This window comes from Delphinus delphis, chromosome 8 (genome assembly GCF_949987515.2).
Source record: "Delphinus delphis chromosome 8, mDelDel1.2, whole genome shotgun sequence".
In the NCBI taxonomy this organism is placed as follows: Eukaryota; Metazoa; Chordata; class Mammalia; order Artiodactyla; family Delphinidae; genus Delphinus; species Delphinus delphis.
In genome coordinates, this window is record NC_082690.1 from 64,911,805 (window position 1) to 65,042,042 (window position 130,238).

General features: G+C 43.4%; 1 protein-coding gene across 1 annotated transcript; it reads left to right on the forward strand.

Annotated features, from left to right (window-relative positions):
* The first annotated feature begins 35,626 nt into the window (after nt 1-35,626).
* SWAP70 (switching B cell complex subunit SWAP70) lies at nt 35,627-113,703 on the forward strand. Its single transcript, XM_060018481.1, has 12 exons — nt 35,627-35,814; nt 60,813-60,953; nt 77,393-77,566; nt 94,458-94,685; nt 96,993-97,139; nt 98,268-98,376; nt 100,092-100,273; nt 105,013-105,120; nt 105,487-105,653; nt 110,900-111,098; nt 112,051-112,147; nt 112,505-113,703. The coding sequence occupies exons 1-12, from the start codon at nt 35,716-35,718 to the stop codon at nt 112,609-112,611; spliced, it is 1,758 nt and encodes a 585-aa protein (XP_059874464.1). The 5' UTR covers nt 35,627-35,715; the 3' UTR covers nt 112,612-113,703.
* Nucleotides 113,704-130,238: the final 16,535 nt, after the last annotated feature.

Sequence of the window (130,238 nt, forward strand, 5' to 3'; positions counted from 1 at the left end):
TCATCCCATTAGTCTTCATTTCTCAATTTCAATAAACATGTGTTTCCCTATGACACACATATCTCATCTGAATTCTAGCTCCAAACGAACGGCTAGATAAGGCGGAGATCCTTGTCCTGAGCGTGCTTCCCTCTACTCCTCCCTACTCTTACGGATTCACCTGAGATCTTACCACCAGAATCTTCACCACTTGTGAAATCTCTACCTTCCAGTTCTCCAGCTCACTTGTTCTAGTCACTTGATGCTGTGGTGGGCAGAACAGAGGTCCCCCAAAGATGTCCACATTCTAAACCCAGGAACCTGTGAATATACTACCTTACATGGCAAAATGGACTTTGCAGATGTAAAAAAGCTACAAAGTTTAAGATAGCTAGGTTATCCTGGATTGTCTAGGTGGGCCCAGCCTAATCACATGAAGCCTTAAAAGCAGAGAACTTTCTCTGGCTGGAATCAGAGAAATGCAACAAAGACGTAAAGCAGAAGAGATGTGGCAAAAGGGGCAGAGTCAGAGATATCTGAAGTGTGAGGAGGACTCCATGTGCTGTTGCTGGTTGGAGGATAGAAGAGACAACATAACAAGGAATGCAGGAGCTTCAAGAAGTTATGGAGGACTTCCCTGGTGGTCCAGTGGCTAAGACTCTGTGCTCCCAATGCAGGGGGCTCAGGTTTGATCCCTGGTCAGGGAACTAGATCCCTCATGCTGCAACTAAGAGTTCGCATGCCACAAATAAAGGTCCCACATGCCACAACTAAAAAAAAAAGATCCCTCATGCTGCAACTAAAAAAACAAAGATCCTGCATGCTGCAACAACGATCCTGCGTGCTGTAACTAAGACCTGGTGCAGCCAAATAAATAAATATTTTTAAAAAATAAAGAGCTGATGCTAGAAATTAAAAAGAAAAAAAGAAGTTATAGAGACTCCTGGTTGACAGCCAGAAAGGAAATGGAGACCTGAGCCCTACAACCACAAGGAACTGAGTTCTTTTTTTTTAAAGTGAAGTATAATTGACTTACAATATAATTGACTTACAATACTATATCAGCTTCAGGTGTACAACATAGTGATTCGATATTTTTATACATTACAAAATGATCACCAAGATAAGTCTAGTTACCATCTGTCAGTATACAAAGTTATTAAAATATTATTGACTATATTCATGCTGAGCATTACATCCCAATGACTTATTTATCTTATAACTGGAAATCTGTGCCTCTTAATCTTCCTCACCTATTTCACACATCTACCCCTCCCCCACCCCACCACTGGCAACCACCAATTTCTTCTCTTGTATCTATGAGTCTGATTCATGTTTATTCCTTTGTTTCATTGTTTGGATTCCACATATAACTGAAATCATATGGTATTTGTCTTTCTCTATCTGAGATTTCACTTAGCACAATACCCTCTACGTCCCAAATGGGAAGGTTTAATTCTTTTTTATGTTTTATTTAAAAAACTAATTAATTAATTATTTATTTTTGTCTGCGTTGGGTCTTCGTCGCTGCCCATGGGCTTTCTCTAGTTGCATTTAGCGGGGGCTACTCTTCGTTGCGGTGCGCGGGCTTCTCTTGTTGCGGAGCACAAGTTCTAGGCACGCGGGCTTCAGTAGTTGTGGTATGCGGGCTCAGTAGTTGTGGCGCATGGGCTTAGTTGCTCCACGGCATGTGGGATCTTTGCGGACCAGGGATTGAACCCGTGTCCCCTGCATTGACAGGTGGATTCTTAACCACTGCGCCACCAGGGAAGTCCCTCATTCTTTTTTATGGTTGGGTGTATATATATATATATATATATTTTTTACATCTTGTCTATCCATTTATCTATCAATTGGCACTTAAGTTGCTTCCATTATGTTGGCTATTGCAAATAATGCTGCAGTGAACATAGGGGTGCATATGTCTTTTCAAATTAGTGTTTTTGGTTTCTTTGAAAAAATACCCAGAAATGGAATTGCTGTATTGTATGGTAGTTCCATTTTTAATTTTTTGAGGTAATGTCATACTGTTTTTCATAGGGCTGCACCAATTTATATTCCTACCAACAGTGTACAAGTGTTCCCTTTCCTCAATATCCTCAACAGCACTTATTATTTGTTGTCTTTTTTTTTTTTTTTTTTTTTTTTGCTATACGCGGGCCTCTCACTGTTGTGGTCTCTCCTGTCGCGGAGCAACAGGCTCCGGACGCGCAGCCTCAGCGGCCATGGCTCACGGGCGCAGCCGCTCCGCGGCATGTGGAATCCTCCCGGACCGGGGCACGAACCCATGTCCCCTGCATCGGCAGGCGGACTCTCAACCACTGCGCCACCAGGGAAGCCCTATTTGTTGTCTTTTTGACAATAGCCATTCTGACAGGTGTGAAGTGATATCTCATGGTTTTGGTTTTGATTTCCCTGATGATTAGAGATATTTAGCATCTTTACATGTGTCTGTTACCCATCTGTATGTCTTCTCTGGGGAAATGTTCAGGCCCTCTGCCTATTTTTTTAAAAATTAAATTAAATTAATTAATTATTTTCTGCGTTGGGTCTTCGTCGCTGTGCGCGGGCTTTCTCTAGTTGCGGCGAGCGGGGGCTACTCTTTGTTGCGGTGCACAGGCTTCTCATTGCAGTGGCTTCTCTTGTTGAGGAGCACAGGCTCCTCATTGCAGTGGCTTCTCTTGTTGAGGAGCATGGGCTCTAGGCATGTGGGCTTCAGTAATTGTGGCACATGGGCTCAGTAGTTGTGGCTCATGGGCTCTAGAGCACAGTCTCAGTAGTTGTGGCTCACGGTCATAGTTGCTCCACGGCATGTGGGATCTTCTCGGACCAGGGCTTAAACCCTGTCCCCTGCATTGGCAGGCATATTGTTAACCACTGCACCACCAGGGAAGTCCCTCTGCCCATTAAAAAAAATTTTTTTTAATATATTGAGCTGCAGGAGTTCTTTGTATATTTTGGATATTAACCCCTTATAGGATATATCATTTGCAAGTATCTTTTCCCATTCAAGAGTCTGTCTTTTTATTTTTAAAATTTATTTATTTTTTGGCTGTGCCACGTGGTTTTTGGGATATTAGTTCTCTGACCAGGGATTGAACCCAGGCCCACAGCTGTGAAAGCACGGAGTCCTAACCACTGGACTGCCAGGGAATTCTCTCTGTCTTTTCATTTTGTTGGTAGTTTCCGTCACTGTGCACAAGCTTTTTAGTTTGATGTAGTCTCATTTGTTTATTTTTGCTCTTGTTTCCCTTGCCAGAGGAGATATATCCAAAAAAATATTGCTATGGTTTATATCAAACAATGTATTGGCTATGTTTTCTTCTCAGAGTTTTATAAAAGTTTCAGTTCTTACATTTAAGTCTTTAGTTCATTTTGAATTTATATTTGTGCATTGTGTGAGAGAATAGTCCAGTTTGAAACTATTCTTTTCTTTTTTAACATTTATTTATTTACTTTTGGCTGTGCTGGGTATTAGTTGCAGCATGCATGTGGGATATAGTTCCCCAACCAGGGATCAAACCTGGGACCCCTGCATTGGGAGTGCTGAGTCTTACCCACTGGACCACCAGGGAAGTCCCTAGTTTGATACTTTTGCATGTAGCTGTCCAGTTTTCCCAGCACCACTTATTGAAGAGACTGTCTTTCCCCCATTGTATATTCTTGCCTCCTTTGTTGTAGATTAATTGCCCATATAAGTGTGGGTTTATCTCTGGGCTGTCTATTCTGTTCCATTGATCTATGTGTCTGTTTTTGTGCCAGTACCATACTGCTTTGATGACTGTAGCTTTGCAGTATAGCTTGAAACCAGGGAGAGTGATACCTCCAGCTTTGTTCTTCTTTCTCAAGATTGTTTTGGCTCTTTGGAGTCTTTTGTGTTTCCATGCAAATTTTGGAATTATTTGTTCTAGTTCTGTGAAAAATGCCATTGGTATTTTGATTGGGATTGCATTAAATCTGTAGATTGCCTTAGGGAGTATGGTCATTTTAATAATATTAATTCTTCCAATCCATGAGCATGGTATATCTTTCTATTTGTTTGTGTCATCTTTGATTTCTTTCATCAATGTCTTATAGTTTTCCAAGTATAGATCTTTCACCTCCATGGTTAGATTTATTTCTAGGTATTTTATTCTTTTTGATGCAATTGTAAATGGGATTATTTTATTAATTTCTCTTTCTTGTATTTTGTTGTTAGTGTAAAGAAATGTAACAGATTTCTGTATATTAATTTTGTATCCTGCTATTTTACTGAATTCACTTATTAGTTCTAATAGTTTTTTGGTGGTGTCTAGCATTTTCTATATATAGTATTATGTCATCTGCAAATGGTGACAGTTTCCTTATTGATTTTCTGTCTAGGTAATCTGTCCATTGATGTAAGTGGTGTGTTTGTCTCCTACTATTATTGTGTTAGTGTCAAAATTTCCCTTTATTCTTGTTGATATTTGCTCTATGTATATGTGGCTCCTATGTTGGGCACATACATATTTACAATGGTTATGTCTTCTTCCTGGATCTATCCCTTTATCATAATGTAATGTCCTTCTTTGTCTCTTGTTACAGTCTTTGTTTTTTTTTTCAATATTTATTTATTTATTTGGTTGCGCCGGGTCTTAGCTGTGGCACGTGGGCTCCTACAGATGCAGCAGGCAGGCTCCTTAGTTGCGACTTGAGAGCTGCTTAGTTGCGGCTCACCAGCTCCTTAGTTGTGGCACCAGTCTTTGTTTTAAAGTCTATTTTGTCTGATAGAAGTATTGCTACCCTAGCTTTTTTTAAAATGAATTTATTTATTTTATTTATATATTTTTGGCTGTGTTGGGTCTGTGTTGCTGCGTGCGGGGTTTCTCTAGTTGCAGTGAGTGGGGGCTACTCTTCGTTGCAGTGCATGGGCTTCTCATTGTAGTGGCTTCTCTTGTTGCGGAACATGGGCTCTAGGCATGTGGGCTTCAGTAGTTGTGGCATGCAGGCTTAGTAGTTGTGGCTCATGGGCTCTAGAGTGCAGGCTCAGTAGTTGTGGCGCGCGGGCTTAGTTGCTCTGTGGCATGTGGGATCTTCCCAGACCAGGGCTCGAACCCGTGTCCCCTGCATTGGCAGGCAGATTGTCAACCACTGCACCACCAGGGAAGCCCCGACCCTAGCTTTTGTTTGTTTTTTTGTTTGCATTTTCATGGAATACCTTTAAGCAATCATCTCACTTTCTGTCTGTGTCTTTTTTTTTTTGCGGTACGCGGGCCTCTCACTGTTGTGGCCTCTCCCGTTGCAGAGCACAGGCTCCGGACGCACAGGCTCAGCGACCATGGCTCACGGGCCCAGCTGCTCCACGGCATGTGGGATCTTCCCGGTCTGGGGCACGCACCCATGTCCCCTGCATCGGCAGGCGGACTCTCAACCACTGCGCCACCAGGGAAGCCCTGTCTGTGTCTTTAGATCCAAAGTGAGTTTCTTGTAGGCAGTATGTTTATGGGTCTTGTGTTTTTATCCAATTAGCCACTCTATATCTTTTGATTGGAACATATAGTCTATTTACATTTAAAGTAATTATTGATAGGTATGTACTTATTGACATTTTGTTAATTGTTTTCTGATTGTTTTTGTAGTTCTTTTTTTTTTTTTTTTTCCTTTCTTATTGCTTTGCTTTCTTCCCTTCTGATTTGATGACTATCTTTAGTGTTATGTTTGGATTCCGGTCTCCTTTTTGTGTGTGTATCTATTATAGGTTTTTGGTTTGTGGTTACCATGAGGTTCATATATAACAACCTATAAATATAGGTGATTATTTTAAGTTGTTAATCTAAGTTTGAACACATTCTAACAACTCTACATTTTTACACCCCCCCCATGTTTAATGTTTTTGACATCATATTTTACATCATTTTGTTTTTTGTATCCTTTAATTACTTATTGTAGATATAGGTGATTTTACTACTTTTGTCTTTTTTTTTTTTTTTTTTTTTGCGGTCCACGGGCCTCTCACTGTTGTGGCCTCTCCCATTGTGGAGTACAGGCTCCGGACGTGCAGGCTCAGCGGCCATGGCTCATGGGCCCAGTCGCTCCGCGGCATGTGGGATCTTCCTGGACCGGGGCACGAACCTGTGTCCCCTGCATCGGCAGGCAGACTCTCAACCACTGTGCCACCAGGGAAGCCCCTACTTTTGTCTTTTAACCTTCCTACTAGCCTTGTAAATGGTTGATCTGCTACCTTTACTGTATCATTACCATTACCAATGAGATTTTTCCTTTTGTAATTTTCATAATTCTTGTTGTGATCTATTCTTTTCTGCTTAGAGAAGTCCCTTTTATATTTCTTGTAAAGCCAGTTTAGTGCTGTTTAACTCTTTTAGCTTTTGCTTTTCTGTAAAATTCTTTATCTCTCATGAAAATCTGAATGATGGCCTTGCCAGGTAGTGTATTCTTCGCTGTAGTTTTTATCCTTCATCACTTTGAATAAGTCAGGTAGCTCCCTTCAGACCTACAAAGTTTCTACTGAAAAGTCAGCTGATAGCTTTATGGGAGTTCCTCTGTATTTAACTAGTTGCTTTTCTCTTGCTGCTTTTAAGATTCTTTCTTCATCTTTAATTTTTGCCATTTTAATTATAATGTGTCTTGGTGTGAACCTGTTTGGGTTCATCTTGTTTGGGACTCTCTGCGCTTCCTGGACCTGTTTTCTTCCCTAGGTTAGGAAAAATTTCAACTATTATTTCTTCAAATAAGTTCTCTGCCCTCTGTCTCTCTTTCTTCTCCTTTTGGGACCCCTAAATGCAAATGTTGGTACACTTGATGTTGTCTCAGAGGTCTTTTTTTATTTTTTTAAAGATTTTTTGATGTGGACCATTTTTTAAAGTCTTTATTTAATTGGTTACAATATTGCTTCTGTTTTATGTTTTGGTTTTTTGGCCCCAAGTCATGTGGGATCTTAGCTCCCTGACCAGGGATCGAACCTGCACCTGCTGCATTGGAAGGCAAAGTCTTAACCACTGGACCACCAGGGAAGTCCCCTCAGAGGTCTCTTAACCTATCCTCATTTTTAAAAAATTATTTATTTATTTATTTTTGGCTGCGTTGGGTCCTCTTTGCTGCGTGCGGCCTTTCTGTAGTTGTGGCGAGTGGGGGCTACTCTTCGTTGTGGTGCATGGGCTTCTCATTGCAGTGGCTTCTCTTGTTGAGGAGCACAGGCTCCTCATTGCAGTGGCTTCTCTTGTTGAGGACCATGGGCTCTAGGCATGCGAGCTTCAGTAGTTGTGGCATGCATGCTCAGTAGTTGTGGCACGCAGTCCCAGTTGCTCTGCGGCATGTGGGATCTTTCCAGACCAGGGCTCGAACCCGTGTCCCCTGCATTGGCAGGCAGATTCTTAACCACTGCGCCACCAGGGAAGCCCTATCCTCATCTTTAAAAATTCTTTTTTTCGGACTTCCCTTGTGGTGCAGTGGTTAAGGATCCACCTGTGCGGCTGGTGCCGGCCTGCTGATTGGGGAGCCAGGACCTGGTGGGGCAGGCTGTGTGGCCCGGGGGTCCCAGGACTGGTGCTGGTGAGTGGGTAAGTTCACAGGCTAATAAGCTAGAGGCAGTACTCCAAAAAGTCACTTGCCAGAACCAGTGTCCTCATGGTAGAAAAAGCTCCCAAAATTGGTTGTGGCCAGCATCTGTGCCCCAGGGAGTCCCAGTTGCCTCCTGCCTCTCCAGGAGGCTCTCCAAGGTCAGCAAGTGGATCTGACCCAAGATCCTTTAAAATTACTGCCTCTGCTCTGGGACTTGAAGCATATGACATTTTGCATGTGCCTTTTGAGAGCAGAGTCCTACAGTCCTCTGGCTCTCTGCACACAAGCCCTGCTGGCCTTCAAGGCCAGATGTTCTGGGGGCTCATCTTCCTGGTGCAGGACCCCTGAGCTGGGAGCCTGATGTGTGGCTCGGACCTTTCACTCCTTAGGGAGAACCTCTGCAATTGTGATGATCCTCCCGTTTGTAGGTCACCTCCCTGAGGGTGTGGGTCTTGACTATACCGTGTCTCCATTTCTCCTACCCATCTCATTGTAGTTCCTTCTTTATATCTTTAGTGGTGGAAAATCTTTTCTGCTGATCTTCAGATCGTTCTCATAGATAGTTGCTCAGTAAATGGTCGTGTGCTTGTGGGAGGAGGTGAGTTTAAGGTTTTCCGAGTTCGCCATCCACACCTCCTACCTCAAGGAAATAAAGTTAGTTAGCAACCTATATTATCTCAGGAGATTTCTCCTTAGAATCTCCTGAGAGGAATACAGTCCAACCAACACTTTGATTTTAGCTTTTATGAGACTCTGAGCAGAGAACCCAGTTGAGCCATGTTGTACCTGTACTTCTGACCTACAGAACTATGAGATAATCAGTGAGTATTGTTTCAATCAACTTAGTTTGTAGTAATTTGGCAGTAATATTAATAGAAAGTGAATATGCTGTACTACAATTATTTACATTATAATCTTTTTAAAAATTTATTTCATTTATTTATTTTTGGCTGTGTTGGGTCTTCGTTGCCGCGCGGGCTTTCTCTAGTTGTGGTGAGTGGGGGCTACTCTCCAGTGTGGTGCGTGGGCTTCTCATTGCGGTGGCTTCTCTTGTTGTGGAGCATAGGCTCTAGGTGTGCGGGCTTCAGTAGTTGTGGCTCGTGGGCTCAGTAGTTGTGGCTCGCGGGCTCTAGAACGCAGGCTCAGTAGTTGTGGTGCGTGGGCTTAGTTGCTCCGCAGCATGTGGGATTTTCCTAGACCAGGGATCACACCCGTGTCCCCTGCATTGGCAGGCGGATTTTTAACCACTGCGCCACCAGGGAAGTCCCAATTCACATTATATTCTAAGCCATTGATCCCCACCACTTTATCACTATTGGTCAGTCCCTCAGGCCTTTATTTCCTTTAGACTCTCTAGTCTGTCATTATAATTATTTCCTTATAAGCACCCTCAGGTCTCTTGTTCATTCCCTTTATTGCAGTGCTGCTCAAACTTGACTGGGCGTAGCATAAGCCTCGCCTGAAGGGCTTGTTAAAACACAGATTGCTGGGCCCTACCTGCTGAGTTTCTGATTCAGGACATATGGAATGAGGCCTGAGACTTTACATTTCTTACCAGTTTTCAGTGATTCTGATGCTGCTGGTCTGGAGACCACACAGTGAGAACCACTGCTTTGCTACAATCACCCTGATTCAACTCAACTCCGTCTTTTCTGCACGTGCAACCAAGTAGCTGGATGTTGCTCAAGAGAAATCACCAACTGGGCTGACTGCTTTTGTTTAAATTTGTGATTACAGACTCCAAATGGGCCCTCAACAACTGCCTAGCTGTCCTCTCACATTTCCCTAGTAAGGTTTCTAACTTTTCTCTCTTCTCAAACCTCCAATATCCTGCTCACCCTTAGTTTCAGCAGATAACCTCACCTCCCACGCTTCATTCAGGAAGTCGAAGCCAGGAGATGGGAACTCCCTCATCTTCCCACCTACGTACGAGGCTCTAACTCGGCTGGAGGCTGCTCCTTCTTCCCTCCCATCACCAGCCAACCTCTGCTTCTACGCTCTGCATCCCACTGCTCTCACCTCTCCAAGAACTCTGCTTCTTTAATCCCCTCTTTTCTCCTATGCTACTGATTGTGTCAATCTGGTTAGGCCTTGTATCCCCATTTTTAACCCTCCCTTGATTCTATTTACTCTCCCGGCCACCATCCCATCTCTCCACTCCCATTCACAGCAAAAATTCTTGAGAAGGTTGTCGACTTACTGTGTTTCTACCTCCTCACTTCCCATTCTCTCTTTTAAAAGATGCATGGGAGGTGTGTTTGTTTATTGACTAAATATTACATTGAATACTCTGTATCTGTTGAGCATTGTTCTGTGGTCCCCACTATCATGAGTTGGTGGACAAACCCCAAAATATGGTATTTAGAGCGAGTGACAAGTGCTACGCAGAAAACAGAAGAAAGTGGTGGTTTTCATGATTCATAGGGCATTCAAGAAATATATACTGAGCACCTACAATGCACCAGGAATAGTTTTAGGCCCTGAGAATGCATCAGTGAAAAAGCAAAGGTTTCTGTCCATATGGAGTTTACATTGTATTGGAGAATATACAAAATAAACAATGATAACAAAAACTTAAAAGTACATGTTCGTGTTATGTGGTATAAGGAAAAATAAAGCAGAGAGAGTTAGGGAGTGTATGCAGGGGGACTGTAATTTTAAATAACGTGGTCAGCTAAGGCCTCACTGAGAAGGTGACTTGAGTAAAGACCTGAGGAAGCTAGAGGAGTTAGCTGGGCAAATACCCGGGGGAAGAAAGTGCAAGAGCAAAGGCCTCAGGGCATGAGCATGCCTGGCTGGTTAGTGTAACTGCAAGAAACTGCAAGGAATGACAGGAGGAGTTGGCCTGGAGCTAGGGGAGCAAAGGGAATGACCAAGAGTCATAGAGGAGCCAGACCGAGAAGGGCAGAGTTTGGTAAACTTCTCTGTAAAGCGCCAGATAGTAAATGTTTTAAGGTTTGCAGGCCACACATGGTCTGTCACATATTCTTCCTTTAAAATTTTTAAACAACTTTAAAAAAGTGTAATAGTCTTCTTTCCTGGGCAGTACAAGGCTCTGGCCCTCTGGCCCTAGCTTGCCACCCTCTGAGACCCTGTAGGCCGTTGTAAAGATTTTGCTTTTACCCTGAGTGAGATGAGAGGCACTGGAGGATTCTGAGCAGAGGAGTGACAGGACCTCGTTTAGATTTGAAAGGATCTCTCCCACCGTTGTGTGGAGAACAGACTGAAGGGGCGGGGAGGGGAGTTGTGTGAAGGAGGAAGCAGGGACACTAGAGTTTATGTTATATGTGGGGCAAAATAAACCACCCCATAACTTAGAGGCTGAAACAACAAACTTTTATTGTTACTCATGGTGCTGTGGGTCAGGAATTCGGACAAAGCACAGCAGGGCTAGCGATTTCAGGGGGCCTGGAATGTCCCATATGGCTCCTTTGCTCACATGTGTTCACACACAGTCGGGGTCTGGCTGCAGCAGCAACACCGGGGTCACAGTTCTGACAGTTTAGTTCTTGCTGTTGGCTGGATTCCTTGCTTCACCTCCAGATGGTCTTATAGCTTCTCCCTCTTCAAGTGGCCTCTCTAACAGGGTAGCCAGACTTTGTTTTTTTCCCCCCTTGGCCATGCCGTGTGGCTTGCGGGATCTTAGTTCCCCGACCAGGGATCGAACCCGCGTCCCCTGCAGTGGAAGCGTGGAGTCTTAACCACTGGACCGCCAGGGAAGTCCTATAGCCAGACTTCTTACATGACAGTGCAGGGCTTCCAGAGTGTAAAATTAAAAGCTGGCACGCCTTCTAAAGACTTAGGCTCAGCACTGGCAAGCATCAGTTCTGCCACATTCTCTTTTTTTTTTTTTTTTGCGGTACGCGGGCCTCTCACCGTTGTGGCCTCTCCTGTTGCGGAGCACAGGCTCCGGACGCGCAGGCTCAGCGGCCATGGCTCACGGGCCCAGCCGCTCCGCGGCATGTGGGATCTTCCCGGACCGGGGCACGAACCCGTGTCCCCTGCATCGGCAGGCGGACTCTCAACCACTGCGCCACCAGGGAAGCCCCACATTCTCTTATTTAAAGCGGGTACAGGGCCACCTTGGTTTTGAGGGGAGGAACCATTCAAGGACATGAATACAGGAGCTGTAGTTCACTGGGGGCACCAAAGTGATAGTCCAGCACCACTGAAAGCTATTTTAATAATTGAGGCAAGATGTGATGGTGGTTTGGACCAAGGCGTTAGCAATGGAGATGGTAAGAATTCACTGGTTTCTGGATATGTTTTGAAGGTAGAGTTGAGAGGATTTGCTGATGGCATTGTATGCAGGTGTGAGACAGAGAGTCCAGGGTAACTCTGAGGTTTTCAGGTTGAGCACCTGGAAGAATGCCATTTACTGAGAAGCAAAAGACTGGGGGAGGGGCAGGGTTAGGGGGCTGTCAGGAGTTCCAGCTTGTAATTTTAAGTTTGAGATTTCCATTGTGGATACTCAAGTGAGATATGAAGGAACAGTTGAATATGCAGGTTTGGAGAGGTCTGTTGTAGATATATAATTTTCAAGTTGTCAGTGTATAGATGGTATTTTAAGACCATGAGACAGGATGATATCACCAAGGCAGATTAAAAGCAAGAAAGGGAAATTTCCGGGAGGCAGAAACCAAAAAGGAGCCCAAAGCTAGTATGATGAGCAGAATTAGAAGCTGGGACGAGGTAGGTCTCAGTCACTAAGGATGGGATTTAATGTTGTTACAGCAACAGGAGATGAGGCTTTGGACTTGGTAAGACTTGGAGCTGGAATGAAGGTCCCATCATAAAGTATGAAAGGGTCCATTAAAAGTCTAGCAGGGTGATTAAAAATCCGTACTCCATGGAAAAATTTCAGAACAGTGTGGACAGGAGGTGTTCCTAAAACCTTTCAGAGAGAAAGAACTGTTTTCTACAAAGCCTCAAAGATCAGAAGGCATCTGAATTCTCACCTTTCTTATGGAAAGCTAGGAGGCAATGGAAAAATGCCTTCAAAATACTGATAAAAAATAATTTTCAGCTTAGAATTCAAACCCTACCAAACTATCAAGTATTTTCAGACATGCAAAATCTCAAAAAATGTTACTTCCTATGCACTTTTGGGACACAACAGGAGAATTTGCTCCAGTAAAGCAAGGGGTTAAACCAAAAGGGAGAAAGAATGGGAACTAGAGGACCAGGTCTTCATCATGAGAGAGAGGTGAAGGAAATCCCCAAAATGATGGTGAATGGAGAATCCAAGATGACGATGATGCTACTAGCTTAGAGGACAACCAGCTTCCACTGGAACAAGTCAGAAGGCTCCAGAGGAGATTTCAAGGAGATGGGATAGATAGCGTGCCTAAAGGGAAGAAGTATACTTGAGAAGAGATATACACAGCTGATGGAACATTTGAAGATACATTAGGATAAGGACATAGAAAACTAAGCAAACAAAAATCTAGACTTAAAAAATTTTTTTTAATTAGTTAATTTATTTTTGGCTGCACTGGGTCTTCGTTGCTGCACGCAGGCTTTCTCTAGTTGTGGTGAGCGGGGGATACTCTTCATTGTGGTGCGCTGGCTTCTCATTGCGATGGCTTCTCTTTGTTGCAGAGCACGGGCTCTAGGCGCGCGGGCTTCAGTAGTTGCAGCACGTGGGCTTAGTAGTTGTGGCTCGCGGGATCTAGAGAGCAGGCTCAGTAGTTGTGGTGCACGGGCTTAGTTGCTCCACGACATGTAGGATCTTCCCGGGCCTGGGCTCGAACCCATGTCCCCTGCATTGGTAGGTGGATTCTTAACCACTGCGCCACCAGGGAAGCCCTAGACTTATTTTTAAAAAGGGGAAACAAAACTAAAACTAAAAGTTGCCAATTGATTGTAATATGCGTCATGATTTCAGAGATGTTAAGATGTGAACAAATGTACATGTTAGAATCAAAACTCAGTTGTTCATTAGGAAGGGCCTGTGAGTGGTAAGAATTTCTTAATTTTTATATGCTGAGATTCACCTCCTCTAATACTCTTGAATAATAATTTGGCAGAGTATAAATTTCTTTCATTCCTAAGGCTTTTCCTTCAATTCTGGAAAAAAACATTCTCAGTACTTTTCAAATATTTCTTTCTCTGCCATTTCTTTCAATTCTCTGGAACTCCTATTATATAAATATTTAAACCTTTTAATCTGTTCTCCATATTTTAACTACTGTTTCTTTCTGTTTAGCTCATGTTATATTGTGAGTGAGTTCCTGAGTTCTCTCTTCCAATTCTCTAATTCACTCTCCGAGTGTGTTCAATCTACAATTTCTCCCGTTATGGCCTTTTTTTATTTTTTATTTTTGGCTACCCTGTGTGGCTTGCAGGATCTTAGTTCCTTGACCAGGCATTGAACCCGGCCCTCCGCAGTGAAAGCGTGGAGTCCTAACCACTGGACCTCCAGGGAATTCCCCTGTTACGGCCTTTTAGATTTCAATTAGGGTATTTTTCATTTCAAGGATTTCTAATTGGTTATTGTTCATATTGTTTCATTTCAGTCTATTTTTGCTTCATAATTTCCTTTTGAAATGGAAGGTGTGCATTCATCTCTGAACATTTTCAACATCCTATTTTAAAGTCTTTCTATACTCTTTTACAAATTTCCAGTGGAAATTTGAGAAAATTTCTGATCTGATGGTTAATTTCAAAGGCCATCTTTCTCACCAAGTAGCTTCTTTCATATGTTTTGGAATTATGGTTCGAGTGAGAAAAGATTTGTTTTTGTTTGATTTCTCTCTCTTTCTGACTTTCCTCTCATCCCTTCTCAGGATGCCACCATCTGGCCCTCTGGAGCTCAACCTAGAGCCAGGGCTTTGGATTATGATCCGTCAGCCCCAGATATTAGGGAAATGGCATATCTAGTCAAGTCCAGTAGACAACTTGACAATCCCTGGTAGCAAGGTGTCCTCACCTCCCCAGGCTCTAATAAAGCCAGAGTTCCTAGACTGACAGCTGTTTTCTTCAACTTCTTTTCCCAAGCAGTGGAACCCACATCAGCCTCTGCTGTCAAGCCGTGAGTTTCAGTCCTTCACATTGAGGGGAGCACTTTACCCCCACAGGAGCTGAACGCCCACCCAGCTGCCAAAGTCCAGCTTCCAGACTTGGAGCCCACGAGCCTGAGACATGGGCCCCACTGATCTTACTGTGTTTCTATTTCATTTCTGGCTCATGGAGATATGTGAGGGTCCAGCTATATCTTTTTATTTATTTATTTATTTTTGGCTGTGTTGGGTCTTCTAGTTACGTCAAGCGGGGACTACTCTTTGTTGCGGTGCGCGGGCTTCCCATTCGGTGGCTTCTCTTGTTGCAGAGCACGGGCTCTAGGCGCGCGGGCTTCAGTTGTGGCATGCGGGCTCAGTAGTTGTGGCTCGCGGGCTCTAGAGCGCAGGCTCAGTAGTTGTGGCTCCTGGGCTTAGTTGTTCTGCAGCATGTGGGATCTTCCCAGACCAGGGCTCGAACCCTTGTCCCCTGCACTGGCAGGTGGATTCGTAACCACTGTGCCACCAGGGAAGTCCCAGCTATATCTTTTTCTAAAATCATTTTTATAATTTTAAATGTCATGGCTTGCTATGTGTTTGAAGTAAAGGGGTTTTGGGAGATAAAAACTCACTTCCTTGTGTTGACTTCAATCTCCTCACACCTGCTTTCTGTCCCCCACCCCTCTACTGAAACCACTAAGTCAAAGCCACTGATGCTGTTCAAGTTGCCAAATCCAATGCATGTTTCTCTATCCTTATCGTACTTGACTATTTGGCAGCTTTTGTCATAACTTCGTTCTTAAAACATCACTCTCGGGCTTCCCTGGTGGCGCAGTGGTTGAGAGTCCGCCTGCCGATGCAGGGGACGTGGGTTCGTGCCCCGGTCCGGGAAGATCCCACATGCCGCGGGGCGGCTGGGCCCGTGAGCCATGGCCGCTGAGCCTGCGCGTCTGGAGCCTGTGCTCCGCAACGGGAGAGGCCACAACAGTGAGAGGCCCGCGTACCGCCCCCCAAAAAAAAAAAAAAAAAAAAAAATCACTCTCTGTCTGGCTACCCAACAGTCTCATGATTCTCATTCTCTTTGTCCTTTGCAGCTCAGTAGATCAGCTATTTTAAGATATTCCTTTGTCTTCTGCCATTTATTTTTGCTCACGATGGTCTGCTAAAGCCTGTTCATCTTTTGTAGGTAGTCTGTCTTTTTCCATAGGTTGCTTTTAAGATTTTCGTTTCTTATATTTGATGGTCTCCAGTTTTACCATGATGTCTAGGTAGGCATTTATTTGTATTTTGCTCAATATTTTGTGACCTGCACCTGATGGATAATGTGAATTCCGGTCCCACATTGGTGCAGAACAGGCTTGGGGTTCTAATTTATCATCGATGATTCCTTCTCCGCCTGTCGCCCAGGCCAATGGCAGACTTTATTGCTCCTTCCCCAGGCTGGTAAGCAGAGTTTTTCTATCCTCCTGTGGGGAGTAGATAGGACTTTTATTCTAATTCCAGGCCTTGCCAGGGCTCAAGGCCTCATCTTCTGCTGCCACAGCAACATTAAAATCCCATCCCTAATGCCTAAGACCTATCCCGTCTCAGCTTCGCATCCTGCTTACCATGCTAGCTTTGGGTTCCCTTTTGATTTCTGGCACCTGGAAATTTCCCTTTGTGGTTTTCAGTCTCAGATACATCTTAAGAAAAAATTATCCAGCATTTTCTTTGTGTGAGCAGTGAGTCCTGCTTCAGTTCCGTCAGCTTGTCTTGGTTTCAAGACACCGTTTTGGAACTCGGAGCCAAAAATTTGACTCTTTCTCCTCACTGGGTTCTTTTGAGTCTTCTTTCCTGTGTCAGTAAACCTCATCTACAAGATCTAGTACAACTAAGCTGGCGAAAATTGAGTTTCGGTCAATTGAAACCAGTGTTTAATACAGTGGGGTTTGGGAATTTCTGACCTTCAGCGTAAAGTTCAAGTTCCCCAAACATTCTGATCCTATATATGTTCCTAACTCTATTTCCTGTTATGCTCTCTTATACACCCAATGCTTTTTTAATATAAGTTTATTTATTTCCTTTATTTATTATTTTTGGCTACGTTGGGTGTTCGTTGCTGCGTGCAGGCTTTCTCTAGTTGCGGCGAGCGGGGGCTACTCTTCCTTGCGGTGTGCGGGCTTCTCATTGCAGTGGCTTCTCTTGTTGTGGAGCATGGGGTTTAGGCATGTGAGCTTCAGTAGTTGTGGCTCGCGGGCTCTAGAGTGCAGGCTCTGTAGCTGTGGCGCACGGGCTTAGTTGCTCCGTGCCATGTGGGATCTTCCTGGACCAGGGCTTGAACCTGTGTCCCCTGCATTGGCAGGCGGATTCTTAACCACTGCGACACCAGGGAAGCCCACACCCAATGCTTTTGACACACCCAAGTACCTGTTATTCTCCATATGCCCCTGAGATTTCTCACATCCATGACCTTGCATATTACCCTTTACCCAGAATACTTTTGCCATCACTTCAGGCCAAATCCAACCTGTCTTTCAAAGTCCAGTTCAACTGGTGCTCCTGCAAAGACTGGCTAATCTTATTTGCGTTTCCTCTGGATTTCTGTCACTGAGGGAGGCAGCTATGGTATAAATGACTGAATCTGTGAGTTGATATCAGGACCTGGTTCTGCTACTCCTTAGCTATCTCTTATTACCTCTCTGAGCCTCAATTTTCCTTATATAAAATAGAGATAGAAATATCTACCACATGGAGTTAAAATTTCTTTTGGCTCTTTTGATTTTGAGTGACAACAAAACCCAACCCAAACTGGCTTCCGATGAAACAGCATTTATTGATTTATATAGGTGAAAAGTCTAGGGGCAGAGATGGCTTCAGGCATGGGTGAAGTCAAATTTCAAATGATATAATCAAGCCTCTGTATCTTTCCTTCTTTCAGTTCTGCCTTTCACTCTGTCACCTTCAGGCTCAGGTTCAAAGAGTGGCAAGCATTTCCAGAACCCACAGTCTTCATGCTTCAAGTCCAGCAGACAAACTTGAGAATCTCTTTCTCAGAAGTCCCAACTAGGGAATTCCCTGGCAGGCCCAGTGGTTAGAACTCCGCGCTTTCACTTTCACTGCCGAGGGCCCGAGTTGGATCCCTGGTCGAGGGAATTAAGATCCTGCAATCTGTGCAGTGTGGCCAAAAAAAAAAAAAAAAGAAGTACCAACTGTATTTTCATTGCTCTCGGTGTGTCACGTTTCCATCCCTGAGGTGGTCACTATGGCCAGGAGAACTTGACGCTTGGGTTGGCTGTGGCCCAGGAGACGTGTTCTGCCTCAGACCCTGGGTGCAGCCCTGGCAGCAGCACACAGGATCAGAGTGGGTGGGTGGAGATTCTTCACTGAGAAGTTAGGGTACACTTACCAGAGGGGGAAAGGATGCTGAATGAGAATAACGGCAGATGTCCATCACAAGTATGTCGAGGATCAAATGAGATAATATAAGGAAACTGTCCTCAGAAAGTCCCATTCAAATATAAATGATGATTATTCTTTGGTTCTCTCTCTTGTGGCATGAAGCACTCTCTTCCTTTGATTACAGCATCAAGGAAGCATCAAGTTCATGCTGCATCTCCCCTACTGCACCCTGAGCAGTTAGGGAGCAGGATTTGTGTCCTAGTCATCTCTGGGTCATTTCACCACTTCTAACTCAGCACCCAGAAAATAGGAAGTACTCAAAAATTGATTACGGAGTAACTGAAAGAGCCTAAAATTCAAAGCGTTCCCCAGAATGGTGCTAATCCCTAGGCCAAACTCTTGAAGGCCTGGGAGAAGTTTACACTTTCATTGCAGTCATAGGTAAGTCAGCTCTAGCTTTTTTCATAGTGGGTTGGGGTTAGGGTGAGAAATAATTTCAGGAAGGTGTGTCCTTGCATTGATTTGTTGACATGGCCAACCAAAGGCTATTCAGAGAAAAGAAAAGTCCTTCTGGTTTAATTGTTGACTTATTTGATTTCTGGTTTTATTTTTCTCTTCCTGCCCTCACTGTTAGCAGGGTGAGCTTCAGGAAAGTACAGACTGAATGAAAGAATTTCCCAAAGGCACAGACCAGCAGGACAGGTTTGGGGTTCCCTCCTGCTTCTTGAGGCCTGAGCGTCCAGGAAGTTTTGAGTTTAATTAAGGGAACTGGATATCAGATCTAGTTGAGCAGTTGGAAGACCAGCCCAGTGAATCTGTTCTGTGTCTCTGCAGTTGTATTCATTTCCTTAGATTTCCTGTCTGAACACAGAGACTGGAGCTACTGGGGCCATACTGGAGTTTAGGAAATGAACTGTTAAGAGAGAGGATGAAGGACCCAAATCACCTCTTGAAATAGTCTACAGCTGACTGCTGCTCCAAAGTTGGCCTGGACCTGCTTTTTTGGCTGATTTTGCAATAAAAACACTAACTCTTCAGCCACAAGTGTTAAGTAGGAAAGGCGATATGGTTTAACATATAAATATATGGAGGCTGTAGGGACCCACTAATTTTCAACCTGCCCTCTCTTTTGTGGTAGCAATAATCCTAATCCAGAAACCTGGGCCCTAACAGGGCAGAAACAACGGGGACAGTCTTTTTTTTTTGCGCGGTACGCGGACCTCTCACTGTTGTGGCCTCTCCCGTTGCCGAGCACAGGGTCCGGACGCGCAGGCTCAGCGGCCATGGCTCACGGGCCCAGACACTCTGCGGCATGTGGGATCCTCCCAGTCCGGGACACGAACCCGTGTCCCCTGCATCGGCAGGCGGACTCTCAACCACTGCGCCACCAGGGAAGCCCGGGACAGTTTTTTAGAGAAGGAAAATTACATGATTATAGGTATTGTGAACGTGGACATAAGCACTTGACTAAGTTGCAGAGTCATTGTTGGAAACTGTTTTAGCTCCTGTATATCAAAGAAAATTGCTGATGGGCGGGGGAGTGGGAATGAGAATTGTCCAAGGGCACTGTTAGCAGGTCAGGAGTCGCCAAAGGAAAATCCGATCTGGGCGGGTCAGCAGCACCCAGCCTGCTGCTTGGTGGGCTTGAGAACACAGGCTGGGTGTTGCTTAAAAGGAACTCCCTATTCTCTATCTTCATTTCCTGGACTGTCCAAGTCAGTGCAGATTCATTTCTGGAAGGATATCCCTTGACCTTACCTCCCCTCGTGTCTCTGTCACTTCCCCAGTTGGCATTTTATCTCTCTTCCTGACACTGGCTTCCTCTTCGGGCCTCAGCAGTGTTCTCACAACTTTTTTGCGTAACACTCTCCTTGCCTGAACCTGCTGTTTGGTCTCTCTTCCCCACAGGTAGCCACAGGTGTTCTGCCCAGGCACCTGCAGCAGCACAGCCTTAGAGAAAGGGCCTGGACTTGGAAGCTACACAGAGGTGAGTTCTAATCCTAGTTCTGCCATTTATTAACAGGATGAACTTGAGCAAGTTATTTCATTTCTCTGAGGTTTCAGTGTCCTCATCTATAAAATGGGGATAATCTTTCTTACTGGGTTTCTATGAGGATGTGATAAGATAAAGGACCTAGGACAGTGAGCAGGTTGACCCTTTGTAAATGGCAGCTCTTGTTAAGAGTGAAGAGAGGGCTGGCGAGGACACATTGTACAAATGCCCCCTTCCCACCTCACCAGTGATAGCATCTGACCAACAGAATCAGGCGTTTACCCTGGCGGAAAACTCCTGCATAGATGGGAGCCTCCACTTCCTCATTTGTAATGTGCTGTAATATTTCACAGTCGGTTAGTCAGGAAATTGTTCTTAATATCTAGCCTAAGTTCCTCCTGCTACCATGTGTCACATCACAATTTTTAAAAAATGACACACAAACAGACCCATGAAAATGAGCAGATTTTTCTGTGAGTCAGAGGCACTCACAGGCCTTGGGGTTTACTCTTATCTTCGAGAAACCAGGGAATATTTGTTGTGTGATCCCTGCGGACCAGAAACTTGTGCTGGGCTTTGCTGGGAAGCTCCGGAGAGGTGTGACGAGACTCTCTTGGGACTCATGTCTCGTTTGGACCAGTGGTCTCGGTCTCTCTCCCTCTCTTTTAATTTTTGAGTTACAGATGAATGACTAATCCTAATTTAGAAAGCCTGGGAAGACAGCAAAGCAATTTAGTAGGACTGATCATGCTGGTAGGTAATCACAAATAGCAACTTGGCTCTGACAAGGACTGAAATAAAAATTGTCTTTGTCTTTGAGATTTAAGCAGAAGATACCAACCAGCCCCATGCAGCAGATTATTTTGTTTAACTATGCGTGTGCATTTTGCAGCTAATCCTTCTTACTGAGCTGTTACTATGAATCGCGTCTTTGCAGCTATGTAGCCCCAGATCTCAGTGTCTGAGAAGCTCCTGTGGGAAGAAAATGTTTGCAGACTTTCACATGTGTCTACCCTATGGATGTACCCTAAAGCTGTGGGCTGAGCTGCAAACTGGCCGCCTGTGGACCACAGACAGCCCGTAGATGTGTGCTGTTTGGCCCCGCAGTGTTTTGTTTTTGTTCTTTTAGTTGAATTGGTTGCCCTAATCTAAAACTCCACAAGATTCACGTGATCCAGTTTTTTGGCTTCTCTTGAAAAAGGGAAGATCTGGCAACACTGAAGCTGCATTTCCTCACAGTAGCATCACCTGGGCCTGAGCAGAGATGCTCCCTGTAGACGGGATCACCGTTTCCTACTGCTTCATTCCCACTCATCTTCCTTCATGTATAGATCCTGCCTGGGCCTTGAAGGCATTTAAACTGGGGGCTCCTGGCCTGTGAAGTCCCCTTTGGTCACTGATAGCACAGCTGCTAGTGATCTGTTCCTTTGGACACTCTAACCTCTCTTCCTACACCAGAAACCAGTGTTTATAATTTCTACAGATATCAGCAGAAATCAGTTGTGATCCCAGCATAAGTCAGTGTTTGTAATTCTTGCAGCTATGTCTTCCCTGAGTTTATAATAAATGCCACAGTTGAAGACACGTGTCATGTTACCAGTAGGTTCTCATGTGAGGATCAATGGCAGGAACCCCTGTTTGAAATTTGCCTCACCACACTGTTTCTAGGTTGTTCAAAGTCCAGGGGGCTTCTGTCTGGGCAGAGGAACATTCTCTACAACTTCCGGTATAACTGATGCTCAATTTATCCAATTTATATGCCTAATAAACAAACAAAACTAATAAATTTGGGGAGGAGGGTTTCATTTTACTTTATTTTTTCTTTAACATCTTTATTGGAGTATAATTGCTTTACAATGGTGTGTTAGTTTCTGCTGTATAACAAAGTGAATCAGCTATACATATACATATATCCCCATGTCTCCTCCCTCTTGCATCTCCCTCCCACCCTCCCTATCCCACCCCTCTAGGTGGTCAAAAAGCATCGAGCTGATCTCCCTGTGCTATGCAGCTGCTTCCCACTAGCTGTCTATTTTACATTTGGTAGTGCATATATGTCCATGCCACGCTCTCACTTTGTCCCAGCTTGCCCTCCCCCTCCCCGTGTCCTCAAGTCCATTTTCTACGTCTGCATCTTTATTCCCGTCCTGCCCCTAGGTTCTTCAGAACTGTTTTTTTTTTTTTTTTTTAGATTCCATATACATGTGTTAGCCTAAGGTATTTGTTTTTCTCTTTCTGACTTACTTCACTCTGTATGACAGACTCTAGGTCCATCCACCTCACTACAAATAACTCAATTTTGTTTCTTTTTATGGCTGAGTAATATTCCATTGTATATATGTGCCACATCTTCTTTACCCATTCATCTGTCGATGGACACTTAGGTTGCTTCCATGTCCTGGCTACTGTAAATAGAGCTTCAGTGAACATTGTGGTACATGACTCTTTTTGAATTATGGTTTTCTCAGGGTATATCCCCAGTAGTGGGATTGCTGGGTCATATGGTAGTTCTATTTTTAGTTTTCTTAAGGAACCTCCATACTGTTCTCCATAGTGGTGGTATCAATTTACATTCCCACCAACAGTGCAAGAGGGTTCCTTTTTCTCCACACCCTCTCCAGAATTTATTGTTTGTAGATTTTTTGATGATGGCCATTCTGACTGGTGTGAAGTGATACCTCATTGTAGTTTTGATTTGCATTTCTCTAATGATTAGTGATGTTGAGCATCCTTTCATGTGTTTGTTGGCAATCTGTATATCTTCTTTGGAGAAGTGTCTATTTAGGTCTTCCGTCCATTTTTGGATTGGGTTGTTTGTTTTTTTGATATTGAGCTGCATGAGTTGCTTGTAAATTTTGGAGATTAATCCTTTGTCAGTTGCTTCATTTGCAAATATTTCTCCTATTCTGAGTGTTGTCTTTTCATCTTGTTTATGGTTTCCTTTGCTGTACAAAAGCTTTTAAGTTTCATTAGGTCCCATTTGTTTATTTTTAAAACTAATACATTTTTAAAAGTTTCTTAAACTACAGTTTTACATTTAAATCCCATTATAAGATGTTTCTTTTGGGTGAAAATAAAAGAAAGCCCTGACTCAAAATGGCTTAAACGATAAGGAATTGTATTATCTCACATGACATGAAGCTCTGAGGTGGGATAGGCTGTGGGCATGGTGTGCCCAGGCTGCAGCTCCACTCTATTATGATTCTCTTGGTTCTGCCCTTCTCTGTGTCCTGGTAGAAGCCTCAGGCTTGTAGCAGTGTGGCTGCAGCAATGACATTATCATATCCAGACACAACAATTCAGAGAAAGTGGAACTTTTATTTCCCTTTTTTGGGACTGTGGAAACCTCTCTCAGAAGCCTCACATGGACTTTAATTCCCATCTCATTGGCCAGAGTTGTATCACATGCCTGTTCCTAAACCAATCACTGGCAAGGAGAATGGGACTGCCCGTTGGCTTTTATTAATTATCTCAGAGTGGAATGAGCGCTGAGAAGTCCATGATAATGATCACCTCATCACTTGCTCAAATTCCCTTAAACAATCCAAGTTATAATCACAAATCCAATAAGACTGATTTCTCAAACACTGAAACATCCCAACACACCAAACAGCAGACAGAATCACGAAAATAAAATAATCACAAAGGCTATAACCACATTTAAGTCTAACTTCAAAATATTAAAATCGTGGATTTAATTTCTTTTTCATTACTTCTATACTTATTTGTAGACGTAATATTTATTTTGATACTTTTCTATGTTACAGTGATTTTACTAGACCCCAAGTTAAAATAATACCATTTTATACTGGCCACGGTTGTAGGTTATTTACGTAGGTTGGGGTTATTTATAATTGATTCTTGGCTGGAGCAGGGGATTTTGTGGCACCTTCTAAACTTGAGCTGGCATGCATCCGGCTGCCCTCCCCCCTTTTATAACAGCTTTATTGTCATAAAATTTACATACCATACCGTTCATCATTTAAAGTATACAGTTCAATAGCTTTTAGTATACTCACAGAGTTATGCCACCATCACCCAATCAATTTTAGAGCATTTCCATCATTCCAGTGGGAAACCCATTAGGAGTCACTGCCCGTTTCCCCGCTCCTCTAAGCCCCAGGCAACCATCAGTCTATTTTCTGTCTGTATGGATTTGCCTATCCTGGACATTTCCTACAAACGGAATCATACACCCTGTGGAGGCTGGGTCCCTTTTAATCATTACACTTTACTTGCTCCATCAGTGACATTCGTCATGCCTATACCTTTCATGGGGGATTTCCTGAAATTATGTATTTTATAGTTTTGCTTAGTTAGTACAGGCATACCTCATTTTATTGTGCTTTGCTTATTGCACTTCACAGATGCTGTGCTTTTTATAAATTGAAGGTTTGTGGCAACCTTATGTTGAACAAGTCTATCGGCACCATTTTCCCCACAGCATTTGCTCACTTGACATCTCTGTGTCACATTTCAATAATTCTCCCAATATTTCAAAACTTTTTCATTCTTATTATATTTTTTATGGTAAGCTGTGGACAGTGATCTTTGATATTACTATTGCATAAAAATTATGACTCACTGAAGGTTCAGGTGATGGTTAGCATTTTTTAGCAATAAAATATTTTGTAATGAAGGTAGGTACATTGGTTTTATAGACAATGCTATTATTGCACGCTTAATAGACTACAATATAGTGTGAACATAACTTTTCTATGCACTGGGAAGCCAGAAAATTCATGTGACTCGCTTTATTGCAGTATATGCTTCATTGTGGCTGGAACTGAACCCGCAGTATCTCTGAAGTATGCTTGTATTATATAATTGGTTGTACTGCCTTTGTTATGTATTTACACAGTTGTTTGGAATGATTGCAAATATAAACATGCCTTATATATTAAGCATTCACTCCCTTCTTTTCTTCCTCCATGCCTTCCTTCCTTTCTTTCTTCCTTCCGAAAATAAGTGTTGAGCATCTTCTCTGTATCAGGTATTGTGCCAGGCACTGGGAGTCCAACAATGAACATGCGGGTAGGCCCATCCCTTCATGACTTAGAATTGGGTGGAGGTCCTGTCCTTTCTGCTGATGACGAGGAGGCCATGCCATGTGGGTGCTGCTGAGCACCGTTCCAGAACTGGTCAGCGTCCTCAGAATAGCTTCCTGCTCCTTTTCATATTTCCAGTCTTCCCCTACCTCTCCTACCATCTAACCTTTGACATACTATCTTCAGGTGTATACTTACCACCATTTATGCAAACTTTTCCATACATGCTTCATTATCTTATTTTCACAATAGCAACTCATGAAAATCAGATTTGCTTTGCTACGAAGTTTTATTTGATGACAACACTAAGCTGTTCATTTGTTTCATATTTATATCTAGATCCTTCCCCCAAAAGGATTAAAATTGAAACAGAACACAGGTCATTTATAAATAGCCAAGGTATAGATGTTAACAGCTAAGAAAATCTTTCTTATAGCTGAGCACTAGATTTATCTTGGACCAGAAAAAGAATGCAAACAAATTTGCATCAATGGAGAGACTTCTGAATGGTGATAGATGATTCAAATAAAGATTATAAAAGAGAAGAGATTATAATCGTAGGTTTGGTGTGGGGTTCAAAATTAAGGAAGCAGAAGGTATATTAAATAACTATATTTTTACATTAGAATAAATAAGAGTTGGATAAAAGTGGAAAGATTTAATGCAAACTGATGTGGACTTAGAAAGAAAGATATTCGTCAGGTTTGTCACCTGGAAACAACTTGACTCACTACCAAACTGATTGGCACACCCAACATCCAGATTTTGGATTCTACTATGCTCCTTAAAAAAAGCCAAGACCTTTAAAAGCATAGCCAATTCCATGTCTTGGAACAGGGAAAGACAAGGAGGAGCCTGTAACATCTGAGAAAAGGATGCTTCCAAAAATATTTAAAATAGTGCTGATTGGACATTGAAGCCAATATAACAGGGCTCTCAGCGGTCGTGTTGTGATTCTTTTGAGCATCAAAAAAGAATAATAATTACAGTTAATTATAACATTTCTAAAGTCCATGGTTCAAAGTGAAAAGTTTTAAAGAGGCATATAAAAAGGTAATTATAACACCAAACGGGACTTCCCTGGTGGCGCAGTGGTTAAGAATCCGCCTGCCAATGCAGGGGACCCAGGTTCAATCCCTGGTCTGGGAAGATCCCACATACCGCGGAGCAACTAAGCCCGTGCACCACAACTACTGAGCCTGCGCCCTAGAGCCTGCGAACCACAACTACTGAAGCCTGCACGACCTAGAGCCTGCGTGCTGCAACTACTGAACCCGCATGCCACAACTACTGAAGCCCTCGCACATAGAACCCGTGCTCTGCAACAAGAGAAGCCACCACAATGAGAAGCCTGCACACCGCAATGACGAGTAGCCCCTGCTCGCCGCAACTAGAGAAAGCCTGTGCTCAGCAACAAAGACCCAACACAGCCAAAAAACAAAAACAAACAAACAAAGAAAAAACACCAAATGAGGCTAAATGTAATAAAATATATTTAAATATTCTTATTAATTTCCAAAGTAGGTGTTACTATTTTTGACCTCTTTGTTTCTTCTGGTAAATACATTTTGTGTATTTCTGGGGCTCAGGGCAGGCCACCTCAAAATGTGCCTCAATGGCATATAGATTATTTTGAATTAAAGTTACTTAAGAAACGGCCAACATAAGAGGGACACTCTGACCCTCCCCTCGGTCTCCCTGAAAGCAGGAAGTCAGTCTCTCACGTGAAAGGTGCCCTCCCTGCATCTGGAGGTAGAAAGGACCCTTATTACTAGAGGTAAGGAAGTCAGGCCACGAAGCCTGTATAGACAAACCTGTTACTTCTTTGATGTACTCCCTCAAGCCCAACTCTGTTTAGATTCTTCACTAACTGAGCAGCCAACACATAAGTTTCTTTGTCCTGTCACTTCTTCACAAACTTATTGTTTTGTTTTGGTTTTTTGTCTAAAAAGTATAAAAGTTGCCTGCTTTGGCCACTACCTAAGTCTCATTTCTATGGCATCTCCAAGTGCATGAATTAAAATTTGTTTCTTTTTGTCCTGTTAATCTGTTTTGTGTCAGTTTTATTATTAGTCCCACAGGAACTCAAGAGGGGTAAAGGGGAAATTTCCACTTCCCCAACAGTATAAAGTATATTTCCCTCAGTGTAATGAGGGACGAATGTATACAGGGAACAAAAGTAAGCCAAAGAATTATGTAAAAAGCAGAAATTGTACTAAGAACAGGAAAATAGGATTAACCTGATGGTCACATAATAACCAGGTAAACAGGGGGTCTGATAATGTGTTACAAGATGGGGCATCCATCAAATACCATAAGGAAAGAAAGCTGACTCGAAAGTTTCCATCCTTTGTTTCCTGGGAAGTAAAATCTGCCGATGATTCTACTAATGTATCAAAGGTTAGATGATGGGAGAGATGGGGAAAGATTGGAAATATGAGAAGGAGCAGGAAGCTATTCTGAGGACCCTGAACAGTCCAGGAGTGGTAAACTCAGCAGCACCCACATGGCATGGCCTCCTCAAGTCATCAGCAGAAAGGACGGGACCTCCACCCAACTCTAAGTCCATGAGGGGAAGGGCCAACCTGCATGTTCATTGTTGGACTCCCAGTGCCTGGCACAATACCTGATACAGAGAAGATGCTCAACACTAATTTGTGGAAGGAAGAAAGAAAGAAGAAAAGGAAGGAAGGCACTGAGGAAGAAAGGAAGAGAGTGAAGAATGGAAGATTTTTTTTTTCTTTTTGACATTGCTGATTTTCCCTCCATTTTTATTGAGGTGTAATTGACAAAGAAAAATAGTATATGTTTAAGGTATATGACTTGAATTTTTTTTTATAAATTTATTTTATTTTATTTTTGGCTGCGTTGGGTCTTTGTTGCTGCGTGTGGGCTTTTTCTAGTTGCGGTGAGCGGGGGCTACTCTTTGTTGCGGTGCACGGGATTCTCATTGTGGTGGCTTCTCTTGTTGCGGAGCACGGGCTGTAGGTGCAGAGGTTTCAGTAGTTGTGGCTCACGCGTTCTAGAGCGCAGGCTCAGTAGTTGTGGCGCACGGGCTTAGTTGCTTCGCGGCATGTGGGATCTTCCCGGACCAGGGCTTGAAACCGTGTCTCCTGCATTGGCAGGCGGATTCTTAACCACTGCACCACCAGGGAAGCCATGACTTGATGTTTTGATATATGTATACATTGTGAAATAATTCCTCCAGTCAAGCTAATTAACATAGCCATCACCTCACATAGTTACCAGTTACCATTTTTTTTTTGGTGGTAAGAACACTTAAGATCTACCCTCTTAGCAAATTTCAAGTATACACTACAGTATTGTTAACTATATTCACATTGCTGTACATCAGATCTCCAGAACTTATTCATCTTGTAAAACTGAAACTTTGTGCCCTTGATCAACATTTCCCTACTTCTCCCTCCCGCCAGCCCCTGGCAACTATCATTCTATTCTTTTTTTTTCTTTTTTTCTTTTTTTTGCAGTAGGTGGGCCTCTCACCATTGCGGCCTCTCCCGCTGCGGAGCACAGGCTCCGGGACGCGCAGGCTCAGTGGCCATGGCTCACGGGCCCAGCCGCTCCGCGGCATGTGGGATCTTCCCCGACCGGGGCACGAACCCGTGTCCCCTGCATCGGCAGGCGGACTCTCAACCACTGCGCCACCAGGGAAGCCCCAAATGTATATTTATTATAAATCACGATATCACATAGCCAAAGCACCATTCTTTTTTTTTTTTTTTTTTTTGCCTTCATACTTCTGTGCATGCAGCTAGCTACCTCTTTCTTTCTGGAATGTCCTTCCTTCTCTTCTACAGCTATCTGTGACCTTTCACTGATTCTCAAGACTCAATCTCCATGTCTAACAAGGGCTTAATCTCTGAAATATACAAACAGCTCATACAACTCAACAACAAAAAACAAACAACCCAACGGAAAAATGGGCAGAAGACCTTAATAGACATTTCTCCAAAGGAGACATACAGACAGCCAGTAGGCACATGAAAAGATGCTCAATATCATTAATTATCAGAGAAATGAAAATCAAAACTACAATGAGGTATCACCTCACACCAGTCAGAATGGCCATCATTAAAAAGTCTACAAATAACAAATGCTGGAGAGGGTGTGGAGAAAAGGGGATCCTCCTACACTGTTGGTGGGAATGTAAGTTGGTACAGCCACTATGGAAAACACTATGGAGGTTCCTCAGAAAACTAAAAATAAAATTACCATATGATCCAGCAATCCCACTCCTGGGAATATACCCAGACAAAACTGTAATTCAAAAGATACATACACCCCTATGTTCACAGCAGGACTATTCACAATAGCCAAAACAAGGAAACAAGCTAAATGTCCATCAACAGATGAATGGATAAAGAAGATGTGGTACATATATACAATGGAATATTACTCAGCCATAAAAAAGAACGAAATAACGCCATTTGCAACAACATGGATACAACTAGAGATTATCATACTAAGTGAAGTAAGTCAGAAAGAGAAAGACAAATACCATATGATATCACTTATATGTGGAATCTAAAATATGGCACAAATGAACCTATCTACAAAACAGAAATAGACTCACAGACATGGAGAACAGACTTGTGGTTGCCAAGGGGGAGGAAGTAGGGGGGAGGGAGAGGGATGGACTGGGAGTTTGGGGCTGGTAGATGCAAACTATTACATTTAGAATGGATAAACAAGGTCCTATCACATAGCACAGGGAACTATATTCAATATCCTGTAATAGACCATAATGGAAAACAATATAAAAATGAATGTATATATGTGTATAACTGAGTCACTTTGCTGTACAGCAGAGATTGGTACAGCATTGTAAATCAACTATACTTCAATAAAATGAAAAAAAAGACTCAATCTCCACATCTGAGAAGCTTCTCCTAACTCTACCCTCATCCCTATCCTCAGTGGGTCAGGCTGACATGGAGTTTTCATGCATTCCATGGGGCAGTAGATATGGCCTTGGTCTCAGTGACAGATGATTAAATCAGGATTTTCATTGGAACATGAGGTTCAGCCTAAACTCCAGCTAGTGATGTTGGAGGAGGCTTTCAGAGTTAACCCTGTCACACAATTCTTACAGTTACAAGATCAGATTTTGCTGCTTTTGCACCTTGAGCAAACCACCCAACCCTAAGGCCTCAGAGGGTTTTGTCCTTGTTGGCATCAGAATTCCATTATTCTCCTCCTTCCTGTTTTTCACGACTGCCCCTCCCATTTGGATGGGCTTTAGTGACTATGCCACGCTTTCACAGCTGTTATTTTATTTGATCCTCACAATAACCCCATGAGGCGGAGAGAGCTGTTTTCACCAGTTGAGGAGACTGCAATTTGTCCTGGTTCTGAGAACTTGAATCCTGGCATCGGTTTATGAAACTTCCCATGGAACCAGAAGCTTCCTCTCAGGAAAGCTTTGGGGTAATGGCAGTCACAAAGATGCTATCAGCCCCTGAGTGGCCAGGGGCCGGACACCACTCCCACAACTGCCGGCTTCAGGCACAGTTGCTCAGCATTTCTGCTTCTTGTTGCCAGATTGTGCCCACTGATTACAGGGCATTTCAGTGATGGGATAAAATTCATATTTTATTTAAAAATTTTCTCCGCCTGTTTGGGCCTCTTCCTTCCGCTTTAGTGTGTGTTGTGCATCTGCATTACCCAGACCTCCTTAGGAGAATTTTTTTTTTAATTTATTTTATTTATTTATTTTTGGCTGCGTTGGGTCTTCGTTGCTGTGCACAGGCTTTCTCTAGCTGTGGTGAGCGGGGACTACTCTTCGTTGTGGTGTGCGGGCTTCTCATTGCGGTGGCTTCTCATTGTGGAGTACGGGCTCTAGGTGCGCGGGCTTCAGTAGTTGTGGCACATGGGCTCAGCAGTTGTGGTTCGCGGGCTCTAGAGTGCAGGCTCAGTAGTTGTGGCGCACGGGCTTAGTTGCTCCGCGGCACGTGAAATCTTCTCAGACCAGAGGTGGAACCCATGTCCCCTGCATAGGCAGGCGGATTCTTAACCACTGCACCACCAGGGAAGCCCTAGGAGAATGTTTTCCTTCTTAATCTTATAAGGGGTCATGATGACCCTCTTCGTATGTGCAGATCTGATTGTGTCCACTGTCAGTATGTCTTTTGGTGTGGAACCCTTTGTCTCAAAAACTTATATACCTGTGCTTTGACCTGTAACAGGCAGAACAGTCCTCAGAGCTTTCTGCGAGACTGCTTCCTGCATTATAATCCTCAGGTTGGCTTGAATAAAATCTTCCATTTCTTTCTTAGATTGACTATCAGTTGATTTTTTCTTCGACACAGACCTTTGGCCAAGATAAGATGAGAGCTCGATAGAGCTCACTGGCAGGCCTAGTGCTCCTTGTTGGTTACCAGGAGAGACTGGGGATTAGGAAGAATTTTATTTTTGAAACCAGCATATCTTGGCTCCTTTACAGTCCCTCTAGATTCTACTTGAAAATTGAACAATTCAAACTTAGTTCAACTCCCTTTTTGTATTGTGTCTTAGAGAAATAGTAGAAGCCAGTTGGCAATTTCAATGTTATGATTGGAAATCTCCTTAGCCAGATCCACAAGATCATTAAGTATCTTTACTAGTTTTTATTAGATACTCTTCCTAGTTTTTACATTATCTCAGGCAACAGTGTTGCCAAACTTTTTACCAGCTATAACTCTATTAGTTTGCTAGGGGTGCCATGATAACATGCCACAAACTGGTGGCTTAAACAACAGAAATTTATTGTCTCACAGTTCTGGAAGCTAGAAATACAAGATCAAGCTACCAGCAGGGTTTGTCCCTTCAAAAAGCTATGAGGAAGAATCTTTTCCATGCCTGTCTCCTAGCTTCTGGTGATTTGCTGGCTATCTCTGGTGTTCCTTGGCTTGTAGACCCATCACCCTGATTTCTGTCTTCATGTTCACATGTCATTCTTCCTGTGTGTTTGTGTCCAAATTTCCTCTTTTTATAAGGATACCAGTCATATTGGATTAGGGCCCACCCTAATGACCTCATTTTAACTGGATTACCTCTGTAAAACTTCATCTGAGACACTGGAGATTAAGACTTAAACATGTGAATTTTGGGGAGAGACAATTCAACTCAAAGCAGCAACTTTCAACAACAATTCCCTCACTGTCTTTCAAACCTTCCCTTGAGATCCTTTTAGCTTCTGCCACCCCCCTGCCCAAAGCCAGTAACACATGCTTTTTGTTAACAGTATCAAACTTCACAAATTTCAGTATCAGTTAGGGGCTGGTCAGGGAAGCAGCACCACTAAGGATACAGGATTCATCACAGGGATTAAATACAGCACAATTGTAGGAAAAGCTGGGGGAGAAGAAGTCTGGAAGGAGATGGCTGGAGGATCAAAGGAAACTAACCAGGGATCACAAAGGAAAGCTGCTGAAGAATTCTGTGGAAGGCTGTAGCCTCTGCATCCAGAAATGGCCTGAAACTGATAGGTCATCAGGGCTAGCAGTCAGGAAGACAGCTTGGATTGAACTGGGGGAGAGTGAGGGCAAACTAGAATCCACAAGGACAAACTGGAAGCTATGAGGACAAAACGGAACCCATAGCTATCTCTCATGCTGCTGATGCAGGTGGTCTGTAGGAGAAGTTGATGCATTTATCATAGAACTACATGTGTGCCTTGCCCCAGGGGCTTGGAGAAGCTGAAATAGGAGATGTGGTGGGAGCTGGAGGAGCTGGGGACCAGTTGCTGCTCTGCACCAACAGTGTGCCAGCAGGTCAGTAACAAGTTTACAATCCGCAGCTGGTACCTGGCATCTTCAGAGCACAAGGGCTGCTGCTTCACTTGCTCCTTTCAAATCTTACACAAATTTCTCTTGTGACCAATCCTATCTTGGAACCAGACTGGGAAGGGAAATTTGGGGAACTGAATTTCAGTTTAGTTAAATTGACACCGCACAGAACTACTACATGAGCCAAATATCAACAGTTGCCTGGTACCAGGATGCTGTGTCTCATATGTGTACTAGTGTCTCATTTAAGCCTCATCACAGTTTTGCAAGATAAATATTAGCATTTCCACTTTACATATGAAGAAATGAAGCCTCATATTTGCTCATAGGTAAGCAAATGGTGGAGTCTGGATTCTGCCCTACATCCGTGTGGTAGCCAGCTTCCAAGATGGGTCCCAGTGGTTCTTGCCTTCTGATACTCACACTCTTTTGTATTTCCCCTCCCACCTTAAATAGGTCTGACCTGAGTAATCAGTAGAATATTGCAGAAATGATGATAAGTGACTTTTGAGGCAGGATCATAAAAGACATTGCAGCTTTCACCTTTCTCTTTCTTAGACCACCTGCTCTGGGAAAAACCAGCTGACATGTTGTAAGGACACTCAAGTAGCCTGTAGGTGGACCCATACAGGGAGGAACTGAGGCCTTTTGTGAACAAGTCCATGTGGGTGAGCCATGGTACAAGTAATTTCTACAGCAACAGCCTCCCCTTCAGATGACTACAGTCCCATATCCTGACTGAAACCTCTCAGGAGACCTCAAGCCAGAACTATATGGCCTTTAAATTCTGGACCCACAGAAAATATGAGATAATGTTTATTATTATTTTAAGCTGCTAAATTTTGGGTTAGTTGGTTACACAGCAGTAGATAATTAATATAATGTGTTAGGTTCCAAAGCACAGCTCCTTCCATGACATCATTTTGCTTTAAAATTTGTTCAGATTATGAGAGTGGGGATTGTGGAAGAAGTAGGAATTTTTTTTTTAAATATACATTTATTTATTTATGGCTGCGTTGGGTCTTTGTTGCTGTGCGCGGGCTTTTCTCTAGTTGCGGCGAGCAAGGGCTACTCTTCAATGCGGTGCGCAGGTTTCTCATTGTGGTGGCTTCTCTTGTTGCAGAGCACAGGCTCTAGGCACGCGGGCTTCAGTAGTTGTGGCACGTGGGCTCAGTAGCTGTGGCTTGCAGGCTCTAGAGTGCAGGCTCTGTAGTTGTGGCACACGGGCTTAGTTGCTCTATGGCATGTGGAATCTTCCGGGACCAGGGCTCGAACCCTTGTCCCCTGCATTGGCAGGCAGATTCTTAACCACTGCTCCACCAGGGAAGTCCAAGAAGTAGGAATTTGAAAGTTCAGAATGTACTGGTCATGTGACCCCCCCCCCCCACCCCAAAGCTTTGAAATATCTTTTTGGTGCTTCCAGATACAGAGAGAGAAGGAGTGTCATGTAGTGGTTAATCTGAACCTTGAAGAATTAGGAGGGTTTCTTTTTTGTCACTACCTAGGGAAAGCTGAGTTGGCATGAAGAAATTAGAGGTTAAATCATGTGTTTTTGTTGACTGGCAGACTTGAGCTGGAGTTGGGGAAGATCATTGATAGAGACTGGATTCTGGCAGAGCAAGAAAAGTCCTGACAAATGGAGAAGTGGGGTCTCTAGGGCCCTCACAGTGAGAGACTGACAGTCCCTCTGCTTTTGCCCCTTCCCTTCAACTGGGCCATCCTTTCCTCTGCCCCACCAAGTTCCCTTTGGCCTGAAGCTCACTGAAGCTGCTGCTTCCTTTTCTGCTCTTTTCCAAATCCCCCTTCCTTTTAATGATGCCCTTTTCCTTTTAATAAAGTTCATATATGTGCATTTAGGAACATAAAAGAGGAAAACAAAACCAAACTTCATCTGAGAACCGTTTCCCTTTGAAAACTCTTGGTATTTGTTTTTCTATCCATTTTGTCCAGATTTGGTCTTGGATTGGAGATGCAAGGCACTGTGCCTGGTGACTTAATCAGACTGGAGTCAGCCAGCAATATTTATTATCTTAGGATGTGAGCACTAGGAGAACCCTTCCAGAACATCTGGAGCAACCACGCTCATTTCATACGTGGAACATTTGAAGCCCAAAGAGGTCAAGTGATCATTGTTAACAGATATCAAATAAACATCTGCAATGAGGAGGACGCTCTTCCGGCACAGATAGGTTCTTTTGAATGGTCCAACCATTCTGATTAGTAAGATGGGTGGAGTGATTTGCTGGGGTCCTTCCAGATCTCCTATTATGCAAGCACAGAAACATCAGAAAACAGCAGCATTACCCACATCAAACCCTTCCTAAATTGTGAACTGTCCCTCAACAGCTGAGAGTTAGAAAAGGTTGTCTGACCCTCTGATTTCTAAACCCACCTTAAACCTCAACTCTTTGCCCCCGGAGACCACTACACAGTAGGTATCAAGAGACGTTTGCGAAATGCATGAACCAACTTCCCTCGAGGTCCTTCCCTGCTTCCCCTCCCCCTCCTCTCCCACTAGGTACTGTGCCAGCATTTGAGCCCCTGACCGGGGACTTTTGGGGATCTTGTCTGGCTTCCTCAGACAGTGACCCCGTCCCTGGGTCAGGAGCAGGGCTCCATTTTTCACTGTGGGACGCTGGACTCTCATATTTTTTCTCGGGATAGGGGCTCTTGTTTGGGGGGCATGCGAGCATCGAAAATGGCCCGAGCTGGTCTTGGGAGCACTAGGGGGATGCGTGGTGGCGCTTGCCGTTCTAGCCGGGAAAGAAGGCCGGGCGTTCCTACCGGCAGGGAGAGGCAGACCACCGGACCCAGAGCTCCAGCTGCACAGCGCGGTTCCCCGCGGGCGCCGAGTGGGCGAGGCCTGGCGGGGGCGGGGTCTGCCGCTGTCAGGTGACAGCGCGGCGGGCGGTGGCGGCAGAGGCCAAGGGGCGTCAGACGCGCCGAGTGGCTGGCGGGACAGTCGCGGCAGACGGGGTAGCAGGGCCGCGGCCATGGGGGGCTTGAAGGACGAGCTGCTCAAGGCCATCTGGCATGCTTTCACCGCGCTCGACCTGGACCACAGCGGCAAGGTCTCGAAGTCCCAGCTCAAGGTGGGCGCACCCGCCTACCGCGGGCCCGCACTCACCCCTACCCGGCGCGTGCTCTACTACCACCGGGTGGAAGCGGGCAGGCGGGCGGTGACCATAGGGGATGGCGGACCGGAATGCGGCCGAGCGGCCTGCTCGGGGTGGAGGGAGCCGAGACCGGGATTTGGCATTTTTCGCCTCCCTCTTGCTTTCGGGCCTCGCGCTCGGACCGGTGCGTTAGTTCCCTCAGGGCTCCTGGTGCTCGGGGTGGAGGGAGCCGAGGCCGGGATTTGGCATTTTTCGCCTCCCTCTTGCTTTCGGGCCTCGCGCTCGGACCGGTGCGTTAGTTCCCTCAGGGCTCCTGGTGAGCAAGGGACGGCGCGGGTGGGGGGCTCTGAGGGGCGAGCCGGTCTCCCTGTTGGCGCGGGAGGCCCAGAAAGTTTGACTCGGAGAGGGCGGTGGGAAGCTCCCTTAGGAAACCTATCCAAAGTTTCCTCCCTGCTCTGGGAGAGGAAGGGACTTGCCCAAGGTGACTGGTCAGAGCCCTCTAAGGGGCACGCTCCGCACCGGGGCAGTTCTCAAAACGGCCAAATGCCCTCCAGGCAACCAGGCAGTTCCGAGAAGAGAGAAGTGCCCCAGAGCCTGGCCCGCAGCGGCCTCCAATTTTGGGGCGCTTTGGCGGTGGGGTACCCTTTCCGACTAGGGAGGAAGACCTAGCGTCCTCAGGTCTGGAACGAATCGAGGGTGTGCCGTGTGCCGCAGGGACCTTAGTTTCCGGGTGAGAAGCTCTGATCTGGCACTTTGCAAAAGCAAGTGCTTTTGCAGAGTCTTTATTGTGACTGCCAAAGACCCCATCATTAAATGAGCGTATAAGGTATAAATAAAGGAATGCTTGTAAATTGAGTAACCCCAAGCAGGGTAAGTGGCATTTAGCCAGGAGAAATTGGCAGCTTCTTGAAAGTGTAAAATATGGAAACAGACAAGAAGAGCCATTCATAGACATTTAAAAATATACACATTTTGGATCTGAATGTCTGGTTTTCTTAGCCTCTTCTGGGAGTGAATTTCTGAAGATTGAGTTTGCTTTGTATATTTTGTGCAGTAATCAGGAGGTTCTCATGACTAGTGGCTTTTATGCCAGTAGGACTTAGCATTCTGCCTGTTTTCCTTTTACCCTTCTCTTTTTTTTCTCATTCATAAAAACATAGTCTGGAAGGTTTCATAGAGATCATCCATTTAATCTTTATTTGACTTTATTTTTAAAATTTACATAGAGTAAAATTGACTATTTTGGTGGATGGTTCTGAGTTTTAACATATATAGATTTGTATAACTACTACCAAAATCAGGGTTCCATCATCCCCAAAAGTTCCCTCATGCTGCCCCCCTCTTCCTCAAGTGCTGGCAATCAATGATCTGTTCTTAATTGCTATAGTTTTGTCTCTTCTACAGTGTCATAAAAATGGAGTCATACAGTATGTAACCTTTTGACAGTGACTTCTTTTGCTCAGCATAATGCCTTAGAGATTCACCTATGTTGTTGTGTATCAATAATTCGTTTTATTGCTAAGCAATATTCCATTGTATGGTTGTACCATAGTTAATCCATTCACCCTTGAAGAACATTTGTGTTATTTCCATTTTTTGGTGATTATGAATAGAGTTGCATTTTACTCTTCACTGTTTTTACTTTTAATTTACCTATCCCACTATGTTTAAAGTGAGTTTCTTGTAGATGGCATGTAGTTGGGTCTTGTTTTTTTTTTAATCCATTCTAACAATCTTTTAATTGGTGTGTTTAGACCAATTACATTTAATTATGATGTTCGATTTAGGGTTACCATTTGACTATTTGGTTTCTGTTTGTTTTCACTATTTTTTCATTTTTTTCTCTTCCAATTGATGGCATTAACGAAATATTTTCTATTACTTTTGTTGTACACCATTCAAAATTGTCTTTGTGGCTGCTTATGGAAAAAGTGTCCAGAGGATTCTTGACTGTGGGCTTGGCAGGAAGTATTAAATCCTAGTGCATAGCTTTGACCCACAGGATGTTGATAATGCAAATGTGTCGTTGTATTTTGTCTCTTTGTCTGCTTAACTGAGAGATTTCGGGATTGATTCAGTTCTGTTCATCTTGCCAGTGTTTCTGGAATTGGAAATATTAAAAAGTTTCTGTTTAGTTCTCTCCTTTTTGGAGTTTTGACTCTGAAGTTCGACGTTCATTGATCCATTGGCTAGGAATAGAGTTTTTGCCTTAATTTGCTCATTCATTCATTTGTTCATAAATAACCTTTTGCATATACTTTGTGTAAATTACCATGCTAATTTTATAAAAAGATCAGTATTTTTAGGCTCTTAAGAGTTAATATCTCCTTGGAGAAAATATCATACAATTGATTTATTAAATAGCAGACTAAAAATTACATACCCAAAATGAGGTTAAAATTTATTGCTTTGGAAAACTGTATGGGCATTTTAAAATACTTTGGACACTTGTCTTTTGGAATTACCTTCACAGTTTTTGACGTGAGTGGTGACACTTCATGTGTTAGATACTGTGCCTAATTCTAAGGGTGATATGATAGTGAAGGTGGGGGAAAAAGAAACATATGAATTTTTGCGTTCAAAGAGTTTAAATGTTGGTAGGCAAACTAAAAGAATAGGCAACCCTTAGAGAAGTCTCTCTCTGCCTTTCTGTGTATATATATAGATTATATTACTTAGACAATTACCCTATCCTTAAAAAAATGTAAGATCTGGTGGTAGAGATAAGAAGTACAGGAATACTATGGAGAGGAAGATGTTGAATGTGATAGAAGATAAGAGCCCATGATGAATGTGATAGAAGATAAGAGCCCATGAGGTTTTAGAGGAAGAGACCAGTACTTTTTTTTTTTTTTTTTTTTTTTTTTTGCGGTACGCGGGCCTCTCACTGTTGTGGCCTCTCCCGTCGTGGAGCACAGGCTCCGGACGCACAGACTCAGAGGCCATGGCTCGCGGGCCCAGCCGCTCCGCGGCATGTGGGATCTTCCCGGACCGGGGCAGGAACCCGTGTCCCCTGCATCGGCAGGCGGACTCTCAACCACTGCGCCACCAGGGAAGCCCAAGACCAGTACTTTTTACTGGTGGAATTACTTCATGAAAAAGCTTTGAAATTGCCTCTGAAGAAAGCTAGAATGTGATTATGTGGAAATGGGAGGAGGATTAAGCCCATCCTATTCATTCATTCATTCATTCATTCTTTCTTTCAATGGGTATTTATTGACTGCTTTTAGCGCTAAGGGATCCCTGTGAACTACTGCAGGCCACAGGAATTAATCAGGCATTTATAGGGACTTCTGTGTAACTGATTTTGATTGGAGTGTAGGATATGAGTGTGTTTGTGTGTATGTATAAGAAAGAGTTTTTTTTTTTTTTTCTTTTTTGCGGTATGCGGGCCTCTCACTGTTGTGGCCTCTCCCGTTGCGGAGCACAGGCTCCGGACGCGCAGGCTCAGCGGCCATGGGTCACGGGCCCAGCCGCTCTGCGGCATGTGGAATCTTCCCGGACCAGGGTACGAACCCGCGTCCCCTGCATCAGCAGGCAGACCCTCAACCACTGCGCCACCAGGGAAGCCCAAGAAAGAGTTTTTGATGGATGGATATTTACCTGGAGATGATGTCCTTGGGTAAGTGTGGGGCTGTTGGTACAGGATCTTGGTAGTTGAAGCTTGGAAAAAGGAGAGAAGAGGTTCAACAGTGGCCTTGGGGAATGGCTACAGTAGGAGGTGAGAGGAAGAATGGAAGCCGGGGGACCAGAAATGGGATATAAGAACCACTTTGGGGCAACACTGGTGCTGAGGAAGAAGAGATTTTCAAGGAAAACATTGTCTGTTATCTTTGAGAGTTAATTTATTATTATTATGTACATATATTTTGGAGATTGTAAAGTAATGATATTGATTCTTCCCTGCCGTAGCTCATAAACTACATTATTTCTTCTTTTGTGAAGAGAAGTTGTGAAAAGTTTGGAGTATTGGCATCATCTTGGGAATAAATTTATTTTTGACTTTTAAGGAGATTTCTTTGCAGTACAGTACTCATTTAGATAAATGTGTTTGGGTCACTGCTATAATTAGTAAATATTTTCCTTGAGGTCCCCCAGTTTAGTACAAAAATCTTACTGTTTTTCTTTTGGCTGTGTTGGGTTTTCCTTGCAGTGCGAGGGCTTCTCATTGCAGTGGCTTCTCTCGTTGCGGAGCACGGGCTCTAGGTGCACGGGCTTCAGCAGTTGTGGTTTGCGGGCTCTAGAGCGCAGGCTCAGTAGTTTTGGCGCCTGGGCTTAGTTGTTCCAGGGCATGTAGGATCTTCCCGGACCAGGGCTCGAACCTGTGTCTCCTGCATTGGCAGGTGGATTCTTAACCATTGTGCCACCAGGGAAGTCCCCACAAAGCTTATTTAAAAAAATTTTTTTTTAATTTTAAAAATTTACTTTATTGAAGTATAGTTGATTTAGAGTGTTGTGTTAATTTCTGCTGTATAGCAAAGTGATTGTTATACATATATACATTCTTTTTCATATTTTCTATTATGGTTTATCACAGGATATTAAATATAGTTCCCTGTGCTGTACAGTAGGACCTCGTTGTTTATCCATTCTATATATAATAGTTTGCATCTGCCAATCCCAAACTCCCAATCCATCCCTCTCTCACCTCGCCTTCCGCTTGGCAACCACAAGTCAAAAAGCTTATTTTTTATACCTAAATTTTATTATTAACTAATAGCATTTTTTAAACATCTTTATTGGAGTATAATTGCTTTACAATGGTGTGTTAGTTTCTGCTGTATAACAAAGTGAATCAGCTATACATATACATATATCCCCATATCTCCTCCCTCTTGCATCTCCCTCCCACCCTCCCTATCCCACCCCTCTAGGTGGTCACAAAGCACCAAGCTGATCTCTCTGTGCTATGCGGCTGCTTCCTACTAGCTATCTGTTTTACATTTGGTAGTGTATATATGTCCATGCCGCTCTCTCACTTCGTCCCAGCTTACCCTTCCCCCTCCCCGTGTCCTCAAGTCCATTCTCTATGTCTGCGTCTTTATTCCTGTCCTGCCCCTAGGTTCTTCAGAACCATTTTTTTTTTTAGATTCCATATATATGTGTTAGCCTAAGGTATTTGTTTTTCTCTTTCTGACTTACTTCACTCTGTATGACAGTCTCTAGGTCCATCCACCTCACTACAAGTAACTCAATATCGTTCCTTTTTATGGCTGAGTAATATTCCATTGTATATATGCGCCACATCTTCTTTATCCATTCATCTGTCAATGGACACTTAGGTTGCTTCCATGACCTGGCTATTGTAAATAGAGCTGCAGTGAACACTGTGGTACATGACTCTTTTTGAATTATGGTTTTCTCAGGGTATATCCCCAGTAGTGGGATTGCTGGGTCATATGGTAGTTCTATTTTTAGTTTAAGGAACCTCCATACTGTTCTCCATAGTGGCTGTATCAATTTACATTCCCACCAACAGTGCAAGAGGATTTCCTTTTCTCCACACCCTCTCCACCATTTATTGTTTGTAGATTTTTTGATGATGGCCATTCTGACTGGTATGAGGTGATACCTCATTGTAGTTTTTTTTTTTTTTTTTTTTTTCTGTACACGGGCCTCTCACTGTTGTGGCCTCTCCCATTGCGGAGCACAGGCTCAGCGGCCATGGCTCCTGGGCCCAGCCGCTCCGCGGCATGTGGGATTTTCCCGGACCGGGGCACGAACCCGTGTCCCCTGCATCGGCAGGCGGACTCTCAACCACTGCGCCACCAGGGAAGCCCCTCATTGTAGTTTTGATTTGCATTTCTCTAGTGATTAGTGATGTTGAGCATCCTTTCATGTCTTTGTTGGCAATCTGTATATCTTCTTTGGAGAAATGTCTGTTGAGGTCTTCCACCCATTTTTGGATTGGGTTGTTTGTTTTTTTGATATTGAGCAGCTCATATTAAAGGAGATTAAGCCTTCATCAGTTGCTTCATTTACAAATATTTTCTCCCATTCTGAGGGTTGTCTTTTCGTCTTGTTTATGGTTTCCTTTACTTTGCAAAAGCGTTTAAGTTTCATTAGGTCCCATTTGTTTATTTTTGTTTTTATTTCATTTCTCTAGGAGGTGGGTCAAAAAGGATCTTGCTGTGATTTATGTCATAGAGTGTTCTGCCTATGTTTTCCTCTAAGAGTTTTATAGTATCTGGCCTTACATTTAGGTCTTTAATCATTTTGAGTTTATTTTTGTGTATGGTGTTAGGGAGTGTTCTAATTTCATTCTTTTACATGTAGCTGTCCAGTTTTCCCAGGACCACTTATTGAAGAGTAATAGCATATTTTTGAGTAAAACAAAAATTACCATCTGTATAAATTTTGAAACTTAAAATACAAAGAAAAAATTAACATAAGAAAGATATTTGTTGGGACTTCCCTGGTGGTGCAGCGGTTAAGAATCCGCCTGCCAATGCAGGGGACACGGGTTCAATCCCTGGGAAGATCCCGCATGCCACGGAGCAACTAAGCCCGAGAGCCACAACTTCTGAGCCTGCGCTCTAGAGCCCATGAGCCACAACTACTGAGCCTGCATGCCACAAATACTGAAGCCCGTGCACCTAGAGCCCGTGCTTTGCAACAAGAGAAGTCACTGCAATGAGAAGCCTGCACACTGCAACAAAGAGTAGCCCCCGCTTGCCGCAACTAGAGAAAGCCCGTGTGCAGCAATGAAGACCCAACGCAGACAAAAAAATTTATTAAAAATAAAAGATATTTGTTGAGGCAAACATAGATTTTCATTAAACTTAGCAATAAGATAAAAATGCAGAACACAGAATTTAAAAACTACTTGTGACTTACATAAGCTATTATAGAAGCAGATGTTGGGCTGTCCTCTAGTCCAGCAGTCCTCAACCTTTTTGGCAGTAGGGACTGGTTTTGTGGAAGACAGTATTTCCACAGGGCGGCGGCGGGGGATGGTTCAGGTGGTAATGCGAACAGTGGGGAGCGATGGGAATGGCAGATGAAGCTTTGCTTGCGTGCCACTCACTTCCTGCTGTGCGGCCAGTTCCTAACAGGCTGCGGACCGGTACTGGTCTGCGGCCTGGGGGTTGGGGACCCCTGCTCTAGACACAGTGGCGTTTCTAGTTAAAACAGCTGGGCATGAGGTCATTGCAGGTCAATATCTTGATCTTCATTAAAGAACACCCCTTATCACCTCCATGCCCTCCAACAAATAGGGAACCAACTCTGCCTCACTTTCCTTACCTTGATTCTTTCTTCCACGTTCCCTGTGATTTCCTTGAGCTTCCTCCTGGCAATTTGTGCACCCTCTCCAGGGGACCTCTGTCTCTTTGGCTCCAGTTGTGGCATTTCTGGCTCCCTACCTGAGTTGTAGCTGTATAGGTCTCCATCCGCACAGTCAGCCTGTGCACCCCCATAGCAGTCATCAGCTATATTAGCTTAATCTGTAATTGGATTTTTAGAAGGCAACTCATTTTTTTTTTAATGAATTTATTTATTTTTATTTTTGGCTGTGTTGGGTCTTCATTGCTGCACATGGGCTTTTCTCTGGTTGCGGCGAGCAGGGGTTACTCTTTGTTGAGGTGCGTGGGCTTCTCATTGTGGCGGCCTCTATTATTGTGGAGCACGGGCTCTAGGCATGTGGGCTTCAGTAGTTGTGGCATGTGGGTTTTAGAGCACAGGCTCAGTAGTTGTGGCACACGGGCTTAGTTGCTCCGTGGCATGTGGGATCTTCCCGGGCCAGGGCTCGAACCCGTGTCCCCTGAATTGGCAGGAGGATTCTTAACCACTGTGCCACCAGGGAAGCCCGCAACTCATTTTTTTACCTGTCATTGATTTGCTGTCACTATTTTTCAGGCTGGAACACAGAGGGATACTAAACTAAGTTATTGTTTCTTCTTGTTTTTTTTTTTTTTTTGCGGTACGCGGGCCTCTCACTCTCCCGTTGCAGAGTACAGGCTCCGGACGTGCAGTCTCAGCGGCTGTGGCTCATGGGCCCAGCCGCTCTGCGGCATGTGGGATCTTCCCGGACCGGGGCACGAACCCGTGTCCCCTGCATCGGCAGGTGGACTCTCAACCACTGCGCCACCAGGGAAGCCCTAAGTTATTGTTTTAAGTTAAGCTTGTTCTAATTGTGTGGAGATCTACTTTTCAGCTGCTGAAGTAGATAGCAATAGGCTTATGGTAGGAGAGAAATCTTCAGAAACACATTCTTTACTTGCTTTTATACTTGTATTCATTAATAGCCCTTCCTTAGAAAAAACTGTAGTTTAAGTCTATGTTCATCTTGAATTCAGTTAAAAACTACTGGGAGAGATTTTGATGGAAGCTTTTCTTTATATCTGTAGGAAGGTGCTACATACATGTAGGTGGCTGAGTAAACATTATTGAACTTTTTTTCACCTATTTTTCCCTTGGTTTTGATGTTTGTGCCCTTCTTTTGTCTTTTTTTTTTTTTAATGAGGGACATTTGTGTGTGGATTCCATATTTTAGTAAACTTTATTAATATGCCATCTGAAACAGACATTGTTACTTTTAGGTATGTAAGTTTACAAAAGTCATAAGGGAAATAGGTATTGGACATATTGTTTGAAGGAGAAGCAACAATTATCTTCTTCTCCATTGGTGTTTATAAATTATCTTCAGATTATTTAGAATTTTGATGGTCTTGCAGAAAGATACTAAATCTCCAGTGTTACTTAGAAATACATGCAATTCCAAGAAGTTGAAGAGATGAAGCCTATCATTTAAACAAGTGTACATCAAAAAGAAACTTTTTGAATAGTTCATATATACATATGGTATAAAATTCATAATGTACTAAAGGGCATTTACAAAAGTGAAAAGTAAGTTTCCTCCAACCCCTGGCCCACACTAGTTACCTGCCCCTGAGGTAACCATTGTTACTAGTTTTTTTTGTATTCCTTCCAGAAATCAAAATGTACCTTAAAATTGAACTCTCCTACACTGTTGATGGGAATGTAAGTTGGTGCAGCCACTTGGAGAACAGTATGGAGGTTCCTTAAAATAAAATTGCCATATGATCCAGCAATCTCACTCCTGGGCACATATCTGGAGAAAACTGTAATTCAAAGAGGTACATGCATCCCAGTGTTCGTTGCAGCACTGTTTACAATGCCTATTGATTGATGAATGAATAAAGAAGATGTAGTATACACACACACACACACACACACACACACACACACACAATGGAATATTACTCAGCCATAAAAAAAGAATGAAATAGTGCCATTTGCAGCAACATGGATGGACCTAGAGATTATCATACTAAATGAAGTAAGCCAGACAGAGAAAGACAAATATCGTATATCACTTATATGTGGAATCTTAAAAAAAAAACAAATGAACTTATTTACAAAACAGAAACAGACCCACAGACATAGAAAACAAACTTGTGGCTACCGAAAGGGAAAGGAGGAGGGAAGGATAAATTAGGAGGTTGGGATTAACATATGCACACTACTATACATAATATGTATAGTATATTCAATATTTTGTAATAACTTATAAGGGAAAAGAACCTGAAAAAGAATATATATCTGTATATATATAACTGAATTACTTTGTTGTACACCTGAAACTAACAGATCATTGTAAATCAACTATACTTCAATAAAAAAGTACCTTAAAATTAGTACTCTTACTGTTATAGTTAGTGTTGTCTTCTTAAATATAGCAAAATCTAGTGATAGTTTTCCAACGTCTGTTATAATTTTACTTTACAATTATGGTTGCAGTGTGAATTACATGTCAGTGCTGGAAATGTCTTGAATAAGATTATTGGCTCTGCACTCTTATCCTGTTGTTTTTAGAAACGCAGGGTTTTGTTTTGTTTTAAATTGTGCCCTTTTGAAGTAAAAGAGCTCACAACTAGTGAGGATGTAAATGAAAAAAAATTGAGGAACAACATGAGTAGTTTGAATCTTTATTCATTTCTCAATGATAGATTTTCAACTAAATGTTCTTTAATTTTTGCCCTGCGGTTGATTTTCGTATCTTGTGAATAATGTCATGTGTTCTGTTCCCATGTAGGCATTTAGCTTCAAAAATTTTTAATCTTGCTAGTTACAAAAGTAATTGAGCCAGGCCAGTGGTCTGTTGAAAATATAAAGGAAGCAAGTTACAGTAAAGGGCTTTTATTGTGTGAAACACAATGTAAAAGATTTGGTTAATTCTTGTGAATTTGGCATGTATAGTATTCCTTCCCTAATCTTTAGTGTTATGTTTCTGTTAACCCCTGTGGTTAAAGTTGTTTCTGTTCTAAAAATCTAATTTAAAAAAAACCCCATTTAGAGAACCAGAGCATGACTTAGGAGCGAGCCTGTGAAAGTCTTTGTAAATATTTTTTGCATCTTACCAAAATGAAACAGTAAAGACAGCTCTCCAAATAAAGAGCATGTAAGAGACATTCAAACATCTTAAAATGGTAATAATGGATTCTGGATTATTTCCTTTTTCCGTTTCTTACTTGCTAGAAACTTTTCAGTAAGATAGACTGGAAGTTTTTGTTTTTTTGAAACATATGTAAACTTTTGCTTTATTGAGGATAATACGCAATCCACGAGGCACTTTTGTGTGTGTGGCCTTCCATCTTAATAGCCAGTGCATTTCTAATCTTATGACTCAGAGGCTCTTAACCTTCCTGGTCCCCATTTTGTATTTCCTTTGGGGTCTTACTGCAGTCCCAGAGGTACATAGTAACTGGAAGCTAGAGACGGAAGAGGCTTTGAATAACCTTTTCTCACTTATTCAGTTTGCCCTCTCATTCCCCGACCCCCCCACCGCCCCACCCCCCAGGAGGGTTATTGTAATCCCCTCAATGATTATTAACACATTGGAATCCGAATCCTGCAACATAAGTCTAAGTTAGTCTTTGCCTCAGCTTCCTTTGTGTTTCCCAAGGCTTCATTTCATAAATCTATTTTTCTCCTCTTCTGCTTTATTTCCTTCTTCTCATTCTACCTTCAGATTCCTTTTTTTTTTTTAACCCAGAATCTGTGTCTACTTGAAACTGCAGTTTTCAGAAATTAATTTTTAATTGTAGAAAGGTATTTGGGAGTAAATCTGCATATAGTCAAATTTCATATAAGGAGATCTTACAGTTAGGAAGAGATTTCTACAATGTCAGAAAAATTAGTTTTTTTCATCTCAAGGTTCTTCTATGCCTTCTTTACCCTTCGCTTCCTTAGGAATATTTAGCTTTACAGCCACAATGGCTTACCAACCAGAAGTGACAGCAGTTAGGATAAAAGTTGTTCTGTCAGATGGACAATGTCGAAGGTATTATATTTCACTGGGTAGGCACCTCTGGGAGGATGGAGCACCTGCATTACCAGGCAGCACATCTCCATCAGTTCTTTTTTTAATTGAAGTATAGTTGATTTACAGTGTTTTGCCAATCTCTGCTCTACAGCAAAGTGACTCAGTTATACACATACATATATTCTTTTTTTATATTCTTTTCCATTATGGTTTATCACAGGATATTGCTATACATGTGGTATACATTAGGACCTTGTTTATTCATTCTAAATGTAATAGTTTGCATCTACCAACCACAAGCTCCCAGTCCATCCCTCATCAGTGCTTTTTGTTCATAGGGTGTTGTATGTCTCAGGCAGATGCTGTTACCTTGGAGTTGAGAGCAGGAGCTGGTAGGCAGCTGACTTAACTCTCAGTGACTTCCTTCAGTGATGATTTGAGAAAATGCTGTTAGATAATGGGACACCAGGCTGTTAGATCGAACTAGGTTGGAATTCTGAAGTTCTTCACCGGGGTGACTTTGGGGAATTTGCTTTGCTTGTTGTATTTAGGACTCTCTGTTAAATGGGAATTATAAGACATTTTAACAATATACTTGCTTGAATAGATGGAGCTCACAACCTCTATGTGTTACAACAGAACATTTACCAGCCAACTGTTTCTTACCAAACACTGATGTTGAAGAAAATTGATCTACAAAACAGTATACAAATTTGAAGGTTTTAATCTATACCTTTTGCTAGGGACTCTGGGGAAGTGAAAAATATACAGCATTGTCCCTTACCTTGAGGAGTGTGCAGTTTAGTAAAGAAGATAATACATGAAATGACTACAACAAGATAAAGTATAAGCAAGTTCTAGAAAGTGTGGAAAATGAGGGCTGTAGGCCATGCTGTCCAGTACATTAGCCATTAACCACATCTGGCTATTGAGCATTGAAAAGTAGCTAGTCCATGGGACTTCCCTGGTGGCGCAGTGGATAAGACTTTGTGCTCCCAATGCAGGGGGCTTGGGTTCCATCCCTGGTCAGGAAACTAGATCCCACATGCATGCTGCAACTAAGAGATCGCATGCCGCAACGCCCGCCTGCTGCAACTAAGACCTGGAGCAACCAAATAAATAAATATTTAAAAAAAAAAAATGAAAAAGTAGCTAGTCTGAATTGAGATGTGCTGTAAATATAAAATATACACAGGATTTCAGAGACTTAGTACAAGAAAATAACAAGATATCTCTTTTAAAAATATTGATTACATGTTGTAGTTATCATATTTTGGATACATTAGTAAAATTAATTTTACCTGTTTCATTTTTTTTTTTTTTTTTTTCTGTATGCAGGCCTCTCACTGTTGTGGCCTCTCCCGTTGCGGAGCACAGGCTCTGGACGCGCAGACTCAGCGGCCATGGTTTACGGGCCCAGCCGCTCCACGGCATGTGGGATCTTCCCGGACCAGGGCACGAACCTGTGTCCCCTGCATCGGCAGGCGGACTCTCAAACACTGCGCCACCAGGGAAGCCCTCCCTGTTTCTTTTTATGTTTTAAAAATGTGGCTATTAAAAATTTTTAATTCCATATGTAGTTTGCATATTTCTGTCAGATGGAGCTGCTGTAGAAGTTTAAAGGAAATAGAGAAAAAGATGCAGACAGTTTTAGGGGCTTCCCTGGTGGCACAGTGGTTAAGAATCTGCCTGCCAACGCAAGGGACATGGGTTCGAGCCCTGGTCCGGGAAGATCCCCCATGGAGCAACTAAGCCCGTGTGCCACAACTACTGAGCCCACGTGCCACAACTACTGAAGCCCGCGCGCCTAGAGCCTGTGCTCTGCAACAAGAGAAGCCACCACAATGAGAAGCCCGCACACCACAATGAAGAGTAGCCCCCACTTGAGCACCTAGAGAAAGCCCATGCACAGCAACGAAGATGCAACTCAGCCAAAAAATAAATAAATAAAATAAATCTGTAAAAAAAAAAAGATGCAGACAGTTGTAGACGAGAAACGTTTCATGGAGGCGATGGAATGTCAGCTGCTTCTGGAGGGAATGGGGCAAATCTTGTCCAGTATAGTCACAGAAAGATGACAGGTATGATGGTGGCATTGTGGATAAGAGCAGGAGCTAAAACTTGGAGTATTTGTGAGCAGTAAGGAAATACTCTGGGTGGAGTAGTGTTTGATTTGAGGCATGGTGGAAAATTAGGATTTAAAGGGAGATGGGGTTACATTTTAGATGGTTTCGTTCTTGTACAGAATACATGATTAATATGTATTTGTGGACTATGTTAGAATGAGTAGTTTAGAACTGATCCTGTAAAGAGAGGAAGTTATTAATACTTTTTGGGTAGATATATGACAAAGGTAGAGTTTTGAGATTATTCTAACAATGTGGGTGTGTTGACATGAGGGGAGGGGCTGGAGATGGGGAGACCAAATGGTGGACTTCTGTGAAAGTTGACGCGTGCTAGACTGGGATGGTGGCAGTGGGAATCAAAACCGATATGCTCCCTACCCTCATGGAGCTTGAAGTCTTGTGAGTGATATAGATCAGCAAACCGACAATTCAAATATGATATAAAGTACACAGCGCTGGGAAACACAGAGGAAGGGAACCTACCTAACCTGTGGTGAGAATTGGAGGAGTTAGGTCAGAGAATGCTTCTAGAGGAACAGTTGTCACTGACCTTAAGAAATGTGTGAAGCTCCTCTATAAGAACAACTGTGATGAAAGATTTGGAAAGTAAATCCCTTGGAGGCACAGCAAAAAGTGTCAGGAGAGAGAACACTGGTTAGGGAGTCAGGAGACTTGTCTCTGCTCTGTTATTTGTGTGACCCTGGAAGGTTTCTTCTCCTTGCTGGGCTTCATTTTCCTCATTTGCGAAATGTGGGATAGCAGACAAGATCTTCAAGGCTTAGCCTTCTAATTGAACTTTGTCAGCTCGATATGTTTACCACGGTCTTATCCTGGTGAGTGGTCTTTGTTAGGGCCTCAGAAGGGAGAATGGGAGCTGCTGCTGGGGGCAGGGAGCCCTTGTTTCCCCAGCCCCACATTCTCTGGTTAGCCAACAGGGAAGCTCACTCAGTGGAGAGAGGAATGGCATCTGAATTGGATCCAGAAATAGGACAAACTATAAATTAAAAAAGTACAAGAGTAGGCGAGTCCATAGTTTTGTTGTTAAGGGAATGGTGGTACCAAAGTTAGAATCGGGGTGGGAAACCTGTTTTGGGGAGAAAGGTAATGAACTCTCCTTTGGATTTTTTGGATGTGAGGCAAATTTAGCATAGAAATCTTTCATGTTAGTGATATAAACCAGAGCTCAGTTGATAGGTCAAGACCAGAAAGGGATCTGAGAGTCATTCAGGTGACTTAATGTTTTCAGAATTAAAGCACTTTTTTAAGAACTTGGGGCTCAAAATTGGGCTTTGGGAAATGTCCAGATTGGGAGAATGAAGGGTAAGGGAGGTGACCCCATAAAGGTAGACCAAGGTAGAATAAGTTCTTTGAGAAATTTAGAAAATAGTATATCATGGGACCAAAAAAAGTCTTGAGAGGATGATCCAGACTGCTCAGTGCCAGAGACTTGGGAGAGTGAATTGTTTAGAAGGTATCTATCCCAGGTTGGGTTCTTCAGGAAACAGATGCTGAGACAGAGTTGGGAGTGCAAAAGGGTTATTGGGAAGAAACGCTTATGGGAAAAAAGAGAGGAAACAGGATTGGGAAAAGGAGCTGTCAAATCATGATACAGACTTAACAAAACCAGGAGCTCTGGAGCAAAGATGGCCTGTTAGAGGATGTCCACCCTGGGGAGAAATGGTGTCACCAGCTTGCTCAGTCATTGGCTGAGGTGGACCCCGAAAGTACTAATAACTAGAGGCTCTCAGCTAACCACAGTCCTTGTAGCAGGGCAGCAGTTCCTTTTTTGAGTGGTGCAGCTCTGTGTCTACCACAGAATCTTTTTGAAAAAGCAATTTCATGACATTGATAGGGATAGAAAGAAACCATATTATAGTGACTAGAAGGGGACAGAGTGGTCAGAGGATGGGGCAGCAGAGAGGTAAGCCTCAGATTTGTGATCTTTATCATCACCTTGGGTGTACACTGTGGCTTCAGTGGAGAAGAGTGTACTAAATTGAACTATCTAATTTCTCTGTCTTCTGCTATAGACTTCTCTCTCATACACTGTTAATTCCTCTTGAGTCCTTTCCTCAAAAATCTTTAGTGGAATTTTTAGAAACTGGACTGCTTTACTAGATCTCAGGTCAGATGAGTAATGCCTTCTAGTTCTGGTAGTGCTAATAACTAATGGAGGTTTTTTTACTTCAAAAATGACCTGAATTAGAGATTCCAATTAAACAAAAATTCTTCCTGGAAAGAATATACTGGTAGTATAGTGAAATACATTAAAAGACCCACATCTAGGGCTTCCCTGGTAGCGCAGTGGTTGAGAGTCCGCCTGCCGATGCAGGGGACGCGGGTTCGTGCCCCGGTCTGGGAAGATCCCACATGCCGCAGAGTGGCTGGGCCCGTGAGCCATGGCCGCTGAGCCTGCGCGTCCGGAGCCTGTGCTCCGCAATGGGAGAGGCCACAACAGTGAGAGGCCCGCGTACCGCAAAAAAAAAAAAAAAAAAAAAAAAAAAAAAAAAGACCCACATCTAAATAAAGGTGATAGAGAAGCAAACTAAATGAAACTAAACAACAACAACAACAAAAAAACCAAAAAAAGAAAATTCTTAAATGGGACTCATTTAGTAAACATTTGTTGACATCAGGCACTCTCCCCTCGGCACTTTATTAGTTTTTTTTTTTTTTTTTTTTCCGGTATGCGGCCCTCTCACTGCTGTGGCCTCTCCCGTTGCGGAGCACAGGCTCCGGACGCGCAGGCTCAGCGGCCATGGCTCATGGGACCAGCCGCTCCGCGGCATGTGGGATCCTCCCGGACCAGGGCACGAACCCGTGTCCCCTGCATTAGCAGGCGGACTCTCAACCACTGCGCCACCAGGGAAGCCCTTTATTAGGTTTTGATATTGCAGGATAGATACAATAAAGATCTTCTCTTTAAGGAGCTTACAGAGTAGTGGGAGAAATAGAAACAGAAGCTTATTGGAGTTAAATCTTCTTACTCATGATTTATCTTGCTTTTAAAAAAATGTTTATTTATTTAGGCTGTTCTAGGTCTTTGTTGTAGAATGCAGGATCCTTTTTCTTTTTAATATTTATTTATTTATTTGGTTGCTCTGGGTCTTAGTTGAGGCAGGCAGGCTCCTTAGTTGTGGCATGCATGTGGGATCTAGTTCCCTGGCCAGGGATCGAACCCGGGTCCCCTGCATTGGGAGTGTGGGGTCTTACCCACTGGACCACCAGGAAGTCCCTGACTTATCTTCTTAAAGACATATGTTTATGCTGTGATCCAGTGGGAGGCTGGAATCTAAGGAGGCTGCCCAGATCAGGAGACTTTGTTGCCCATAGTGTGGCTTCTTCCAGAGGCATGGCAAAGCATAGTTCTTTGTGAATGACTCAAGTGAGTTAATTTCATCAACTTTATAGTCCTACGATGATCTCTTCATATTTTTTAATTTTATTGGTACTCTCTAGCTGAAACCCCAGATAGAGAGCACTAATAAAATTAATTTTAAAAATTAATTTAAAAATTTTACATAAATATAAAAGCTTCACTTTTTCTGATTATAAAGGTAGAACATAGTATATTCAAACAATACTTTAAGGCAGAGGTCCCCAACCTTTTTGACACCAGGGACCGGTTTCATGGAAGACAATTTTTCCACGGAATGGGGGCGTTGAGGGGGTATGGTTCAGGCAGTAATGTGAGCGATGGGAAGCTATGGGGAGCAACAGATGAAGCTTTGCTAGCTCCCCTGCTGCTTACCTCCTGCTGTGCAGCCTGGTTTCTAACAGGCTGCGGACTGGTACTGGTCCATGGCCTGGGGGTTAGGGACCCCTGCTTTAAAGTATAGAGACAGGAACTTCCCTGGTGGTCCAGTGGTAAAGAATCTGCCTTACAATGCAGGGGACGTGGGTTTGATCCCTGGTCAGGGAACTATGATCCCACATGCCACGGGGCAACTAAGCCTGTGTGCTACAACTGCTGAGCTCATGTGCCTCAACTAGAGAACCTGCTTGCCGCAAACTACAGAGCCCAGGTGCCTTGGAGCCTGCGCGTCACAACTAGAGAAGAGAAAACCCATCGCCACAGCTAGAGAGAAGCCTGGGCACCACAACAAAAGATCCCGCATGCCTCAATGAAGATCCCATGTGCCACAGCTAAGACCCGATGAAGCCAAAAATAAATAAAATAAATAAATATTAAACAAATCTTTAAAAAAAAATAAAGTATAGAGACAAAGGTAAAAGCACCTGAAATTCTACCACCAAAGGCAGATGCAGTTAACTTTGCAATGATTTTCTAACATCTTTCGCTCACCATCCTTCCTCCCTCTCTCTCCCTCTATCTCCCTTGCTTCCTACATGTATACACATGCATGCACATGTGTGCATGTGTGCTTCCTACATGTATACACATGCATGCACATGTGTGCATATATATATACATATATATCCTTTTATATAAATAGGATCCTATTTCATATGCTTTTGTAGCCTATTTTCTTAAACAGTGTGTTAGGGTTATGTTTCCATGTCAGTGCACATAGATACAGACACCATCATCCTTTATGACTATGAGCTATTTCATTGTGTTGATGAGTTATGCTTTGTTTAACTACTTTACTATTCAGAGATATTTGAGGTGTTTTGATGTTTTCAGCCAGGGATGCTGCTAAACTTCCTACAATGCATAGGACACCTCCCCCTGCTCCCCAGCAAAGAATTATCTGGCCTAAAATGTCAGCAGTGACAGAGAAAACCTGCTCTATACCTTCTCCAGTGTTGGGTGTTGGCAATTTTTACTCCCCTGTGTCTGCTCAAACACCAGGTGTTGTTTTTCAGGCAAAAAGTAGTAGCTCTTTTAGTTTGCATTATGTTGATCACTAGCGAAGTTAAGCGTCTTTTCCTATACTTATTAGTCATTAGCTTCTTTGGTGAATTTTCTATTCATGTCTGTGGTCCATTTTTGAAATTAGGTGTTCACCTTTTACTTAATAATTTCTAGGAGTAATTTGAATATTGGAGCTATTAGCCTTTTTTGTTTGTTTATGGTGTCTCTTTTTAAAGGGAAATTTAAGAATTTTTATGTGGTCAAATTTACCAATATTTTCTTTCTGATTTCTGAAGAGGGCTAAGTTAGTGAATTATCCAAAATAACTTATTAAAGGTAGTCTATGTAGAATGTAATCCAGTGGCATATACTGTAGTTCAATGGTATACGTTCTGTGGACACATCACAACAGACGGTTTTGAGTTAGATATCCTTCCTTAATGTGTGTCCATAAGTGTTATGCTGCCACTGAGTCCTCCCTTAACCCTCTGCTAGTCACCGTAAAGGATATGGAAGAACAACATTAGGCAGGGTTTCCTCCCTTACTGAGCTGCAGTTAGGTATTTGAGATATTACTGGTATGTGAAACAGAATTCACGTTAAGTGCTGAATAGGAGTTCAGTGGACAGAGGGGGCGGTGAAGGTTTCCTAGAGTTTATGAAGAATAACGCAGTCTTGAAGGATGTGACTAGGCAAAAGAGAATGTTTCCAGTACAGGGCATGATTGTGGGACAGGCAGTTAGGAGACCTGGGTTCTTGTTTCTGATTTGTTTCTAATCAGTTTGTGACTTAGGCAAGTCTCAGACCTCAGTCTTTTTTTTTTTTTTTTGAGGTATGTGGGCCTCTCACTGTTGTGGCCTCTCCCGTTGCGGAGCACAGGCTCCGGACGCGCAGGCTCAATGGCTATGGCTCACGGGCCCAGCCTCTCCGCGGCACGTGGGATCTTCCCTAACCGGGGCACGAACCCGTGTCCCCTGCATCGGCAGGTGCACTCTCAACCACTGCGCCACCAGGGAAGCCCAGCCCTCAGTCTTTTTATCAATGAAATAAGGAGATAGCAGTAGGCTATTTCCTAAGAGCATTTTCATTGTTAAAGTATTATGGTTTTACTGTGAAAAGAGAATTTTTAGAATGAATTTGTTCAGCATTTATTGAAAGCCTTCTTCATTCTGAGTAGCACGTTAAGTGCTGTGGGGATGCAAGGGGAGGTAAGACATGGGCCTTTCAGAAATTTAGTCTTATGGGAGAGAGAAAATCATGTGTGGTAGTGTAAGATAAGAAATACAGAGTGCTTGGGAAATGCAGAGTGAGGAAGGCCATCTTGATTTTGGGAGGTGGAGGCTTCAGAAAGGGATGGCAGTTATGTTAGGTAGAAATGGAGGTGTAGGGGTGATTAGAGCAGAGGCCTGGATGGGGCAGGGGAGTGATACAGGGTTTGTTTGGGATGCTATGAGTAAGCTTGTTTGACTAGATTTGTACAGTTGGTGCAGAGGGGTGGGAAAAAATAAGGCTACAAATGTAAAGAGGGGCTGGCTTGCCAAGTGACTTAAATACGGAGCTCAGATACCTCTTTGGTTTTTACTTCTGTAGGCTTTTGATGACTTTCAGACAAGGTGATAATGTGAGGTCAGCAGCCCTTGAAGATTAATTTGGTAAAAGTGTCTAGGATGGTGATTGATGGCATTCAGGGACTGAGTCAGAGATGACTGAGATTTCTGAGGCTGAGTGTGATAAAGATAATTTAAGAGAAAGCAAGCAGGCCTTAAGCAGTGACAAGCAGGATGAAAAGATATTGTCGGGAAAGGGAAAATGAGTCCTTGTGGTAAGGGGCGGGACTTCTATTAAGACAATGCTCTTAAGGCAGGGCATAGCTCTGGTAGGAAGTTGGTCATTCTGTTAGGAAGAGTTTTCTGGTAATTCGCCCTGAGCTTGAAATTTTATAAATCAGACAGGAATTTTCACATTTAAAAAAAAAGGTTGCCCATTATGAATTATAGTTCTGTAATTGTGTCGGTTAAGATAAGCTTGTCGGAATAGAGATCCCTACCCCCCTTTTTTTCCGTGTTGAATTTTGCCCATTACGCACATCCTGTAAAGGGAAACAGTCTGTGACTAGGGGGCTCATTTCAGAGAACCTTTGTAATCTCTCCATCTTTGGGAGGGAGGAGGGTAAGCATTAGGCACTCATGTGTTAAAATACTGTTTAGTCATTCATCATCCCTGATGTCTTTTCAGGATAGTTGGAGCAAAATGCTTAAAAAGGGTAAATGGCAAACCACTGCAAAGGAACAGACCACACGAGCAGTTAATTAGTCATCTCTCGTCAGCGGAGGCCTTGCAGAGGCATTAGCAGACAGCTAGGAAGGAACTGGAGAGATGAGGGTCTGGCATGGATGTGGATCTTTTATTGTAGTAACAATAGTTTATTCTTCAAATCGGGGCCTGAGAGCAAAGTTGCTTAGCAATTATGTGGGCGTTGAAAGAATGGCCTTTGGAGGAGCAGGCATTTGAAGCAGGATAAATTCAACTTTCTCAAGAAACTTGCAAACACTGATTAGAGTGATTGAGGGGCAGTGCTTTTACAAATCAAGAACTTGTAGTGCTATTTCCTCTTGATTGCTTTTGTCCTCATCTGTTTTCCAGCTTCTGCATGGGGAGAGGAGGCTAGTACCTCTTGGAACAGTTTCCCCCAAAGGCGGGTGCTGAGAGATGAGGGCTTCCAGAGAGAGAGTGGTCCCAGATTTCTAGACGGATGTGTTCTTCACCACTGGATTTAAGTTGGCTCCACTGAATAGCTCCAGCCATGTTGCTGGGTGCTGGAGAACTGACCGGGTGGGCACCAGTCCATCACTGCACCTTAGCAATAACATGCATGCATGGCCACAGCATTCATGTCACTTTTGTATAGGCAGGGCTCTCTTTTTTTCCAGGAGGAGAGGGAATGTGGCCGGGCAGGGAAAGGGCACCAAAGTATAAGGTTTGGGTTCTAGACCTAGTTTCACGGCACATAAAACTCTGTCATCTGGGGGACATCTCCTTATCTCTCACTCAGCCTCTTCATCTGTAAAGTAGCAATACCATCTACTTTCCAGGGGTGAGACTAAAACCAACTAATGGATGATGTGAGTCTACTCTAAAAAGCATAAACTGCTGTTTAAGCTTCTGGAGATTTTACTTCTTATTATTAGTTTATATTCTGGCCTTCAAGAATTTTTTTTTTAAAATACATTTTACTTTTTACTTTAAAAAAAACTTGAGATACTGTCTAGGCTTTAAAAAAATTACTGATAAAATTTTTTTAAAGTTTAAAAGATGGCACATTTTTTTTTTCTTTTAGTTACAAAACTTTTCCAGTTATCTATTATTCAGTTTGTTATTTTGTTTGAAGAAGACTTCCCAGTTCTAGGCCTTACTAACAATGAAAAAAGCCAAATTTCTGATCTAAATTATAGTTCTTTCTGTTGAGTTCATGAAGTGAGTTTGGGTTGATAGTTAAGGATTGAGCTTTTAAAAACATTATTTTTAGAGACAAGTCACTAACTCTTCCTTTTGCAGTGAGGATACTGAGACTAAGCGAGTAAGTAGCAAAATATTCTAATATTTAAAAAGGGTAAATGGCAAACCACTGTACAGGAACAGACCACATGAATAGGGCTGCTACTCAGGTCTCCTCCTCCAGGGTCCTTTAATATAATCTGCCTCCCTCACAGTTTGCTTAACTAAATGAAGGTGGTTGAGAAAGTTATCACTGGATTTAGTTATCCCTGTATTTAATTGTCCAAGGCTGAAGTCTAGAGTTTAAATCTAAATCTTCAATGGGATCACTGGCTGAACTAAAGCAGCTCTGCAAAGATGTTGTTGACTTTAGAAAACTGGAAACATAATGTTCCTTGTTCCTGGAGAGTGTTGGACCAGCAATTACAAAACCTGACTTCTAGTCTCAGTTCTCCTAAGTAACCTAGTCAAGAAAAACAAATTTAATCTCTTTGAGCCAGTACTCACCATCTATAAGATGAGAAGGATGACAATATGGTATCTAAGGCCCCTGCCAGGGCTTTAGTTGGAGGATCTGTGAAACCCAAAGGCAAAGAAAGGGATGGGTGTGAGAGAGATTGGTGTCTGCTTTTTGTACCCTGAGGATTTTGCATTAATCAGTTACTTTTCTCATGTTATTTCTCTATTGGAAAGCTTTCCAATTGCCCTTTTCCTATCCAAAAGCTCTTTTTATTTTAAGGCCTAGGTTACATTTCACTTAGTCTGTGAAGTGTTTGTAGCACACACTATTCTTTCTGAGCTCATTTATTGCCCTTACATCTTATTCATCCATTAGTCATGGTACATTGCTGTGGAATATGTCTTCCTTTTATACCTAATCTCTAGGGAGTAAGTTAATGTAGAAGAAAAAGTGTAGAGTTCAAAGATAAGTAGATTTAGCTGTATGGGCTTAAGCTGGCCGTTAAGAAAAGTGTGCGCGTGCGCGTGTGTATGTGTGTATGTGCGTGTGTGTGTATATATGTGTGTGTATATATGTCTGTGTGTGTATGTGTATTGTGTGTGTGTACGTGTATGTGTGTATATATACGTGTGTGTGTGTGTGTGTGTGTTTAATTTTTAAAATAGTTTTTATGTTTTTTGAATAGGGAAAATTTTTTCCTAAACTTAATGAAAAGGGAGATACAGTAAGAAATCGTCTTTTGCTCCTGGTCTGCAGTCATACTAGTTTTCTCCCCATGGTTACTCGTTTCTTATATATCCTTCTAGAGTATCTTATTTTTTCTTCCTTTTCCTTTTCCACAAAAGATAACACACTATATGTAGCCTTAGGTACATTGCTTTTTTCACTTAAGTTATCTTGTAGATCTTTACGTATCACTACTCAGTGAGTTCCTCACTGTTCTTAACCTTCTATGAACGTACCATAGGTTAACCTGTGGTTGGGAATTTTAACTTGAGTGAAGTCCCAAATAATTTAAAAATTTGAATGACCGTTGAGCCTTATATGAGGAGTATGCTCTTTATTTCTCTATATTTCCGTGGTATGTTGCAGTTTTTAAGCTCCTTACATTCCTGAAGTTGATCCTCACAGCACCTTTTTGGAGGTAGATAATTACTCTGTAGGTTTTACTAGGTAAATAGAGAAAGGAAATGTCTATTTAGGATTTTGCTGACTGTGGTGCAAGATTCAGTAGAAGCTCCACCGTGCCCTTTTCATGTGCTCTACTACTGGCAAATAGAAGTTTTACTTGAGAAAAACAGCCTGCTTTGTAGGGGCTGATAGAAGTCTTCATTACTTCATTTATAACCATTTGTGAGTTTACTTCCTTTACTTTACTTACTTCCTTAAAACCAGTAGAGCATGTAGAAAAGGATCTCCACATAAATGAAGCTTTGAGAAACAAAACAAATGTAGAAAGAAGATATGCAAATGTTTTTTAATAGGTTAATTTTTTTAATCTTAAAAAATTCTAACGAAATATGTGTGTGCAGAAAAAAGTAACTTGCTTTATGGAATTGAAAGTATTCATTGAGATGAATTTGGCTCCTTAAGCGATTAAATGGGTAGGGCTGAGACAAATAGGGAAGATTTTAACCTGGGATTTAACATCTAATAAGATTCTGTGTTAGAGGCAGCATGGCCTTAGCTCTGTAATTTGACCTGTTTAGAATGCACAAATGGAATGGAAGGGATTTAAGTTTTATATTTAGATTTTCATTTAATAAGAAAAAAGAGTAGTACTGAAAGAGCCCAGACTGCTAACTCAGCTACCTGAATGTTAAAGTGTGCACTTCGATTATTGCAAGACCAGGATGCAGATTTTTTTTTTTTTTTTTTTTTTTTTGCGGTACGCGGGCCTCTCACTGTTGTGGCCTCTCCCGTTGTGGAGCACAGGCTCCGGATGCGCAGGCTCAGCGGCATGGCTCACGGGCCTAGCCGCTCCGCGGCATGTGGTATCCGCCCGGACTGGGTCATGAACCCGTGTCCCCTGCATCGGCGGGCGGACTCTCAACCACTGCGCCACCAGTGAAGCCCCAGGATGCAGATTTTTGACAGAATATTTTCACCCATTTTGGTGACTCCTGAGATTTTTTTGCTATTGATTTTTCATGTATTTCTAAATCGGGCCCTTGATTTCTTTCTCTTTTTATATTTATACTCTTTTATACTCATCCTGAAAACTTAGCCTAGCATCACAGAATTTTAGAGATGTTTGGATGCTTAGAGATTACTAATTAATATCTGGTATATTTGTATATTAACTTGGCCCTTTATATTGAACAAAGGAGAGAACTGAAGCCCAGAGAGGTTGTGGCTGGGCCCAGGTCAGCCACCTTGTCCAGAACCCCCAGCTGCAGCTGCTCAGAGCCAGGTTCTTTCTCTTACAGCTCTACTTGACGGACTGCTCTACTTAGGAGAAGTTTAATTTTAAACACATTCTCTTGCTCTTTCCCCCCTTTTTCTTTCTAATGTGGGCCAATTAATAAAAGACTACAAGGAGTCTGGTAGTCACAGATCTTGCATGGAGCCTGGCTCATTGTAGGACATGTAAGAGAGACTTGTTTGAAGTGGACCAGAACTGGGGAGGCAATGAGACACTATGGGTAACAGGTGGGGAGCTGGCAGCCGGCAATTTATTCTTCATCTTTCTCTCCCCAGGACAGCGAGCAGCCAGTTGTGTTCGGACAGTGAAGGTGCCGTGTGCTGGTTAGTGGATGCCTCTAAACTACCCTTTTTCTCCCTTAGGTCCTTTCCCATAACCTGTGCACAGTGCTGAAGGTTCCACATGACCCTGTTGCCCTTGAAGAGCACTTCCGGGATGATGATGAGGGGCCTGTCTCCAATCAGGGCTACATGCCGTATTTAAACAAGTTCATTTTGGAAAAGGTACGACTCTAATCTCTTCCTTCTTACAGCATTGTTCAGATTGCACATTTCAAGTGGGCCCTATAGCCCCTTGTTGGTGAGTTCACTAAGGAGTTTTGGTGTGAAGCATCACGAGATAAATCAGAAAGGAAAGAAAGAATGAGACTGACAGTACTCCTATTTCTCTCTCTTCTCCAGTGTCTTCTAAAACTTCGATATTTTTATGACTTGGCTCTTTTTGGAAATTAAGTATTCTGTATTAATCTGTACCTGTCTTCTCTTAGGGAGCTTTTTTTCTTTTAAATTCTGGTTCCACATGTACTGGCAATGATTGTTAAAGCATGGATATGATGGGGTAAAATGTGATGTCAATTATCTTTATAGATATCATACAGCAAAACTTTCATCCTAGACTTTTTCGGGTACCACTTGGATGTTTCCTCTGGGATATGTTATGAGTAAAGATGCTGTAAAAAATGATTATGCGGGCTCCCCTGGTGGCGCAGTGGTTGAGAGTCCGCCTGCCGGTGCAGGGGACACAGGTTCGTGCCCCGGTTCGGGAAGATCCCACATGCCGCGGAGCGGCTGGGCCCGTGAGCCATGGCCGCTGAGCCTGCGCGTCCAGAGCCTGTGCTCTGCAAGGGGAGAGGCCACAACAGTGAGAGGCCCGCATACTGCAAAAAAAAAAAAAAGATTATGTGTTTGGAAGCCATATTGGTATTTTCTGCTGGGTTTGGTTTCTCCCTTGGTTTGGATAATTAAAAATTGACACATTAAAGTTTTGACTTTAATGTTCTTTTATTTTTTTTAAGGAAAATAATCTAAATTGATGGCACATTTAATTAAAAACATTGGTGATTAAAAAATTACAAAAAGTAGCTTTGTTATTAAATAGTCAATTAATACAAATATATGAAATAAAAAGTAAAACCTCTTTACCCTTTTTAGTCTGACTCTATGGGAGTAACCACTTTTAACTGTTTGATGAATATCTTTGCTGACCTTTTTATAGACATGCAAATACACACTTATGCAATACATAGTGTTTTGTTTCTATACCAATAGGATTATGCTACATATAGTTCAACTTAGTTTTTTAACTGAACAATATATTAGTGTCATCTTTCCATATCATGTACATTTAGTTTAGGTATGAAAGTAATCATATATGCACATGAAGGGTTGGGAATTACTGCTTTTGCTTATTTATAACACCAAGCTTGAAATTTTTGGATATATGTCAAAAATGTCTTTCAAAAAGTGACAGTGATAATACTTTTAAATTAAAAATAAAACACATTAAAAAGCCTGTTTTCCAATCACCTAAATACCATAGCTATTGACATATATTTTTCTGTTGACTTTTTTGGGATTTTTATAGCTACTTATATGTATAAATTCTTTTTATAGTTAAGTGTCTTTTTTATAAAAGCAAAGTACAGTAATTAAAATTTATAATAATAATTTAAGTTACTGGTATGGAGAATGCCAAAATGTTGGTCAGCATTCTTTTTAAAAATCACATTATATGTTTTAGAAATTTTGCAGCAAAGATTGTCCAAATTACAGTGTATTCATCTAGGTAGTATTCTTTGTACCTATATCTATTATTCCATATCAGCCTCATAATACAATTTTTTGCTCTTTATTTGTGTGTGTATGTTTTATACATATACTTGGTCATGCTTTAATTAGAAACAACTGCAGAGGGAGAAACCACACCATAATGAAATGAAAGACGATCAGACTCACAAAAGCCACATATTGTGTGATCCAATTTATGTGAAATGTCCAAAGTAGGCAAACACATAGAGATATAGAATAGATTAGTGGTTGCCAGAGGCTGAGGGGAAGTGGGAATGGTGAGTGACTACTGATGGGTTTGGGATTTCTTTTTGGGGTGATGAGAATGTTCTAGAGTTACAGAGTGATGATGGTTGCAAAACCTTGTGAATATACTAAGAACTACTAAAATGCACACTTTAAGGGTGAATTTTATGGAATGTGAATTATATCATGATAAAAAAGATTCAAACAAATTATACAGAAACTGATGTGTGAAGTTTCAAAACTTCACAGTATGATGCTGTACTATTTTCTAAAGCTTTTTTGGGCTGTCTTTCTGTTTATTAATCAGGTAGCTCATTTGTGTTTATAGTTGTATTATAAGTAAATATGTCTTTTTTGGTGAAGAAATTCTTTTTATTTAGAAAAAATTCCCCCAGCTTTATTGAGATATTATTGATACCTAATATATGTAAATTGAAGGTGTACAACGTGATGATTTTTTTTAATCTAACTTTTAAAAAAATTTTATTTATTTTTGTCTGTGTTGGGTCTTTGTTGTGGTGCATGGGCTTCTCTTGGCGGTGGCTTCTCTTGTTGCGGAGCATGGGTTCTAAGTGTGCGGGCTTCAGTAGTTGTGGCTCTCGGGCTCTAGAGCGCAGGCTTGGTAGTTTTGGTGCATGGACTTAGTTGCTCCGTGGCATGTGGGATCTTCCTGGACCAGGGCTCGAACCCGTGTCCCCTGCATTGGCAGGCGGAGTCTTAACCACTGCACCACTAGGGAAGTCCCCCAACGTGATGATTTGATACATATATATATTGCGAAATGATTACCACGGTAAGGTTAGTTGTGTTATCATTGCCTCCCATAGTTACCTTTTTTTTTCCCTGTGGTTATAGCTTTTAAGATCTACTCTCTTAACAACATTCAAGTATATAGTCCTGTATTGTTAATTATTGTCACAATGCTGTGCACTAGATCCCAGATCTTATTCATCTTAAAGCTGAAAGTTTGTACCCTTTGACCAGCATCTCGCCATTTCCCCTACCCCCCAGCTCCTGACAGCCACCATTCTACTCTCTTATTTCTTTGAGTTCATTGTTTTAAATAGTCTGCATTATAACTGAGAACACATAGTATTTGTTTTTCTGTATCTTAAAGAAATTCTCTTAACCATGATTAGTTACAACAGCTTCAGAATCCTTGAGTTTACCGTTTGATATTTCTGCACTAATTTATATAAAAGGCAAGAGGTTTTGAATACAACCATAGTGGTGAGAACATTTACACTCCATTAACAACCCCTAAGACAAGTGGTTAGGATATGGTACATGTCCAGATCCCACAGAAGGGGTTAAAATTAGGTATATCCCTCTTTTATTCTCCCAATATCTGTTTTAATCAAGTTTAGGCCCTATGAACTAGAAACAAGACAGTCAATCTGCAGTGGACCATCAAACCCAAAGGACTCCCTTTCTCTGTGTGTCTAGGACAAACAACGGCTAGTCCCCTAATTTTTTCCCCTAAAGTATGTGTTAGCACTCTGGCATCATGGACTTTAAATAAATAAAAAATAAAGACTTATTGTCTTCCCTACTTTTAAAATACAAAAATGTGTTTTAAACAGATACTATAACCTCATCATAGTTTTACTTTTCAAAAATTTCAATTTATTTAAACAAAATCAAACCAAGTTCACATAGTAAATATGTCTTACGTTCAGCAAATGTTTGATGACCTGCTGTGTGCATGTGTTTAATCTTAAAAACTAAAGACAATAAGCAGAATTATGTTTGTTATTAAAATATATAGAACAGGGACTTCCCTGCTGGCACAGTGGTTAAAAATCTGCCTGCCAATGCAGGGGACACGGGTTTGAGCCCTGGTCCGGGAAGATCCCACATGCCATGGATCAGCTAAGCCCGTGCACCACAACTACTGAGCCTGCGCTCTAGAGCCCAGGAGCCACGACTACTGAAGGCCGCGCACCTAGATCCCGTGCTCCACAGCAAGAGAAGCCACCACAATGAGAAGCCTGCGCACCGCAATGAAGAGTGGCCCCCGCTCACCACAGCTAGAGAAAGCCTGCACGCAGCAACGAAGACCCAACGCAGCCAAAAATAAATAAAACAAAATAAATAAATTTATATATATTAAAAAAAAATATATATATATATATATACACACACATATATATAAATGAAACATACCGGGGGATTCTCAGAAATCTGGAAATTGCTTTGTTTTTCAGTGCTAGAATTTGTGTGGGCTGGACTAGTAGATAGAGAAACATGGTTGAATATCTTGAAGTGCTGTACCCTGATACCACATTTTGTTCTCCTTGATGTAACTCTCTTTAAACATCTTAAATTTTAAAGTTTTAAAATGTTCTTTGTTTTAGTATTTAGGTACTTAAAAGTTTTGTAACTGGGGGAGAAAATACAGCAGTATTTAAAAAGTCCAAAATTAGCCACAAAATTTGGAGAAAAACTTTATTCACAGAGCAAGTGAGGATGTGATGAAACAGTGAGGCCTTGTTTATTATTGCTTAGCCACCTGGAGTGGAATTTTGCCTGGCCTTCAATCCAAATAAAGCAGGCAAGGTTTTTGTGGTGTGGGTTTAAATTGAGCAAAGATTAGTGCCTTGTTTTGAAACTTGGTTGAAAAAAATGCCAATAGTGACTGAAGAATGTTAACATAAAAACTTAGAGATCGTCATCAGTTATGCAATAAAATATGAAATGATTAAACATTTGCAAGATGTGCTTTCCTGTGTGTGTGTGTGTGTGTGTGTGTGTGTGTGTGTGTGTGTGTAAAGTCTCATTTGATCCTCATGGTAATCCTGTGATGATGCACAACTGGAATTCTTATCCCCATTTAACTCGGGAGGAAATAGAGTGCATAAGGTTGCCTAGCTAAAAAGGGGTAGATAGATTTTGAACCTAAGCCATTTCACTTCTAGACCAGTGTCCTTTTAACTATATGTACTATTGAGGGATTAATTACTCCCTTCCAGAATTAATGTTTTCCAGTTACTGGATATGTAAGGGCAGGGGTAGAATGGTTTAAAAGCCATTCTGATCATCTCAGACTATCTCAGCCTCCTTCTAGTTCTCTTAGGTTCTTTCTCAAGTGTTTTAAGGTGATTTTTTCTTCTTAATTAGTATCTGGTGTTCCTCAGTGTTCATTTTGGTCGTTTTCCCCCCAGGTTATTTGAGAGGTTTTCTGCCTTTGCCTAAGAGAATTACTCAGAAGGGGTTGAGACCAAGAGATAAATTATAATGAAACTTGCTTTGCAAAAAGTAATTTTTCTATTTGGTTTCTACATTTGCTTCTTCAGAGAGAATAATTCCGGTTGTTCTTCACATTGATAGAATTTATTTTCAGCTTTCCTGAGGCTTCAGATGATTAACATGTGTGTTCTTGTAGCAAATATTTTGCCTCCGCTGATTGTTAACTTTCTCTTTGCTTATTTGTTAAATTTCTTCCTTAGAAGAAATAGGATTAGAAGAATAGGATTCTGGGGACTTCCTGGGTGGCGCAGTGGTTAAGAATCCACCTGCCGATGCAGGGGGCACGGGTTTGAGCCCTGGTCCGGGAAGATCCCACATGCCGCGGAGCAGCTAAGCCTGTGTGCCACAGCTACTGAGCCTGCACTCTAGAGCCCGCGAGCCACAACTACTGAGCCTGCGCGCTTAGAACCCATGCTCCGCAGCAAGAGAAGCCACCACAATGAGAAGCCCGCACACCACAACAAAGAGTAGCCCCCGCTCGCCACAACTAGAGAAAGCCTGCGCAGAGCAATAAGACCTGACGCAGCCATACTAACATACATAAATAAATAAAAGAATAGGATTCTGTGAACATCTAGGAAGAATTTTTTGTGAGCTTCCCCCCACCCCTCTTTTTTTTGGGCAAAAAAACCACTGCGCCTGGCTTATCTGATAGTGAGTAATTGAAGAAAGTGTTATATTGTTAACTTTTTACTATTGAGCCCTAGTAGACTACATAAAAAACTAGTTCTGCCTCAGCATGTTTAGGAGGCAAACTAAGCCTTTCATGAGATTTAATAGCCTAATGGGCTTTTTGGTCCAAATCATGGTCAGTTATTTTCCCTGATTCTACACATTAAAGGTTGGTCTGGGCTATTTGATGATTAAAAACCAGTAATCCATTGGCAATAAGCCAAGTCCTAATTGGGGAATTTGCTGCTTTCTAACATAATCCTTTTGTTTGTTTGGTTTTTTTGGGAAACATACACACACACACACACACACACACACAAGAAAAACACACAAAGAGAAAAATTTTTGTTCAATATAATGTCCCTTTTCTAGAGTCTAGCAGTCTCTGCTTTCTGTTTTCCTAGGCTGGACATTTTTACTTTCTTACAGGATGCTTGCTCTTCCTGTGTTAGTTATAGTTCTATAAAATGAGTTTTCAAATTTCTTTTAGTGGAATGAATATGTCTTCGCATTCAAAATGTTGTCAAATGTATGCCTAACAAGTATCATTTAATAGGAAGGGGTACTGCTCTTAAGTTTCCCAAACCATGCTTTTGTACAGTTCTTTCTTATTGTCCTATAGCCTATGTTATTTTTTTCTTTCATTGTTGCTTGAAAGTTTTATAGTATTAACTTGGTACAGTGGTCAAGTTGGACTCTACATTTTGATCAGATTTGTAAAGTTACACAGGACTAAAAACTTCGGAGTGATTAAAGAGGTTCCCTGCTGAGAATATGGATGACTTTATGTCATTGAATACTTTGGCCAGCAATATAAATATAAGAGTGGTGTAGTTTAAAGAAATATTGTTTTCAAAAATAGCAGCTTTACTGAGATGTAATTCATGTACCATACAGTTTAACTATTTAAAGGGTGCAATTTGGTGGTTTTTAGTATAGTCACATTTTTGTGCAACCATCACTAAAATCAGTTTTAGAAGATTTCATTACCCTCCCTCAAAAAAACTGTGCCTATTAACCCTTACTCTCCTCTCATAGCCCTAGGCAACCACTAATCTACTTTCTACCTCTATGGATTTACCTATTCTGAACTCGTACAATATGACTGGAATCATAATATGTGGCCTTTTGTGTATGTCTTCTTTCACTTAGCATCATGTTTTCAAAATTCATCCATGTTGTAGTACATAACAGTACTTCATTTCTTTTTATGGCTGAATAATATTTCATTACGGATATACCATATTTTGTTTGCACATTGGGTGATGGACATTTGAGTTTTTCCCGCTTTTTGGTTATTATGAATTTACTGCTGTTAGCATGCATGTTCAAGTTTTTGTGGGGATGTATATTTTCAGTTTTCTGGTATATACCTAGGAATGGAATCGCTGGGTCATGTGGCAACTCTGTGTTTAACCTTTTGAGAAATTGCCAAGCTGTTTTCCAAAGCAGCTGGGCATTTTACTTTTCTACCAGCAATGGCTGAGGGGTCCAATTTCTTCATATCCTCACCAACATTTTTTTTTTTTTTTTTTTTTTTTTTTTGCTGTACGTGGGCCTCTCACTGCTGCGGCCTCTCCTGTTGCGGAGCACAGGCTCCGGACGCGCAGGCTCAGCGGCCATGGCTCACGGGCCCAGCCACTCTGTGGCATGTGGGATCCTCCCGGACCGGGGCACGAACCCGTGCGTGTCCCCTGCATCAGCAGGTGGACTCTCAACCACTGTGCCAGCAGGAAAGCCCAACATTTTTTTTTTATTATAGGCATTCCAGTGGGTATGAATCTTACTGTATTTTGATTTGCATCTCCATGATAATTAATGTAAAATACTGTTTTTAAAGTTTTTTTAATTGTAAAGGCAATAACAGGATATTGTTGAAATTAAGAAAAAAAAAGGAACTTGTTAAGAAAATATGTATCACCCATAAGTTTAACATATATAGGCAGTTACTGTTAACATTTTATATGTGTGCTTTGAGTTTTTATTTTATTTATTCTTTTGGCTGTGCTGTACGGCTTGTGGGATCTTGGTTCCCCAACCAGGGATCGAACCCAGGCCCTTGGCAGTGAGAGCACAGAGTCTTAACCACTGGACTGCCAGGGAATTCCCAAGTTTTTGTTTTTTAAAATATATTTTTATATATTATTTTTCAAGTTGGGATCATATTGAACACTTAACATTAATATTGTCCCATATCATTAAATTTTTTTAAAAAGACGTTGAGTATACATATGCTAACATTTATTTAGAGTCTATTGTGTATCAGGTACTAAATGTTTTAAACAGGTTTCTAATTAAGTCTTTATGTCAACTCTGTAGGTTAAGTACCATCATTACCACCATTTTAAAGATGAGACGGACCCTGGGTTAAATTGCTTGCCCAAGGTCACCCAGGTACTAAGTGGTATTCAGTGACTGTATAATAGTTTTGTACTGTGACTTTACACCCATTCCCTTTTTGGTGGACTTTTTTTTTCCCACTCTTATAAATAATAGTGACTATCCTAGATAAATCTTTATCTGACTCGGATTCACTTGTTAGGATAGATTATTTGAAGTAGAATCACTGATCAAAGAGTATGAATGCTTTCTGAGAAAAAACATTTCTACAATCAATTTCTAAAGCGTCAAATTGGCCAGTTTCCCTGTCTTCTGAGAACTGTCTCTGTTCCACAGCCACTTTAGTCTTGAGCTGGTTTGTATGAAATTTCTAGTTTAGAGAACATGTGAGTTTAGTTTTGTAAATACTTTTAGTGCTTTGAGTCAGAATTGAGGTCATACCTTATTCTTCATATGTATGAATTTTGGTGTAAAGTAATTATATGTTAAAAATAAGAAGGACTCTACACTTTCTTTCTGGGAAATTATCCTCCATTTGGACACCTTGAAACCACTAGCAGCCATTATTATTAAATGTGAGACTATTGATTTAATATGTGTGATACAAACTGGAATTTTGGAGCACAGTTTGTAATTGTAGATGAAATGGAGTATGGAATCATAGATTTCTAGACCTTTTGTAGTTAGAACAGACCTAGAGACCATTTCAATTTATGGATTTATTTTCATTGAGGTAATATTGAATATTGAATCCATACCTTTCAATGCCTTGCTGTTGTTTTAAGCATCTTTATCATGGCACACAGGGCCACATTCAATTTGGCCTCTGCAACCTCTCTAGCCTCCTCTTCTTCCTCTCTCCTCCCTTCTTGTTCACTTCAGTCCAGCCACCTTGACCTTCCTCAGATTACTAAGACCCTTCCTGCCACAGAGTCTTCAGACATGCTGCTTCCTCTGCTGTAAAGTTTCCTCCACCCGTAATGTGGAGGTCTTGTCTTGATTGTCACTTCCTCAGGGAGGTTTCTCCAGGTAGCACCCCACCCATTCTAGACCTAACCAGCTTTCCTGTAATGTATGCTTGCAACGTTTTGTGCCTTTTCCTTTTTGCCACAGTTTTCACCACGTAAGTGGTTGTGTTATTGCTGTATAGTTTGATATCTTATTACCCCCCTGGAGTGTAAGTTCTGGGATGGCAAGGACTGGTTCACCCATGTCCCACACTGTTGATTGTTTCCTTTGTGTGCAGGAGCTTTTAAGTTTGATGTAGTTTTGTCTGTTTTGCTTTTGTTGCCTGTGCTTTTAGAATCATACGCAAGTAATCATTGCCCATTCCAATGTCATGAAGCTTTTCCCCTATATTTTCTTCTTGGAGTTTTATCCTTTTAGGTCTTACATTTAGATCTTTACTCTGTTTTGGACTTAATTTCTGAACATGGTGTAAGATAAGGGCCCATCTTCCTTCTATTGCATGTGGATATTCAGTTTTACCAATACCACTTGTTGAAGAGATGGTCCTTTCCTCATTGTGTGGTCTTGGCACCCTTCTTAAAGCTCACTTGACAGTATACATTAGGGTTTATTTCTGGGCTCTCTATTCTGTTCTATTGGTCTATATGTCTGTTTTTATGCCAGTACCATACTGTTTTTGTTTTGTTTTTTTGGCTGTGCCGCATGGCTTGTGGGATCTTAGTTCCCCGACCAGGGATCAAACCCATGCCTCCTGCAGTGGAAGCGTGGAGTCCTAACCACTGGACTACCAGGGAATTCCCCAGTACCATACTGTTTTGATTACCTATTAGCTTTGTAATAGGTTTTGAAATCAAGAAGTGTAAGGCCTCCAGCTTTGTTCTTCTCAAGATTTTTTTTTTTCTTTTTTTTTTTTGCGGTACGCGGGCCTCTTACTGTCGTGGCCTCTCCCGTTGCGAAGCACAGGCTCCGGACGCACAGGCTCAGCGGCCATGGCTCACAGGCCTAGCCGCTCCGTGGCATGTGGGATCTTCCCGGACCGGGGCACGAACCTGTGTCCCCTGCATCGGCAGGCGGACTCTCAACCACTGCGCCACCAGGGAAGCCCATGATTTTTGTTTTTTAAATTTTTTGGCTGTGCCACAGGGCATATGGAATCATAGTTCCCCAACCAGGGATCGATCCCACACCCCCTGCATTGGAAGCACGGAGTCTTAACTGCTGGACTGCCAGGGAAGTCCCATCTCAAGATTGTTTTGACTATCATGGACCTTTGAGATTCCATATGAATTTTAGGATGATGTTTTTTGTTTCTGCAAAAAAAAAAAATGCCTTTGAGATTTTGACAGGGATTGTGTTGAATCTGTAAATTGCCTTGGATAGTATAGACATTTTAATAATTTAAGTCTTCCAGTCCATGAGCATAGAGTGTTTTTCTATTTATTTGTGTCGTCTTTAATTTCTTTGAGTAATGTTTTGTAGTTTTCAATGTACAAGTCTTTTGCCTCCTTGGTTAAGTTTATTCCTGAGTATTTTATTCATTTTGATGCTATTGCAAATGGGATTGTTTTCTTAATTTTCTTTTCTGATTGTCATTGTTAGTGTATAGAAACACAACTGATTTTTGAGGGTTGATTTTGTATCCTGGAAGTTTGCTGAATTGGTGTATTAGTTTTAATAAACCAGTTGTTGGGTGGAATCTCGAGAGTTTTCTACATAAGAAAAAGCATTTGGGACTTCCCTGGTGGTGCAGTGGTTGAGGGTCCGCCTGCTGATGCAGGGGACGCGGGTTCGTGCCCTGGTCTGGGAAGATCCCACATGCCGCGGAACGGCTGGGCCTGTGAGCCATGGCCGCTGAGCCTGCGCGTCCGGAGCCTGTGCTCCGCAACGGGAGAGGCCACAACAGTGAGAGGCCCGCGTACCGCAAAAAAAAAAAAAAAAAAGAAAAGCATTTTATCTGCAAACAGAGATAATTTTGCTTTTTTCTTTCCAATTTGGATGCCTTTTATTTCTTTTTCTTGCCTAATCTCTCTGGCTGAGTCTTTCTGAACTGTGTTGAATAGAAGTGGTCAGAGTGGGCATCCTTGTCTTGTTCCTCATCTCTTCTCTAAGAGAAGAGAAAAGCTTTCAGTTTTTCATCTTTGAGTTTGATGTTGGTTGTGCACTTTTCATATATGATCTGATGTTTTCTTTTCTTAAAGGTGTAAATGCCATCGTTTGATATACTTCTACCTTTGATCATGATTAAACTAAAGAATAGTAGATTAGAATATAGAGAAGTAATAAGCCAAACAGACAATTTATTAAAATTAAATAAGACACAGAGAACTTGCACCGAAAAGCCACTATTTATTTCCTGGGAAAACTAATTTATGGAGAATCTGCTTGGTTTCTGATCCCACTGCAGTCTGACTTATATCCAGACTTCTCGGCTATCTTGAAGGTAACTAACTAGTGACCACTGAATTGCAAAACCAGTAGTCTTTTCTTAAACGACTCCTCCTTAATTTCTCTGTAGCATTTGGCACTGCAGTAGCCCCGTCTTATCCTTAGTTTCTCTTTCCATGGTTTCAGTTACCTGTCAAGTGTGGTCTGATAATATTAAATAGAAAATTCCAGAAATAAAGAATTCATAAATTTTAAATTGTACGCTGTCCTGAGTATCGTGATGAAACTTTGTGCCTTTCTGCCCTGTCCTGCCTAGGACACCAGGACATGAATTGTCCCTTTGTCCAGTGTATCCCACCCATTAGTCACTTAATAGCTATCTGAGTTATAAGATCACCTGTTGGGGTATTGCAGTCCTTGTGTTCAAGTAACTCTTTTTTTTTTTTGGTTGCGCTGCGAGCCTTGCAGGATTTTAGTTCCCCAACCAGGGATTGAATCGGGGCCACAGCAGTGAAAGCGCCAAGTCCTAACCACTGGGCTGCCAGGGAATTCCCAAGTAACTCTTATTTTACTTAAAAATGGCCCCAAAGCACAAGAGTGGTGATGCTGGCAATTCAGATAGCCAAAGAGAAGCTTTAAAGTGCTTCCTTTAAGTGAAAAGGTGAAACTTCTGTACTTAATAAGAAAAAAAAAAAACTGTATGCTGAGTTGGCTAATATCTGTGGTAAGACCGAATCTTCTATCCGTGAAATTGTGAGGAAGGAAAAAGAAATTCTGCTAGTTTTCTTATTGCACCTCAAACTGCAAAAGTTATGGCCAAGTACATGATAAGTGCTGAAAGATGGAAAAGGCATTAAATTTGTACAGTAAGAGACTTCCCTGTTGGTACAGTGGTTAAGAATCCGCCTGCCAGTGCAGGGGACATGGGTTCGATCCCTGGTCCGGGAAGCTCCCACGTGCCGTGGAGCAACTAAGCCCTTGTGCCACAACTACTGAGCCCACGTGCCACAACTACTGAAGCCCACGCGCCTAGAGTCCATGCTCCACAACAAGAGAAGCCACCACAATGAGAAGCCCGAGCACCACAATGAAGAGTAGCCCCCGCTTGCTGCAACTAGAGAAAGCCTGCGTGCAGCAATGAAGAACCAACACAGCCAAAAATAAATAAATAAATTTATTAAAAAAATTTTTTTTACAGTAAGATATTTTGAGAGGGAGAGAGACCACATTCACATAACTTTTATTACAATATATTGTTTGTAATTGTTCTATTTTATTATTAATTATTGTTGTCAATCTCTTATTGTACCTAATTTATAAATTAAACTTTATCATAGATTTATATGTATAGGAAAAAACACGTGTATATAGGGTTCAGTACTACCTGTGGTTTCAGGCATCTACTGGGGTCCTGGAATTTATCCCTTGTGGATAAGGGGAGACTCCTGGGTTGATCAAACCTTCCTCTTACTCTTTCCTCACTCAGTTTTCATGTCTTTGTGGTTCTCCTACCACTTTGACTGTTCTTCTAGTCATCATAATTCCTCTTCCTCCTCCCGCTTGTAAATGTGCGAGTCTCTTGAGGTTCTGTTTTTGATTCCATCTATTTTCTCACTTTATGTTTTCTCTCAGTGATCTCACTGACCATTGTGGCTTCAGTCATTGTCGACATGCAGTTGATTCACAAATCTGCCTCTTCTGTTAGGTTACAGTTCCTTCCTCGATTGTCTTTGGACACCTCCATCTAAATGTCTTCCCAGAACTGCAGGTTGAAGATTCACATAATTGAACACCTGTCTTTCTTTCTCCCTTGTGTCCTCTTCATGCTGTGGCCATCCCCAAACATGGTTGGTGTGCTGCTCCTGCCATGCCTTTGCTCATGGCATTTCCTTTCCTGTCCTTTGGAGTACTTTTCCCTGTACTCTTCAATATACTTCAAGGTCTGCCTCAAATACCATCTTTTCTGCAAAGTACTAATGTGGGCTGCAGATGACCTGCTCGTTCTTTGCTCTAAACTTGGGAGTTTCCTACAGGCTATCTCTTAAAACTATAAAGCTCTTTGTGATTTTTGTCTGTGTTTGCTTTTCTAGCCATAAATCTAGCCACTCCCTCTCAGGAACTCAATAATTCACCTCATGATACACATAGAATCACTTCTTGTTCCTCAGGGCAAGACTGTATGCTTTCATGCACATGTCATTTTCCCTGGTGGTATATCTTCCACTTAGTGCTTTTTGGGGGTGTGTGGGTGGATAGAGTTGATAGTAGTGGTCTTTCAAACTAGTCCTGTAGAGATGTCTTCCATCACATAGATAGATGTCCTCCATCTACTGAATTCTACAAGCAGTTTGGCATAGAGAAGAGACAGAATTTGAGCTTTGATTTTAAACCCTGGTTTTGATATTTACTAGCCATGTAAACTTGGTACTCAACTTTTCTGAACCTCTATTTCCTGATCTGTAAAATTGGGAGAGTGTTTAACCTTATGGGGCCAATACAAAGTTTAAATAAGAAACTGCATATAAAATGCCAAGCATATGCTAAATCCTCAATAAATGGTGTTAAAGAAAAAAAAAGAAATGAAAAGAGAAGAGAAGAAAAAGAGAAGCAGCAGTTATTATTCCCTTCATGGGGTCATTTGTGTACCATGGGGGCATGGGAAATGGTGTCAGACTGAGACAGGGTGCTCAAGGCAGAGCACAAAGGATATATCTTCTTACTCGTGGGGAACTGGTTTACTAATGACAAATTCTAGCCAGAGAATGAGAGAAACTTCCTCCTGCAGCCAACTAGTGACTTCTTCCTTACATTACACACAGCACTTCATTCATCTTTCTCTAGAAAGAAATGCTTTGCTCATGTTGTCCTGTCACCCGCTCTGCCTCCTCCCGTACATTTTCCATATTGTCCCCAATACGGCTTTTAAAATGCAGGTTGTATATGTTGCCCCCCCCTATCTTTCAGTACAGATAAATCCTAACTCCTTACTGTGAATTATAAGGCTCTTCATGATCTGGTCTTCACCTACTTCTCTAGCCTAGTCTTTCACTGTGCCCCATGCAGTGGACATTTGTCATTTTTTCATCTGACCAGTATCAACTCTTTTCTTATGTCTGGGAAATTCCACAGTGTCTTGGTGGAGGACAGGACCTATCTCACATCTCAGATATTGAAAAGTTTGGATCCTCATTTTCCCAGCTCCCTGGCAGCTAGGGCTTAGGAATGTGACCTGGTGGGACTTTGAATCTGCATTGAGGTGGGGACTTTGAATCTGCATTGAGGGACACGGAGGATCAAGGACTGGGTCAGCGGCAACAGTGATGGCCTCATGTTATATTGGCAGTCGTGTCTCCACCCGCTGGTACCATGAGTAGTTTCAATTGCAGTTATGACTGCCTAGCCTAGATTGGTAACGGCTTAGTTTCAGAGTCTAGGTTTTTCAGCCCTTGTGTTGGATCTTTGAGGTTACCCATTGCTTTTCCAATAAATTCCTTATCTGTTTAAAGGAACTCAAGATCATTTCTCTTATTTGCATTTATAAAGAGCCTTGACTCATACCTCCCTCTAGTACCAAGTGCCCCATTCACATTAACCTTCCTGCAGTTCTTCCAAACTAACCATGGTTGTTTCTGCCTCTGGGCTTTCTCACATTCTGTTCTACCTGGAACACTCTTTACCTCATTCTCAAATTGTTTTGACTCTTGGCGGTCCTTTAGGACTCAGCTCTGTTATGTCACTTTTTCTGCAAATCTTCCCCCAATTCTTAAGATTGGGTTAGCTCCTCAGTGTTCCCACAGAATCCTCTGCTTACCTCTATATAATACTTATCACACTATATTGTAATTGCCTTGACATCCCTTGGAGACATGGGCTAGTAGTATATTCAGTATCTTTGCATTGTCCCCGGCAGATAATAATTACTATCTAAATTTTATCTGTTGAATGAGTGAAAAACTATTGAATTATACTGTGTGTTATGTTAAAATTTGTCTATTTGCATGTCTGTTTTTCCTAATAAACTGTGACTATTCTAAGAGCAGTGGCCAAGTTCTTCTTCACCTTTATATCCTTAATTTGTAGCATAGTATTTGGCTCATAGCAGACACTGAGAGAATGTTGAATGCATAACTGAATGACTGAGTGGCAGAGCTGTCTTTTTAGAATTTCAGTTCAACAGTTTTTCCCAAGAGAAAGTATCTTCTTTGACCATATAGGTAAAGATGAGATATCTGCATGTAGCTCATATTGAGTAATTGACATTCTCAACTTCTCTGTATCAGGATTGGTAATCTGTTTAGAAGATAATGTTTATACATGAAAAAAAAACTATTTGACAAGCCAGTATTTTATGTGCCGACTGAGTGATACGGGCAGGTGTTGCTTCGGTGTCAGGCTCAATATAACATTCTTTTTTTTTTCTTAATATTTATTTATTTTGGCTGTGCCGGGTCTTAGTTGTGGCTCGTGGGATCTTCGTTGTGGCATGTTTAGTTGCGGCCTGCGTGTGGGATCTAGTTCCCTGAGCGGGGATCGAACCCGGGCCCCCTGCATTGGGAGCACGGAGTGTTACCCACTGGACCACGAGGGAAGTCCCTCAATATAACATTCTTTTTTTTTTTTTTTTTTTTTTTTTTTTGCGGTACGCAGGCCTCTCACTGTTGTGGCCTCTCCCGTTGCGGAGCACAGGCTCCGGACGCGCAGGCTCAGCGGCCATGGCTCACGGGCCTAGGCGCTCCGCGGCATGTGGGATCTTCCTGGACCGGGGCACGAACCCGCGTCCCCTGCATCGGCAGGCGGCCTCTCAACCACTGCGCCACTAGGGAAGCCCTCAATATAACATTCTTAATCGAGTCTTTGAAAGTGTGGTACCTAAGCAACTACTTAGGAAATGGTTATTGGTTAATTGGATTGATTAAAATAGAAGCCTGTAGTAGGCTTTGTCTTTCTGTTTTATTTGGTTTACATGCTGCTTATTTTGGACTGGTTCATTGGAATTTTTCCTCGTTCCTTTTTAGGTCCAAGACAACTTTGACAAGATTGAATTCAATAGGATGTGTTGGACCCTCTGTGTCAAAAAAAACCTCGCAAAGAGTCTCCTGCTCATTACAGAAGACGATGCATTTAAAGTATGGGTTATTTTCAACTTTTTATCTGAGGACAAGTACCCACTAATTATTGTACCAGAAGAGGTAAGTGTGGCTCTGGGAAGTTTTACAGGGCCATCTTAGCATTTAATAGATCTAACTTGGAAGTAGATATGGAAGGAGATCCTGTACTAGTGTTTTTGGATCAGAGGCAAAAAAGCTTAGATCCAAAAAAGTCCAAAAGTTAGTGATTTAGGGTTATGCAGTAACCATGGAGATTTGCACACAGGGTGGGACTCTTCCTCTCTAAATTGATATAATTATAGACAAATCCATCCTCATGTTCAAAGAGTCTTTATTCAGTACAAGTCACAACATAATTTTCTGTCTACTTACATATTGGCAAAACCGTAAGAAATGGCTGAGTGATGCTAGGGAAACACATAGGATCCAGAATGTTGTTCCCAAGGCTGATTTATGTGAGGAAATAACTATTCTTGTTTCAAAGCCAAGGATGGAGACTTTTTTAAGACCATACTTTCTAAAGTAAATGAAAAAGGACATTTGCTTGTTTTGTTCTGGGTTATTTTCCCTGAGCTTCCAAGGGGCGGGGGGACGGCGGGGGACGGGGGGAATACAGGAGTAAGGATTCTGTGCTCTCTTACTGCCCTAAAAAATGATCCATGTAATACATGCTTATTACAGTAGTAAATTTAGAAAAAACTAATAATATGCAGATTAATCAACTGTAGTCCTCCGCTTAAAAAAAGTCATTTTGTAATCCCCTAACCTTGGACAAATGATGTAACCTCTTGAGTTTTAATTTCCTCATCTATAAAATGGGGCTCATAAAAATGTTTATTCTAAGGGTTGTGAGGCTCTGTATTTAAAGGACTTAGTTCAGTAAGTGAAATAAGTCAGAGAAAGAGGAATACTGTATGATTTTATGCATATATGGAATATGAACAAACAAACAAAATGATCGAACAAACCAAACCAAACAAAAACATATAGATACAGGGAACAGAACAGTGGCTACCAGAGGGGAAGTAGGGGTGGGAAGGGTGAAAGGGATAAAGAGGGTCAACTTTTTGGAAACTAAGTTTTCAGTGGTGAGCACACTATAGTGCATGTAGAATTAGAAATACAGTGTTGTATACATGAAACTTATATAATGTTATGAACCAATGTCACCTCAATTAAAAATATAAAATTAAAAAAAAAAAATTAAATTGCGACTAGGGGGAAAAAATAAATGACTTGGCTCAGTGCCTGGCACGTGATATGTACTCAGTAAATGTTAGCTCCTATGACTAATATTATTGCATACATTTTTGCACACTAGTCTGCTTATTTCTGTAGGATAAATTTCCAGCAGTGGAATGCTAAGTCCTAAGAAATGCACACTTTCAGGGTATGAGATGAAAGAAGCAGAATTGCCCTTCAGAAAGGCTGTACCATTTATATACCTACCAGTAGTGATTGAGGGTGCCCATTATTACCCATCCTGCCAGCATGAGTCTAGTCTGTGATTTATTTGTATGATTCATGTTTATGTTAGGAAAATCTGTTTAAAAGTTCACACTGCAATATTTTATTTCAAGTCAGCAAGGATTTATCGACTGGCAACAGTAAATGAGGCAATAAGAGGAATACAAAGTGAAAAAGATGACTTCCTGCCTTCAAGGAATATGCAGTCTGCTCAAGGAAAAGAAAAAAATCAAGTGTAATTCAAAGCAAAATAAACTACCTGTTATAAGAGAGGTGCAAATGCCATGCAAATACAGAGAAGGGAAAGATTTATTCCAGTTTGAGGGAGGTCAGGGATCAGGGAAGGCTTTTTAAGAGAGGCAGTATAATGTAGTGGTTAAAAGCAGGGTCTTAAACTTTTTCAGTAAAGGGCCAGACAGAAAATATTTGAGGTTTTGTGGGCTTCCTGGGCCATATTGTCTCTGTTATAGCTACTCAACTCTGCTGTTAATAGCGTGAAAGCAGCCACAAGACAATATGTTCCTGTGCTTTAATAAAACTTTTACTTATGGATGTTGAAATTTGAGTTTCATATAATTTTAATGGACCATGAAATATTATTATTCTTTTGATTTTACCCCCTCTAACCGCTGAAAAATGTAAAAACCGTTCTTGGAGCAAGTGTGTATAAAAACAGGCTGAGAGCCAGATTTGGCAGCTGGGGTAGATTTGACTCATGGGCTGTAATTTGGTGTTCCTTGGTTAAGAGCAGGAGTCTGGAGTCAGATTTCTTGGATTTGAATTCTGGCTTCCACACTGCTCACTAGCTGTGTGACCTTGGGAAATTTACTTCATTAGTTTTTGCTGCAGTTTCCTCAACTGTAAAAGAAGGCTAATGCTAGTATCTGCCTCCTAACTGCTCTTGTGAATATCAAATGAGAAGACTGCCTGGCCCTTAGAAAGTGCTCATTGTGTTACCTATTATATTTAGTGGGAAGATAGCATTTATGCTGGGCCTTAAAAGACGGAAGAATTTTGACTAATGGAGAAGGCAGAGGAGAAGACTTCCGGTTGGAGGGAACAGTGGGCAAGGTTATATGAGGCAGGAAAGGAAAGGCAGGGCATGTCGGAGATGAGTGAGGTATCCAGCTTGACTGGATTGCCAGTCTTTGAAACAGCTGGATTGACTGATTTAAGCCAAAAAGGGAATTTTAAAAAGGATGTTGGGTAGCTGACAGAATGGCTATGATGGCTGAAAAACCAGGTGTGGAGGCTGTGCAGTGAGGAACCACAGGGAAAATGTGTGTTGTACTTGTACCACGGAACACCTCTGGCCCTGCACACTGGGTGCTGTCCGGGAACTCAAATCTTCCTGCAAGTAACTGTTCTTGCTACCATGGAGAGTTTTCTGTGCCTATTTCTCAATCACAGTCAGGGCGTGATGCATCTAATTGTTATAACCTAGGTCACATGCCATGAGCTAGCTGCAAAGGAGGCCTGGAAAGTGTCCAATTGTGTTTTTAACTTCCATATTGGGAATTCCCCAGACATAAGAAGCGGGTTAGGTGCTGGGCAGTCAAAAAGAATGACACATGCCCTTTCTAACTAGAATGTGATGGCTGTACAGAGATAGAGACAAGTTTCAGGTCTGGGCGACTGGGAGGTAATATTGTATAGTTGTTTAAAGCATGGTCTTTCAAATCAGACTGCCTGGTTTAAATCCCTACTTGACCACTTTTTAGCTCTGTGACCGTGAACAGATTACTTAATCTCCCTGTTTGGGTTTCCCCATCTGGAAAATGGGGATCACTACTTCCTTCACTGGACTCTTGTGAGGACTGATAGTTGATGTATGTGAAGCATTTAACTTAATGTCTGGCTCCATGATAAACGCTCACTAAATTTTGTGTGTGTGTGTGTGTGTGTGTGTGTGTGTGTGTGTGTATGAATGAATGACAGGGTGATGAACAAATTGGGGATATGATGTATGATGATGGGTTTGGTACATTTGGCATTTTGAGTGGATCATCCTTGTGGAGCTGTCCTGTTTGAACTGAAAGAGTACATTTAGAGCTGTGAGAGGTCAGGGCTGGAGACAGAGACAGGGAAGCCATGGGAGTAGGTTAGATCAGGGAGGAAGAGACAATAGTGGGAGAAGCGAGGGCTGAAGACAAAATTTTGAGCCCATTTCTGTAGCAGGGGGAGGAAGTAGATTTGGTAAAGGAAGCAGAATTGGATAGTCTGTGAGGTTGGTGGAGAACTGGGAGAGTGTTGAGTCATGGGTGCCAAAGAAAGAAGAAGTTCTAAGAAGCAGAAAAGTAGTTCCTAGCATTAGATTCTATAGAAAAATTAGAGGGTAATGAGTGAGAAGTTGCCCTTGGATTTAACAATCAGGTGGTCATTGGTAAGCAAGGAGAAGGCAGTTTCACTGTAGCGGTGGGGACAGTTTCTTAGTGCTTAATAATAATAATAATGTAATTGTGCACGTATGTGAAAGGGGAAGTAAAAAATAAAACATGCTGAGCTTCCCTGGTGGCGCAGTGGTTGAGAGACCGCCTGCTGATGCAGGGGACATGGGTTCGTGCCCCGGTCCGGGAAGATCCCACATGCCGCGGAGCGGCTAGGCCCGTGAGCCATGGCTGCTGAGCCTGCGTGTCCGGAGCCTGTGCTCTGCGACGGGAGAGGCCACAACAGTGAGAGGCCCACGTACCGCCAAAAAAAATAAAAATAAAAATAAAACATGCTATGGAATTTTTGTCCACAAAAATTCTTTTAATACAGAAACATATAGAAGGGAATAGAATGTTGATAGATGTAGAAAAAGATATGCTAATGGTATTTTTAAAACCTAGCTGCTGCTTAGGGAGAGTGGGAGGGAGACGCAAGAGGGAGGGAATATGGGATTATATGTATACATATAGCTGATTCCCTTTGTTATACAGCAGAAACTAGCACAACATTGTAAAGCAATTATATTCCAATAAAGATGTTAAAAAAAACTATATTACAACAGTGACTATAAGGAAATCTTTCAAAAAAAACCTAGCTGCTGCTTGGAAGAATTGTGCTAATAAATCTCCAGTATTGTCTTTTAAGACATTTTGTAGTTATACTTAGTGTTGTAAATTTATTTGCGTTTTCTTTAGAACTGGAGATGGGGTGGGTCTCTTACCCGTGATCTTTTGATCTCTAAAATATCCACAGTGGACTTGAAAGTGGCTTTGTCCTGATTTCAGAATTAGAAATTAGTTTGTAAGGAGACTTAACCATATTCCTCAAAGCAGCTCTTACTTGATGTGGAGGACTTGTCATTAGTAGATTATCACTGAGTCACAGGCTGTGGAGGGAGCCAGTCAGCATCAGCTTCCTGACTACTCTGCCTATGACACTCAAAAGATTTATGCTCGGGGGCTTCCCTGGTGGCACAGTGGTTGAGAGTCCGCCTGATGATGCAGGGGACACGGGTTCGTGCCCCGGTCCAGGAGGATGGGCCCGTGAGCCATGGCCGCTGAGCCTGCGCATCCGGAGCCTGTGCTCCGCAGCGGGAGAGGCCACAACAGTGAGAGGCCTGCGTACCGGAAAAAAAAAAAAAAAGATTTATGCTCGGGACTTCCCTGGTGGCTCAGTGGTTAAGAATCCGCCTACCAAGGCAGGGGGCACGGGTTCGAGCCCTGGTGTGGGAAGATCCCACATGCCGCGGAGCAACCAAGCCCATGCACCACGACTACTGAGCCTGCGCTCTAGAGCCCACATGCCACAACTACTGAAGCCCGCGCACCTAGAGCCCGTGCGCCACAACAAGAGAAGCCACCGCAATGAGAAGTCCGTGCACCGCGACGAAGAGTAGCCCCCGCTTGCCGCAACTAAAGAAAGCCTGCACACAGCAACGAAAACCCAACGCAGCCAAAAATAAATAAATTTATTTAAAAAAAAAAAAGATTTCTGCCCTAGGTGGTAAGACTTGATGTGGGCCATGACTTTATTTTTATGCACCCAGAGCCCAGCCAAGACTTCACTGCTTGCTTGCCTTCCTCTTTGCAGGCTGACAGGAATGTCTTCGTCCTCTCCTAAACAAGTTAATCTTATTCGAGAAGGGAATGGCCTCTTTTTGACTTGTCAGGATAGTCAAGTGGCATACCTTGTCATGTCATTGTTTGGACTTAACTCTGTTGTTTTGATGTCCTTAGCTCCCTCAGCATTCTTCTGATTAGAAGTAGAAATAGAGTTAGTTTTACAGATTATTCCTCTGTGGCCAGGAGTACTTGTTGGGGGAAAGAAGGGATCATTAAAACAGATTTACGTGGAACTGCTTTGTCTGGCTGCTGAACCGGCCTCCTAAGGTTTAAAATATGGCCTTGTATTTACTGAGCTCCTAGCACATCTCCTGGCCTTTGCCAAGCACTGCAAATTCAAGGTTGCACAGTTTATGAGAAACAGTAGAGTCATTTCTTAAGGTGCCCACTCTCTGTTAGATTTTGTTTTCTTCCTAAGTACTTTAATAGTGTTAAAAAAACTATATTTTGAATGAGTTTTAGACTTACAGATTTTAATAAAATTAAGTATGAAAATGTACATTTAAGAATAAATTTTGAAGTATAATGTCTTAATTTGTCATGAATGAGTTTGATTTGTATTATTACAAACAGTTTTTAGGCTTTATAAATTTAAAGTAATTTTTATGTTTCCAGTAAGTCATTTACCATAATGATGGTTTGCATTTTAAGTCCAAAATATTTTTAAGTTAAGATTTAATTCTCCAGCTTCGATTAATACTATATGAGATATAAGTAACAGTGGTAGTGACATGAATAACATAAGTGGGGTAAGTTTGCTTTTGACTCAGTTTCCCATCACCCAGAATATCAATCAATATCAAGAATATTGAATAAATTAAGTGAAAGTGACTTAGTACCAAAAGTCAAGAAATTGCATGTCCCCATTTGAGATGGTTCTATAATTTTTGTCAAATGATATTCCTGGAAATGTGTGTCTGTAAAGTATAGTTTTTACATTAGTATTCATTTCCCACAGAGCCAAGAACAAAACAGGATGTTTGTCTGTTGCTTATTTGGAAGAATTGCCTTCTTGCAATTAAATATTAAACCTGAAATAGTTTTAAGAGATCCTTTATTAAGAAATAAAATCTGAATTGTTATTAAGTTAATAAAGACCCACTTCAATGATTACAGTGAAACAACTTCTAACAAATAAACTTTGGAGCCAGAGGCCTCAAAAATCACATGCAGCTTGAAAGTTTATTCTTTGTTATTTTTGGTGCAACTTGCCTTGGGAGGAGGAAGTAAGCTGCTTCCTGAAACTGAATGAGCTCTTAGAATTGGTGCAGTCCACTCAGACTAACACAGCAGCACATGATTTATTACTTAGTATCATCGAATAGTTACTGAGAATGGGAATGTTTGTCTCTCCTTGGCCCAATATAATGAACTAAGAGGTCCTTAAGTTATTTGGTTATAAGTATATGACTGTGTTGAAAGCCAACAGGAAATGAATCTAGATTAGTTGCCTGGAACAGTCACTGGGAATGCAGAGCAGATGCTGAGTGCTGATGACAAACTCTGGAGGGTTGGGGGAGGGCAACTTCAGAAAGGTTCAGGATGAATCTGGGAAGCTGTTTCTAGAGCTGAGTTTGCTGCTAACAGGAAACAATGTTAAAGACATTCCAATATACATGAGGAATTGAAGCTCAGAGTGTGAGGGGCACCAGTTCATTCACAGTGGTAGGTGAGGAAAAGCTAAGGCTGTTTCTTGACTTGTCATGCCCACTTTTTGTTATCCTGTCCATGCATGTGGCCACACCCATGGCCTCACTACTAAAACTTCTAGCAGTGCCTGTACAACCTTTATCCCAAGTTGTGATCAGGCAGCATGGGCCCTCTTTTTGCTGCCTTAGGGAGATTGAATTTCTGTGCATGATAACACCTCTAAGTTATTTTACTTTGGTCAATTATTTATATAATTGACTTTTTCTCTCTTGTGTCTTATTGCCTTTAAGCTTTTTTCCTTCTACTCTTTTCTGTCCTGTTCTCTCCTTCCCTTTTCCCTTTCTTTTCTTCTTAATAATTTTCTTTTTCTCTTTTCCACTGCCTGTCCCTATTACTTCTGTTTAAAAGCCAAGAAAATAATATCTGATAAGCTAAAGAGCAGTTGTTACATCTTCAGCAAGAGAAAGGAAAGACCTAAGTGTGTTTTTCTCCAGCAAGTAAACATTTGTTGAATACCTACTGTATGCTAGATTTAGGGTATTAGATAATCTGCATACAAGAGGAGCTTATAATATCTCATCAAATTACAATAGAACTCTTGATATTTTTTGACCTTGTGATATTTTGCAAATGTATATTTCTTTGCAAACATGTTTTTCCTATTGTTGGCATTCTTTTTCTGTTAAAGTATGTTATTTCACAAACGACATTATAATCAAATTGTTGGAAGTGCAAAGAAGAAAAAGAAAAAATTAATTCACAATCCTATCTGTAACAAATTAGGCTCTAATATTTTGCTCTAGTATTTTTCAAAATATTTATATAAACTTTGTGCAGTGGAGATCATGGGTAAATTTAATTTTGCATTCTTCCTCACTTAATATTATTTCATAAATGCTTTCTTAAATGTAATTTTATTTTTTCTGTTTTTTAAAAATTTAATTTAATTAATTGATTTTTTATACAACAGGTTCTTATTCGTTATCTATTTTATACATATTAGTGTATACATGTCAATCCCAATCTCCCAGTTGATCCCCCACCCCCACCCCCCGCACTTTCCCCCCTTGGTGTCCATACGTTTGTTCTCTACATCTGTGTTTCTGCTTCTGCCTTGCAAACTGGTTCATCTGTACCATTTTTCTAGATTCCACATATATGCGTTAATATACGATATTTGTTTTTCTCTTTCTGACTTATTTCTCTCTGTAGGACAGTCTCTAGGTCCATCCATGTCTCTACAAATGACCCAATTTCGTTCCTTTTTATGGCTAAGTAATATTCCATTGTATATATGTACCACATCTTCTTTACCCATTTGTCTGTCAGTGGGCATTTAGGATGCTTCCATGACCTGGCTATTGTAAATAGTGCTGCAATGAACATTGGGGTGCATGTGTCTTTTTTGTTTGTTTATTGAAACAGAAAGTCACAAAAATTATAATCATCCTCATCAGTTCACTCAGCCCCATGTAATTAATTTCTTTTTCATCTTGATCTTTTGTTAGCACTTTTATGAATTCATCAGTTTTCCATTAGAGTTCTGAAAATGCCTATTCATTCAGTTCAGCAGTATAGTCAGTTACCAGAAACCTGTACTTCTTGGAGTCTTTTCAGTGAATTCCTTGAAGATGAAACCCTTTTGTAGGAACATATTTGCAAAAGCATCAGAGTACACCCAGAACTGTCTGTAAATGACAAAAGATTTAAAAATGACCACGGTTAAAGATTTGATGAAAGTTCATAATGATGCAATTGACAAGGAAATTTAGTTATTTCTGAGATATACATTTTAAAGTAATAACTAGAATTATGACTTATAACATTATACCAGAACATATAAGATTTTTAGAAATTTCATGTAATGTCTGAAACATTTATATTAACATATTTCCATACAAATAACCCAAAGGAAGTTTAGTATTAGTTGTTTTGTTTGTTTGTTTTTTTATACTGCAGGTTCTTATTAGTCATCAACTTTATACACATTTGTGTATACATGTCAATCCCAATCGCCCAATTCAGCACACCACCATTCCCACCCCACCGCGGTTTTCCCCCCTTGGTGTCCATACGTCCGTTCTTTACATCTGTGTCTCAACTTCTGCCCTGCAAACTGGCTCATCTGTACCATTTTTCTAGGTTTCACATACATGCGTTAATATACGATATTTGTTTTTCTCTTTCTGACTTACTTCACTCTGTATGACAGTCTCTAGATCGTCCACGTATCAACAAATGACTCAATTTCGTTCCTTTTTATGGCTGAGTAATATTCCATTGTATATATGTGCCACATCTTCTTTATCCATTTGTCTGTTGATAGGCATTTAGATTGCTTCCATGACCTGGCTATTGTAAATAGTGCTGCAGTGAACATTGGGGTGCATGTGTCTTTTTAAATTTTGGTTTTCTCTGGGTATATACCCAGTAGTGGGATTGCTGGATCATATGGTAATTCTATTTTTAGTTTGTTAAGGAACCTCCATACTGTTCTCCATAGTGGCTGTATCATTTTACATTCCCAAAAACAGTTCAAGAGGGTTCCCTTTTCTCCGCACCCTCTCCAGCATTTGTTGTTTGTAGATTTTCTGATGATGCCTATTCTAAGTGGTGTGAGGTGATACCTCATTGTAGTTTTGATTTGCATTTCTCTAATAATTAGTGATGTTGAGCAGCTTTTCTGCCAATTTTTGTGTTGGGTTGTTTGTTTCTTTAATATTGAGCTGCATGAGCTGTTTATATATTTTGGAGATTAATCCTTTGTCTGTTGATTTGTTTGCAAATATTTTCTCCCATTCTGAGGGTTGTCTTTTCATCTTGTTTATGGTTTCCTTTGCTGTGCAAAAGCTTTTAAGTTTCATTAGGTCCCATTTGTTTAATTTTGTTTTTATTTCCATTACTCTAGGAGGTGGATCAAAAAAGATCTTGCTGTGATTTATGTCAAAGAGTGTTCTTCCTGTGTTATCCTCTAAGAGTTTTATAGTGTCCAGTCTTACATTTAGGTCTTTAATCCATTTTGAGTTTATTTTTGTGTATGGTGTTAGGGAATGTTCTAATTTCATTCTTTTACATATAGCTGTACAGTTTTCCCAGCACCACTTATTGAAGAGACTGTCTTTTCTCCATTGTATATCCTTGTCTCCTTTGTCATAGATTAGTTGACCATAGGTGCATGGGTTTATCTCTGGGCTTTCTATCCTGTTCCATTGATCTATATTTTTGTTTTTGTGCCAGTACCATATTGTCTCAATTACTGTAGGTTTGTAGTATAGTCTGAAGTCAGGGAGTCTGATTCTTCCAGCTCCTTTTTTTTCCCTCAAGATTGCTTTGGGTATTCGGGGTCTTTTGTGTCTCCATAAAAATTTTAAGATTTTTTTTGTTCTAGTTCTGTAAAAAATGCCATTGGTAATTTGATAGGGATTGCATTGAATCTGTAGATTGCTTTGGGTAGTATAGTCATTTTCACAATATTGATTCTTCCAGTCCAAGAACATGGTATATCTCTCCATCTGTTTGTGTTATCTTTGATTTCTTTCATCAATGTCTTATAGTTCTGAGTACAGGTCTTTTACCTCCTTAGGTAGGTTTATTCCTAGGTATTTTATTCTTTTTGTTGCAATGGTGAATGGGATTGTTTTCTTAATTTCTATTTCTGATCTTTCCTTGTAAGTGTATAGGAATGCAAGAGATATCTGTGCATTAATTTTGTATCCTGCAACTTTACCAAATTCATTGATTAGCTCTAGAAGTTTTCTGGTGGCATTTTTAGGATTCTCTATGTATAGTATCATGTCATCTGCACACAGTGACAGTTTTACTTCTTCTTTTCCAATTTGTATTCCTTTATTTCTTTTTCTTCCCTGATTGCTGTGGCTAGGACTTCCAAAACTATGTTGAATAATAGTGGTGGGAGTGGACATCCTTGTCTTGTTCCTGATCTTAGAGGAAATGCTTTCAGTTTTTCACCATTGAGAATGATGTTTGCTGTGGGTTTGTCATATATGGCCTTTATTATGTTGAGGTAGGTTCTCTCTATGCCCACTTTCTGCAGAGTTTTTATCATAAATGGGTGTTGAATTTTGTCAAAAGGTTTTTCTGCATCTATTGAGGTGATCATATGGTTTTTATTCTGCAATTTGTTAATATGGTGTATCACATTGATTGACTTGCGTATATTGAAGAATCCTTGCATCCCTGAGGTAAATCCCACTTGATCGTGGTGTATTATCCTTTTAATGTGCTGTTGGATTCTGTTTGCTAGTATTTTGTTGAGGATTTTTGCATCGATATTCATCAGTGATATTGGTCTGTAATTTTCTTTTTTGGTAGTATCTCTGTCTGGTTTTGGTATCAGGGTGATGGTCGCCTCATAGAATGAGTTTGGGAGTATTCCTTCCTCTGCAATTTTTTGAAGAGTTTGAGAAGGATGGGTGTTAGCTCTTCTCTAAATGTCTGATAGAATTCACCTGTGAAGCCATCTGGTCCTGGATTTTTGTTTGTTGGAAGATTTTTAATCACAGTTTCGATTTCATTACTTGTGATTGGTCTGTTCATATATTCTGTTTTTTCCTGGTTCAGTCTTGGAAGGTTATACCTTTCTAAGAATTTGTCCATTTCTTCCAGGTTGTCCATTTTATTGGCATAGAGTTGCTTGTAGTAGTCTCTTAGGATGCTTTGTATTTCTGCGGTGTCTGTTGTAACTTCTCTTTTTTCATTTCTAATTTTATTGATTTGTGTCTTCTCCCTCTTTTTCTTGATGAGTCTAATGGTTTATCAATTTTGTTTATCTTCTCAAAGAACCAACTTTTAGGTTTTTTTTTTTTCAGCTTTTAGTTTTATTGATCTTTGCTATTGTTTCTTTGTTTCTATTTCATTTATTTCTGCTCTGTTCTTTATGGTTTCTTTCCTTCTACTAACTTCGGGTTTTGTTTGTTCTTCTTTCTCTAGTTCCTTTAGGTGTAAGGTTAGGTTGTTTATTTGAGATTTTTCTTGTTTCTTGCGGTAGAATTGTATTGCTGTAAACTACCCTCTTTGAACTGCTTTTGCTGCATCCCATAGGTTTTGGATCATCGTGTTTTTGTTGTCATTTGTCTCTAGGTATTTTTTGATTTCCTCTTTGATTTCTTCAGTGATCTCTTGGTTATTTAGTAACTTATTGTTTAGCCTCCATGTGTTTGTATTTTTTACGTTTTTTCCCCTGTAATTGATTTCTCATTGTTGTCAGAGAAGATGCTTGATATGATTTCAGTTTTCTTAAATTTACCGAGGCTTGATTTGTGACCCGAGATGTGATCTATCCTGGAGAATGTTCCGTGTGCAGTTGAGAAGAAAGTGTAATATGCTGTTTTTGGATGGAATGTCCTATAAATATCAATGAAATCTATCTGGTCTCTTGTGTCATTTAAAGCTTGTGTTTCCTTGTTAATTTTCTGTCTGGATGATCTGCCCATTAGTGTAAGTGTGGTGTTAAAGTCCCCTAGTATTATTGTGTTACTGTCGATTTCCTCTTTTATAGCTGTTAGCATTTGCCTTATGTATTGAGGTCCTCCTATCTTGGGTGCATTTATATTTATAGTTGTTATATTTTCTTCTTGGATTGATCCCTTGATCATTATGTGTGTCCTTCCTTGTCTCTTGTCCATTCTTTACTTTAAAGTCTATTTTATCTGATGTGAGTATTGCTACTCCAGTTTTCTTTTGATTTCCATTTGCATGGAATATCTTTTTCCATCACCTCACTCTCAGTCTGTATGTGTCCCTAGGTCTGAAGTGGGTCTCTTTTAGACAGCATATATATGGGTCTTCTTTTTGTATCCATTCAGCGAGCCTGTGTCTTTTGGGTGGAGCATTTAATCCATTCACATTTAAGGTAATTATTGATATGTATGTTTCTGTTACCTTTCTTAATTGTTTTGGGGTGTTTCTTTGTAGGTACTTTTCTTCTCTTGTGTTTCTCACTTAGAGAAGTTCCTTTAGCATTCGCTGTAGAGCTGGTTTGGTGGTGCCGAATTCTCTTAGCTTTTTCTTGTCTGTAAAGCTTTTGATTTCTCCATCAAATCTGAATGAGATCCTTGCTAGGTAGAGTAATCTTGGTTGTAGCATCTTCCTTTTCATCACTTTAAATATATTGTGCCCCCCCCACTTCTGGCCTGTAGAGTTTCTGTGGGAAATCAGCTGTAACCCTTATGGGAGTTCCCTTGTATTTTATTTGTTGTTTTTCCCTTGTTGCTTTTAATAATTTTTCTGTGTCTTTTAATTTTTCTCAGTTTGATTACTATGTGTCTTGGCATCTTTCTCCTTGGGTTTATCCTGCCTGGGACTCTCTGTGCTTCCTGGACTTGGGTGGCTATTTCCTGTCCCATGTTAGGGAAATTTTCGACTATAATCTCTTCAGGTATTTTCTCGGGTCCTTTCTCTCTTTTTTCTCCTTCTGGGGCCCCTATAACGCGAATGTTTGTGCATTTAATGTTGTCCCGGAGGTCTCTTAGATTGTCTTCATTTATTTTTTTCTGTTTCACGGCAGTGAATTCCACCATTCTGTCTTCCAAGTCACTTATCCGTTCTTCTGCCTTAGTTATTCTGCTATTGATTCCTTCTAGTGTATTTTTCTTTTCAGTTCTTGTATTGTTCATCTCTGTGTGTTTGTTCTTTAATTCTTCTAGGTCTTTGTTAAACATTTCTTGCACCTTCTCGGTCTTTGCCTCCATTCTTTTTCCGATGTCCTGGATCATCTACACTACCATTATTCTAAATTCTTTTTCTGGAAGGTTGCCTATCTCCACTTCGTTTAGTTGTTTTTCTGGGATTTTGTCTTGTTCCTTCATCTGGTGCATAGTCCTCTGCCTTTTCATTTTGTCTTTCTGTGAATGTGGTTTTCACTGCACGGGCTGCAGGACTGTAGTTCTTCTTGCTTCTGCTGTCTGCCCCCTGGTGGATGAGGCTATCTAAGAGGCTTGTGCAAGCTTCCTGATGGGAGGGACTGGTGGTGGGTAGAGCTGGGAGTTGCTCTGGTGGGCAGAGCTCTGTAAAACTTTAATGTGCTTGTCTGCTGATGGGTAGGGCTGGGTTCCCTCCCTGTTGGTTGTTTGCTCTGAGGTGACCCAGCACTGGAGGTTACAGGCTCTTTGGTGGGGCTAATGGCAGACTCTGGGAGGGCTCACGCCAAGGAGTACTTCCCAGAATTTCTGCTGCCAGTGTCCTTGTCCTCACAGTGAGACACAGCAACCTCCTGCCTCTGCAGGAGACCCTCCAACACTAGCAGGTAGGTCTGGCTCCATCTCCTGTGCGGTCACTGCTCCTTCCCCTGGGTCCTGATGTGCACACTACTTTGTGTGTGCCCTCCAAGAGTGGAGTCTCTGTTTCCCCCAGTCCTGTCAAAGTCCTTCAGTCAAATCCCACTAGCCTTCAAAGTCTGATTATCTGCGAATTCCTCCTCCTGTTGCCAAACCCCCAGGTTGGGAAGCCTGACATGGGGCTCAGGACCTTCAATCCAGTGTGTGGACTTCTGTGGTGTAATTGTTCTCCAGTTTGTGAGTCACCCACCCAGCTGTTATGGGGTTTGATTTTACTGTGATTGTCCCTCCTACCATCTCATTGCAGCTTCTCCTTTGTCTTTGGATGTGGGTTATCTTTGTTGGTGAGTTCCGGTGTCTTCCTGTCAATGATTGTTCAGCAGTTAGTTGTGATTCCAGTGTGCTCGCAACAAGGAGTGAGTGCACATCCTTTTATTCTGCCATCTTGAACCAGTCTGCCTTAAATGTAATGTTAAATGGTTGAATAATATTCTACTCAGTGCAGAAGGAAGAAACATTGATGGAGTACATACTGTGCCAGACATTGTGCACAGTGTTCTATTTTTGTCCCATTTTATCCCCATAGTAGTTCTGTATGATGGGTGTTATTATACCCATTTCATAGATGAGAAAAATTGAGACCTAGCTTAGTTTACTTCCATTTCATTAATTGACCTCTACTACATTCTATGTATGATTCTGAGTTCTGGAGATTCAAAGATGAGTGGGACATTGTCCCTCCTGTAAGGATTTCAGAAAATCTACAGGGGGCAGCGTATGAGTATAGAGATAGTTTCAATACAGTATGCTGAGTGCGGTGACACAGAAGAGGAACACCTGACCTAGGTCAGAGCAGTTTTACCAGAGCAGTGCTTCTCAAACTTTAATGTGCATATGGAAGTACTGGGGGTTCTTGTTAAAATGCAGATTCTGATTTTGGGGTCTTCGGTGCGGTATGAGATTCTTCATTTCCAACAGGCTTCCAGGTGATGCTGTTGCTGCTGGTCCACATTTTGGACTATCCTGAGTGGGAATATTATAGACAATGTAGGATTTGAACAGATACCAGTCAGCTGGGTAGAGAAATGGGGAAAGGTAATCTAGATAGGACAGCATGGGGCAAGGCATAGAAGCATAAAAAAATGTGTTAAATGGGTAGACTACTTACAATCTATAGCAGGTGTTGGCAAACTACAGCTTGCTGGGTGAATTCAGCCCACATAGCCTGTTTTTATATAGCCCATGTGCTAAGATAATTTTCACGTTTTTAAAGGGTTGTTAAAAAATACCAAAAAAAACAAAAAAAAAAAACCCGAACAAAGAAGAACATATACCAGAGATGTAGAAAGTCTTAAATGTTTACAAGCTAGCCCTTTACAGAACATGCTTGCGATCTGTGTTGATGGTGGTTATTGGTGGAGTGTAAAATCTGCAGTAGGGCATGGCAGGAAATATGTTAGAGACAGTAGGCAGGGGTGATCACAGGGGACACAGAGGAGCTTGGCCTTTATCTTTGAGGTGATAGGGAGCTAGGCAGAGTTTAAAGAAGGGAGGTGAAAACAGTAGGATTTTGTCACTGATTTGATGTAAGGGAGTGGGGAAAAGGGTCCTGACATGGGTGAATGGTGGTGTTCCCAACTGAAATCCATAATTGGAGGAGAAGCCATTTGAAAGGTAGAGATGGTTCATTCATTTTTGCACATGTTGAGTTTGAGAGAGCACTGTAGGATACCCAGGCTTTCCAGAAGATAAGAGAGATCAATTCTCATTCAGTATTACTGCATCACTGTTTTGTTTAACTGTTACTATTTCATTTACACTTTTAAAGTACTTTCATGTAACGTGTACCTCCATACTCATTCATCTGAAAAAAACAGGTTGTTGAACAGCAGGTGTCTTGTAATCCCTTTCATGCAATGTGATGTGTGTGTGTGTAGAGCTGTCTGGAAGGATGCGTGCAGTATTTTCTACTGTTTTTCTATACAAAGCTATGTGTTTCGGGATTTAATAGACTTTTCTGGCCCAGGCTAGGAATTCACCGTTGTTTACAACATTGTCAGCATTCTAATGAGAAGCAGCAGCATTAATTTCAAATAATTGGCTTATGTGGAAAATTAATAAATTGGTGACTAAGTTGTACGTACTTTGAGATGCTTATTGTTCAGTAAAATTAATATTCTGATATATTGAAATCCAAGAGTAATCAGATCACATCAATTAGTTTGTGTATGATAGTATGTGTGCAGTTTGCTTTAGTTCTGTATGCAAATATACTATACTCTTAAAGATTCCAGTTTTTGATTACTTATTCTAGTTTCATATAGAATAAATGGCATTTTATCCATACCCTTCTCCCTGGTAGTATCATGATTCTTGAAAGATACACTTTTGGCACTATAAAAGAATATTTCTGAAATTGACCTTTCAGTGTAAGTGACACAGGCACATACCTAAGTTTAAAAGTTATTTTTTTGCTATGAAATAATGTTTTAAAAATTCTTTATATAGATTGAATACCTGCTTAAGAAACTTACAGAAGCTATGGGAGGAGGTTGGCAACAAGAACAATTTGAAAATTATAAAATCAACTTTGATGACAGTAAAGATGGCCTTTCCGTGTGGGAACTGATTGAGCTTATTGGAAATGGACAGTTTAGCAAAGGCATGGATCGGCAGACAGTGTCCATGGCAATTAACGAGGTCTTTAATGAGCTTATATTAGATGTGCTGAAACAGGTAAGAGTCCTATAACACTGTTTCTCCTTACCTTTAGAATTTGACATGTTTGAAATAAAACAAATTTGCATTACAAAGATGAGTCTAAGTCACTTATACTTTTACACTGATTGAGAACAGGAATAAAGTTTCTTATTTTCCCAGTCTTGTGTTAGGCTTTCATTGTAAAGAATTATAGTTAAGCATTGGGAAATTACTATTTTGAAATAACTGTTTAAATGATCACATTTCTAAACATTTTTAAAGTACTTTTATGTCACGTGTACATCCATACTTATTCATCTGAAAGATCCCATGGCATATTGTTCAGTGAAAAAAAGTTTGTTGAACAGTAGGTGTCTTGTCATCCCTTTCATGCAATGTGATTTGTGTTTGTAGAGCTGTCTGGAAGGATGAGTGCCAAGATGTTGATTGCCGCTGGATTGTGGGATTTCTGTGAATTTTATTTTATTCTTTGTTCTTTTCTTATTATTGGACTTACTATTATATATGTTTACACATGTTGATCTCTCTTTATATATATGATATATATTATTTTTATAAAATCATAAAAATATTCTTTCTTTTGGGAAAAAATACCTTTATATAGTAAAGTTGTGTTTATCATATTAGATGATAAAGTTTGTTTTCTCAGCACCTGCATAGCATCTGATATACGTATGGAGGCTTAATGCTTATTAAGTAGAATTTATATATTTTTAGTGGATTAGATTAGATTTCCTACCTTATTACATTGAATAATAGCTCTGATTTGGGATTTCCTTACTTTGGTCCTTTCTTTGCTCTGTTAGGTGATATTGCTTTTGCTCTTTTCTCCAAATGGAGCCCATCAAAAAAATTAATTGAGGCTTAATTTGTGTAAGTTTTTGGTGCTGCGAAGAGTTATGAGACATGGTCTCTGTCTGAAGAGGATTTCCAGACAGATTAGGATGGCAGAATATAGAACTACAGATGAATTGCAGTATGAGATAGCTTTGGCTTAAATGTTCAAGGATTAGCAAACTGAACAAGTAATATGATTAGAACTTAGTGTAATAATCGAATGATACAGCCAAGATATTATCATATATTTAACAATGTGTATAGTCTACCATAAGCTATCAGCACCTATAGATTTACTATTTAAAATGTGAGTTAGGGCTTCCCTGGTGGCGCAGTGGTTGAGAGTCCGCCCGCCGATGCAGGGGACACGGGTTCGTGCCCCAGTCCGGGAGGATCCCACATGCCGCGGAGCGGCTGGGCCCGTGAGCCATGGCCGCTGAGCCTGCGCGTCCGGAGCCTGTGCTCCACAACGGGAGAGGCCACAACAGTGAGAAGCCCGCGTAGCACAAAAAAAAAAAAAAAAAAAAAGTGAGTTATTCTTGAATAGTACTGAAGGGTTTTGGCCTATAATAAATGTGTACTTTTGCTGAAGTAAAATTTTTAATCATACACCTTTGATGCTGATGTATGGGAAGGAAGCACAGGGCTAGTAAGTGCTTCTAAGTATAGCATAGAAGCTATACTTAGAAGCCAGTAGCCTAACTACTGGTCCAGTTCTTTTTCTGCTCCTTTGGAGCAGAGTCATCCTCCAGAATTGTGAGGTCAGGCAGAGAGGTACTTTGGTGCCAGAGGGGGACTGGCTGAGAAGATATGCTTGGCCAAGTTGACTGATAAGTTTTAGCATTTTCATTGATGGAGGTCTAGATTTACTGAGAATCACTGTGAGGTCTAGGTCTAGATTTACTGAGAATCTCAGATCACTGTGTGTGTGCATGTGTTTGTTTTCTATTTTAAAGGGAACAGATAGAATAGTATAATGAACTCTCGTATACCCATCACCCAGCCCCAGGAACCACTGATACCTGGTTAATCCTCCCCGCCTACTTTGAGCTCTCCTGTCTTATCTTGACACAAATCCAGACATTTCATTTTATCTATAAATATTTCAGTAGGCATCCCTAAAAGATAAGGTATTAAAAAAAGAAACCCCACAATGCTGTTAACATCAGGGGGTCTTGCAGTCTCTTATCTGCATATAGCTTTTGGCGAGGTTGGGGGGTTTGGGTGGGGGGAGGAGATGTCTCTGAGTGTCTAAAATTCTATGTAAACTTTTATCTGCACATGCTTGCATGAATTTGACTGGGTATAGTGCCCTGCCTTTGTAGCTCTTCAAAGGGTTCATGATCCACAAAGGGCAAGAACCTTTGATATTCATGTATTCAAGGCCACACATCAGATAATGTAGTAGGCAAGAATGTCAAGGAAGAGGTATCAGCTCTTATAAATAAAAGGACAGGAGTTTATATCAGATTTAATCTTTCATAGGGTTACATGATGAAAAAAGGCCATAGACGGAAAAACTGGACTGAACGCTGGTTTGTACTAAAACCCAACATAATTTCTTACTATGTGAGTGAGGATCTGAAAGATAAGAAAGGAGACATTCTCTTGGATGAGAACTGCTGTGTGGAGGTAAGAGTCAACGGTTACCTCTTTCCAGTGCTGCCCCCTGCTGTTCAAGTAGTGTATCTTCTTCTAGACTCCAGAGCCTTAAAAATAATCTTAAAATTTACATTTCCAAAATAATACAGGCATACAGTAGCCATAGTTTCTGAACCAAAAAATTAGATACCTGACAAAATTTTTTTCTAATGTGAGTTAATTTTCTTATACTCGAGAATAAAATATAGGGATTAAATCTCATTTGTACATTGAAGGGATCATTTCTTGAATAAAATGGAGTCATAAATAAGAAAATAAAGCAAAAAAAAAAATTTAGTAAGAAAGTGTTTGAAATCATGAATATATCAGAATACCTGGGCCATTTTGAGTGTAATAGATAAACCAAAAGAAGATGTGAGCATTGCCTTGGAATACTTAGGGTGACTCTCAGAATACTTTAGTCACAGCTGCTAATTCGGTTAAAGAAGTGAAGTCCTCAAGAACATAAAGTTTTGAGTTTTTAATTTATAGCTGAACTATTGCCACATCTGTATTTATTGAAGAACATTTAAAATACCTAAGATCTCACTCATAAATGATAATGTGTTTTGATGGTTGAAATGGTATGTATTAATGTCTTAGGGTGTGCAGTGCCCAGTAAGGGGTCTTCTTAGATTCAGGTAAACATGGAGACTCACAAGATTACCATAGGCCATACCAGTCTACTTATAAGGATATAGGACAAGAACCACAGCCTGCCAGCAACAATACCCCTGGTGCAAGGAAGGGAGAGACGCATCTGGAGGGTGTGGGAATCACCCTGGGTTAGAAGCCTCATATCCTATAGGAGTCAAGACCTATTGGAACAGTCCATGGGTATATCTTCCAGGGTTCCCTTAAGAGATGTGCTAAGGTACAAGGGTTGCTGTGCTCAGGAAAGCCCAAAGCATGGCCCATAAGGTGGTGTTGGTTCTCCCAGTCTAGGTGTAGTACACTAATCCAGGGTCATTTTTACCATAAGTACTGTTGCCTAGGGGGCAGCATTAGAAAATCAGTAATATTCATTTATAGGTACTTCTTATATAAATAATTAAGATTGAACTTAATCTAAATACTTTAAAATAAAATTTTAAAGACTAATTTTGCTTTCTGTCTTAGTCCTTGCCTGACAAAGATGGAAAGAAATGCCTTTTTCTCATAAAATGTTTTGATAAGACCTTTGAAATCAGTGCTTCAGATAAGAAGAAGAAACAAGAGTGGATTCAGGGTAAGGTAATTTTTATTACTTGTCATGATATGACTTGAGAGCTCTTTCAGCTTTGGATCTCATTAAAGATACTCGGCATTGTTTCCTCATTGTCTATAGTTATTTCTATGTGAAACAGTAGCTAGAAGAATAACAAAGTGAGAGGAGTTCCCAAAATTTTCATCAATTTCATTTGCCTGATGAATGTGTGGGAAAATTATAAACTGGACATTTTAGGTTTTTTTACTCTTACTATTTAAAGAACATGGAATTTCCCCTTTTAAGGACTGTAAAGAATTTTAAAGTAGCCATTTTGAGTATTTCGTAACGTGTAAAACAAAAGAGGAATTGTGCAATAGCTTTTGAATACTTCAAGTAATTTTCAAGATCTGTTACTTTCACAAGAAATCACTAGTTTCAAATAATTATCTCAAGAATGCAAACTTCTGATTTAATAACTTTCAAACTAAAGTATTACTTCAAAATTAGTAAAGAATGAAACACTTTATGAGATTTTATTTTTAATCATGAAAGAGGATTCTGAATGTTATATTCTTGAACATAGGTAAAATTGTTTTATTGAAAATTATGGTCATTTTGATGTAGTTTAAGAGTTTGAGGCAAGTGTACCTGGGTCTGAATCCTCTCTCCTGGGCTTCTGGGGTTGAGTTAGGAATTCTCTAGCAGCTTTCTTCTTCTGTGGAATGGGGCAAATAACAGTATCGACCTCTCAGGTTGTTGTGAGGGTTCATAATTAGAAAATGAAGATATAGTTGCATATTTAAAAAATGACACATCATTGCAGAAATGTTTGTGACAGATTGCAAACAACTTAAACGTCCATTAATTGGGGAGTGGTTGAACAGATTATGGTACAGCTACACAGTGGAGAATTGTGCAGTACTGTGCAGTATGTACTGATATGGAAAGCTCTCCAAGGCTCTGAAGAGTGTGTTATGCCAACATTTGTGTCAACAGAAGATGGAGAACGTATATACATGTTTATTTCTATATGCTTAAAGTATCTCAGGAAAGATGCACAGAAACTGTTAGCATTAGTTGCTAGTGGAGTGGAGAACTCAGTACTGGGGGATAGGAGTAGGAGCGAGACTTCATCTATGTCCTTTCATGCTTTTGAGTTTGAACAATGTGAAAGTATTAGCTCTTTAAGTAATTGAAACAATCAGGAAAGAAATCAGATTTCACGTAGAAATTATATAATGCATGTAAAGGGTGTATATATAGCAAATATTCAAAAAACGGTAGCTGCTGTTATCACCTCGGGAAGGGAGTATAGAGGGAGATGGTTTCATAAGGTGTGGATGAGGGGCAGACTAAATACAGCAGGCAGCAAATCAGATACCAGGAACTTTATATCTCAGCCCTTGCTATGTCTTGTTCTTACCTGGCCTTTTGGGAAGTATAGGAAAGGGAGTTGGAAGTGTTGGGATTTCCTCAAATGTGTGTGATATTCCCAAATCAAGATCTGTTTAAGCACAGATAGGCAGTTACGGAACTTTGGAGCTGGAAGGGACTCCAGAGATCATCTCTCTCATGTTAGAGATGAGAAACCCGTGCTGTAAGAGGTTCTGTGACTTGCTCACGGTCACACCACTGCTCAGTGGCAGGATCAGAATTATCCTGGGTCTCTGGTTTTATTCCCACTATGCCATTTACATGTTAGGCTTACAAAGAATAAAGGGTATTCCCTGTTTTTTCTCCCATGCCTTTCACAGCCATCCATTCTACCATCCATCTGCTGAAGCTGGGCAGCCCCCCACCACACAAAGAAGCCCGCCAGCGTCGGAAAGAACTCCGGAAGAAGGTGCTGGCTGAGCAGGAGGAGCTGGAGCGACAGATGAAGGAGCTCCAGGTGGCAAATGAAAACAAGCAGCAGGAGCTGGAGACCGTGAGGAAGGTGGGCGTGGACGCTGGGCTGGGGGCGGGCTCTCATTTCACTGCAGAGGCCACAGCGACCTCACTTACTTGGTAGAGCTTTGGTTCTACCAAGACTAGGTTAATGCAACCGTAGAGAGATTTTTTTTGTGAACTGTGCTCGCAGGAAGTACATCTAGACCACTGAGTGAGACGCCCTGGTTTACCCAGCCCTTGAAAGTTATGAGGGTCTCAGGGTAGCAGGGACATTTCATTGACCAGAAAAGAACATTTATAAGAACAATGAGCACAGTTGAATTTTGTCAGAGAAAGATGAGACATTGTATTCCCCTAAGGATGTCAAGGTCACTTTTGGTGAACTGGACAGGATCTGTTGCTTTTTTAGGTTTTCCCCCTTAGCTCCCATCTTCACTCATGAGGATCTTGGAAGACCCTTAGTGTTAGAATTGTGGGGTTTTACTTATTGTTTGGAGCCAAAGATACAGTCTGGGTCAGCTTCCCTTTCCATCTCAGGGCTAGGAGGTCAAGTACCACAGGCTGTAAGAGATAGTTGACATTCATTGGGAAACTTTCTTCCTCAGTTGTGTATATCACAATTCTGGGTGTGGTGCTGAGTCCTCAGTGTGTGGTCATGGTCTTTATTTGGGGCGCCTTTGGGTTGATCCTTTCTGCCTTGAATCACTGAGCACCTGCTAACCACAAGCTCAAGCATCCTTTTGTGTCCTCCTATGCAGCACCTGTGCCCTGGGATGTGGCATACTTTAAAGCCCCAAATTCCTGGTGGGGTTCTCCCTTTGCAACCCCTAGAAATGCCACACTCTGTGCTGACTTCCTCTGTTTCTGAAGTTGGTTGTCTGTCTTACTGGTGTTTCCTGGTGTGTGATGAATCATTTTTCTCTTGTTGCTTTCAAGATTTTCTTTTTGTCTTTGGTTTTCCACCGTTTTACTATGATGTGTATGTCTGTATGATATGAAGTATGTGTTAAACTCTTTGTATTATCTTAGAGTTCATTGAACTTATTGGATGTGTAGGTTAGTATTTTCCATCAGATTGGGAAAGTTTTCAGTCACTATTTCTTCCAATATTTTTCCTTCTCCTTTCTCTCTTTCCTATCCTTCAGATACTCCTGTTATGTGAATGTTGGTGTACTTAATGGGTGTCTCACATTTCTCTGATGCTGTTTTCTTCTCTGTTCTTCAGATTGCATAATTTCTATGAATCTTTTTTTGTTTTGTTTTTTTTTGCTTTGCTTTTTGCGGTACGCGGGCCTCTCACTGTTGCAGCCTCTCCCGTTGTGGAGCACAGGCTCCGGACACGCAGGCCCAGCAGCCATGGCTCATGGGCCCAGCCGCTCCGCGGCTTGCGGGATCCTCCCGGACTGAGTCATGAACTTGTATCCCCTGCATCGGCAGGCGGACTCTCAACCACTGCGCCACCGGGGAAGCCCTATCAATCTATCTTTGATAGATTCTTCCTACAGCCCAAATGTATGTATGAGAACCTCTAGTGAATTTTTCATTTCAGTTATTGTACTTTTCAACTCCAGAATTTCCATTTGGTTCTTTTTTATAATTTCTGTCTCTTTATTGATGTTGTCTGTTTGATGGGATATCATCATATCATCTATGACTTCCTTAAGCATGGTTTCCTTAGTTCTTTGAACATATAATAACTTCTTTGAAGTCTTTGCTAAATCCGGTGTCTGGGCCCCTTCAAAGGCAGTTTCTATTGCCTGCTTTTTTCCCTGCGTATGAGTCACACTTTTCTCTTTCTTTGCACATCTCATAATTTTTTGTTGAAAACTGGATGTTTTAGATAATACGTTGTAGCAACTCTAGATATGGCTTTCGCCCCTCCCCCAAAAGCTTGTTATTGTTGTTTGCTCATTTATTTGTTTCATGATTTGGCTGGATTATTTCAGTGGAGTCTGTTTGCCTCATGGTGTGCAGCCTCTGACTGTCCTCCTCCCAAGCAGAACCTTGGGCGTGCACACAGTGCCTTGGGGTGACCGAGGTGTCAGCAGGGCTTTTTTGGCATTCTTTTGTTTTATACAGTTTTTAAAGTTTACACTCCATTTACAGTTATTACAAAATATTGGCTATATTCCCCGTGTTGTAGAATACATCCTTAAGCCTATCTTACACCCAACAGTTTGTACCTCCCACTTTCCCTACCCCTATCTTGCCCTCCCCCCTGTAACCGCTAGTTTATTCTCTATATCTGTGAGCCTGCTTCTTTCTTGTTATATTCACTAGTTTGTTGTATGTTTTAGATTCCACATATAAGTGATATCATACCGTATTTGTCTTTCTCTGTCTGACTTATTTCACTTAGCGTAATGCCTTCCAAGTCCATCCATGTTGCTGCAAATGGCAGAATTTAATTATTTTTTATGGCTAAGTAGTATTCCATTGTAGATATGTATTCACCACATCTATTTTTTATTCATTCATCTGTTGATAGACACTTAGATTGCTTACATATCTTGACAATTGTAAATAATGCTGCTGTGAACATTGGGATGCCTGTATCTTTTCAGATCAGTGCTTTTGTTTTTCTTGGATATAAACCCAGGAGTGGGGACTTCCCTGGTGGTCCAGTGGTTAAGAATCCACCTTCCAATGCACGGGTTTGATCCTTGGTCAGGGAACTAAGCTCCCACATGCTGCAGGGCAACTAAGCCCATGCGCCACAACTAGAGAGCCCGTGCACTGCAGCTACTGAGCTTGCGCGCTCTGCAGCCCACATACCACAACTAGAGAGAAGCTCGCGTGCCACAACGAAAAGACCCTGCATGCCGCAACAAGGATCTTGTGTGCCGCAACTAAGACCTGACACAGCCAAATAAATAAATAAATAAATAAATAAATAAATATTCAAACCCAAAAAACCCAGGAGTAGAATTGCTGGGTCATATGGTAATTCTGCTTTTTAGTTTTTTGAGGAACCTCCGTACAATTTTCCACAGTGGCTGTACCAGTTTACATTCCCACCAACAGTGTACAAGGTTTTGGGTTGTTTGTTTTTTTGATGTTGAGTTGTACGAGCTGTTTATATATGTTAGATATTAATCCCTTATTGGTCATATCATTTGCAAATATTTTCTCCCATTTGGTAAGTTGGCTTTTCGCTTTGTCAATGGCTTCCTTTGTTGTGCAAAAGCTTTAAAGTTTAATTAGGTCCCATTTGTTTATTTTTGCTTTTATTTCTTTTACTTTAGGAGATACATTAAAAAAAATTGCTCTGATTTATGTCAAAGAGTATTCTGCCTGTGTTTTCCTCTAGGAGTTTTATAGTATCTGGTCTTACATTTAGGTCTTTAATCTATTTTGAGCTTATTTTTGTATGTGGCAGCAGAGCTCTTTGTCTCCATTTCTGATCTCTGTCAGTCTCTCAGCTCTCTGTTAAGCCGGATGCCTCTGTTGGTATCACCTCCAGTTGTTCATCTCACAGTGGCTCTGTTGTTTTCAACAATGCCCTGGAACCTGGCCCCACAGTCTGATATTTAAATTCTGGCCCACATGTAGTTTTTGAGGCCTGTCTTTGAGACTTGTTCCTACTACACGGGGGCTCTTTGCTGGCCTCGCCTGTCAGACTTCTAGCTGGCCTGTGGTTTAGTTTGTTGGTCTTGTCGACTGAAAAAAAGCACAGCTAAAATCTGAGAGTTATGTTTTATTCGGGGACTTTACTGAGGACTCTAGCCAGCCCGGGAGAAAGCTTCTCAGCTCTGAGGAACTGTTCCAAAGAGGTAAGCGGGGAGCCAGGATACAAAGGAGTTTTTGTTGAAAAAAGCAAAACAAAACAAAACATGTAGTTACTGCTAATCACAAAAAACAGATATTTCAAGTTAATGATTTTAGTGCTTTTCAATGTATGGGAAGATGCAAATCTGAGCTCATTAAAATTATTTCTTAGATATGCATCTTAACTATCTAGGGCCAGGATCCTGTTTTCCTCCATCCTGAATTCCTCCCAGGGTGCACTGTTGGGACAGCTGCAGTGGCTGATGGCTTGATGGTGGGCAATGTTCTTTGTTGGAACGGCAAGCAACATTTTTTTGTCTGCACCCTCCTGTGAGATACCTTAGCCCTAGATTGGAAACTGAGGAGAGAGGGAGGCTTATGTTCTTGGTTCCACGGCCATGGGGTAGAGCCTCCTTCCACTGCCATGTCGGGGGAGCAGTAGGCAGAGAGGGGGCTGCACCGTGGCTCACATGCCATAGGCTTTCACTATTCTTGCTGAGATTCAGTTGATTTTCTTGCTAAGTGTTCTCCGTTTGCTGTATGCTTTTAGGATAATTCCCAGAGACTTTAAATGGTTGTTTTTGCTTTTCTTCTAAATGTTGTTTTGCCAGGGAAAGGGTCTGTGGAGTTCCTCATGCACCCTTTGGGAAGTTGAGCTCTGATAAAGTTTTAAGGAATAATGTTAAGATGACAAAACTGTATAGGACAAGCTCAAGAAATAGATTCCTACCTCATGAATGCATTTGCAAGTGAATTTAACTTAATGACTGTACTAAAATTTTCTTGGCAAAATGTTGTTCAGAGTTATGAGGAATCATTCATTTACCTAATTTGTTTTGTATGTTGACTGGGAAAATTGTTGGAATGGAATTCCAGTGGATCTACAAGTTTTATTCGGTCTTTATTGAACACTGAGAATGTTTGACTTCCTCCATAATGTTTAAGTGTGACCATTTCTCTCCAAATGCACTTCCATTGTAATATTCCCTGCTTTTCTGTGGATGGGTTTTTGGGTAGAAACTAGAAGAAGCAGCATCTCGGGCAGCAGAAGAAGAAAAGAAGCGCCTTCAGACTCAAGTGGAACTACAGGCCAGGTTCAGCACGGAGCTGGAGCGGGAGAAGCTTGTGAGTATCGCATGCCCAGAGGTGCTGCTGCGGCCTTAACTCACAGAGCCAGCCCCGGTCGGCAGAGGGGCAAAAGCCTGCCTGGGTTGGTGGAGGGTGAAGAGCTGGGAGGCTAGAGTGAGATCATCTTGCCAGCTTGGCTCTGTTGCTGACTTGCAGTGGGCTCCTGGGGAAGTTATTCATTCATTATCAGTTTGGTGCTCTTGCTTCCTCGGTCTTCGGGGAGTGAAGGACGGGCCCTGTCCACCCTGATGGGCTGCGGCTGTGGGCTGTGCTGCGGCTTCACTCAGGGTGGTGGTGGAGCGGGAGGCTCTCCCTGAGGGCGAAGTCAACCTGAGTTTAAACATGACTCTTTTATACCGTCAGATCAGGCAGCAGATGGAAGAACAGGTTGCCCAGAAATCCTCTGAGCTGGAACAGTATTTGCAGCGGGTCCGGGAGCTGGAAGACATGTACCTAAAGCTGCAGGAGGCTCTCGAGGATGAGAGGCAGGCCCGGCAAGATGAAGAGACTGTGCGGAAGCTTCAGGCCAGGTGCCGATCGCCTCATCCTCTGTGCTTTATGTGCTTTGCCTGGACTGCTCATACACTTTCTAGGAATGACTAACTCTGCTGGAGAGGGAGGGGTCTCTGACAGATTGGAGAGACCCTGGGGGCTTGGCTGGCTGGGCTATTTATTCCCAGTCTGGGCCGCTGGGAGACCCTTGCTTATAGGGCTAAAGACAGGGCTCAGCTACCCTCTCCCAGTTTCTAACTTGCTTCCGCATTTGCTTTCTTTAAGATGTCATGTCAGGGGATGCAGCGCTAAAAACTGTTTCCCCAGCTGGTCAGTGCAGGCATATCTTGTGCTTTAAGCTATGCCCCCTGTTTTAGGAGCACTTGTGGGATGAGCTGGGGTACATTTTCCATAGCTGCCATGCCACACGTGGAGCAGCAACAGATGTTCTTTTAATCTTCAGGAGGAAAGAAAGAAGGAGGTTTCTTTGTTATGTATGTTGCCAAAAATGACTTAAAAATAAATGAATTAGGTTTTGAAAAGGTTGATTCTATTAAGGAAAAAATTATCTTCTAAATAGAAAATTAAATGCCTAGCACATTGCCTGGCATTTATGGGTCCCACAAGTGTGTGTTCACCATGGTGTTAACCAGAGGATGGGAACCACCACCCTGTTGTTATTGGGCAGTGATGTTAGCACACCATCCACTGCATGGGAAGGTTTGGTCCCATGTGACTTGCAAAGAGAGACATTCTAAGGGACATTAGACGTTTTTGAACCTCCTTATCATTTGTGATGTGTCAAGAGTTTATAGATCACCTTGTGCAGAGAATTCACAGGTGAGATATGTTATATATATTTACTTCTCTGAAGCTGTGAGGGAGGTTAATTATGACACGGCAGAGATTAGATCATAAAGGAAACCAGATAACTCCAGAAATTTATTAAAGTATTAGTTATTTCATGTTTATAGAATGAGTGATGTTTTGAATAAGACAGTTTTGGATAATTGATGCCAGTAGTTTTTAACCAGTGGTAAATATCATCATCCCCTATAAACCTTTTAAAAAATACTCATGTAGGGCCTGTCACAAATTTAGTAAATCAAAATATCTGTGGATAGGAGCTCAGGCATGAATATTGTTATTTAAAAAGCTCTCGCTAGGGAATTCCCTGGCGATCTAGTGGTTAGGACTCTGTGCTTCCACTGCAGGGGACACGGGTTCTATCCCTGGTCGGTGAACTAAGATCTCTGCATGCTGTGCAATGCGGCCAAAAAAAAAAAAAAAAATGCTCTGGCTAATTATTTTGTACACTCTGATTTAAGTAAATGGTTCCAACCTTTTAAATGCAAATATAACTACTACATACAGCTCTGCTCCAATAAGCTGATATTACTGCACAAAAACTAACTAGTTTTTCTTGGGGTATATAAGGCCATTTTATGAATTTTACTACTCTAAATTGTTCTTTTACCTTAGTTTTTGGAACTTGACTTTAGTTTTTGGAACTTGAAGTGGACAGGTTCGCGCCCTCTAGTGGTCATTTTTAAGTGAGGCGAGTCCATCTCTTTCCCGAAGTCACAGGAGGCTGGGCCTGATTCAGAGGGACATTTTTTTTTTTTTTTTTTTTTGCGGTACGCGGGCCTCTCACTGTTGTGGCCTCTCCCGTTGCGGAGCACAGGCTCCGGACGCGCAGGCTCAGCAGCCATGGCTCACGGGCCCAGCCGCTCCGTGGCATGTGGGATCTTCCCGGACCCGGGCACGAACCCGTGTGCCCTGCATCGGCAAGCAGACTCTCAACCACTGCGCCACCAGGGAAGCCCCAGAGGGACATTTTGTCAGATTGGCAACGGGGGCCTTCTCCTTGCTCCCACTCAGGGTAGGCCTTTCTGGGTAGGAAATCAAGGGAAGTCATCGTGGAGTTGAGATAGAAACATTTAAGTCTGGTACTAATGAACTGTAATATAATCTTAGGCTGAGGGTGTATATACAGGGCTTTTATTATTTTTTTAATTTATTTTTATTTTTGGCTGTGTGCGGGCTTTCTCTAGTTGCGGTGAGCGGCGGCTACTCTTTGTTGCGGTATGTGGGCTTCTCATTGCGGTGGCTTCTCTTGTTGCGGAGCACGGGCTCTAGGCGCGTGGGCTTCAGTAGTTGTGGCACGTGGGCTCAGTAGTTGTGGCTCGTGAACTCTAGAGCGCAGGCTCAGTAGTTGTGGAGCATGGACTTAGTTGCTCCGCGGCATGTGGGATCTTCTGGACCAGGGCTGGAACCCGTGTCCCTGCATTGGCAGGCAGATTCTCAACCACTGCGCCACCAGGGAAGCCCTAGAGGGCTTTTTAGTTAGCCTCTGTCCTTTCTTTAAGCAATAGCAAGTCATTCTTCGAACGTTTGGCATCTCATTGTTCTTCCAATGGATGGTGCCTTCTCTGTCATTGTCTTAAATTTTCCCAGAGATATTTTTTATAGTAAATTGTTTAAATACAAGAACTTTGACTTGCGCCATCTGGATCTTGTTGGGGTTTTTTTTCCCCACTAAAATTGAAGTTTTTTTTAAAAAATGTGTAATCCTGAAGGTTATCTATCCTCTCCTGAATGGGAACTCAGAAGGAAACTGTTCATTTAACATTTGGACAACTCAATCATTGGAAAGTTCTTGAGACGGAGCCATAGTCTGTCCGGTTATAACTTCCACCCACTAAATTTTTGTGTCTGTGAGGCCTAGGAGCGTACCTTAGGTCTGTATTCCCAGCAACTAGTACAGTGCATGGCACACAGTAAGTGCCCAAGGAGTCTTTTTTGAACGAATGGAGCCAGGTTCTACGCATGGGGCCATGTGGAACAACAGTCTCTTCCATGCGATAATACTCTTCATGTATTTGAAGGCAGGTTGGCGCTGAGCCCTGGCGTGAGGTCTGGGTTTGATTCCCAGCCCTGGTACTTCCTAGCTGTGTAATTTTAGAAAAGTTAGTTCATTTCTTGCAGCCTTCATTTCCTTATCTATACGATAAGCTCGTAGGGTTGTTGTGAAGGGTAAGGGAGGGGATGCTTGCAAAGAGTTTCGTGTAACGTCTGGATTTGGTGGTCACTCGGAGTATGTTGGTTTCTGTTCCTTTAGCTCATCTGCAGAGGGGGAAGATATGCAACGTATAGAATGTCAAATAAGCATTCAGAAAAGGTGCTGACAGGCTGGAATGGTGGTTTTAGAGCAAGAAAATTATTTAAAATATCAGCAGAACAAGTACAGGATCCAGGGTACTTGGCTTAATAGCAGCTCATTTGAAAAGATTCAGGGTTTTACTTCCCTGATATGATTGATTGCCAAGAACCTCATATACTCTCAGGCAGCCTTCATGAAGTGTTTGGAGCAGGTGAGGTAATAGTCCCACCATAATAATATGAACTGATATTTATTCAGCACTTACGACATGGTAGGCACTGCTCTAAGTACCTTACTTGCATTATCACGTTTAATGGATCAGCAAACCTTTGGTGGTAGGTATAGTTCCTATTCCTTTTTTATAAATGAAGAAACTGAGGCACAGAGAGGTTCAAGTCTTTAGTCAGGAGTCTTGTTTGTAAACCACAGAAACCAACTTGGGTCAGCTAAAGCAATAAAAGCATTTGTTGGAAGGTTCTTGAGAAACTCACCAATTCCACAGAAAGGCAGGTGGCCAGGCCTTGAACACAGGCAGGAACCAAGGGAGGCTGAGCAGCCCTGACCAGGCCACGGCAAGAGCCCAGCGAGGGTGCCGCTGATGTCGACATTGGCACCGTGGGTCGGTCAGTCAGTTGTCCCCATTGCTCCTGCCATCACTTGACACTAGATTTTGCTGCCACCAAAAGATAAATTCTTCACTGTCTCTGCTCCTTTGTGTCAGTGGCTTCCATCAAGACATCCCTAGACATGTGAATGGGATTCAGGCTGGGCAGCCTAACCTCCTGCAAATGTCCCTTCCCCTCCAGACTTTCACCACTAGGATGAAGAATCCTTCCGGTCTCATTCACTGTTGTATCCCCTGTGCCTAGAAAAGCACATGGACAGCGTGGAATATATACACACTGAGTAAGTGAGTCCACTCTGCACTGGCCAGCCCACGTTGGCAGTGATGTGTTCACTGTGGATGTCACACTCCGAGGGACGTCTCAGAGGGTGCAGATTGGCCCTTGGTGGAACCCGGGGTAGGGGATGGGAGAGCTCGTCTTACTTGAGGAAGAACTTTCTAAGAATCAAGGCTGCCAGAAATAAACTGACCCGGTTTGTGAAGCATGGCCCATCACACAGAACTGGAGAACAACCCTGTAGGATGTTGTAGAGGGAATTCTTACAACGGTGTGGGACTGGGGATGGGGATTGGAGTAGTCAGATAGGGGCTGTGGAGTCTGTTACGTTACTTCTGCTGTTGTCGGTTTTAGAAGCGCAAACGCTCTTGGGTAGTAGTTACTGGCCTGCTGTGTGGCTTGTTACCATAATTCTGATGGTCAAGCCGGTAGAGATGCGTCCCGTCCTGGGCTGGCATCTAACCACATTGTCTACACTTTGGGTACAGGTGGGGCTGCACGTTAATTTATTTATTAAACACTGGCATAGCTGGATATTCTCAGATAGGTAGCCTGTTATTAAAAGATAACATTTTGAAGTCACACAGGCCTGGGTTGAAATCCATTACTTACCTGTGCGTCATACTTTTAAACCCTTTGACTTCATCTGCAGGGATAATAACACCTTGCAGAATTGTGGAGGGTTAGCAGCAAGGAAGGTGAAGAGCCTGACAGGCAGCGCTTCGTTAGGAAATGGTGTCTGCTCACTCTACCTTTTGTCAGCTCCTTCTTCTCTTGCTTTCATTAGTCAGCTTTTTCCTTGGTGATAGGTCTTCACTAGATAAAAAATGTTTTAATGTTGTAGCAACCCGGCAAATTTCAAAACACGGCCCTGCAGGTCACTTAGCCTTTGTGCCTCACTTTTTTCATCTCTGAACGGAATAATAATAGTACTTAAGTTTATTGTGAGGATTAATTGAGAAAACACACTTCCTTCTTGGCCCGTTAAGCCTTCAACGCATGTTATTTTTACTGTCATTTTTTTTTCATAAAAGGGTGAAACAGAGCTTGGAGCAGGACTCATGAGTCACCTTAGCCACTTTGTGAATCTAGTTTCCCTCTTGTGAAATGAGCGGTGGGTTAGATGACCCCCAGGCTTCTCTGCGGCTCTGGCGTGCTCCGACATCTGCTGGGTCAGGGGCGGTGACCGGGCGGGTCTGACGCCGAGCTCGCATCGCAGGTTGCTGGAGGAAGAGTCGTCCAAGAGGGCCGAGCTGGAGAAGTGGCACTTGGAGCAGCAGCAGGCCATTCGCACCACGGAGGCGGAGAAGCAGGAGCTGGAGAACCAGCGCGCCGTCAAAGAACAGGCCCTGCAGGAAGCCGTGGAGCAGCTGCAACAGCTGGAGCTTGAGCGGAAGCAAGCACTTGAGCAGTACGAGGTCATTAAACCCAGCCCTGCAAACACGTGCATTTAAATATTCTTAAACATTTAAAGCAACAGGATATTTGCTTTACTGTAAGAAGCGGTGTAAGAATTGTGTTTAGCTGTAGGTAGGAATTTTTTTACAGGCGATGGGGCGTAACAGTTGGAGTCCAATCAAGAGACTGAAACTACGCCGGCAATATGAACAGGGAAGGATTAATATAAACGACTATTAACTCTAACAGGGGATTACCTCCTGAGCAGCAAAGAAAACTCTGAGCTGCAGGAAGGGCAGACACAGGAAGCAGCCACTGCCTCTAGGGCTGAGGCAGAGCGCCCAGGGGAGGAACACATCCACTTTGCTCCCTTAGCCCAGTGCTGTGAGCCAGTCCTTCTTGGAGAGGGCATGGCCTTCACCCACTGGGTGGCAGAAAAGCTCAGTGAGGTGCTGAGACTGGGAAGCCACCCTCTGGGGCACTGGTGGAAGCTGCCCACAGCGGAGGTGCCGCTAAAACCCACTGGTGTGAGCACCATGGGTGTCCCACTAGCCGCAGGAGCTGCTGCGCAGAGCACAGTGGAGCCTCCTGCAGTGTCCCGCCAGCCCTTCCACTAACGAAGCTTAAGTGGTGCCAGCTGTCGAGGGAACGTTAGCCTAACGGCACAGGCAAGACAGCGAAGGGTGGGTTTGGAGCCGAGCGGCAGTAAGCCGGAACTGGCACACAAGGGTCTTATATATTCATCTGTAATTAGTGCGAATTACGTCCTCTGTGTGACCTCAGGCAGGTTACTTAACTGCTCTGAATCCTAGTTTCCACATCTGTAAAACGGGATAATAATATTTCGTGCTTCTTATGGCTGTGATGATTTAATGAGATAATCCACTAGTGTATAGTAAGTGCCTAATCATTGTTATCTGACTCTTAAACTACCTGTGTGTTTGCATAGTCTAAAATCTGCTTTTGTTCTAGGGAGTTAAAAAGAAGCTGGAGATGGCAACTAACAAGACCAAGAGCTGGAAGGACAGAGTGGCCCAGCATGAAGGGTTAATTCGATTGATAGAACCAGGTAACACATTCTTTGAAGTAATCAGATATTTAGTCAATTTATTTTTCTGTGTTATTTGTGTACTTGAATTGTGCTAAAAATAAAACCCCAAAAAACAAACGTCCTCAGCCCAGATATACAGAAACCCAGCTGTTAACAGTAAATTTCTCTTGAATAATCACTTGCCCTCTGATAGATAAGAAGGCCTGGTTAATCCCCTTTGTATACATCTTCTAGTTGTTTTGGCTGGTATAACCTTTATGGATGTTCCTCAGAGAAGAAATAACGTAGAAAAGTTACTCCTTTGTCTGTGGAAAAATGATAATGTTAATTGAAGAATATAAGACTTCCTATGTTTAATGCATGTTTGTCTCTTAGGTTCAAAAAACCCTCACCTGATCACTAACTGGGGCCCTGCAGCTTTCACCCAGGCAGAACTTGAAGAGAGAGAGAAGAGCTGGAAAGGAAAGAAGGCCACGGAGTGAGCAGAAGTCATGTCAGTTATGTAGGTTCTGAGTATAACTGGAAAGCTTTATGCTAAAGACAAAAGGACCTGGCTTTGCTGTTTCTAACTCTTCTTCTTTCAGTGCCTCCTGGTCAGTATACTAAGGAAGCCTTCTTACTTATCTGCCTGTAAAGAAGGGCTTACCTGAAAAGAAAAAAAACGTCAGCATCGTCAAGCTCTTTATTTACCCTTTCTCTGAAAACTTCAGCTTCTGAAAGTTCCCGTTAGCTCCCTCAGATTGCCGGTGGGGCCAGCGCTCGGACAGCGCAGTGGCGTCCTCATCGACCCGCGGCGTGTGGCTGGCAGCGAGCGGCGCTCAGCTCACCGGCTACCAGAACCTCTGCGGGCCGGGCCGTTGTTCTTCCTCCTCCGAGTGCTTGTTCCTAAACTAGATGGGCCAGCCTGCTCGCCGTGGCCCGCAGTTGACGTGGACTGCCTGTGACCACGGATGCTCTACTGGAGAAGGCGTTTCTCTCACACGTGGCCCTCGTTCTGACTAAGCGGTTGCCGTCTGTGTCTCTGGTTGTGCAGGTTCATGCAGTGTGACCGGTTGGCATCCTGGCCTCAGCGGCGCTATCTCAAGGAGGCAGAAGTCTTTCAAACAGTGCTTTGGCTGAGATAGATACTTACGAGTCAAGGACAGCACAGAGATGAACTAAGTAAATCCCATTTGGAATGATGTCTTGATACTAACTGAATTCCTCCTAATATTTAAAATGGTTTCAACTGTCCAAGTGCCGGCAGACCCCTTGGTTTTACTTTTGTAGTTACTGTACAGAACATTTCAGGTGTCCGTGAATGCTTGTCCTAATCAGACCTTTTCCTTGATAAATAGGGATATGATCATTTCTAGGAATCATTCATGAAAAAAGTTTTAAAATGTATTTTTGTGACGTGCTATGTTGAGAAGGAACAAAATATTTATAATTTTCAAACATTCTTACCTAAATGTTGTACAATGTAATATGCTGAACTTAATTTTTTTGCTAATTTTCTAAGGTATATTAAAAGTGTTTTGTATGGTTTTTGTTTGTTTTAGTAAAATGGAATCAGTAAGAAAATAAAAAAATACCAGAAGAGCATACATTTTCAACTGTCTGATTTGACAGGACAGGAGAGTAAGGTTGTGTGTATGTGTGCATGTTTTCATATAATGAGATGAACTTGGATTTAGGGACACTTCCTGAAAACACTGGGTTTGCAGTTTGGAGCCCCCAAACCAGTGCTATCATGAAGTTAGCTATGGCCTCCAATTTGGCATTTGAGTCACTCATGTGGGAAACCGTGGTGGATGTGTCAGCTCACAAACGGGAATTTACAAAGATGATTTCTCCCTCATTGTTGCTGTGCCCTCCAAATCCTCTTACCTCTGCTTTCCCGAATTTTCTTTTTATGCCTCTTAGTTTTTCTTTCAGTTTTACCAGAGTAAACAGTGTGGTTTTTTTTGTTTTGGTTTTACACAGTTGCCAAGATTAAAACGCCTCTTGTGGATTAAGCAGGCCCACTCAGTCCAGCGTGATTGTCTTGGAAAACTGATCATTTCCTTCTAGAGGAGAGAACACACTGGCTGGTGTTTTTTTAACTTTTTTTTTTTTCTGCGTCGGGTCTTAGTTGCAGCACGCGGGACCTTCGTTGTGATGCTCGGGCTCCTTGCTAGATGCGGCTTGCGGGCTTCTCTCTAGCTGTAGCGTGCGGGTTTTTTCTCTTCTCTAGTTGTGGTGCGCAGGCTCCAGGGTGCGTGGGCCCTGTAGTTTGCAGCACACAGGCTCTCTAGTTGAGGCGCACGAGCTCAGTAGTTGTGGCACGCGGGCTTAGTTGCCCTGCAGTATGTGGGATCACAGTTCCCTGACCAGGGGTCAAACCCGTGTCCCCTGTATTGGAAGGCAGATTCTTTACCACTGGACCACCAGGGAAGTCCCTAACTTCTTTCTCTCCTGCAGTGGTTCTCAACCAGGGATGATACTCCCTGAACCCCCCAAGCAGAAATCTGGAGGGGCAGTGTCTGGAGACATTTTAATTGTCACTCCTGGGTTTGTTACTGGCATCTACAGGGTAGAGGCCAGAGATGCTACTAAACGTCCTACGATTCACGGGACGGTCCCTGTAACAAAGACTTAATGTGGCCTAACATGTGACTAGTGCTGAGGTGGAGAAAACCTTCTCTGCAGAAAGGCAAGATCGAGGTTCGGAGCACAACAGTCTCTTAGAGTCAGGGTTTCCCCAGGAGGAGCAGCAGGAGTGACCTCTTTGGTGTAACTGGGGCGCATGTGGAGGGAGAGTGGCCGCGTGCTCTGTGAGCAGGCAGAGAGCAGAGGGCGGGAGCCTTGGCTCACCCCGTGCGGGGCGTCGTGCTTCAGGAACGTTGTAAATGCCTTTTCAGCATAGGTGCAAAGGGAATTGCTTTGGATATGCTTTAAAGTCTCCCTGGGATGCAGGTTGCTGGGGCGTGAAATGTAAAGCTGCCGTGACCTTGATCTCGTCATGTGAGTGGCTGAGCACGGGGAGGGGCTGTCGGAACCATTCGGCAGCTGGTGGGGGATGAGTGTTCAGATTTACGGCCTGGCTGGTGATGTACCTCACGGAGCACTGGTGCCTGTTACACTTGGCAGAGCCTCCGTCGTGCCTTCAGGGTCGTGCCATCAAGGCATCGCTGCCCTAGTGGAGCAGGGATCAGGTGACGCCAGGCCACGGGAAGTGGGGAAGAGGCGCGGCCCAGCTGTTACCAGTTCCTAGTAGGGGCTCAACATTTACTGAAAGAATCAGTCTTGGGAATACTTTAAGGTCTATCTGTTTCTTTCCTCTTGCTCTCCCTCTACTTCCTGCCTTATTTTGATATTCATTTTGAGACCTGTAAAAGTCACCCCTCAACTTTAGGAAGCCGTATGGTGATATCTACTCAAGCTAAAGACAACACCTACCCTATGGGCCAGCGGCTCCCCCAAGGGAAATGAGGCAGGTGTCCACAGGAAGGCCCTGCAAGGAGGTTCACAGCAGCTTCATTCAGGATGACCCAAACCAGCAACAACCAAAGTGCTCATCAGCAGAGAACAGATCAATGAATATGGTATATTCAGACCAAGGAGACCATACTTTATTTAAAAAGAGTGTCACTGAGAGATGCAGCAACATGGATGAATCTCACAGACATTATGTTGAGCAAAGAAGCCAAACACAGAGAAAATACTGTTTGATTCCATTTATATTAATTTCCAGAACCGGCAGAGCTAATCTGTGGATTTCGAAGTCAGAATTGTGGTTAGCTGGGGGTGGGAAGGGTGGTTATTGACTGGAAACAAGTGAACCTTCTGGGACGCTGGAAATGGGCAGCGGTTACCTAAGTAAAATATATCAGCTTTACACTCAAGATTTGTAGTTTGCTCTTTGTAACTAGTGCCTCTAGAATGCTGGACTGGCTAGTCCCTAGGGGTCAGCTGGTCCAAAGCCCTCAACTTTGCACAGAAGGACCTGGAAGGGGATGGGCCAAATCTACCCAGGAACAGCTGCCCCTCTTCCAGGATGTGGTTCATGACAGCACCTGCCCCCTGCTGGGTCCTTTAAATACAGTTGATGTCACACGTTTTTAATCTCAGTTTTTTCTATCTCCCATCACGCAGCTGGTTGCGTGTCCCTGCTTCACCACTCAGGAGTGGCCCTGACCCCTCCTAGTCGTGTGCTCAGCTTCCATTGACCTTTCTGAGGTTGCTGAGTCTTTGGCCTTGGGTAGTGGGTGAATCTGTGGTGGACACTAAATTCCATCCAGGGTTAGCCTGAGATTCCTTTTCCACCTCTACCACGTAGATGCAGCACACTGACTCTCAGGGCTGTGCACCCACAGGAATGAAGGCCTTCCTCACTGTTTACGTCCACCTCCTCAACAGCAGTCCTCAGGGCCCGGCTGAGGGCCAGCGGGACGTGATGAGTGGGAGAGGGAAGCTTTGTCTAGCAACCCCCATTCTGTTCAGCCCTGAGCCCCGCAGCCTGCCCTTCTTCCCCATCTGAATCTCTCATTTCCTGTCCCGTATCACCCAGCCTCTTCCCCTTAACCAGCACTCTCTGCTTTGACCAGCAGCCCACAATGGGTCTCTAAATTACAATGTGTCTTGGTGTGTTCCTCTTTGGGTTCATCCTGTATGGGACTCTCTGCGCCTCCTGGACTTGGGTGATTGTTTCCTTTCCCAGGTTAGGGAAGTTTTCAGCTATTATCTCTTCAAATATTTTCTCAGGCCCTTTCTCTCCTCTTCTCCTTCTTGGACCGCTATCATGTGAATATTAGTGCATTTGATGTTTTCCTAGAGATCTCCTACACTGTCCTCATTTCTTTTCATTCTTCTTTGGTTCTGTAGCAGTGATTTCCACTACTCTTGTCTTCCAGCTCACTGATCTGTTCCTCTGTATCATTGAGTCTACTATTGATTCCTTCTAGTGTATTTTTCATTTCAGTTATTGTATTCTTCATCTCTGGTGGTTCTTTATATTTTCTAACGCTTTATTAAAAGCTTCTAATTTCCCGCTCTGTGCATCCATTCTCCACCGAGTTCTTTGATCATCTTTACGATCATTACTCTGAACTCTTTGTTTCGGGTAAATTGCCTACCCCCACTTAGTTCTTCTGGGGTTTTGTCTTGTTCCTTCATCCCTAGGGGGCCCCGGGGCTAGGGCTGGCTCACTGGTGGGCAGAGTCAGGGTCCCGAAGACTCTGCGTCTGCTGCCCACCCACTGGCAGGTGAAGCCAGGGCCTGGGGTTAGTGCCGGACTACTGGCAGGCAGAGCTGGTTCCTGGAGTCTAGCTGCAGGGCCCAGGGATCCTGGAGTTTGCTTTAGATCAGTTGCTGGGCAGAGGGTGGTTCCTGACACACCTGGGTATGAGGTTCAGGGTGTCCCGAAGGTTGCGTTCGTCTGCAACGGGACGAACAGACGAGTGGACAAGTGGACAGGGCCAGCCAGGCCCCCGTTGGGGAATTGTAGTTTTCTTCCCCCTGGTGGGTAGAGCTGGGGTTTGGCCCTCTGGTGGGCAGGGCGTTGTCTAGGGCTGCGTCTAAAGGCAGCTGTGGGCTCTTTAGTCTTTAGGCAGCCTGTCTGCAGAAGGCTGGGGCTGTGTCCTCGCCCAGTTAGCTGCTTGGCCTCAGGCGTCCCAGCGCCGGCACCTGCAGGCTGTTGGGCTAATGAGCTGGAGGAAGACTTTAAAAATGGCGCCCGCCAGCAGCGGCGTCCACGCAGCAGAAGTAGCTCCTGAGAAGAGCTGCTGCCAGTGACTTTGTCCCCAGGGCGAGCCGCAGCCGTGCCCCCTGCCTCTCCGGGAGACTCTCCAAGACCGGCAGGTAGGTCTGGCCCAGGCGCCTATCAAATTATTGCTTTTGCCCAGGTGTGCGTGGGATTTTGTGTGCGCCCTCTAAGAGTGGAGTGTCTATTTCCCCCGGTCCTGAGGGGCTCCTGCAGTTAAGCCCCACTGGCCTTCCATGCCAAATGCTCTGGGGGTCGTCTTCATGGTGCTGAACCCCCGCCTGGGCTGGGGGCCTGACGTGGGGCTCAGAACTCTCGCTCCTGTGGGAGGACCTCTGCACTATAATTATTCTCCAGTCTGAGGGTCGCCCACCCGGGGGTAATACGGTTTGATTATATCGCGAGTCTGTCTCTCCAACCTGTCTCGTTTTGGTTCCTTCTGTTACCGAATTAAGTCCTATGGACCCTACTTGGGCCCTTTAGCCCAATTGACGCTCTCTGCCTTGGTGGGGTAGAGTTCTTTTTCGTTTTGGGTTCAAGCAGCCGATAATAAAACCAGAGCTGAAATTGACATAGCATAGGCCTACCCGGCGGCCAGAGAACGGAGAAGCCGGAACTAAGATCAACTTCTCCCACCTGGCGGGAAGGACTTAATTTTAAAAAGACAAAGGGAGGAGAAGCAAAGCTTACGATGCGGAGGCATATGCAGTAGTCTGCGGGGGAAGGGGCAGGGCTTTTTCTGAGGGAGTGGGTCCCATCCCCCTTTTATCCTTTTCTGGTCCTTAATATCTGGTCTTGGCTGCTGGTAGGTGTGTTATTTAATATGCTAATGTAGTAAAATCAATGTATAATGAGACTTGAGGTCTGTTGGAGGTCAGATTCATCGCCATCTTGGCCCCGGCTGGTTCTATCTGGGTTTTTCTTTTTTCTTCTTTTTTAAGCCATTAAAAATCTGCTTTTCTTATTCAGTAATGTAGATTTTACCAGAAGGCTGATTAAAAACTAATCTTTTGAAATGTCACCAAAATAAAATCCTCGACAGATACAACACAACTAAGTATATCATTAAAATATATTCTTAACAGAATAAAAGCCTAGAATCGGAACATTGGTTGAAAACATAGAAGCTCTACAGAAGCGGTAAATTAGGAGCTAGTCACATTTTAAATTTGCCATCAGTGTTTCTTTGTTGAAGCCCAGAAGATAGAGCAAATTGAACGTATGGTATAAGTTAACACCGTGGTTTGCTTTTTTTTTAACCAGATTCTGGAAAAGTAGGATTAAATAAGGAGAGCTTTTAGATTATAAACTTAAATATCCACTTTTGCTGGTTTTTCTTTTTTGTGTGAGTAGTTTCATTTCTCATCTCTGGACCCTTTAAAGATTTATGTTCACTCCTGCTAAAGGGTATGGGGGGCGTTGGTAGGCTGTGAGCAGGGACACTCCTGCTAAAGGTGGGTGTTGATGGGTTTTGAGCAAAGACTTGGAGCAGCTCTGGCAACATTTTTTTATGTCTTTAGTTGTAGAAGATCTTTTCTGGTAGGTTCCGGTCTTTTTCACCGATGGTTATCCTGCAGATAGTTGTAATTTTGGTGCGCTTGTGAGAGGAGGTGAGCTCTGGGTTTTTCTCCTGCAACGTCTTGGCCGCTCTCTCACATGGTGGGTCTCTGAGAGCAGCCTCCCTGGGGTCCTATCTTCCATGTCTTCTCTCCTCTGCTCTCAAAGTCTCTACCCCTCCTATGGGTCAACCAGGACCATCCTGGGCTGGTTCCCCCGGGAAGATGCACTGTAAGCCCACAGGCTGGTTTCAGGGGTGCCGAGACTGCGGTCACCTCCATGCTCACCTGTCCCGCAGCCCCTCCGGAGCCCAGGCCCCATCCCCCCATGCACTGCCCCACGCCGCCGACGGGGCTCTCTGTTCCCATGTGGAGGCCATTCGCTCCTGAAATATTTGTTCACAAGGGACATGCAGGGAATCCAAAAAACGTAGATTTCATCCCCAAGTCCCAAGGCCCTGTTCTCCTCACAGCACAATTAGCTGTAAGATAAAGGGACAGTGTGAATGGCTTCTTTCTACAGTGGCTGCCCTCACAGCCTGAGATTCTAACTGGTCAGTGCTTGGCTTTCAAAAGTACTGAGTTGGAAAGAACCTGGATTCCAGAGTGACGCAGACCTGGGTCCTACTCATGGTTCTACCTTGCGGAGTTACCTTGGGTGAGCTGGGTTCAGAGTCTGCGTTCTCAGAGGGAATGTGTCCTTCTAAGGGTGTCACACGTGGAGGCATATCTGTCCCTCATCGGTGAGGGAATACATAACCGGCTCAGGTTTCTCCACTTCGCAGAGACATACTCCCTGCTGATGTGTTGTCTCAGTGCATTTCCTTAGAGTCTTGTGGTGAGGGGTTTCCATCTTGGCTGGGGCAGGTCCCCTAATGGGGATTTTGCCAGCAGGCTGGTAAGCTCTGAGGAAATCCCACAGGTGACTTAGGTAGGTCAGTCATGGGGGCTACACTTCCACAGGCAGGTGTCACTTGTGAGTGAATAAGCTAGGGCCTAGAGTGAAGGCTCCTCCCAGCCAGGCTCCCACTTGCCCAGTCACACCAGCTGCTTGGAGGGCCCCTGCAGGCTGCAAAGTGGATCTCAAGGGTCTGGGATGGCCGCCTCCCAGGAGACCCCCAAGGACCCCAGGCTCTGCTTTCCCCTCAGAGATCTTGTGTCTTCCTTGTGGCCACTTCAGCTTTTCTCTGGTGGCCAGAGCTGTTCTCCACAGTACCTTCTGGGGCCTCACCCAGCGTTCTTGCTGATTCTCCCTCAGCACCAGTGGGGTACGGCTCCCACCGGTGCTTCAGCTCTGATGAATTCTCCCAAAGGCAAGCCCAGTGCTTGGGAAAGGCAGGCAGCCTCCTCGTAAATGTTGGCTTGTTAATAGCCCCTTTCTGAAATGAATCCCTGGTCTCAAATATGTCCCCAATACAGTCCCCCTGGGCACCATCAGCGCTTGATTGACCCACCCTACAACTCTCCTCTCATCGGTGGCTTTTACCCCACCCTATCCTGAGGTTGGGGACACGTTTCCCTTTCTTCTTAAAGAAAGTTAATCCCAGCATACTCGGAGGGTGGACCATCAACTCCAATGACGCAAGTCCTAGTTTCCTTTCTTCCAGCCAACCCTGGGAGACTTCATGCCAATGGAGACGCTAGAAAACCCAGAATTCCCTTGGCTGGACAGGCTCCATGTGATTTTAAAAAAGCAGTAATGTTTGTAAGATTTTTTCTTATCACAAGGTAACACCCACACAGTGTGGAAAATGGACAGGGATGCAAAGAGAACAGGATCCTGCGCTCTAACCCGTCCCGCAAAGACAATCCCACACCCAGAGCCACCGGACCAGGTCCTCGAGCAGCCCAGGTTCTCGAGCGGCCCCGGCCCGGAGGCAGGGAAAGGTCCCCGCTTTGTGGGGAAAAGCCCTCGTGCGGGGCGCGGGGACCCGCGGGGCCGCCAGGGGGCAGGCGTGTGCCGCGGACCCGGGTCCCGCCTGGACCAGGCGCTCTGCTCCGCGGCTCCCGCGGGCTCGGGCCAGGCGTCTGGCGGGGGCGGGGGGGTGGGGGCGCCCAGGGTGGAGGAAGCCCCGCGCGGGCCCCACCGGGAGCGAGCGCTGCCGTCAGCTCATTTTATCCTCAACAACCCGGAAACTTGACGCTGCTTTCCTATGTTACCGATGAGGAAGGTGAGGTTCTGAGAGTTAGGCAGTTGTCCAAGGGGACACAGGTCACGAGGGATCTGGGGCAAAACCCAGGTGTCCGGACTCCAGGGCCGCTCCCAGCCATTCCCAGCACGTGCGTGTGTGGGCAGGTTCAGGCCGGCCAGGGGGCCACATGGGGCGAGGGTGGGAGCCCCCCGTTCCCGCTCAGCCCCTGGGGATTTCCTCTTGGGGGCCTAAGGAGGGCCCTGCTGGCGCCCGGAGGCATGTTGATCATGCCTCGCCCCTCCCCCGACCCCCGAGGCACACAGCCCGGGGCCCTGTTACTGAAGGCGCCTCGGAAAGGGGGCAGCCCTCGGCCCTGTGCGGGGCGCTTGGCTGGAGGCTGCCGTTAGGGGTGAGAGTGGGTGAGGAGGGAGGCGGAGCAGCCAACAGGCAGGGGCCTGTTTCCTGCCTGGCCTGACCCCGGCAGTCCCCGGGGAGGCCCCAGCAAACTGAGCAAGGTCATCCAGGGCGAAATTCCAGCCTGCGCCCTGAGCAGCAACTTCGCTTTTCCCAATAAGGCTCAAGAAAGGACACGGAGTGTCCTCCCCACACCCCCTCCCTGTCAGCACCTCTGCTTTTGTGAAGCCTCCGCTGCAGACAGTCTGCCTGGAGAAGAGACAAAGATAGACCCTGGGACAGATAAGGAGAGACAGTGGGCACAGATAGGGCGAGGGACACAGATGAGGAGATGGGGGTGCAGGGCAGCAGCCCATGCAGTGGGTCTGGAGCCCCAGAGGTCAGAAAAGCTTCCCGATCGCGCTTGCTAAGCCACGACTGGGCTCTGGTGTTGGAGAAAGATGCAATCGTGGTGGAAACAGAAGGATTTTTGTGTGGTGGGAAAGTGGATTGGGCTGGCAGCCCCGCCCCTCTGGGCCACTGGTACGCGATGTGCGCCAACCTGGGACTGGTGGGTGAGGGTGCTGGAGAGTCAGTGGGGGGCATGGCCTCCGAGCCTCCAGATGGGGGGCCCTGTACCTGCGGTGGAGGGGCAGGTGGGGCACCCTGGGGCAAATGGGGTTGCGTCCAGGCTGCTCAGTCTCTCCTGCTCAGGACCTTCTCCTCCTCTGTATAGAATATTTGCACCCAGCACTGGCTGTTTGGCTTGGCAAGTGAGCAAGGCCACAAAGTCGTAGCTGGCCTGCGGGCGCTCAGTCAACGTATGCAGCTGAGTCAGTCACCACTACTTCCCTCACCCCCTGGGGGCAGGAGCCTCGGCTCCGCCCGCACACACAGACACATCCACACAGGTATGCGCAGACGCCATGCGGCTGAGTAATAGCCGCCTCTCCGAGAGCAGAGAGCACGTGCCTGCGCACATGCGCACAGGTGAATGACGCGCATGCACCTGATTCTGAGTCACCAGAGCTGTTGAACCCTGAGGGAGGGCACCGAGAGTATGTTCTGCCTTCCCTGTTTAGACGCAGGTACCCAATATGTGTGCGTGTACGTGCCGCCATGCATCCTGCCGCATCGTGCCAGGGGATCAATAAATATTTGTGGAATGGATAAATGAGTGAACAAATGAGTAAATGAACAAACACGTGAAGATGTGAGTGACACCCACGCTGCTTGGAAACTCCTGTAAACTCGGTAAAATCGGTTGGGGCAGTGCTGCAGGGTGGGTCCCGAGTCTGTGTCTGCAGGGAGTTGTCTTGCTCCAAATATAGCCTCCGTGGGCCGGCAGGGAGCCAGGGCTGCCTCCCAGACCGTGACTTCACTGGGCCTGAGGCCCAGCCTCGGAGGAGTTGGAGAAAATTAACAGAGAAGAGGCCCCAGCTTTCCACAACCAGGGCTGAAGTGTGAGACTAGAGCTGGTGGGTGACTGTGTACTCAAATGTCAGCGACTTGAGCTGTAGGTCAGAGGGTTCTGCAGATGGGCCCAGAAAGGACCACTTCTGGGTTGGGATCCTGGGAACTACCTCTCCTGGATGTCTTGGGCCAAATGTGCGGGAGGCACAGCCCCACTTGAGGGCGGGGGCAAGCACGGTGCCTGGGTCCCTCTGGTGGGTGCCCAACCAAGGCCTCTTAGATGGTCCCCCATCTGGGCAGGCCTGCTTGCAGGGCCGTCCCCATCTGCAGCTTGACTCTTCCTTTCTCTAGCGGCTATGCCTCTGCCCTATTTCATCATCCAGAATATTGCAGCATTACCCCAGCTGATCTTCCTGCCTTAAGACTACCCCCTCTGGTCCATCTTGTTCACTGCTGCCAGCGTTATTTTTCTAAAATACAGACCTGATTATATAACTTTTCCGCTCAAAATCTCCATAGCTTTCTGCTTCCATAGCTCCCCCCTATTTAGCAGTAAAGTTGGATTGCCTCAGCCTGGTGCCCAAGTCCCTTTCATAACCTGGCCCTGCTCTACCATGTGTGTTTTGAAAGGCTGATGTATGAAGGGATCGTTGGTTATGTACTGATGGGTGGATTCGTGGACGTTAGGCTGACGGATGCTTGTAGGGATGGAGGGGCCCATGGACTGTTTGATTTGTAGACGAATTATGAGATGTCTGGATGATTGGGAGGCTAGTAGTGGGGGTGGATGGGTGGCTGGGTGGCTGGTTGGAAGTCAAGGCTGTTTCGGTCGCAAGGAACAACCCGCCCCCCGCCACATGTCATCAGGAAAGGGGCAGGGGATGATTGTGACCTGGGTGCCTTGCAAACCTCACTGGCGCCCGGGCCTCACGAAGGTTGGGACTGTGGCTTCTCGTGTCTTGAGCAGCTCTCGGTCTGGTCGCTTCTGCTCTTTGGTGCCCTCACTCACTCCTCTCCCAGCTGGCTTGGTTTTCCTCCTCATGGCCCAGCAGTCGTCCTCTCAGCTACTCTTTGCTCCTTCCTTCCACAGGTTTTTATCAAGTGACTGGTTATGTGCCTGTTTGCACCTCAGCCTTGCTTCTATGTGCCGAAAAATAGACTGTGAACAATAAGCTACTGCCCTTGCTGAGTGTGCTTTCTAAAGGGAGAGACAGACGCTAAGCAGTTACATGCGAGGTGGTTACATGCTGTGGAGCCAGCAGCGCAGGGCGAGGAGGTGGGCTCCCTGTCTCTGACCAGGGAGTATTTGAGCGGAGATCTGAACAAAGCGAGGGGTGAGCCCTGACGATATCTGGGAGAAGAGTGTTCTAGGAAAAAGGAATGGCAAGTGCGGTGGCCCGGAGGCGGGACCCCTCTGCATGTTTGAGGAGCATCAGTGAGGCCCATGTGGCTGATGCAGAGTGAACAAGGGGAACAGAGGTAGGAGGTGAGGTCAGATTAGCAGAGGGACTGATCACCAAGGGTTTTACAAGCCATCGTTACGACTTAAACTTTTACCCCAAGAAAGAGGGGAAGGCATTGGAGGATGTTCAACACGGAAGCGACAGGCTCTTATATTTTCAAAGGGCCGTCTGGCTGCTGTGTTGAGAACAGACTGAAGGGGCTAGAGGTGGAGGCACGGAGGCAGTTAGGAGGCTCCTGCAGAAATCCAGGAGGTGGACCGGGGCGGCAGTGGCAAAGGCGCTGACAGGTGGTCCAGTTCAGGATGTGCTTTGAAGGCACAGTTACCAGGATTTGGGCTGTGGGTGTGAGAGAGAGAGGAAAATTCCGTCAAGGATGACCCTAAAAGGTTTGGCCAGGGCGACTACGAAGATGGAGCTCCCGTTTCTGAAGAAGTAAGTTGTCTTTTTGGCAGGAGGCGGTGCAGGGAGAGGCGTTACATCACAGTTCAGATTGCATTGCAGAGTGATGCTCAAGGGGGGATATTAAGATGCAGTTGGATCTAAGAGTCTGGGGTTCAGGAAGGAGCTCTAAATTGGGGTCCCGATGAGGGGCTTGTGCCATGTAGATGGCATTTAAAGCCAGGGGACGATGAGCTCATCTAAGGAGAGTGCAGACAGGCAAAGGGTTTGAGGCATGACCTCTTGGCCATGCCAGTGTTTGAGGTTTAGGGGAAGACCAACCTCCACAGAGACCTGGATGGAGCGTCCAGTGGGGCCGGAGGGAGAGCAGCAGACGAGGGGGCGAAGAAAATGTCTGAAGCTGGAGGGAGTGAACGTCACCTAGAGCTGCTGATGGCTCAGGAAGGACGAGGCTGGAGTGAAGGTTTGGTGGACACAGCAGTTCCTGGTTCTCAGTCCTGCCTGGTGTTTGCAGGCTCTGCTTCCGGGGAGGTGGTCGTGCAGATCAGCCTGGACGAGGAGGAACTGCAGTGTGGCCCCCGCCACCCTTGTCTCGGGTAATGACACGGGGACGTGGCAGGTGCCCGAGGTCCCCGCAGCTCCTGAGCTGTACCGTTGCTCTGGGTCCCACTCTTCCAAAGCAGAGGCGAGCAGCAGGCTTGATGGAAAACTTCAGTTAACAGGAAACTTAATGGAACAAAAGGTTATTGTCGCTCAGGATGGAGTCTGCAGCATGAAGGGACCTGACTTTTCAGTAATACCTAACATTCGCCCTCTCCGGGGAAGGCACCATGTGATTGGCTAAGTCTGTCACCTCGAACACAGACAAACTCTTTGGGCAGAGACTTTTGCCAAGCTACTCAAGTTGTGTATTTGTGTGTGTATACACACACCCATATATCCCACAAACATGAATATACGTGTATATATAGTGCACATAGAAACACAGTTGCCTTAGTTGAGGAATCCCAAGAACCAGGCTGTGGTCTAATCAGGGTTAAGGAAGTAGAACTGATTTCACTTAATACATATGATATAACCCTCAGGATTTATGCAGAAAGAAATGTTTGTGTCCATTTTCCTCAGCAAGGGGAGGTACTAGGCTGCAAATGCTCTTTTCTAGTATAAATGGGCTGTGAGAATAGTGACTTGATAACTGGGTGCGTATGTCATGAATAAAGGAATCTTTATTTAGGCCAGTGAGCCAGCAGGTCAGACTGGACCAGACAGATGGGCAGAGGCGGCTGGACAGAATGTTAAAAGGGATGATAGGTAGCTGGCCGGATGAGTAAATTGGATAGAAAATGACAGGTAGATGATGACTCCAGATTGATGGGTATGTGGATGGACAGTGACTGGAGAGAGAGATGGCTTGATCCCTTGTGGCGGTGGTGCTTCAGAATCATCTGGCCGGCTTGTGAAACACAGGCTGCTGGATCCAGCCCCCAGAGGTTTGGATTCAGTAGATCCGTGGTAGGGCCTGAGGGTTTGCATTTCTAACCAGTTTGCAGGGGATGCTGGAAACTCCTGGATCAGGAGCCAGGGACCATGCTCTGAGAACCACTGCCCTCTGGGGTGCCTGGGATTGTCCTACAAAACAACAGCCAAGGTGGCATTGCCAGGCCAGGTGGAGGGATAGGGATGGCATCCAGCAGGTGTCCAGGCATCCTGTCACTGGCAACAGGCCTTTGTCCACGGTAGGCCTGGGGGCCCATGGCTCTTCCCCTGGAGATGTAGCACCCTTGCCACCGCCCAGCACTGTCTGGCTGGCTGCCTCCAATCCCTGCCTTCCACAGCTAGGGTTAAATGGAGTCCATAAGGTGCGTGCCTTTGGCCAGCGAAGGCTGGGGGGCGGACACATGGAGCAATCAGGGGCAGTGCCCCGGCCAGCCCAGTGCACGGGGCAGAGACCTCCCTTCCCTGAACCCCTGCATGCCCCCTGTACCTCGGGAACTGCCCTCAGAAGTGCTGGAAGCCACTCCAGTGTTCCTTAACCTCAGCATCCCAGAGAAGTTGTTCTTGTCAGGCCAGAACCGGCCAGGATGGCTCTTGGGGCTGCTCCCGGCGGCCCTGGGGCGCAGTGCGGCTGGGCGGGCAGTGAGGACGCCCCGGGCTGGAGGCTGTGGGTCGTGCCCCCCACAGCCCAGCTGCAGACAAGCAGAGCGGCCCAGGCGAGCCCCCTGCTGGCCCAAACCATCCTTCTGTTTGTCACCCCTGCTTTCTCAGGTTTGCTAACCTCGCGTCTCAGCGGGATCCTCCTGAGCAACGTAGAAACATGCTCAGGTCTCCCTTGCCTTAAAAAGCGAACAGGCAGCCCCTTTGACCCCGTGCCCCCTCCAGCTGCTGCCTCCCATTCCCGGTAAACGCCCTCCAGAGAGCTGCTCGTTCGCCTGTCTCCGTTTCTCCCCTCTCATGTACCTGCCCGCCCACCAGAGTCTGGCTTCTGCCCTCCGCCCTCCACTCAGACGCCCCTGTCAAGTCGCTGGCTTCTTCCAGGACGCCAAGCGCTCAGCCCCTCCCCGGCTCCGCAGCGCCCCAGCCCTCCAGCCCTCCGAGCACTCCTGGCTTCTCCCACCGCTCTTCTCCGTTCCGTGTGTGGCACCGCCTTCCCCTGCTTCTCTCCGCACCCCTGGCACCCCTCCTGCCAGGTCCGCCCTCCGCCCAGTGCCCTGCAGCCACAGGCTGCCTCTCTTCCCTCTTCCTCTGAGCTCTAGCCCTCGGCTTGGATGACCGTCCCTACTTTTCTGTCCCCGAGATGTGCGCCTCCAGCCCCTTCCTGGCTACGAGGCCATCCCAGAGGCACGGCAGCCTCCACGGGCCCGGGGCCAAACTTACCGTCCTGTCCCGTCTGGCGGCAGCCCTGGCCAGCGCCCAGTGAGAGGCACCAGCCAGCCGTGCCCCTCAGAAACTTGGAGGCCTTTGACACACCTCTCCCCCTGGGCCTCTGTGGCCAGATGAGCACATCTCGTCCCATCTTATTGCCTCAGTCGCTTTGGACTGTGTGCAGCACTTCGCATCGTCACTGCCCCATCTGAATCCAAACCACTGTCCTTCTTCCCTGGACCACAACGGCCTCCTAAGTGGTCTTCCCACATCCTCTCTTACGTGCCTCTGGCCCTTTTTCCATGTTGCAGCTGCTTTGCGCACGGATTCTGCTCTTGTTTTTTTTTTTTTTTTTGATGGCTTAGGTGCATTTTATTGATTTTCTTTCAGAATCCTTCTACAAAAGAGCAAAGTTAAAAAGCAAGTCCCTGGCAAGAGGCTGAGGACCATTCCTCTTTCCAGAGAGCCCTCCCCCTCCCCACATTCCCCACCTGTGTCACTGCTGTGGTTCACGGGGGCAGAGGGCCTGTTACTCAGGACAGTCAGAGAAGCTCTCACACACACAGATGGGAGACGACTCGCCTGGAGAGGGTAGGGCCGGCTTAGGGTCACAGTAGGAGCTGGAGTCTCCAGGGCAGGAGGGCAGGCTGCGTGTAGGCTGGAGGCCCGTTAGACACGGAACTCAGCCAGGCCTCCTCAGGAACCTAGAAAAGGCTGTGAAATTTGCAGTATCAGGTTTCGGAAAACACAGGGTCAGGGTCAGCGGAGCAGCTGGTAGTGGGGAAGGCCAGGCCCAGCTAATTTCCTGTCAGAGTGGCCCAGAGGCCCCAGCCCCTCTCCGGCTGGCCACAGGGGAGGAGATGCCGGGAATGGCTCACATTCCTCTGGCTGGGGCCACGCCGGACCTCAGGGGACCTGTGGGGAGTGAGGAGGTGGACGTGCTGAGGCCGGAGTTGGGGGCCCTCTGCAGGGACCAGGCCTCTGCCGTCCAACCCTTTGGCTGGAGGCGGGCCAGGGGCTGCAGAGCAGAGCAAAAATCCATCACAGCTGCTGGAGCTTTAGGACAAAGGAGCCCAACCTTACATTTCAGATGAGGAAACAGAGGCTCAGACAGGACCAGGTCTCACAGGATCACACAAGCATCCTGGTTCTAAGCCCCAAACTCTGTTTCTTCTGGCCAGGGCTGCATTTCCTGGAAGGCCCAGCTTTGCTGAGCTGTGTGACAGTGGGGGACAAGCGGGCTAGGTCTGTGCCCCTCTTGGAGGGAGGCAGGAACCCTCACTTCCAGCCCGGGATGCGTGCTTCCCAAGTGGTCTAGCTGTGGGGTGGGCAGCCCATGTGGGGAGGGCGTGCGTGTGAGCTGTGAGTCAGCTGAGGGCCCGTGTGTCCTCCCAGTGGAGGACCGCAGCTCATTCCACGCATAGATGGAACTCTCGTCCTGGTCCAGCCCTAGGAGACTGAGGCTGTGGAGTCCTGGCCTTGAGTGGCCTCTAAGTGGCCTGGCCAGGCCCAGGGGGAGGCAGAGGTCATGGGTCCCTGGCCCGGTTGAAGTACGATGCCGGGGAGGACGAGCCGGGGATGCAGTCACACAAGCCTGGGTGCAGACCTGGCTCTGTCAGATGCTACTGTGGGACCTTGGGCCAGTCAGTTAACCTTTCTAAACTACTGGCCCCTCAGCTGCAAAGCAGGGAGGGGCTACTCCATTTCTCTCTGTCCATCAAGTGGTACGGTGGCTCTGTGACTTGGGCAGGTCTCCTGCCTGACACTGTGGGACAGAACCCCTCCCAGAGCCCAGAAGGGCTGCCCGTGCTCTCACTCCACGGGTGCCCCCTACTCCCCCCCAAGCAGCAAGTGGCCTCCTGGGGAGGCGGGGCCAGGGCTCCGCGCTCCACCTGGCCATCCTTCCCTGTCTCCCGGCAGTTGCCTCTGAGGCTGGGGACATTTTCAGGTGTCCCAGGCATCCACCCACCAGTCAGGCCCCAGGTCCTACAGATGCCAGCTCAGGCCTGTCTCCGAGGCTTCCACATCTATCCAGCCGCGCTGCCTTCTCAAATTTGAACAAGCACGGCGGCCGCGAGCTGCCCTCCCTTCTCACTCTCCCCCGTGTGTTCTTCACTAGGGAGATCTTTTTAAACCGCATCACAACCTGGTTTAACTGCCTTCCCTGCC

Coding starts and splice junctions, on each gene's coding strand:
- SWAP70 (XM_060018481.1), top strand. CDS start 35,716: ATGGGGGGCTTGAAGGACGAGCTGCTCAAGGCCATCTGGCATGCTTTC. Junction 35,815..60,812: donor TCTCGAAGTCCCAGCTCAAG/GTGGGCGCACCC, acceptor TTTCTCCCTTAG/GTCCTTTCCCATAACCTGTG. Junction 105,654..110,899: donor GTGCGGAAGCTTCAGGCCAG/GTGCCGATCGCC, acceptor CTCGCATCGCAG/GTTGCTGGAGGAAGAGTCGT.